At 36.3% G+C, this 144179-nt stretch overlaps 2 protein-coding genes, 1 non-coding gene and 1 pseudogene across 11 annotated transcripts; 1 reads left to right on the top strand and 3 right to left on the bottom strand.

The window, feature by feature from the left end:
- Positions 1–36346: 36346 nt before the first annotated feature.
- On the bottom strand, positions 36347–120713 carry TMEM161B (transmembrane protein 161B). 7 transcript variants are annotated; one of them, XM_053912020.2, is made up of 13 exons: positions 120338–120470; positions 97213–97316; positions 85559–85642; positions 83488–83585; positions 77923–78079; positions 54629–54780; positions 54045–54105; positions 53397–53537; positions 50693–50806; positions 46056–46230; positions 44912–45008; positions 43641–43753; positions 36349–36542 (listed from the first exon to the last, which is right to left on the bottom strand). In XM_053912020.2, exons 1-13 carry the CDS (start codon positions 120446–120448, stop codon positions 36540–36542), a joined length of 1410 nt encoding a protein of 469 aa, XP_053767995.1. In that variant the 5' UTR covers positions 120449–120470; the 3' UTR covers positions 36349–36539. The 7 variants fall into 7 exon arrangements, with proteins under 7 accessions (XP_053767997.1, XP_053767995.1, XP_053767991.1 ...); XM_053912022.2 differs by lacking the exon at positions 44912–45008 and having other exon boundaries at positions 36347–36542; positions 120338–120479; XM_053912016.1 differs by lacking the exons at positions 36349–36542; positions 120338–120470 and adding an exon at positions 120565–120713 and having other exon boundaries at positions 42470–43753.
- LOC112307462 (heterogeneous nuclear ribonucleoprotein A1-like) lies at positions 64577–65920 on the bottom strand (annotated as a pseudogene).
- On the top strand, positions 91664–91770 carry LOC112307579 (U6 spliceosomal RNA). The gene has a single exon (XR_002975065.2). It is a non-coding gene; the product is annotated as a U6 spliceosomal RNA (small nuclear RNA).
- A 12439-nt stretch (positions 120714–133152) lies between the features above and the next one.
- On the bottom strand, positions 133153–133991 carry LOC112307557 (transforming protein RhoA). 3 transcript variants are annotated; one of them, XM_053912030.1, is made up of 2 exons: positions 133819–133991; positions 133153–133566 (listed from the first exon to the last, which is right to left on the bottom strand). In XM_053912030.1, the coding sequence occupies exons 1-2, from the start codon at positions 133968–133970 to the stop codon at positions 133389–133391; spliced, it is 330 nt and encodes a 109-aa protein (XP_053768005.1). In that variant the 5' UTR covers positions 133971–133991; the 3' UTR covers positions 133153–133388. The 3 variants fall into 3 exon arrangements, with proteins under 3 accessions (XP_053768005.1, XP_053768003.1, XP_024419399.2); XM_053912028.1 differs by having other exon boundaries at positions 133153–133781; positions 133842–133991; XM_024563631.3 differs by having other exon boundaries at positions 133153–133991.
- Between the last annotated feature and the right edge of the window lie 10188 nt (positions 133992–144179).

Below are 144179 nucleotides of genomic sequence, written 5' to 3'. Positions count from 1 at the left end.
TATGGGTTTCCAAAATCATCCCAGGCAAATACAGGCATAAAAATTCAACTGAAATATACCTTGACAGTGGCCAGCAAGAGTTATTATTTCAACATTTTAGAAAAATAATAAAGTACATCAAAATGTCAAAAATAATAATACTTAGAATAAGGTCAGTGCAAACTTAAAATATAATATAAAAATTTAAATAATGGTGTGATTTAAAATAATATATATTTTATTTTTTATAATTCTGTGTTTTCTAATATGGTCTCCAATTTGCATGTACTAATTTTATAATCCAAAAAACTAAAAAAATTACTTGACACAGGATATATTATATAGTAAAAAATAACTCCTTGAAAAATGTCTTAATGTTATTGTCAACTCTGTATCACTAGTTCTTAGAAAAATACACACAGCAGACACTTAATAGATGCCTATGTGGTAGAACATATAGAACATTCTCAGGTAAACAGGTAACGTTAGTGAAGGTATTTAAACACTAAAAAATTCTAACAAATTCTCATCTTTATTTGTAATATCCATTATTGGCATGCAAAGCTATTTGGCTTTATTACACTCCAAAGTTATGTTTCACAGCTGTGTTTTTGTAGCTGTGAAATTTAGACCTCCATTTGCATCTTAGCTGTTTACACTTTAGCTGTGAAATGGGGTTTTGTTTTTAGCTAGCTAGCAAGAGAACTTTTGTTATATCAGTTTCAAAAATTGTTAAATCAGAAATAACCACTTTAAATATGTCAAAATGTACCTTGCTTTTCCTCACGTGATGATATCTGCCATGTAATAATTAGTAAAGTTAGACAGTTAAATTACTTCATTTTTTTTCCATAGAAATGTCTGTTATGTTTTGAATGAAGAAAACATCCAATCTAAGGACAATGGCACAAGGTCATCCCTGTTTCTACATCTATAAGGTGCACAGAAAATTCTCTGGTCTGAGTCGAAGTTCATATGTATATGCGCACAAATACTTTGCTAAGGAACAAACCAACCCACGTGTAGTTAAACAGGGGTAGCAATGTCCATGTGCAAATCAAGATTTGACTCGCTTGACAGGCTATTTGGAGGGTCTAGGGCAGTGACACTCAAAAAGAGGTTTCTAGCTCATCACCTGGGCACTGCTTAGAATGCTGAATCTCAAGCCCCACACAAGAGCTCCTAAATCAGAATATGCATTTTAACAACCTTAGAGGGTTCATATTCACATTGAACTTGAAAAGTACCAGTCTCCTGTGAGGTATTTTCAGCAATATGCAAGCTGACCTTCATACACACTAATGAGCCTAAGTTGGTCATAAACACACCAGCATATTTGTATTCACATTTGTGTCAGTCTTAGTGTAGTCGCATTTGGAAGCTATATACTTATTTTCCTGATACTCCATTCCTGACACTCCATTTGGAATTTTCCTTTTGAACTCAGACTCACAAAAGCAATGTCATTACTTTATAGTTTCACCCCCTTTTGGAACAAAAGGAGCTCTTTGTGCTGATTTTATTCACAAAACTAAGCCAAATAACATCAGGCTCTTTCCAAAATTAAATCCATTTTCAAATATAAATATTTGCTCTCCTTGGGAGTAATAAAAAGATTGGGCTGTAGGCTCTAAAAGACTGAAGATTAATTCAAAAAAAAATGTTTGAATGATGTTGGTGCATTGTAATAACGTACAACAAGGGACTCCTTAAAAAGGGTAACTCTCCATATGTGTACAATTGAATTCTGGCATTTGTGTTCTTTTTAAATTAAGCATGCCACTGAAGACTTAGCTAATTAGCAGGATGACCTGATGAAAACCTGTGGTGCTTTGTTATTGCACCTTTAACATGAGGGTCTCCCAATCTGTCCATGGGAGAATATATCTTTGTAAAGGAAGGAAAATGTTTCCAGGTTGTGGAAGTAAACATATATTTCCATATTTATGGTCTGGACAATTCCATTAACAAACAAGCTCTACCATCCCAGAAAGGAGTGGAATGGGTCCTTTGTTTGGGGCCAGAGAAAGGGAAGACTGCTCACCTCTGTGGGTTGAATTTGGGACAGTGGATATCATCTAGCATGGTGTGTTACTGGTGGGGCTTGGATGGTACGTGAACTCAAATGATGGGCACTGAGATCTGAGTCCCAGGGAAATCACTTTCATTCAAAGGAGCATCCTGGCCTAGAGCTCTGTGCAGTATAGTGTGGTGACAGGAAGCAATGCCAAGGTGGCCCCAGATAACATGGGGCACAGGGTTTCCTGGTGCCATGAGTGGTCAGGGGACCACTCCAAGGACTCTGTAAACCCACGGAATTTTTGGATAATCCAGAAGGGGGAACGGGGTGCTCTGAGGGTTGATATTAAGGTTTATGCCTATCAAAAAGATAAGATTCAAGCCAGTTCTGATTCAACTCAGAAATAGAACACAGAACAACAGTGCCTGCAACCCAAGTGCTGCAGAGTAGATCATACCTGTGCTATTACTTTGTGGCTGTACCAACACAGATGTTAATAAAGATTCTCACAGGCAACAGTTGTCAAGATGGTCAATTTTTTGAATAACCACTTTAGAAGTCAGCAATGTGGGAGAACAGAGTGAAGTAGCATGATTCTGATCTGCGGCGTGAGGGTCCGCGGGCTAGGAGAGGGAAATGCAGCCCAGGGAATGGGGGGCATCTGATACCCATTCAGTCTCTCAACCGTGTTCACAGAGCTCCTTGCGTAGTGCAGACATTGTGTGAGTCACGAAGAATGCAAAGCAAATAACCACTTTTCTAAAGTTCATATTATTGAAGAGAAAAAGATACATAAACATGCAACCCAATATGTGATATCAAGGAGGAAGCAAAGTAAAATGATTAAGTTTATGGGCTTTAAGCTCAGACAAATCTGTTTGAAAATTTCTACCCAACTGATCTTGGTCAAGTAACATAAAACCTCAGAATCTTATCTTCTTCATCAATAATATAGAGTTATAGCACTTAAGTATTCAGACATTAGCTGTCATTATTCTTGTTAAAGTATTTATTAATGGAGTAATATATTAATTCTACCTGTGGGATAATAAAAGTCTTCACTGAGAAATACGTTTGAGCCCTGGCTGGGGTGGCTCAGTGGATTGAGTGCTGGCCTGCGAACCAAATGGTGGACAGTTTGATTCCCAGGCGGGGGCACATGGTTGGGTTGTGGACCAGGCCCCCAGTGGGGGCATACCAGAAGCAACCACACATTGATGTTTCTTTCCCTCTCTTTCTCCTTCCATTGCTCTCTAAACAAAATTTTTTTAAAAAAATTTTTTAAAGAAAAATACGTTTGAATTTTATCTGGCAGGATAGGTGGAGGGGAACAGCATTCCACACAGAGGGGTATCTTGGATAAAGTCGCAAGAAAATTAAAGTGCATGGTCCATCCAGGGAAGAAAGAGGGTTTAAATACAATCATAATAAAAGATTTGGGTAAGGAGACTGAAATATGATGACAATGTAAAACAGAGCTATGGTGTATCCACAGAACTTGTAAGCAATGTTGTAAACCAAGGAACGGAGTCAGACACGCGTTTTAGAGGGGTAATGTGGCACCGCGTAGAGGCTGCACTGGAAGAGGAAACGTCAACAGGGCAGGGCATCTAGGACAGGAAATCTCTGACAAAAGTCAAATAAGTACACCAAGGCAACCTTGTGTAGGAGGTGGACAGGCCACACAATCTATATCACTTTCTTTCTCCCTCCTTTACATACATACACAGCCACGAACAGGTGTATTTATGGGTTAGTCAGATAACAATTGTGCCCAAGTCTCCACATTCATAGCAAGGAGATAATAGAATGTGGAAAGGATTTAATGGACTGATACATGAGAAGTGTCTGGCACACAGTAAGGGTTATATAAATATTACTATCTTGCTCTTTCTTATATCAATCCTTTCCCTTTTCCTCTCAGTTTAATCACTGTCCCCTTTCCCATTGCCAATGACTTTTGTGTTACCAAAATGTCAGTTGTAAATTTGTAGGCCTAAAAGTTCAAGGAGTTCCACTTTTATCTAATTCAATACATTTTAACCAGCTGCCTCTTATGTTAGAAGAATTCCAGACATGGTAGGGGACAATCTATATATAAAAGGAATCATCCTCTTTTCCCTGCACTAAGGAAGCTCACGTTCTATTAGAAAGATAATGAGAAGTACATAATGTTGTAAAATGTAGTGTAGAATAAAGCCAAAGATAATGAGAGAAGTTACAACCAAATGCAAAATGAAAAAGCACTTTGCTGGGAGTCAGAAGGCCCACGATCTAATTTAGGACCCATCACCAGTGGCCAAATTTCCTAGGGCAAGATACTGAATTTTGGCTAGTCAGAGAAGTGTGATGGGTAAGCACTAGGGTCTGAACCCAGAGTGGGCGGATTACCATCTGACTCCACTATTTACTCACTGTGTAGCTCTGGACAGGTTACTTTACCTCTCTGCACCTCTCCGGTTCAATTTATAAAATGACAATCACAATAATAACATCCACTTCCTATAGCTGCTACCTAGATCAAATAAATTAAAACATATAAAGTTCTTAAAATACTGCCTGGTACAAAGAAAGTACTCCATAAAGAGAGCTATTTACAATATTTCTGAACCTCAGCATCCTTCACTATGCAATAAAGATAATAATTTTCATAGCCAATATATCTTATAAGGTTGTTGTGAGATAATTTAAATAAAATAATTTATGTGAAAGTGTTTTGTAAATTGCTGACTATGTAATATACAAATGTATAATGAACACTACATTTGAACAAATGTACAACTGAACATGTTGTACAGATAGAAAGTGAACACTGATATCATTAGGTAACAGATAATTCTCAGGATATCCTTTAGCCATCTTACAGATGTGAACTTCATTTGGAGCCCTTCCTAACTGCTTCAGTACTAGAATGAAGCCTTCAGATCTATCTTGTTGCAATTCTAATCAATGAAAATTTGGGCCAAAGTGGAAAATAACAAAAGCATTTTTGGAATTTTTGTTTAATGTTTTTAGCAGCCTGCCAAATAGTTTGTCTTAATGGATGAACCTGTAGGCATTGATGACCACATTTTTGAGAGAATATTAGAGTAAATACAAGAAATTTAATCATTTTAAAATATTATCCAATTGGGATATCTATTGACATTTTGCAAAGCAAACCATAAATGTACTTAAACCAGTGAGTAAAACATTAAAATTAAAAATCAGCTCATGTTTTCTCCCAGTACCTTTTTCAAATGGCACAGAGAACTTTACACAAGCTCCAGACACCTCTCTATTTAATTCCTAGGGGGCCATGGTATCCACCAGTGCATTAAAGCAGCCTGGTCAGGTACTGCTGAGTCAACCTGTTCTGGGACTTTGCTTGCTTGTGAATGCGGCACACAGGCCTTGAGATGTCATTATTCCAACATTATGATAAGGCACTCACTTATGCTGCTTTACAGGAGAGAGAACCAACATTTAAAAAGCCAGAGTCGCCGATTTATATTATGCTACTGTAACACTCTTGAACACAATCTCATTTTAGAAGACTGCCTGGAAGGGAAAAAGCTTTACTGGCTTAATCCACAATCATGGAATTTGTGGTCATTTGAAAGATGTGACTTTCATTTTTTAACCATCAGTAAGTTTCATTTTCATTAGAAATCACCGTCTCGATAGTAAGGCAGCACCAATTTATTTGCGGTATACAGCACGAGGATGATCTTCCCTTAATGAGGGAGCTGCCGTTAAGTTCTGACTGACAATTTTCATAGGCCAGCGTTCCCTCGCGTGCACGAGTTTACTAAGTAAAGTTGCAGCAGTAATGACAAAAGTTATGAGTGCATGCTTCTCAATTATCTTATTTGAATAAAGGACTGTAAATTAACTCATTTGGTGAGAAATGGCCACTTTCTCAAAATCTTCAGGTGCACCAGAAAACTGAAGCTTAGATATGTTGTGATTAAGGTAAGCAGGAAGATGGAAAATAGCTCCACCCACACAACGTGGCATGATCAATAAAAAAATCTGTAACAGCAAAGCCTCACAACGTGCTTCTTGCCGCAGGAACCTTAAAATCATAAGCAACAGGTTTACTCCATTGTGCTTTTATAGATGAAAAACTTATGTTATAAATAAGGTAGGTTATTTTCCAAGATCTCACAGAGCCCTTTCTTAACAAAGCTAAAATGTGGCTGTATAACCTTTACTTAAGAAGTTATCCAAAGTAAGTTTTGAGTGCTTACTGTACTATTCCTTTAGTTGACTAGTTAGATGAAACTTTTGTTTCTAGTGTTGTTTACCAGATGCTCATATTAATAATTAGAACTAAAACTAAGGATGACAAGCAAGGTCTAGCACGTAGCAACTGGACAGGATTTTAAGTTAGAAAAACAGCCTGTTTTAGCCACAGACCTAGGATTAGAAATAGCGCTCCTTTACACACAGCACTAGCATCGCTCTTCATGGCTGGGAAAGGCCTTTTCCCTACCCTAAACCACAGGCAGAAAGTAGTCAGTCTAGGAACACTTATTTCCTTCTCTCCTTCCTGTCTTGCATCTTAACACTACAGTCCCTCCTTAAAGTTGAGGGATAAGGGCCAAGACCCTCCAGTGAGTGCCCGAAACTGCAAGTAGCACTGAACCCTAAATATAGTATGATTTTTCCTATATGTACTTATGATAAAGGTTGACTTATAAATAAGGCACAGTAAGAGATGAACAGTAACTAATAATAAAATAGAACAACTAGGACAATATACTGTAATAAAAGTTTTGTGAGTATATTCACTCTCTCTCAAAATACTGTGTGGTACTCACCTTTTCACTTAAAGGGAACACTTTAAGGCCCCTCTTGAGCATGTCCAAATTTCTGGCATCACTACTTTTGTGCTTTGGGCCATTATGAAGTAAATAAGAGTTACTTTAACACAAACGCTTTGATAGCTCCACCGTCAATCCAATAAGCAAGATGGCTGCGAAGCGGCCAACAGTGGGTGCAAAGCCGGAGGCACACAGCGTGGAGATTCTACACAGACAGATGGTGACGTTCTGGGCAGGGCAGAGCTGGGTGCCCTGAGATTTCATCACCCTACTCAGAAGGGCATGCAATTTAAAACTTGTAAATTGTTTATTTCTTGAATTTTCCATTTAATATTTTTGGACCACAGTGTTGAGGGTAATTGATATGGCAGAAAGCAAAATCACAGATAATGAGGGACTATTGTACTGGACAGCTGCCCAAATAGCCATGAGAGGGCTAGAGATTTTTTAAATAAATAAATGAGGCTCTAAGAAGTAGATAATTCACAAAGAATTGATATTTGTCTCTGGAACCCGGAGGCGCACTTTAAGAAATACTTTTCTACCAAAAGGCTTATGCTGTTCCTGAATTCAACACTTACTCACCTACTCTGTACAGCTCAGCTGTCAGCTTCTCGGGGTCCCAGTGAGAAACGAACGAAAGGAAACCAAGCTGGATCCTTAAGAGTTGACTATATAGACCAGGATCTGTAATTACTCAGAAATCTTACAGGTGTTTAGAAACCCCAGCCTGGTGATGTAAATTGTTAGCAGCTATGAGGGAACTCAGCCTGACAGTAAAGGCTGGACTTCGAAGTGCAAAGGTAAATCTTTCAATAAGGACGTAGAAAATACTTAGAAACAAACCATGATACACACTTGGAAGTATACGGCTGCTCAAACAGTTAGAAATCTAGGTCATCAACCCTGACTGGTGTGGCTCAGTGGCTCAGGGGCTCAGTGGGTTGGACGTTGTTCTACAAACCGAAAGAAAGGTCACAGGTTGGGGTTCCAGTCAGGGTACTTCTGGGTTGCAGGTCAGGTCCCCAGTTGGGGGCGCGCTACAGGTAACTGGTTGATGTTTCTCTTCCGTATCCATGTTTCTCTCCCTCTCTTTCTTCCTCCCTTCCCCTCTCTCTAAAAATAAATAAAATCTTTAAAGAAAAAAAGAAATCTAGGTCATCAGGCACAAACATAAATTCATACATGCTGATCATCAGCATCTCCAATTAGTCTCTCCTATTGTACTCACTACAACTAGTTGAAGGGCAATTTCCAAATGACTGTGAACATGTGTGTAAAAGTTTCATTACTTCTTTTCCTCATATATTTAGAAAGAGAATTTTATTTTGAATATTTCTATTAAATTCTTACTCATTATTCAAGCACTTAGCATCAATGTCACTTCTTCTATAAAACCTTCCCATACTTCTCTGATCCCTCATCTTTCTAACATATTTTAAAGGACATAAACATTGCACATAGAGCTAAAACCCATGTGGTTAAAGGATCTCTTGCTGCCCTGCAGTTATCTCCATGCTGAAGTTGGCATGTATCCTTTCCTAACATGTTTTTATACTTTTCCTACATAGTTATGTACCAACAACTTTTGTATTTTGGGAACTTTAAAAAATTTTACATTAATATATATTAATCTTACATTAATATTGCATGTATTTTTGAAATTTGCTTTTTTCATCCAACATTGCTTTCAAAACAGTCTTCTCATTTTTAACTGCTGCAGAGTATTTCACTGTAGGAATATGCCAATATATTAATTCATTGTACTCCTGACAGACATTTAGGCTGATTCCATGCTCTGTGTTACATTGTACCACATTAATCTGTATGTCTATTCTTCCTGTAAGATGATGACCAACTCCATGGCAAAAACTGTCCAGAACTCCTGTTTCTCACCCTAGTTCCCAGTACACCTGAGAATTGTGGAACATACACTGTGCTTTGCAGGGAAGATGAAGCTGTGTACCTTGCACGCATAAGCACTCCATAAAAATGTGTTGAATAACTAAATGCTGACAAGGTATTATTTCAGATCTTGTGCTCTCTACTCACTTCTCCATGATTTAAGATTGGGGGATGGGAGCTGACTCAGTTCTCAAGAGAAAGTCCTTTAACATTCCTAGGTGGAAGACAGACATCTATGAAACAAGGTAATTTCACAATTTTCCTGCTTACTCGTTACAAGATCTCAAAGCACTATAAAAACCTCGATTTTCTCCACTGACATTTTTCACCTCAGTGTGCCTCAAGGTCAGTTCAGAGCAGTATTCAAAGCTCAGATAGGGTCTACAGGTGTCTGTAAAAAGCTGGGAAACCAGAGTCTGGATGTAAATAACAATAACAACCCACTATATCCCAGGTCTTTTTCTTCGAGGATTTGTATTTTCTTTTCATGGGTCTCCATCTACGTTCCAAGTCTGCTCACCTGGTCAAAACCGCTGCCATTAAACTGCACACCTTTAGCAGGTCTTGAGCCACCACTCGCCCCCCTCCCCCTATCCCCACTTCTCGCTCTCCCTGATAATAAGTAGATCTAATGCTGTCTGACCTCATCTTCAATTCTTTGCAGTTTAAGGAGCTATGTAGCGTTGATGTACAAGACAAATACACACAGTAGCTCTGGGCTTACAAAATCATCTATCATCATCCTGCCTTTGGACGTGACCAGTACAATGTATGTTTCAGAGAAATTAATCTAGTGTTTAGGAGAAGAAAGGCATTTCAAAATCTGCCTGCATGCAGAACCTTCCTGCAGACCTTGCAGAGGCATTTTCGACTCCTTTTGCCCCTGCGCAGCAAGCCTCAAACTTGACCTTCGAGAAGATTTCAAGGGTAGCGACTTTCTAGCTTTCCCTTGCTTGTTCCAAGAGCGCGCCTAGGCCTCCTTCTGAGAAACAGCTCCACCCCCCCCCCCCCCCCCCCGCCCCCCCGACCAAAGCTTGTAGAACTGCAAGGCAGACGCGGCGGGGAAACTGGAGAAGGCTCCGGCGAGAGACCCGCTCGGAGCGAGGAGCGGCTGGGGGAAAGGGGGCGGGGAAGAGGAAGAGGAGACAACTGAGGGAGGAGGAAGTTTATCTGCATATGCATAAGGCACCCAGCACTGCCCTCTTCCCCCCAGCAGCTGCTCAAGCGCGAGCACACGAGGGAGGGGATGAGGAGGGGAAGAATGCGCGGGGGCGGGGCAGCAAGAGCTGCCAGTAAGGCAGAGAACCGAAGAGGTTATTTGCATGGCGCGTGGTGATTGGCTGGTGACCAGGGGTCTGACAGCCGGCACCTGAACGGTTAACCGGAGGCAATTACCGGACTAGTTTGGCTAAAGAAAACCGTAGAGGGCCAGGTCTGCGCAATATGAATCCGGGCCGCGAGGGGGCGCAATGTCCCATCTTTGTTCTTGTTAATGGCTCCTTTTCCCTCCTCCCCACCACCCCACCCCAGTCCCTGCCCCCACCTCCCCCCACCACACACACACACAGACACCCGCAGAAAGTGCAGAGAAACCCTGTGATCCAGTCAACTGGCTCTGCCCCGTCTATTAAGAAAGATGAACACTCCTTTCTCTTCCATCCCCTTCATGGGAGAACACTTTTCATTTCAGATTATCACATCAATAAATATTCTTCGAGGAATAAAAAAGGCACTTTGCCAAAAGATAAGAGAATATATATGAAATGTGTAGATTATAGAGAAAGACAATACGGTAGGCAAGGGAATAGGCACACACATGTAAATACGCACATAATCACCCTGAGAACACAAAACATGAAGGGAGGGTGCACAGACAGGATACTCGGAGAGAACACACTCAATGGTGCTCACAGGCTGTACACACTCTCCCACACACAGAAGCACACACCTACGGACCAGCACACCACCACCAGCACCACACACACACACACACACACACACACACACCTCAGAAAAGGCATTCAAGTGAATTCACACGATGTGGAAAGACTGCTGAGAAAATATGTAAGAAGAATTTAAGTGGTGTATCCCCACTCCCTCCAAAAAATTCTCAAGCTTAATGATTGTATTTGCATAATACTAATATATGCAGGACGCCGACACGGACAAAAACATGGCTCCATGTGAGGCACACACCAGAGAATGCGTGTATACACACACGCACGCGCGACTGTGGGCGGGACACACCCACAGCCTGTGTCCTCCACCCACGGGCACAAGCAGAGGATAGATGCCATCAGCAGCGCTCAGTACAGTTTTCCAGAAAACACTAAAGCGAAAAAAATGTGAAGAAACCAACCCTACTTCAGCCACAGAAGCACCGTTTTTGAACCTGGATTTTTGAAACACACATACAAACATGCATTCGCTCTCACGCACACACGCTCGTCAGAAAAGAGAGTTGGGTTCAAAGAATAATAGATGCACAATAGATAACAGAGATAGAGCATGTCATCAGCTTAAACGGCACTTTGAAATTACTTCAGCCTGAAGAATGTTTCTGGGGTGCTTCTGAAAAAATCATACCTAAAAAAAAATAAAACATTTTCTTCTATTTTACTTTCACTTTCTTTTCTTTTTCCCTTTATTAATATTACCATTATTATTGTTATTATTTTATTATTATGAAAGGATAGAGGGAGAATCCCACTTTCCCAAAGGACTGGAGCCCCTGTTTTTGTTTTGAGAGCTCAAGAGATTTCCAGTTGATTTCCCATGAGGAAGGTGCTAGGGAGCGTCTCCCAGCCAGACGGCACCACAAAAGGCATTATTACACATTCCAAATAACAAGGGCTGTCTATATATTTACAAATCTGTTCAAATATTTAACCTCTTAACTTGCTAAATACCTCCTTTTCTTTTTCTCTTGCACTCTCCCCTCTCCCCCTTTTCCCCTTCTCTTTTCCTTTTCCTTTTTTTTGAAAGGGGTGCGGTCGGAAAGTGCCCTTCTAGGGTACAAAACGCGGCCAGGGTCTCTGGGCTTTACCTGACCCTATTTGAATGCCAATTTCGTTTCCAAGCAATTGCTTATTTGCCAGCCAAAATATCGGGTCTGAATCACCAGGGCTACTTTTTCTAAAAGAGAAGTTTTAGTGTTGCCTCTCAGTTTCTAAACTGCCACCAAAAGGCATCTCCTAAACAGAAGGGATTTCCTGACCCTTTAGAGCTGCCAGTGCCCCCAGTCTGTGGTGTTTCCCTCCGTCTTGCACCTTCTGCCTGTCAAAGAACTCTCAGAGGGGCAATTGCGTAAGTGAGGACCTTCTAAAGACAGCCAGAGAGTTTCTGCAGTCATTGGGAGACCCAGCCAAGGCCACGGATGAGGCACATGCCTATTGCAGGAAATAATTTGGAATGCCACCGTTGAAGATTTCTTATTGCCCAAATCTTTCTTCATGGAGCCAGTAAACTCCTTCTGAGGGTCAATGTAAAATGTGAAGATATATAGCAGTGGGCCTTTAGTACAGCAAAAGCGTTAGATTAATTCAAAATTGAAGTGTTCTCACTTTGATGCATAAAGAGAAAAGTTGTGCATGGGCACAGCGGGTAAGGTGCAGGCGACCCGCTACAAGCACGGTCGCTGTCCACGCCCTGCCCTCCAGGCAGGTGCTCTAGGTGGGTTTCCCTTCGAAGGACCTTACCCTGGAGTGTTCTGGCCTCGCCCAAAACTGCTGTGACTCAATTTAAAGTGCCCTGGAGGGGGGCTCCCCCACGCCATTCTGGGGGGTTCTTTTAATAAAGAATGCCCAGGAAAATACGGTGCTTCTGGAGTTGCCACATGAAAGGACATTTCCTCTTGACACTTGTCTTCTGGCCTCAATAGCAACTTTATTTATGCCTTTGCTTGGTGTTAGCATAAAAAGTGAAGCTGCAGTTTGGCGAGATGAGGTGTGTGTCCCCATGTCAGATGTGTTCAGTTGACCATAATATTTCAGCTCCTGCATCTGTTCTCCTGCCGCCCTCCTCGCCAGTGTCGGAGCGCACTAGAAAATCCTGCCCTCTCCTCCGACCCTAGCCTTCAGCACACGCACGTCGGAGTTACTCCTCTCAGTGGCCCAAGCACTCCTCACCCCCGGTGTCCCCCAGTCGCTGACTCTCCGGAGGTACTGAGATGCGCGAGTCTGCGAGGTCATGAATGACCTTTGCTCGCCGCTCTCTGGGCTGGCACGCCGCACCCGGAGCGCTCCGGGCCGCCCCAGCCTTGGACGAGGGAATGAAGGGCGCAGGGAGTGGCTCCCGCATGTTGTTTTAAAGAGGTTTGCTGAAAACTTTTTCAAGTGCCAAATAAGAGAAGAAAGGCTAAGTGATTTTTTAAAAAAAATGTTTACTCTTTGTCCCACGCCAGACCCAAGAGGAAAAACGTTGGCACTGAGTTATTATGCAGTGTTTTCTGTAAAATGCCATCTATTTGCATGACTGTGCGGTGGTCAGGACATTTCTCCCTTATTGCACAAATCCCCTAGGAAAGCTGCGAGCAGTTACAGAGTTTTTTAGTTTTTTCTGATCGGAAAGATATTCATCCGGAGACATTATCTAAATCTGCGAAAGAATGAAGGCTGCTTGTCAGGCGTCCTTCGTCTCCGGTGATGTGTGCCGCCCAATTAGAAGCAATTTAAGCAATCAAAGCCGTTAGGAGAGAAGGGGGTGTTAAAAATAGGTTTTCTATAGCCTCAGAACTCTAACATGGAAGAAAGTCTAAAATTACATATATACCATTTCTTTATGTAAAATATATAATCCGAGTGTTTTCTGGTTGTTCTTTTTTTTTTTTTTCTGGATACTCCCTCCCCCTGTGGCCTGCTTGCCTTTTGGAAATTCATATAGAAGTGCAAAGCTCCAATGAAGAAAAGAGACTATGATCCCTAAGTTTCTCTGCGACCAAATGAGGATTTGGGGTGGGGCTTGGCCAAGCCTTTGCCAGGCTTCTCGCTGTTGTAGCGCCCTCGATGGTGGCTACCATCTGACTTCCATCCTCGGTGGGAGGAAAAATGCCATAACGTTCCCAGAAATGAAGGGACCCCATTCCTAGAATCGAGTTGTTTGGCCCAGGGGGTCCCGGGGTGGGGGGTGAGCGGTGTCGAGCTGAGGAAGTGGACCCTGGTCACTGGAGGCTAGTCAGGATAGCTGCTAACCCATGCATTCGTCTCGGGAAATAGGGCAAAAAGAGCAAAGGGGATGCGTTGGGCGAAAGGGGGCAAATAAAATTAGGTACATTTTTCCAACAGAACGGGAAAAGTAAAAAATCAAAAAAGTAAAATTAAATTTAAAAAAAAACCCTCAAGCCATGTTCTTTAGCAGAAGCAAGAATGCTTAACTCAGGATGCCACTCCTCACCCATTTCCCTCGCTCCCACCCGACGAGACCAGCGCGGGCCGAGGAAGGCCTGGACCAGGGGCCTAGTGCGGGAGTGTCTGACTCCCGCGTCTCTTCCCCTTCCCTCTAGCCTGCCCCTCCTAGCACTGCGATTTGGCAGGCGATTTTATCCTCCCTAGCTCTCTGGAGAGAGCTTAATAGAGCCAGTCCAGAAACCTACAAAAGCAAAGTTGGCAGAACTTCCAGGAAGCTTCCCTCTGGCACTGGGTCCTGAGCCTTTGATCCTTACGGCCAAGCAGACCCAAGTTCTCTGGAAGTGAGCTGTGCTCCAAGCCGAACTCCCAGCACCTGAACTCTGAAAGCCCTGCAGGGCGTTAAAGAGGAGAGGAGTCGTACCCTGAGCGAGCTCTGGGCCCAGAGTGGCAGGGTGCACGGAGCGGGGCAAAAGGTGGCCCCCTGTGCTCCACTGAACTCTAGACACCAGGTGTCTCCGGGGACGCTATCTCCACTGCGGGAGGTAATCACCTGGCCATAACTCCCTTCAGAACCCAGTCTACTGGAAGGAGCTTAGGGTCATAACATTCCCTGCCCAGCCCTGGCTGGTGTAGCTCAGTGGATTGAACCCAGGCCTGCGAACCAAAATGTCGCTAGATCGATTCCCAGTGGGTTGGGGGCCAGGTTCTTCAGAGCTGCTAAGGGTAGAGGAGGAGGGTAGAGGTAGGGAGGGTTCTATCTCAGACTTGCCACTGGTGTTTCAAAACAATAGCAGTTCCAGAGGAAATAACTCAACAGGACAAGCTGAGGATCAGCGTCTGGGTTTCTCAGAGAGTGAACCAAGTACAGAGGTAGATGCCAGGGCCCGTCTCCATCCCTAGGCGATTTTTCACTGAGGGTTCTTGTACACAGCTACGATTGCAGTGTTAAAATCTTTCCTAATAGCACCTAATTTATTTCCTATTTGTTCTGCTTGTTTGTATCTGATTCATGAACTGACACCATTTGATTTTTAACAAATTGAACAATTTAACAATTCAAAGTATTTCTATTTTCAAATAATCTTCCCTGAAAAGTAATGTTGAATTTTTTTCTTGAATTTAAACTTCATGAAAATTAATTGCCTCCAAAAAATCCTGTGAAAAAAAATACTGTATATTTTTATACAATTGAGTTAGAAGTAGGTGACATTTAAAAATGTATAGATATTAAAAATATTTACACTGGTTTCCTGATTTAATAAATATATAGATGTAAGCATTTTAAATTCAATTGCTCCTTTTGCTTCATATTAATGATCTAATAAGTTAGTTAGACATCAGAATAGATGTTATTGACAAGTAACATTAGCCTTTTAAAAGTTAAATTTGTGCTTTAAACCTACACTTTTTGTGTAGCAGTCAAAAGTTTAGTACACATATGTATATGCATAGAACATAACAGTCTTTTTTCTGCTATAAACTGGCAGGGTGAACTTAAGTTTTTTCTCCATCTGGGTGTCAGCTTTGTTAATTTTGAAAACTGGTCTAAATAATCTACAGTTCAAAAGTTATAGTTTTATGAAATATTTTACTTCAATGTATTTTGCAGTTACATAAAATAAGACAGTATTAATTTCAAAATTAACATCTCTCTCATTACTTTATACAGTGAGTCTATACTGTATTTTAGCTGTCTGTGTCAGGCTCTGTTTCAAGTGTCTATGAGCACTTCCTAACCTGAGCCATCATTCTTAACAACCTAAGTAAGAGTCCGCGAATATACAGGAAAAGACAAAGAATTGTGTATCTTTATGTGTATATCAACTTTTCTGTAAACTAGGTCTTATCTTTCACTACATTCACAGTGAGATTCATAACTTTAAAAAGTTTAAGAACCATTGACCTATACTGGATGCATTATAAGCAAAAACACAACCCCAGCATTCCTTTTTTTACATTCCTCTGCATGGATAAAATAGTTGCTTCTTAAAGTGATTTAAGGGCACGGAATGCTATGTGAACTTCTTCAGCAGATCTCAGGAATGGTGTTGTCTATAACTTTATGCCCCTAAAAAGGGTTTAACATTTTTTTCAGCTATTAATTTTATAACTTTCTCTGGAAGACAGTTTATTCCAGCTATTCTAAGAATCAAAAACTATGCAGAGAATGTGTTCTCTGAAAGTGTCCTTGAAGACCTCTTTTTCTCTAGTAATCTTTTCTCAGTTTTCTCCCTACTCTACCCACAGTCCCACCTCTAGTTTCACTCCCATTCTCCACCTAGGTGGGTTCTTCCAGGCTGACACTGAGTTTATTTAGTCTGAGTGACATTTTCAACAATCAGCAGCAAATTACAACAATGAACTTTTTTTTCAGTTCGGCCCCAAGTCGGTGAAATTAATTGCCATTTTGACAATCGCAAGACTTCCCTTGGAAATATCAGTGACTGCACAAGCCATAGACAGATCAAGTGTAGGTGCTCCATCATCTGAATGGGTTTGGGTTGTTTTCAATTGGAACAAAGTATTAAGTGATTAAATTGTGCCAGCAGACATAGCACTTTTATCAAGCTTTTTCCTATACACACAGGCACAAGGAGAGTCCATCCCTGGCCCTGAAAGTCTCCGAGGAAAACTTGGAATGCTTTAGGAAATCATGTTTGCAATTAAAGAACTGCCACTTTTCTTCTCATCATTGAATAAAGGCTGAATACTACTTTTGAAACTTTACCTTTTTTGTTGTTGCTATTTCAATAAGCTGCTTAAGATCCTCTCGCATTCATTGACAGGATTTTTGGCACCCTTTTGCTGCACTAGTCTATAACCGTTTAATTGTTCAATGTTAACAGATTACAAGTGACTTAACAGAGGCACATTGGGAATTCCAGACAGCATTAATTCCTACCAGAGCCAGCATTCACATAAGACAGAAGATCAAATACCAATTTGGGTACCATATTTGCCTCCTTTTTTTGTACATAGAGTTAGAACACTGGGATGTTTTCATCTTATTCCTATCAGCATACCTGCAGCATGGCTGAGAAAGAGTGAATTAATAAATGAATGAATAAATATGCAGAGTACTTAATGACTGTTTGACTATTTGGAACCATGGGAGAAGTGGCAGATTTTTAGTGACTCCTATCATGGTTCCCAAATTATAAGTGCTCTTTGATGAAAAAATACAAAATTAACACAATAAAATATGAAGTACATATTATAAATCTGAAATAAATTTGTTAAGCAGTACATTATCCCAAAATTATTTTAAAAAGCCTTCCAATTGATGGAAACGGGGGAAATAAAAAGCAAACTTTCCTGGAAACTCCAGAAGATTTCGGTGTCAGGCACTGTTCTTAGTACTTTGTGTGGATCAGCTCATCTCATCTCCCAGGGAAATCCTGAGACATGGACTATCAACACCATTTACAGGGTAGGACGCCAAGGCCCAGAGAGGTTAACTCGCTGCTCAGGGTCCTGCTGACGACTGGTGCACGGCAGAGCCCAGATTCAAATGGAGGCAGTCTGATTCTAGAGAGCGAGCTCTCAGCCAGGGAGGCAGTGCTTCGTGCGAAGTGTTAAATTGATGCCTATATAATTTGCTCTTTCTTTTCCTGTTTATTATGTTTTTTCTCATCTAATTTGTTGAAATAAGTATAGGAACATTGGAATTAAAGAAATATTCAGAAAAAAGAAGGTGCTTCCAAGAATCCAAACACTACAAATATTGTTAATGGCAAATGAATGAATGAATGAAAGAAATGATAGCATAGCATAGCACGGACCATAGAGTCAGTGAGCAGAGGTCTCAGTCTTAATGCCCCAGTTTTTGACTGTGAGACCTTCGGCAGGTTACTAATTCCTCTGAGCCTCAGTTCTTTAACTGAGAGTTGGCAGTAAAAACTACTAACTAACCCCACGGTGTTGGTATAATTATATACAATGAATACAAAACACTTGGTATAAAATAAGTATATAAAATATCAGTTATTTGGGGAGAGATATATTAGAGGGTTGAATTGTATCCTAATTGCAGCATTCACTCTATTTTGAAAATCGAAATGCCAATATTCAGTTAGGTTAGGTTCCCCTGGCTACCTAACACCCCCCACTTCTGTTTTTACCATCCTAATATTTTCAGAGAATGTTTTGATTACACTTATTGTGAAACCAGTTATGTTCTTTGTATATCAGAGATAAATGTGCAAACCATCTTCCTGCCCACGCCAAAAGTATTGTTTTAGATGGATTAAGAATGGCTCAATCAGAAGAGGCCTGGAAAGTGAGGAAGACCTGTGCAGGGGCATGGGGGAGATTAAAATGAGACTGGACAGTCTTTTTAATCTGGTCATTAATTTTCCTATAAATGATCTCTGTCAGCTATCTATCTATCTATCTATTGATTTTGTTATAATCATTTTGTGACATATTTATGTAATATTTTAAATTTTTATCAAAGTAAGGCATATGGCTGGTTTAAAAAGTAGGATGGAATGCCTTACAATGAAAAGCCTGTCTCCTGTCCTAACTTTCCCCAATTCCATTATAGCCTTTCTTAAAGAGTCATTTCAAATGTTTTAAACTGCTACTGATTTTCCTTTGTGGGGAGATTACTACCACATTGTCAAATTACATATCTGTACATTTACTTTTTATTTATTGATTTTGGGCATTGTCAAAAACTTCCTACCATGGTGAAATGCAGATATAGCTTACCTGTGTCATTTCCCACACCTTACCCAATCAATACAGGTTTAATATTACTTTTAGTTTCTATATTGCCTTTTTAATTTTGAATAATACATTTTACATGTATTTCTTAATGCTTCAGCCACATATGATATCTTTTGATTTTAAACTTTAACTCTCTTCCTATCTTTTACCACCCAAATAGTAGTCTTTGTCTTTCTCTTTCCAAAATTGATAAATTGCTTTTTTTAATTTGTAAAATTGTTTATGTACTTAGTAAGCTGAATATAAAATTTAAGATCAACAAAGTTTTAAAATTGTTATAACAATGCCTATATTATTTATCGCACAGCCATAATTATATTTCATCTTGCACAGCTTTTAGTTTTTCCTCCAGTTTCCCATGGTCCTTATTTTCCTTGAATTACCTTTGCTGCCTCCATAAGTTTTGCATATTCTCAAGGATGGTATTAAATATTCAAAAGCTACTATTTGTCTAAAACCTACCTCCATGAACCTTCACATTTGTTGCTCTAACGTTAACAATTTATCTCCATGTTGTCTGTACAACGCATAGGCTGAGACACCCCTTCATTATTGTTTAAATTGCAGCCCCTGTTTTCTGCATCAGAGCTCATGTCCTCCTTTTTTGGGTCACTCTTCCCTCCTCACCCCATTTTGCCCAAGTAATCTCCTCAGGCTGAGCATATGGAAGACAATTTTTCTGAGTCCCTTCTTGTCTAAAAATGTTCTTTGTTCAATTTTCACACTTTATTGATAATTTGGCTGGTTATAAAATTCAAGGTTTAAGATATTTTCCCTCAGAAATTTTAAGGTAATTATTCTCTATGCTTTACTATGGTTGATTAGAAGACTAAACCAATTGGATAGTTATTCCTTTGTAAAGGTTCAAGGATTTTCCCAGTTATGTAAAATTTCCTGTAGCTGAGAGACGGGAGACCATAGACAGAGGCTGATAACTCCTTTATTACATTAATAACTTATTCAAGGAACTTACACACTAGGCATGTCTCAGAGGGTGGTGAGATGACACAGATACACTGTCACCGTGTGGCAGGTGCTAAGGCTTACCTAGGACAGGGCAGGATGGATGGGGTACTAAGGAATGACTCACCCCAGGTAAGGGGACAAATGCCTTGCAAGCTTGTCCAAGGCAGGGCAATGGCCTATTCCAGGAACCAGCATGAACCAGCTCTCTGTGGGGCACAGGGGAGGGGCTGACCCATCAGACAGTCTCTAAGGCATTTGGAGACATGCTCACTGTTCCATCCCCATCTAACTGGATCCGGTGCAAGCGTTCAGCAGCAGCTAGATCATGGAACAGTCACTCCTCCGCACTTGCTCTTGAGGCTTTTAGAGTCTTCTCTTTATCCTTAGTGTTCTGTAATTTTAAACAAGGTCTCTAATGTGGGTCTTCATTTATTCATTGTTCCAAATATGCAGTGGGTACTTTCTAGTCACGCATGTCCTTCAACTCTAGTTTCTCTCTTCAGTTGTCCTTTTTGTTTGTTTGTTTCTCAAATTCCTGTTTGTTGGGATTTGTTCTCCAAGATTAACCTTTTCTTCCTTGCATTTCTGTTGTATTTCCATTTATTTTCCTATTTGTTTTACTTTCTTTGAAATTCAGTTATTTTATTGTTCAACCACTCAATCGATTTTGTAGGCTGATAATCACCTTTTTTAAATACCAAGAATACTTACTTATCTATAATTTCTTTTTCATAACATCCTATACGTTTTTATAGTAGCCTGCTCTTTTTTACAGATATATAGTTTTCTAATCTTTCTGTGGTATGAATTAGAATTTTTAAGGATTCTGGTGGTGATGTTTCTGAATTATGTTTACTGAAGGGTGTTGGTGTCTCTTCGTCCATTGCTCTTTATGACAGGTTCTCTTGGCTTTTCTCATTCATGCTTTTTTTTTGACAGGCTTTTGTCAAATGATTAGGGATACTTGGTTTCTGCTTATAACTAGGAAATAGCAAAAATGCTGACTGGTCGGTCTCTGAATACAGGTAGGGTCTTATTTACTGACAACTCAATTAATAAAATATGATTGGGAAGCTGGCCATTTTATTGAAAATCACACACTTCTCATAACTTAGAGGTCTTTATTCTGGTGCGCCAATGTCAGCACCAGCTTCCCTGATACAATTTTGGCAATTTCTCTGGAAAAAATCCTTAATTATATGGACTTCATTGTCGGGAAGCAGTAAAATGTCTATACTCTATGCATTGGAGTGGGGGCATTGATCATTTCATGCACAATTAAATACCTGTTTTTATCACACATCTCTCTTGCCTCCTCTCTCACACCTGCCATTTCTGAATTCTGAGGCTCACAGGGCTCCATGGGTTCGGCCGGCTCCCTTTGTCTGTAGCCACCCCTGCACATCTTCTAGGAGGTGGCTGCTTTTCCCTTGTTCATCAGTTGCCAGTCCTCCATCCATTTTTCAACTTCCAGAACTTTTCAAAATCTCGCTTGCTGTTAGACTCTTCTTACGTTTTGTTCCATACTTGTAAAGATGGTTTAAAAAAATATTGTTTTAGGAAGATCAAACTGTCATATTGAACTAGAAACTTTGTTTAAAATTTTTTTTTAAACCTGTTTGTATTGTTCACACTTTATTTCATACTACACCTGATTTATTGCTTTTTATTGGTGATTTCTTCCCAATCATGAATCTGACTTTAATTTACAGTAGAAATCGAAAAGAAAGTTAGTCCTAAGACACAGTCTTTCATGATTTGAATAACCAAACATAATTCTCTCTTTTTCAAATGTATGCTTCATAATGTAAAATGGATATAAAATGTTTATATTTAGGGGGTCCTATGTTAGTGTTAAGAGCATAGAAAGACAATGTTGGATTTACTGAAACTCATTTATGCTATACATTTATCAAAAGCTGCTTGAAGAAACTAGAAAATCTTACTCTTAGCAAAAGCATACACACCAAGAGCTGGCATTCCATTACTGGCTTTAAGTTTGGTTACCAACAAACACAGAATCTTAGATTCTTCCTCAAAAGTGTCTTCAGTACCGTCACAATAGTCACAGCATTAGACTTGATACTGCAAATGATACACAATCTTTGGCAGTAATTCATCTATTCACCTTACTGATCAGCTCCGTGGGGATCGTGGTCATGTCTATTTTTCACCACTGCATCTTCGGGCCGAGCACAGCTCTCACGCACTGTGGTCAATGGATATATATGCCAAGTAAATGCTGAATGAACTATGTGTCCAAACAAGGTTCTGAAACTGACACTCAGGTTTGGGAAATGAGATGTATTAAGAATAGGACTCTGCAGCGTGTGATAAATGTCATAGGAGGTCACCTGAGCAAGTGCAATAATAGACATTCAAAGGAGGCAACGGTTCCTTTAAGCCAGGATGATTGCGATATCCAGTAGAAAATGAGGAATAGGAGTTTGACGGTAGAAAGGAGAAGGGAAAAGCTTTACATGGCATAAAGGTTTAATTCAAAATAATATCCAGCTTATAAAGTGTGTGCATTCATTCAATATATTTAACTTTAAAGCAAATGTCTAACTTACAGAATTCAAAAGTAATAATTTCAGAAAAAGCACTGAAGGCAGATCAGATTTTCCTCCTTCAATCAGCTCTATAGTTTCTAAAGGCTTTTAGACATAACTGTTTTGTCCATAAAACCACATTCTTGGGGCAAAGTTTAAGAGTTTCATACCGTATGTGCTTGGCCTTGGAGGTGAATTAAAATATAAACTAATTCAATGTGTAAATGTCCCTTACTTACGTTGATTGTCTCCTTTGGAAATAAGAACAGATATCCCTCATTCCTGACTGTTTTGATGATATCAGCTTGTAGCTCTTAGGTTTTCTTAATGAAAATAGAATGCCTGGATATTTTAATGTTCTGTTTACAAATATCCAGGTGCTTGCACTCTAATCAAATAAACCGCAGAGTTGACCAGGCAGAGCTAAGAGAATCTGGCTGAAATTCCCAAATAGAGCACTGCTGGAGACAGGCTGGGACACCCAGGGCAGGTGGGTCTCACACCTGAAGCAGTATTATCTGGGGCGCCCTTCAGAGCGATCTAATTTTCCTGATGAGAGAAAGCAGCACCTCCACAAAGAAGGGGACACACATGACCATTTGGAGGAAGAATGTGAGCAAGGAAAGAAGGGGAGAAAATAGATGCTAAAATAATAAAAAAGACAATCACTCTAAGTCCTTTACTTGGATAAGTTCATTTAAGGAGAAAAGAGAAAGAAAGTGGGGGAAGGTAGATATATTTTCCTAGATATTTCTGATATTAAAATGACATATGATCTTTCCACTGTTGTGATGAACTAGGCCCTCTGTCTTATGATACGGTAGCCCTGAACTATTGGATCATGTCAGAAATGTCTTACTTCACATTTTATATGAGAAAAGAGGCACGTACAGGTAGGTGTTCCCTGGAAACTTCACCGATACATCCAGATGGGGAGAAATTCTAAATGCCTTTAAATTTGGGGTAGGGGGTTGGGTACTCATAAGTTTCAATGCAAAGTCTGTATCTCTTATGAATGAAAACTGGAAAACCATGTTGCTTTAAAATTATTTATGAGCTATACTCTAACATGCTAAGTCCTCTTCTAAAAGGGTGCGTCGTGCTCTTAAACAGCACGAATGATCAACAGCCGCGTGGTAAGAAGTGCTCTGGTGAGGTAAGAATCTCGGCAATGTAGACTCACCTCATCTCCGGCAAGAATCACCTGTGTGACGTAACCACACAGATCCAGTTTTCTGGACTCTCTTAATGTTGCCAGGACTCACATACTGGAGATCTGCTAAATGCCCTGCCCCCACTGAGGACTGGTTATGCCTTTGAGCTGACTTATAGGGATTTAGCTTTGTTCTGATTTAGGATTTCTTTCTCCTTAATAAACTAGCTGAGGTCAATGAGTCTAGTTCTAAAGAAATAAGGTATTGTGCCATTCAGAACATCACAGGAAGGAGCCATGTGCTACTCGGAGTGCACTTTGGCTGTGTAAACTCATCCGAAAAGGCAAAAGTATGCACGTGCTTTAGTGGAATCCCACACACATTAGAAGTCAAGGTCTAAACCACCTGGTTAAACTTCAGATTTTATGTCATATTTTTCCTATTTTACATAGCAGGGCTTACTGTTGCTCTAAAATATGCAAATCAAAGTCCGCAAAGTAATACAAGCTAATGGCAAAGCAGAAAGAAACCATTAAATGTGCTTTTACAAAGTTTCAGCCTCTCTCAAAAGCACCAACTTTTGATTTTAAATGTTAGTGTCTTATGTGTCTCAAAGGGACCATAAGGTCGTTTATCTCATTTTATAGTGTCTAAGCTACCTTGAAAACCCTTCCTTCACCTATTTTCTACTTCCCATAAGCCTATGCCCATCCACACAAAAATTAAGAAACCAATTGTCAGTAGTATTTTAGACCAATAGTTTTTAATTCCAGCAAAGATGAGTAACAACAGAAGGCTGCTTCGAGTGTGCAGCATTGCCAAAATTACACCGATGTCACCGATGTATGAGTGCTGTTTTTGTGGCATACAGGTAGGTGCCCCTGTTAGCGAGGGAGTGTCTCTAGGCAGGAACATGCAGAACCCCCCCAAATAAAGGAGCAATACCTGGGAAGATTATGAGCACATTTGCAGGCTGTGCGTAGTACTAAAAGCTCTGCTGAATCCTTCCACTGCTGTTTTAGTCAGTAACGAATTGAAGCACTTTATGAAATTTGTAGCTCTTCAATAATCTTGAATCACTTTTAAAGTGCTCATGCTCCAAAGCATAAAGTCTTTCTTAACCACTGCAAATGTATAAAAGGCACATCATCAAAATGATAGTAATCAACTTCTTCAATTTTAGGTGTGAAATTTTTTTTCTTTGTTTTTGTTGTTCATCAAGTGCAAAAAAAATAATGGTCATAAGGATACAATGTACAAAATCTTATTTTCTGCAGCACCCAGTAATCAAAATTCTAAAAAAAAGTTCTCAGGTAAAAAAAATTTGGTTTGAGATGATACCTTTCAGGGTGTGTGTGTGTGTGTGTGTGTGTGTGTGTGTGAGACATCTGTCCAGCATCCCAAATGAACTGAAAGAAGCCATTCCATAGGTGCAGAGGAGACCCTGCTGATGCAAGTCTTCCGGAAAGCCCTTGAAATACCATGAATCATATGGTCAGGGAAAGTAAAGGGATGGCAAAGGAAATTGATTATGCACTTTATAATGTTTGAGTTTCTTTGTGAGTTAAGATGAATTTTCTATGGTTTAAACCACTAAGTGAAGAGAAATAAAACATTGTCATCTTGACACAATTTTCTAGTTTGCTTTTCTTTAAATCATTCAACTGATCTCATTCAGATTAGGTCCTCCTAGCTAATGGATCATATCACCCCCAGTTGAAACTTATTCACAACCAAACCAAATAAAGTCACACTTTAGTTTCTAAATGAAGGGGTCACACCAGATTAGTGCAATAATGTCTTCTATTTCCTGGGGCAGTTGGAAATTATCTTAGAAACATTCTATGTCTAGTTTTAGCACAACTCAAATTTAATGCACTTGAACACACACATTAAAAATGAACATATCCACCTGGCTGGTGTGACTCAGTTGGCTGGGGCGTTGACCCATAAATTGAAAGGTCACAGGTTCAATTCCCAGTCTGGGCACATGACTGGGCTGTGGGTTTGGTCCCAGTAGGGGCATGTGTGAGAGGCTACTGATCGATGGTTCTCTCTCACATCAATGTTTCCTTCTCTCAATGTTCCACTCCCTCTCTCTGTCCATCCCTCCCTCTCTCTCTAAAATCAATAGACATGTCCTCTGGTGCAGATAAAAAAAACACATTCTTACAAGTTTGAGGCTGTGGTGACACGCATCACTTCTGCTCAGCTCTAGCTCACTTTAGCTGATAAAACTAGTCAAATGGCCCCACCTAACTCCAAGAGAGCTGGGAAGTGTGGGTGAGCGGTAAATTATCTCTGCCACCGGTTCTATCCAAAACGGCAGGTGAGTCCCATTGTTCATACAGGTTACTCTCAGGTGATAATTCTTTATCAAACATAGAAATAAAGGCAAACTTTATTTCTCCTTCCTACATTTGTGTAGTTGATATATTTTTCTCCTCTAAACAAGAACTTAAATCATAAGGACAAAGCCCAAGCAAGCTCTTACTATTTTGAGTCCAGTATGCAATGGACTGAATGTTTGCATCCCCCACACCTTCATCAATTCATGTTAAAATCCTAACCCTCAAAGTGATGGTATTAGTGGGCAGGGCCTTTGGGAGGTAATTAGGTGATAAAGGGAGAGGATTCATGAATGGGATTAGTGCCCTTATAAAAGGGACCCAAGAGAGCACTCATTCCCTCTCTGCCATGCGAAGATAGCAGGGGACGGCCATCTGCAACCCGGACAAGGGCTTTGCTTTTTTTTAAGTTACTCCAAGGTTTTTTATTTTTTATTTGTTTGTGGGTGGTGGGGCTCTGATGACAATAGTTAGAAAAACAAAACACTTTACATCATGTGTGACAGCCCTACAATAAAGAACTTCCTGCCGCTCTTACCAATGTGGTTCAGTTGGTCGGGCGATGTTCCACAAAGCGAAGGTTCGCTGGTTGGGTTTGATCAGGGCCTATCCCTGGGTTGCAGGTTCTGTTCATGGGTTGGGGATGTTTCTTTTTCACATCGATGTTTCTCTCCCATTCTTTCTCCCGCCCGTCCCCTCTCTCTAAAAATAAATAGTTAAAATCTTTTTAAAAAATCTCCTGCTAAAAAAATGTCAATAGTGCCCCAGTTGAGAAATACTAAGCTAAACAAATACAAATCTTATGACAAAATTAAGAAAACATTGACTTTTAAAATATTCTTCTGATGAAGCAGAACTCTCCCTATCAAATACCCAGAGAAATGAAGATTAGTCTATAAAAAGAGATGGAACACATCAAGAGGTTGGAGGAACTTGAGACAAAAGTCGATAACATTTGAAGTTAGTTTTTATTGAAACATTGAAAAAGTAATCTTTGATACCTTCCTCTGTCTGGGCTTTGCAGTCCATAAAAGCATTAGCTGGGCTGAGAAAAGCATCCATTCTCGGGGGAGGGACACCCCCATGGTTGGCAATATAGATTGCTGGACATAAAAACCAACATAATTGTAAATGTGTATGTATGAATACATACATATTTTTTAAAAAATTTTTGTTCAAGTACAGTTGTCTCCATTTTCCCCCCACCACTCCCCTCCACACCAGCCATCTCCACTTCCCACTCTTCATCCTACACCCCTTTGGTTTTGTCCATGTGTCCTTTATACATGTTCCTGAAAACCCTTTGCCCTTTCCCCCCCATTATCCCCTCCCACCTCCCCTCTGGTTACTGTCAGTTTGTTCTTAATTTCAATGTCTCTGGTTATATTTTGCTCACTTGTTTGTTTTGTTGATTAGGTTCCACCTATAGGTGAGATCATACAGTATTTTTCTTTCATATAGTTGTGGGTGCACTTCTATATTTCATAGCTCTGTCCACTGTCCACCAAGAGGATTGTCCAATGACAATCCAAAAGCAATAAACACACCTAAATGCTCAGCTCGTGGTTCCTTACTTTTCTTTTTTTAATGCTCACCCACAGATATGTTTATTGGTTTTTTAGACAGAGAAGGGAGAGAGGGAGGGAGACAAGGAGAGAGACATCGATGTAAGAAACATTGATTGGTTCCATAGAGAGACATTGATGTGAGGAACATCATTGGTTGTCTCCCATATCCGTCCCGACTGGGGATCGAACCCGAAAACTTTTGGTGGATAGGATGACACTCCAACCAACCAAGCCATCCGGCCAGGGCTCGCGGTTCTTAAATGACATTGCCCACTGAAAACCCCGGGGTTTCCTAGAGGAATGATTGATTCCCGATTAGGTGAAGTACAAGATGAGTTTGGAATGTCTTCCTGTGCCAGAAAGTAAAGAAGTGCTCAGAGAATGATGGGGATGTGTGCGAAGTCATTGAAAGAACTCCCAATGGCAAAATGTGGGACAATATGAGCATCAAAATACATAATAATAATAACTGATAGTGACTCCTTTGATAAACATGATTCTGTATGATTTAAATTAATAAATGTAAGTTTGGTGAGAACCAAGATATTTACAACTTCAAGGTACCTCTCCACAAAATATTTACTACAAAAGGACAAAGAACATTTTTATAGTGGCAGACACCACCTTATTCAGGGATTAAAGTGAACCTCGTCAGTGATTACGTGTCAGCTGATAGGATGCAATGCGAAAAGCAAAGTGTCAGTTCTGTGGTAATCTTGCCGCAGTTAAATAACTTGAATTTACTCATAAGGAAACATCAGACAGATCCAAACTGAGGGCCGTCCTATAAAATAAACAGGCTAAAGTCTTCAAAATGGTTAAGGCCATTAAAGCCAAGAACAAATTAAGGAGCTATTTCAGACAGAAGGGCTGGAATAGAGACAACTTAGTTCAGTGAATGATTCTGCACTGGATTACAATAAAGGCCATTATTGGGACAACTGGCAAAACTCGCCTGTGGTTTAAAGTTCAGATGGGAGTCATGTACCCGTATCAAATTCTGGGTTTGGATTGTTATATTGTGATTACATAGAAGAATGTCCTTGTTTGGTAAGAAAACACACTGAAGTATTAGGGATTTTAGGGGCACTTTGCGAGCAATTTACTATGCTATAGTTCAGCTAAGATTTTTTTTCCCTTAAAGTCCTTTGTTCTGTACTTGAAAGATTGCTGTAAATTTAAGATAGCTTCAAAATAACTAAGATATTACTTTTTTAAGGGCTTCCTGTAAAACAGGCTACTTGTTAAGTTCAAGGGATATAGTAGAAAAAACTCAGTTCTTGCCACCTGGTGCTTATAGTCTGACAGGGAAAACAAGAGTTGAACAAGCAATTGTAAGTGCAACAGAGGAAGCTCTTCAACTGGAGAGTGAACGAAGGCCGCCACTGAGGAGGGGATCTTTAAGCTAAGGACGTGCCGATGCATGGGATTGGCTGGGCGATGGGTGAATGAGTGTATGTGAGTGTGTGTGTGTTTCGGGGGAGTGGGGATTTTGGCCTTTGGCAATAGTACAATCTGTAGTATGATACAGCTGTCCAAAAACCATAGACGTGCAAAGAAACTGATTATTGATCACAGCCACCATCAATACCAAAGGACTTTACAATATATATACCAATAGTGTAACTTTAAAATGTGTAAAGAGATTAAATTTTGAAAAAAAAATGCTGCAACACCTTGATTTTAAAGTCCTCTCCCTCAAATTCAAAATACTTGCACTTAGTCAATTTTGAAACATTGCTGTTAAGAAGTGGTTTAACATTATTTTACACTTGGGGAAACTGAGGCAAATGACTTAACAAATTCACATAATTTTTAAGGTACAGGGCCAGGACCATGTTCTTAATTTGTTATTCAATTAGCTTACTTTCAGCATTAGTTTGTATTGGTTTCTGAAGTATAGCGTAGTCGTTAGACAATCCTACACGTTACAAAGTGTCCCCCTTGCTATTTTCAGTACCCACCTGGCACCAATATTACTGGCCGTATTCTCTATGCTGTACTTTATACCCCTATGACTATTTTAACTGCCAATTTGTACCTTGTCCTTAATTTTTAAACTCCTACTCCAATGCTTTTTTAAATTGCTTGCATTGAAACTGTCAGCCATATTCTTACGGCATGAAAAATAAAATGTTCTGTATTATTTCCATTGCAGAAACACATTTGCAAAGCACGAATAATACTGAGTACACAGTACAAGTATAGAATTCCTTTGTCTAATCAGCATCACCTTGATTACTTTTCTCACCATAACCTCACTGTCTTCCAACCCAGCTCTTTGACTTTGTGATGACTATTCTATTTCCAAAGAATTTCAGACCTTTCCCTTTGTAATTCACTCTCAAAGGTAAATGAGCTCCAAATTCTATCTTTCTTAAGCTAGTTTTAGTTAGAGATGTCTGAGAATTATGAACCACCGCCTCAGAATATTCACACAAAATCACTTGCATGAAGTCGAGTTTGCTGAGCATTCTCCCTTCTCAAGGTCATTCATGTATCCCAGATTAAGAACCCTATCTTCTGTGTTAGTCACTGATTATCACAATTTAATTTTCAGGACAACTCATTATGGAAGGTTCTGTTACCCTCGTCACACAGCAGAGAAAAGGGGGCCATGACAAGTAGTATAGGTCAGATCTGAATCAATCCCTAGATCCTTTCACTTACATGTTCTTACTTACAAAGAGCCCTTAACCCGCTAGACCCAGCCTCACAACCCATCCGTCAGGTTCCTCCATGTGTCAAATCTTTCAACCATTTTCCCACTCACCTAAAAAAATCAAGTCTAGGCAAGCTGCAAACTCCTCAGGAGGCTTACAGAATTATTTTTCAGTGATCTTGCTATGTGTTTCTGGAGGCAGCTTCCTGAAAAACAGCCTAGCTTCTAGGGTCACTGGAAGCTACATTTAAAAGTTGACTAGTAAGCAACGGTTTCTTTGTCCACAGCTTCTCTGTCAGGCTGATGGTAAATAGGAACGTGGTTGGACAAGGCTTTCTATGTTCTCAGCCTCCTCTGCCCTACTCACCTCCTGGGTGACAACGAATCCTCATCTCTAGAACTATTCCTGTGCCTGTCTTCCTCTCTCAACACCAAACAAAAAATGAACTATATGGTTGTCAGACAGGATTTTGGAATAACTGGTTACACATAAATGAAACTCATACAGGTGAAAACATCACTTCAATCCGGCAGTTACTTTTTAAAGATAATGTATGTCTAAATGTGAAATAAAAACTTTACCTCCTTGTACTTCTCTGCACCGGCAGCCAGATGGACAAATTTATTGTTTGTCTGTTTAACTAACTGATTATTGGAACAGACAGGAGAATGTGTTTAAGCCCCAAGAGATGAATTAAACATGGACACATTCGGGTTTTGTGGATCCTGAAACAAACAATTGGGTGACTCCTTTCAAGAAAATATATATAGTTATGTATATAAAATTATGTTAAAAATAAATAGCAACTTAAGAGCCACATCAAATATAACAACCATTACAACATTGAAAATATACAGACATCACAAAATAAAAGAAATTTTATTAGGTGATATATCTCTGGCCCAGCATCTCATGACATGATGCTGGATGAGTCGACACCATGGGAGTTAGGTATATTCTAGAAGTCAGTTCTATACAGGAGTGACAGCAAAATACATAAACATACCTCACAAAACCTGAGTAACATGTGCCTGTAATTTGAATTCCCTTGGCTGGATTTCCCAGCCACTCCAATACCACCCAACCTCAGGAGCAGTGCAACCAAGGGAATTCTGAGTTTGAGTCAGCCATCTTAACTGCAAATTTTGCAGAGACTATTAAAATTGGAAGAGATCCAAGAAAACAGCTGCTCCGCCTTTCTTCATTTTGCCTAGTAGCAAATAATTATCTTCTGAAATCATCACATAGCGTTTGCCTGGGGGCTGACTGTGGTCTCTGCTGTTAAGATTGCCTCTCTCTGCAGGACAGAACTCATCCCTCCCTCCACTGTCTGTAATCTGAACCCTCTTAGGCTCCCCAGCTTTGTCTCTAGTTAAATGAATGCTCTATACTTTGTGTTTTCTGCTTTGTGTTTCATTAGCAACTACAGAGATAAAGGGTTTCAGGAGAGACTCTGAGACAGACCCTCTATTTTTTCCCCTTTCATCTTATGAATGAGGAACCCTGCTCAAAGAAGTTTATAATCCAGATCCCCAGGCTTCTAAAATAGTGGTTCAAATAGTGTTTCATACTGCTATCCCTGTATCTATGACTCTGGCATACACCTTTTCCTTTCAGTATTTTTCCAATTGCTAAGTTTGAAGTCACTCCCTTTTTACTCTTAATGTTAAGTGTAATTTTAACTTCTAGCTTCTCGATTTCTTAACATTCAGCCATTCAACTACACGAACTCCAACTTTCAAGGGAGCTTTTGTCCTTCATAAAGTTCTCTCTAAAAATGAAATGTGCATTAATCCTTAACAAAGCACATTGTATGGCAACCATTTCTCTGAACTAGTTGAGCCACTTTAGGGCAAAGACTCTCTTGCTCACATTTAAATGCACAGCACACGTTATAGTGGCAAACAGTAACCACTAGATGTTTGCTGGGAAAACTAATGCACATTTCAATGAAGGATACACATCACTGAAACATACACTTATTTTATAGAGCTATGACTATCAATGAGAACAGTTGGAACTTTGCCTTGCTTTTTTAATGTAACTGTTACCACACAGGGAAATAGCTGTTGTAGAAGTTGATGGAGGTTTAAATTACTTCCCATAACCTCAGATGTGGAACTTCCAACTCTTGTAATCTAGAAGAAAACATCCCAGCTCACTCTACCCTAAAACAAACCCAAGACGAATCTTTTTGGGTTCCATTACGAACAGATTTCTACCACTCACCTTGTGAATCCATGGCCCTGAAGGACTTCTTTTTTTTTTTACCTCAATGAAAGGAAAACAATTGATGAGTTCTCTTCTTGGATTCTGAACTTTGGAAAATCCTAGCATTTCCTCTTAACACTGGATGCCAGAGACTGGGAAACTTTTGCTTTTATTTTACCAGGTTATTCTGCTTTTATTTCCTTTGCTCAAGGGTGACAGAAAGTATCAGGAACCCATCTAAACGTTTAAAAATACGTAGAGGTGTTTTAAGAGAAACATCATAAAGCGATAGTATTTTGGCTCTACCGAGCAGGAGGAACAAATTTCTGCGAGTTTTCAGGAACTGAATTGGTAAAGGAAGTGTTGGCTCTCTGACTTCTTTTCAAGGCTTGATGATCAACATTTTATTGTAGTATAGTAGCACCCCAAACCTATTAGTATAATTGCAAAGCAAAAGATATTTTAATATCACAAACTGCAGAAACAACCTTAGAATAAAGAAAAATCCTTTAATCAATTTAGCTTCAGGAAAACATGTCCTATTCTTCTTATCTTGCTACAGAAGAGCAAATACTGCATGACATTCAGAACCTCTAAGTTCTGTTCTAACTCACTGAGCGTTCCTGGAGACCAATATTTACTTAATTTTAATAACCTGTAGATAAAACTTCACATGTATTTTTTTTTCAATTTTTTCCTTTTAGAATAGCCTTGGAAGTACAGAAAAACTGCATAGACCAGAGAGCTTTATATACCCATACCCGTCTTACTTTATAGTATGGCACCTTTATCACAACTAATAAACCAATATTTTGTTCAAATTTTCTTAGTTTTTACCTAATGTCCTTTTTTCCTTTCAGATCCCATCTAGGATAACACATTACATTTAGTCATTATGTCTCCTTAGTCTTCTCTAGGCTGTTTCTCAGAATTTCCTTAAAAAAACTTTTTTTTTTGATAATTCTTAAACGTTTGAGAAGTACTGGTCAGGTATTTTGCAAAATGTCTCTCAACTGCCATTTTTCTGACGTTTCCCTCACGATTAGACTGGTGTTAAGGGTTTGGGGAGGAAAACCACTGAGGTCAAGTGGCGTTCTCATCACTTACTGTTGACGATAATCCTGGTCCCTTGTCAGGATTCTCCACTGTAAGGTTATTCCCCTCTTTCCATACTATACTCTTTGTAAGAAAGTCACTGTGTTTGTATTACTATCCTGAGTACTATTCCACTATACACACATACTAGTGTGTTTGTCTGTTCTACTACTGATGGACGCTTGGGCTATTTCCAGTCTGGGGCTATTATGCATAAAGCTGCTATAAATATTAACAAGTCTTTTTTGTGAATGTGTTTTTATTTCACTTGGGTAAACATGTATAGAATGGCTGGGGTTTTGGCTAATTATATTTTTAGTTTTACAAGAAACCACTAGAACTTTTTATAAAGTGATTTTATCATTTCCGATGTGGCTGTACCACAAAGTGGAACTCACCAAGTTTGAAAGTTCCAGTTGCCTCAGATCTTTGTGAACATTTTGGTGTCAGAGTTTTTAATTTTAGCCACTCCAGTGGGCATACAGCGGTATCTCACTGTGATTTTAATTAGCATGTCCCTGATAAAGGATGTTCAATGACACATCTTTTCAAATAGTAAGTGAATGGAAACCTGTCTCGGAACAGACTTGCTGGGGCACAAAAAGTGTCTAGTGAGAAGTTAAAACCTGAGGCTGGGACCTTGCAATTCTAGCCAAGGTGAAGTTATAGGGACTGGATATTGTCTTCTGTCTTACAGAACTAAAAAACTGGACAAAGTCCATAAATAATTTTTCAGATACTGACCAGGCAGCACAGAACAGTGACCCCTGAAAGAAGGAAAACTATGAGGTGAACTCTTGATTGCTCCGGCTTTCTGACTGAAGTACCCAAGCCATAGCAGAATCTGAAACCGAGCCCAGTGGTCTCCTGGAGTTGAGAATCTGGTGGAAAGAAGAGTATGAGAGAGGAGAGATGTAGAGAACGAGCTCTGAAGATTAGAATTCTGATCAGTAGATGCATCTTGAGATTACCCAATGCTGGAGAAGGAACCACTCGAAAGAAACAGCCAGAACAATCTGCAGGACTCAGAGTGGTGGGAAGACACACCAGCCAAAATGAGAAAACTTTCCAGTAAGTGGGGCATTGCTCAAGTACGCAGAAGGGTATTTCTTCAGTAGTGGGTCAAAATTAGCTCTCATCTTCAAGGCAAGCCTCAAAAGAATCCAAACTATCTCCCTAGGTCTCCTATCCAAAATGAAACAGAGAGGAGAAAAATAAACTGGAAAGAAAATGAATAGACTGTCAATGAATTGGGGGACAAATTCAATTTAATAACAGACAAAAATCTTTTTAAATTGCTTTACAAGTCAGCAACAAATACAGCTGAAGAACTATAAATATGGTACTTCTAAACTCTCAAGTGGAATGACAAGACCAGAAAGTGTTCTACTTAAAATGCTCAAACTGAAATCCACTATAATTCTGCCAAGAACTTTAATATTCTCAAGCATAATCAAGAGGCAAAAAAAGGATAATCAAATTTACTGCATATGTCTGATTGTATAATTACAAAGCTTTTTATGCTTAATACAATTAGTACTATTACTTAATATTTTATTTTTAAAAGTATCTTATTTCTTTTTAGAGAGAGGGGATAGGAGGGAGAAAGAAAGGGAGAAAAACATCCGTGTGAGAGAGAAACATCCATTAGTTGCCTTTCATGCACGCCCTGATCAGGGACAGAACCTGAAACCCAGGCATGGAACTGGCGACCTTTTGCTTTGTGGGGTGACACTCAACCAACAGCCACACAGGTCAGGGCCATTACTTAATATTTTATGTAACCATTTTAACTTTTAAGAATCTACCACCCTTTTCTTTCAACACATTATTCTGCAGACAGAGCTGTCAAAAATTACTGTAAAATCCAGGAACATACTGCAACTGCTTTTCTACTTCCTTCCTCAGGATGGAAAAATTAGTCAGTGTTTAACTCAATCTGGGATAAAAACCCAAACCCAGTGATCTAAGGACCTCAATAAACTAGTATAAGAATAAAAGAAAACTGTAATAAGGATAGCCGTATCAAGATTGCTAGAAGTTGGGCATCTTTTATTGTGCTTTTTTGCCAGCTCTGAAGTGTCTCTGAATTTCTTGCTCATTCTTCAATCTTTTTTTTTTTTGGTCATTTTTTATATATATCCAGAACAAGGCTTTTGTCTCATGCTTTGCAAATATTCTATCTCAAGCTGTGATATTTTATTTTGGTAACAGGTGTTTTAGATGAGTAGAAGCTTTTAATTTCTATGAGATCTTTTATTAATAAAGTAAATTTTACGGTTATTGCTTATACTATAAACCTTTATGGATTTAGCTTTTACAATGAGGCACATAGTCACCTTTGAATTACTTCTTGTGTATAGTATGATGTGGGGATTGAGGCTCATTTTTAAACACGTGGATATCTAATTAATCTAGTGCCAACTGTTGAAATGACTGTTTTCCTTAGTGTTGCAATACTGCTTTTTAATATTTTACTACTAAATTTTTAAAAATTAATAAGAAATTTTAATGATTAAAAATTTAAATAAAATTTTTTGGTTTCTATAACTTAGTTCTTTCTCTGATGTTGATATTTGGTTTCAATAGACTATTCAGTTGACAGATGATCAACTTTAGACATTATCCACTTATCCAAAATAGGTATGTGGGTCACTTACTCTAATAATATAAATTTAAATATGTGGAAAAATTACATTTTATGCTTTAAGAAACTTAAAAATAGAGATGAAAAAACAAGTAAATATACACATAAACACAACTATAGTAATTCCCATATCTTGTCATTGCTACTTATTTGGAGTAATTCTAAAATGGTTTCATTTGTTTAGTCTTTTAGAATTTTCTGTTCATACATATAAGTTGTTTTACTGTAGAATAACACTAAAAATGAATTCCAAATAAAATAATGCTAAAGCTAATTTTTGTAGAGCACTACTTTAAAAAACACATCTCACTCATTTATACTACTTTGGCAATGGGTATTTAATATACTCAAATTGTGCCATACATTTAAAATGCTGATGTTGTCATAATTGGTCCCCAGCCATGTTACCCTCTGTGTTATTACCTTGGTTTAACAGATTATCTGACAGATTAAGGAATGGCGGGTAAATTCTGCCTGCCAAATGGACACGCTGTATTGCTCTAGGGTCTTCCAACTCCTCTGAGATCCTTTTGAGTCTTTAAAGGGTCTACTGAAATAAAACAAGATGTAAAAAAAGTCCACATTAATTTAAAAAGCACTTCACAGAGAAAATATAAAAGTGGACTTGTGAGATTATATTTGTTACATGTATACTATTTATTAGCAAATGAACAGCACTTAATCCAATGACCACAATCCTTCCTGTAAAATAAACCAACAAATATAGGAATATGTAATACTGTCCATCTTTTAAAAAATTCCTTTAGTGACCTCAACACTAGCAGATTCCAAGCAATCACGGTGTTTTGTTGACCAATGCACCATAGTAATATAAGAAAAAAACAGTGTGATGGTCCTCATTTCCTTCAAAAATCACCTTCTCAGTGAGGCTTTCTTGTGATCCTGTAGTGAAAATTTTAATTTTATCCCTATCATCCAACTTGGCATTCTGCCTTTCCTGGCTGCCCCCACCTTCCATTTATGAGATCTTACCAGTATCTAGTATGTCCTATATTTGACTCATATTTACCTTTATTTAGCATCTGCATTCCCCCACTAGATTTCAAGTTCCCGGAGGGCAGGGATTTTGAGGTTTTGTTCACTCTTGAACCTAGGGCAGTCTTTGGAACATTATAGGCATGCAAATATTTTTTTAAACAAATACTAAAATGAGTACAAAATTTTTTCTAGAGAATGCATTCTTTGTGACGTAATTTTAACCCTGAAGCCAAAAAATAGCTATTCCATTTTTCTCATGCTAACACCAACAGAAATTGATAGCTGATTTAGAAATACACAGAGCCTTACACATAATGTAAAGTGTTTATTGAACATGACCAAACTGAGGCAACAGTGATAATTCAGTTCCATTATTAGTATGGGTTGAATCCTAGTAAGTACAAAAAGTAGCTTATTATATAGGGAGAAATGGAATGAGATGTTTCTTCAGTCTTAACATTCTATTGAATTATGCTGCTACTTCGTTTTTGAAAATGAAGTATTTTGCCAAATGAGAGACAGGAGGGGAATAACATGTGTAGTTGAAAAACAACAACAAAAATGGTATAGAAAAATAGAACCATCTGACCCATTAGAGATAGGCCCACCCAACACATACGGTTTGTAGCTCAAAGGAGTCCCTTAGTAAGAGAAGATGAGCACATGGACAAGCTGTATCTGGTCTTTCTTTTTTCTTACAAAGCAAACAAAAAATAGGTGAAAACATTTACCATTTTAAAAAAGATAAAGATTAACATTAGCCTTTTGACCATCCTTAGTGTTCATGTTAGAGTATTCACGGCATAGAACCATCTCAGCTGTACACCAAGGTGAGAGGAGTGGGAGTTAAAGGATGATACTGTATGACTATTTGAGACACTGGGTTCAAGCTCTAGGATCATAAGTATGTTCAAGTCTGATTCTTCACACCACCTAAAGCTCTGTGAAGACACAAGATGATCCACATTCAAAAATCACTTAGCTTTATTTTGCTGAATAGAGTGATATACCATGATAGAACATTTTCAATTATGAGATGGCTCACAAAGTATATATGAATTCAGAGAACACTGAGACCTATGCTTTACAGTACTAAGAATTTAATTTTTCATTTGAAAGAATAAAATCTATCCAGTGAAGTTCCAATTATAGATTTCATAATGAATTCTACTTATTGCTTCCTGGACCTATCAATTCCATTAATGGATGAATATCTTTTCTGAATCATAACTCAAGAGGAAATGCCAGTATTTTATCAATGGTATTTATATCAGAAACAATAAGACAATAAGCCCATTGTACTTCAATGCACTAGTCATTTATATACAGCAACAGGAATTCTAGGGAAAATACCAAAGATAATTAATATGCACATGGATAGTAGGATAAAATTATATGCTTTTCATTTCAGACAAACGAAGGGGGTAGGAGGGAGAATAGAATTTTGATTTTTATAGTGCAGTGGGCAGGGAGGGGAAGGAGAAATGAACAAATTATCAAATAAACTTCTACACATCATACAAACTAAGATTGTAAGGATTCCTAGTTAATTTAGAAAAAAATACATAAAAGTAACTCTCCATTGAAGCATATTACTTTGACTAGACTCTAATATAAAAAATCAAAGAATTCTACCAAGCAAGACTTCCCATCAAGATGGCAGCATAGACAGACACGGCTTGCCTCTTTGCACAACCACATCAAAATTACACCTAAAATATAGAACTGTAAATCAGAACCAACAGAAACCAAATTGAGTGTAAGTCTGACAACTATGAAATCAAGTTGAATGTAAGTCTGACAACTACAGAATTAAAGAAACCACATCCATCCAGACAGGTAGGAAAGGTGCAGATGTGGAATGGGCTGGTCCCATGCCAGCATGCGGTGGAAAAAAATTGGGAGGGATATCTCTGGAGCGAGGAGTCACAGCCCCATACCAGGCTCCCCAGCCCAGGGTTCCAGTGCTTGGAATATAAGTCCCCACAACTTCTGACTGCAAAAACCAGAGGGGATTAAGTCGGTGGAAGAAATTCTGGAGTCTCAAGAAGTTCCTCTTAATGAAACCACACAGACAAACCTCTTCAGACTCACTCTGTATGTGTTCCAGCACCGGGGTAGCAGCTTCAAAGGCACCAGAGGCACACAGGGAGAAAATGAAGTGTACAGCATCAAGGTGAGCAGAGGCCATTGTTCCTTTTCTAAACCTTCCCCCTGACAGAGCCAGAGCTGGCAAGCTGGTGCCATATCTGAGACTCCATCAACCTGGCTAACACTGTTTGACCTGCCTGGGAGATCCACTGAGACTCCATCCCACCCAGCTGGCCTTAGTGAGCCCCAAGGCCAGGCACTAGCAGCAGCCAGCCTAGATTCAGAGCTTGGCTTGGCCTGGAAATCTCTAAGCCCAGCACAAGTAGCAGCCATCTCACATTGCTCTACAGCTCAGGCAGGGTGGCGCCAGGCAGAACACAGGTGATGGCTGACCTTGGCCTGCACCACCTGGGAACCCCAGGGCCAGCGCACCCAGTGCACAGCTACAGATCAATTAAGAGCACCACCACCCTATCCCTGCACAGCTGATCCTCCATGGAAGTCAAAGGTTGATAGTCAGTGGTCACAGCCAGTCCTTGCAGCTGACTGGCCTGGGTAAATCACTCCAACTGACTTGCCAACAGCCATCAAGGCTCAACTACAAGAGGGTGTATACAGCTCACACGAAGGGGGCACCTCTAGTACCCAGCCTGGGTGATAGGGGAGGCTGTGCCACTGGACCCTAGAGGACACCTACTACATTAGGGCCACACTACCAATACATGGAGTCAAAGCATCTCTACCTCATACATAGAAACAAACACAGGGAGGGAGCAAAAATGAGGAGACAAACACGGCCCAAAAGAAAGAAGAGATGAAAACTCCACAAAAAGAGCTAAATGCAATGGAGGTGAGCAATCTATCAAATGCAGAGTTCAAAACACTGATGATAAGGATGCTTGAGGAACTTAGTGAGGACCACAACAGCACAAAAAGATCCAGTCAGAAACAAAGGATACACTAATTGAAATGAAGAACAATTTACAGGGAAACAACAATAAAGTGGATGAATCCAAGAATCAAATCAATGATTTGAAACATGAGGAAGCAAAAAACAACCAATCAGAACAAGAATAAAGAAGAATCCAATAAAATGAAAATAGTATAAGTAGCCTCTGAGACAAGTTCAAGAGTTCCAACATTCACATCATAGGGATGCCAGAAGGAGAAGAGAAAGAGCAAGAAACTGGAAATCTATTTGAAAGAATAGTGAAAGAAAACTTCCCTGATTTGGTGAAGGAAATAGACATGCAAGTCCAGCAACCACAAAGGAGGGAGCTGCAAACAAGCTGGATGCAAAGAGGCCCACTCCAAGACATGTCATAATTAAAATGCCAAACGTTAAAGGTAAAGATAGAATCTTAAAAGCAGCAAGAGTAAAGAAGTTAGTTATCTACAGGGGAGTTCCAATAAGACTGTCAGCTTATTTCTCAAAAAGAACTTTGCAGGCTAGAAGGGACTGACAAGGAATATTCAAAGTCATGAAGAGCAGGGACCTACAACCAAGATTGCCCTACCCAGCAAAGCTATCATTTAGAATGGAAGGACAGATAAAGAGCTTCCCAGACAAGAAAAAACTAAAGGAGTTCATCATCACCAAACCATGATTATATGAAATGTTAAAGGGTCTTACTTAAGAAAAAGATCAGAATTATGAACAATAAAATGGTAAAAAATACGTATCTATCAACAACTAAATCTAAAAAACGATCTAAGCAAACAAGAACAAAGACAGAATAACGGATAAGGAGAGCATTCTGATATTCACTCAGATGGGAGGAAGATGAGGGAGGATGGGCACAGAGGTGAGGGGATCAAGAAGTACAAATAGGTGGTTACAGAATAGCCATGGTATGTAAAGTACAGTATAGGAAACAGAGTAGCCAAAGAACTTATATACATGACCCATGGACACGAACAGTGGTGGGGAATTTGCCTGAGGAAGTGGGGGGTGCTGGGTGGAGGAGCACAAAGGGAAAAAATCAGGACAAGTGTAATAGCATAATCAATATAATATAATTAAAAAAAAAAAGAATTCTACTAAATTCTAATTCAGGCTGTTAAAATATTATTTGGAATCATTTTGCAATATATACATATATCAAATAATTATGCTGTACACCTTAAGCTAATATGTTATATGTCAATTCTATCTCAATTAAAAATATTATTTGGTTTACATGAAGTACAAACCCTTTTACACTTAAACAACATAATTCTTGGTAGAAAGACAAAATGCATAAATAAACCAGTTAGTAGTTATAATCATCTTTCTTTTCTAATTTGCTTTGAAAGACTGAAATTAAAAAAAAAAAAAAAGAACTAAACCAAGCCCATTACTTAAATTAATGCTCAGCTTGTGTAAAACCAGTATACTAAGGGAGAATTCAAATTTAAAAAGAGTGAATCAATAGTATTTTAAAATTCTATGTCTTCCCCCCCTCAAAAAAATCCATTATGTAATCTTTGAAACTCAAAACAATAACTTTATTAATTTTTCAAATGTACACTAGTTCTTTAAAGTAAGAATGGTTACACCAGGTAAGATTCTTTTCAAGTCCAACATGTGAGAAGTTTCATATACAAAATAAATGTTATGCTTTGCTATAATCTTATTATAAGCTACTTATTTTACTGATGCTAATATATTTCAAGATATATATGGACTGCTTCTTTTGAAAATACACATGGAGTGTCTTTAGGCTATATCCACAATTCATTTCAACGAAAGAGTTTTACCCAACTTAGGCACTTATTATTCAGTCTTTTAAAATATTAGCTATTTGCTATTTCTAAAATATTTAATCTATACCTAAATACAGAAATTTGCTGTATTGAGATTATTAAAATAAAAGTGAACCACACACTTTGCAAGTAATTCCAAAAGAATTTTCAACACTGCTTTCAATAGTAACAATAGCACTAAAACATAATATATAGCCTCTAAAAGACAGTTATATGGAAGGATATTTATTTATAAATTCTAGTATTTGTTAGAAAAAACAAATCTGTTTATCTAAATTCATTCCCTTTGTAACTGTAACCCTTCCCTTTGGGTTTTAGATGTAAAAAGCATTATAAAGAATTTTACTATTTTTTAAATCAACTTTTTATTAATTTTATTTTTATTTTACATTTTTCAATCAAATCACCTCAATTTCTGAACTATAAAATACAAATTTAACATTTCTAATTCTAGGCACTACAAACACAAAATCAGTCCTATTTAGCATGAATTTAAATGATACCCCCAGATTAGTTCAGAGTGGAAAGAGTCTGATTTTTGAAACTGACAGAAAAAAAAATTTCATTTGGGAGAAATCACCTAAGTATTTATAAACTATAACCACTCTCACATAGGCAACACAAATAAATTGAGTGCTCAAATAAACTTTCAAAATGTATTTTAATTTCATTCCAAAAAGAAAAATCTCTAGATACAAATACATCTCATTCAATAATGTTTTAACATACATTCAGCAACTTAAAACATTATGAGGATCCAATATTTTCATCTTTTATAATCTCAATATATTATATATTTAATATATAATATATACAATATATACAGGTAGTCAGCAGGATTACAAAGTAATTTTTTAAAATTCTGATCAATATTGATAAATATTTTTAATTATTAAAAAGAACTATTTAGGATCATACAATAAAATAAAATATGGGAGGCCCACATCTAACAGCAAGATTACAAATGTTCTTATAGCCAGTCATTTTATGAGACCCCTCAAGTTGTACAGAGTCCATTGTAAAACAATATTCTTGCTACTCTCAAGTAGTAGTACTTGTAGATATTAAGCATGTACATCTCCATTAAAATTTAAAATTACTATGCAGCTTTCTTTACTGTAATATACAGTAACTATTCTCTTCCCTTCTGTTGGGTTTTCTGTTACTGTTGTTGGAAGAGTGAGTAATACCAGCAGAAGCAACTTTTAGCTCCTTTACCTCCTATGGAACATGGCTCAGTTTAAAGAGTGTTCTACAGGCAGCCACATGAGTATTAACAGTACCTTAATACCATTAAGAGCAATCAATAACTGGAGTCACATGAAAAGTTTCAAAGACTGTTTCAGAGCTTTCTGTAAACCAAGGTAATCAGATGTATTACCCTTCTAGATAGCCCTCTCATATCAGTTAATACAAGGAGTTAAAATTTCCAATGCCACAGTATAGCACTTAGCAATCTATTCTGTAATTTTACATATTAACCCATTAATTCACCCTGAGAACACAGAGGAAGCATTTCAAACAAGATATTCTGATACGTTCCTTTTTTCCTTTGTATTTGCTTTCTTCTGGTTTTTGTCAGTCCTTCAAGGGCACAAATATTCGAATCCAAAGTGTGACTTGGATATCCTTTTTTGTTAACTGGGATTCATGCCACAGTGAGATACTGGTGATAGAAAAGCCCAAAAAGGCTTGTAGAAAAGAGACAAGCAGCAATCCACCAGGTAAGAAAAGACAGAAGTCCTCGAAAGAGCAGAGGGGTGAAAATGTTTTTTAAGCTGCTCAGTGCCACTGTAATTTGTGTAACAGTTACCTTCATCTTCCCATCAGCAGATGGTAATTCTGAATGAACAGAGCTGGAGGGTAGACTATTATCCACTGGCAAGGTAGAGGCAGATTCTGGATAAATGCCCCAGGAATGATTACCTAGAAAATTCAAGACAAGTAAAACTTGAAAAGTAACTGATTCCAAAGCGTATTAAAAATAGTAAGTTCTTTAACTTATATATGGAATTAAGAACAAGAATTTTAGTGGCACGATAAATTATTTTATGTTAAAAATAAAGTAAAATAATAATCTTTCAACATCTTGGAAAAAATTCATTTAACTTGACCACACTACATCTGGCCTCATCAGTAAAAGTACAACTGAAAGCTACAAGTCTAATTTACTTTTAATAACTGCACTAAAATCTTTTAAAATAATAAAAACATTTTTCCTTATATAATACATGAATCAACTACCTCTACTGGAGTGACAGGGACAGATTCAATAACTTCTTAGAAATCTTTTCTTCCTCTAGAACATCAGAATAAATTTCTTTCTCAGAAACTATCTACGATTTCAACGTGAGAGACTATTAATAGCTTCTAGAAATTTTTTCATCACATACTTTCCAATGTTGGATAGGATATGAATCACATAATTTACAATTGAGCTATTCCTTTGTTTGAGAGATTCCTAAAATTTCCATCTATCATCAGCTCTGTGGTCTACTATGCCAACCCAAATAATACTTTTAGTTCATTTACCTTCTTAACCCCCCACACTGGGCACCAAGGAAAATGATCACTACAATAATGGATAGTTCTTGAACCCTACACAGGGACTGGATACTTAGTAAACAGACTTAGAGGAGAACTTTGTCTTCCACAGAGACATCTTCACTCTTGCAACATAAGTTATCTAAGAAGTAGAACTCACCAAAGGATTTTGTAATTCATATAAGTTTACAAGTACCTTGTAAAAATTTAAATGTTAAGTTCTAACAAAACCTTAAGTAGACCTTTTATAACACAAAATAAGATCAATAGTGCTCACTGAAGTTATTCAGTAAATTTAGGAATTAACCTTCAGTATTCAACTTAAACAAGTAAAGCGTAACATAAAACTACATGGACCTGAGTTTTCAGACGTAAAATGAGGCATCAACTTCTAAAGGTAAAAATTTCCCATGTTTCCTGTTCAAACTTTTAAAGAAACAACTTTATTAAGAGGCATATTTATTTGTAGGTAACAGGATGCATTTTTATTAATAGGCAGAGAGTAAAACAACACGTTCCCAGTTGCCAGGGCAGGCCTACCTAGCGTTTTCAACAGCAGGGTTGTGTGAAGCAGCATAATCAGAGGTGCCACATACTGCAGTGCAATGACACATAGGTAATAAAAGACTCGAGCCACCTGCAACCAACAACATTCTTAAGTGTCTAGGATAGCTGACATGCCATGAGTGAATTACACTTCCAAATAACTGTCAAACTGAATTGTTTAAAAGATAAATAATCTTTTCTTGGAAAAGAAGCTAAATGGTAGTAAGTTTGTACTTCATTATAAATGCCCCCAAACTGACTTCAGAAAGGCTGTTTGAAGATAAGTTTTTTAAAATATAAAAATATTAAAATAATTTCCTTAAAAAAGTTCTTAAGTGATTAATATAAATTGGAAAAAATAACCACTAAAATTCAAATGGTATACACTTACATTTCAAATATAAAACAAAATGATAAAATCTCTAAAGACAGACACCTAAAAAAAAAAAATCAAACTAAGTAACAGTAACAGGCAGAGTCAAATACGAGCATAAATCCTTCCCGAATAGAAACACTAACTCCCCATCTTCAATGAGCATATTCGACTGAGGTTAAATTATAGAGTAGGAAAATATATAAAAGGAAAAACACTCCTGATTGATAAATGAGAGTCAATAACAGGAGCTCTAATACCAAATCTCTTTAAAAAAACAGACATGACAGGTTACAGGTCCAGTTCACTATAATGGTAGATGGATTCCCGGCACTTTCCTTCTCTGGCATCCCCACTAAGTTAAATATTTACGTTTCATGTTCAATTCTTAGAATAATATTCAATGGAATAAATGTAGTTGCTAAATTAATATTTCCTATGCTTTAATTCATAAAGGCTGGATAACATATTGCAATGTCTTTGAAATCAATTAGGGGTTTCATTTGAGCACCAGTAGACACACCACAGCTCTACACCACACAACTGCGTGATACTTAAAAGTACTCAAGGCAGGAAAAGGAATCAAAGCCCTTTCTTCACTTAGCAGCAAAATCAGGGTCTCTTTGAGGTCTGTATAAAATCACCCCATTTATTTGCAATAAAATATTATAAAACAAAATGACAAGCTATTAAAGGAATTCAAATTCTTTTTTCTTATAACATAGTATTTGCTATTTTTCATTTGAACTATAGTATGAAACTTACCATTTTCTGTAGCTCGACTGTACTTATTCGCCCTGCTTCTTTCTTCATCTGATCCACACATTTCTGGGCTAAGTTTAAGTAGGCTTGCAGGTGACTACGCATCATGGCCAACCGCAAAGCACACAGCAGAACTATCAACCAGAGTCGCAGTGTATCGAATGTGGCTTCTGTCATTCTACAGATCAAAAAGTTGACATGGTGCTCTCAAAGATCGTAGTATGCTAGCATGTCAGTTAATGTTCACCACATAACCTGTACTTAGCTACAGCTGGAGGTATAAAGCGGAAGTATACTGCTCTGCCGTAGACTTACCTATGTAATACTTTCATAGTTGCATAATACAGCCAGATGGACAAATGTATCATGACAGTAAAGTACTAACAGATATCTAAAAGCAAAATGTAGAGCAGTGCTTGGGATCCTTTTCTCTATCTACCCTCCTCCACGAGGAAAAAAAATTGGCTGTGAAATGAAGAGAGAACTGGGTACTCTTAAACTGGAGGCTAGGAGAAAGAAAGAAGGAAACCACCGGAGACAGACTGTGGAGCTATCAAGTCAACAACTCATCTACAGGCAAGAGTAGGTTTACAGTTGTTCGGATGGAAAATAATACAATTAATAAACAATACAAGAATAAGCTGTGTTTTGTATACTCACAACTGTAAACATACTTTTCTCCCACCCTGTCTTATGGTTAGGATTTCTCTGATCATCTATATATTTGAGTAAGATCTTTCATCTGCTGAGTTCCTGTTTGGGGTCACTGGCAAAATCAAGGTTCTGATACATTATGAAGAAATATGATGCTTCAGATTCCTCTCCAAGTCATTTAACCTGCTATGTGCTGAAGCTGGCTCAATTTCTAAGCAATTTCTCACTATATGTGAGGACTATATGTGAGTTGTGCTCTAAGAACATTTTTTTCAGAAACTAGACTACTGGTGAGAGTTCCTTAAAGGACTTCAGAAAGAAGAGGTAATTTCTGATGTTCTTTTGAGGTTTAATGTTCATAAAATACCATGACTTCTGCTTTAATAAAGGATCATATTGTAATTTGAAAGTCATGACTAGACCATGCTGAGCATCTATGCTAATCCTAGCACATACTGGATACTTAATATATGACTGTTGAAATGTGTAGTGATCTGCCAGGTAGGATGTGGAACATATGAGGGTCTCTCTCAAATTTTTAAGACCAGGAGGGTAGAATGGTTGACTTTAAAAAACCACATGGAGAAAGGTAAAACACTTCACAACACTTTTCCCCAAAACAGGTCTTGTTATCATCCCTTCCTTCTGCCAGTTTAAGCGCCTAGAAAAGGAACTAAAACTACAATATAGGAGAAGTTGCCTAGGGACATGAAGTTGAAGGACAGTACAGGAAACAGAAAAGGCAGGGAAGATGTGAAAGTGTACAGTTTTGTCTGAACCATTTATGAAATGGAGGTCAGAAGTGGGGATGGAACAGAGGCTTTATTATGTTTCCTCTCTTTCGGTTTCCTTTTTACAAGGTCATAAGTGCACATGGATATAAAAATCCCTGTGGAAAGCACTGTTGGTTAGAAAGGATAAAGGAGTAAATTTTTATCCACACATTTCCATTATACTGAACAATAAGAGTAAGGAGATAGTCATCTGAGACTGATAGAACACCAGATGCAAGGCTATCCACAGCCCTGTAGGCCAGCAGTCTCCAATCTTTTTGGCACCAGGGACTGGTTTTGTGGAAAACAATTTTTCCACGGACAGAGCTGTGGGGGATGGTTTGGGGATGATTCAAACGCATTACATTCAGGCTCACCTCCTGCTGTGTGGCCTGGTTCCTAACAGGTCAGGACCAGTACGGGTCCACAGCCTGGAGGTTGGGGACCCCTGCTCTAGTCAACACTGTGTTCCCCGGAGTTGTACAACAAGGAGGTTTGACTGGTAGTGTCCTGAAGACAGCTATTACGCAGACTGTGAGGGTGACAAATAATGGGAATGAAGGGAATAGAATAAAGCAGTGAATCAAAAAAAATATTTCTCAGTTTATGAGTTCAGGATTTAGGATGATAGTGATTAATTAGTACCTTCTAATTCAGATTATTTAATTAACTTCATAAAGATTTGGTAAGTTGATCTAATGGGGTATCTCAGGAAGGAGGCTGAGCTGGGATAAAATACATAGGTAAAGAGCAGGCAGAAGACATTTCTCCAAATTCCTAAAGTCATTCTAGGTTTCTCTGTACATGTTCTCTCTTGGTTTTCTTCTTACAAGGTCACAAGCACACACAAAATGTTTGCCCACATTTTATTTTTTTGATGATAAATTAGAACACATGGATGAATTCAAATATATTTTGGGGTTGAAACAGCATTATAACAATTTTTGCTTCTGACTACAAAGAAAGACCTTTCCATAACCATTTAGTCCATGCAACAGGTGAAAAACCTGTCCCTTGCTTTCTTCTTCATCTCATTTTCTTTGATTGATGGGTAGCCATTCTTTCTCAGTCTATCAAATAAACTTTGAATTTTAAACAAAAATTAAAAATCACCTGTCTAATCATTTAATGTAATGGTCTGACAAGTGGAGAATAGAATGGAGCAGAGACAAGGCTATAATTTTGTTTGAATTGCATATGCACAGGGTCAGAAATGGGGATGGAACAAAGAAAACAAAAGTATAGGAAAAGGATCCTCAGTCTTCACATACAACAATTTTTTCCTATAGTTTAATAATTACACAAGGGAAAAATTATCCCCATTTCAATTAAGCATTGTTTTCGCCAAAACCTGCACAAACTTTAGTTAGGCTGAAAGTGGGAAATGAATGTTGATATAACCACTAATGCTTTATATATACCAAATCTGACTGAATAACTTTAGTCAAATTATTTAACTTCTGAGGCTATTACTTAATCTGAAAAATGAGATGAAAACAGCAATCACACACAGAATTACTGTAAGAATGAGGTACAATATATAAAGTATCAATACCTAGCATAATAACTGGTATATGATGGATATATCATAAATGCTATTTTCCTAATTAAACTAAGGCAAATATAGTATCAGAGAATAACAGGAGGGTAAAATCCAACTTCTATGATCAAACTACAAAGAAAGATGGAATGCCTTCAGCACCAAAGATATGAGTTAGAAGTTTCTCTGAGATTTTGTCTAGAACCCTAGGAGTCTTAGGATATACTTTTTACTTTTTTTCAAATACAAGAAAAAGTTTATTTAGAAAGTTACAGAAGTAGAAGTAAGCTGTGGAAGAAGTGAGCCAGCTGGGCTGTGTGGGCTCAGCAAACAAGTTACACAGGCAAAAGAAGGGCCTTTGGAGCTTAGGAGACAGACATAGGTAATGCACCTGAGGGAAGAAGAAAGTGGAAAGGCAGGGGCATGCTCCAGAGGGGGAGTGGGGGGTTGGAAGGAGAGAGAGAGAGATTGATTTTTAAACACTTGGTGAATCTGTCAAGTTAAAATTACCATTAAGGCTTACTTGTATGGGGAAACAACATTAAGACTTCTGTGGATACTTCCTTAGTTCAATTAAGATTAACTTTTAAGAAAGTTATGGTGATCATTGATTACATACTCAAAGACAAATCTGTACCAGGATCTAAAAGAAATATATAATATAAAATGCATACTGTGGAGTCAATGACTAGTCAAGGTTTTCTATTTTAATTCTGATGAAGCAAAGCAGTGAAAGGGAAACTTATTAAGCACTTACTTCCGGCTGGCTGCATTACATGTGTTCTTTCATTTAATTCCAATTAATAACTTTGTGAGATAGATACTATTATCTTCATTTTCCAGAGGGGGAAACAGAGGCTCAGCAAAGTTAAATAATCCCCCTCAAGTGACAGTTTTAGTGAAGATGAGAACTGGGATGTAAACCAGCTCTCTATGATTCCTTCTATTACCCTAACACCATTTCATAAGGTTAACGAGTTAACATATCAAGTACAGTTATTAATAGCTTTTAATAAATTGTTCCTATGTTTCCTTACCATCTTCTTCTGTTAAAATACAGTTGTCTAATTGGAGAAATATGACCTAATATTAGATAATAATGTTAAGGAATTATTTTTAAATTTTGATAGATGTAATGATAATATTATTATATAGGAAATTGTTCTTATTTTTTAGAGGTACATACTAAAGTACTTAGCAGTAACAATATTATGTCTCTAATTTACTTGAAAAACTACATGAAAAACAAACAAAGGGTGAAGCAAATGTTAATAACTACTATGGGGGCTTCATATATGAATTTCAATTTATATTATTTTGTCCTCCATGATTTTTGTAATTAAAAAAATAAAAGAACTGCATGAAGTATCTAAAACAGACACAATTACATCAGGAAAATGTCAAATAACAACTGGACAATAAGTGAAAAAGCAGAAAAACTTAAAAGTGTATGAAATAATGTTAATGCAGGGTAATAATCATTCACGTTCATTCATAAATATTACAAAGAATTAAATGATGACCTGTAGTTTTAATTTTATAACACATTTTTTAGCATTTCTATTGTTTTAAAAATGGTGTCCTAATATTCTCTTTAAAAAACTTAAATACAATATAAAACATTTTAGATTATATAATGAAACAAAAATTAGCCCTTAAATACCCATACTTACAAAGGGATACTTTCTTTACCCAATGGTGGGTTCATAATGTAGTCTTTGGTGATTGGTTTTACCCAGAGCAGAACCATAAATAAAGGTGCCAAGAAGTTGATATGAAGTAGTGTTCTGAAAGTATATAAGAAATAAACATAAAAATCCAGAAACAAAATACACTAATAAACTGAAGAAACTTGGGACTTATAAAATGAAGGTAAAAACTTATTTTCAGTATTCTACACATTTAAGGCATTACTGTCACGATTATTTTATATTTATCATTATCACTCAACAATGATTTAGCCCCTATAAAACTACTTTATTGTCTTGATTTTTCAGAAAAGAGCATTTATATCCAGGAAAGTTAAATGACTTGCTCATGGCAATATTACAGGTCAGAGGCAGATTTGGCACTAAAACCTCAATCAGTTCACTTCTATTCTAGTGCCAACGATCCCCCCTACTCCCTGATTTAATATACAGGTACTTAAATGATTCTCTAACTCTGCATGGTCAATGAATCCAAAGAGTATTCAGTATACAGGAATCCTCTTTTAATACTTTTCAGTGTTGCTGAAACAAAATGCCTCATTATTGACAAGTAAGAGATAGAGATTAGCAAGGTCCATAATACTAGAAGGCATAGAGCAGATGGAACCTACTACAACAGTTATAATGGAGGAAACTCTCAATATGTAATAATCATGTATATTGTTTTAATTAAGTTATTAAAATCATAAGGGATTCACATATTTTTATTTCTTAGAGTATTATGAACATACATGAAATTAATTTCCCTACCCTTTACTAACTAAGGAAATTCCCATTATTCCTAACAAGGCAATATACCTTAGTACAGAAAAAGGTTTCAGGTATGAGCTATAACTTCACTGTTTCCGATAACTGTTATCCCAAATTTGTACCCTAGATGACTAGTAGGGAGTTTTTCGTATTTTTTTAAAAAGACAAATCCTTCAGATTATTACCTTGTACTGCTTTCACTATCAACCATGCTGGAGGGCTAAACAGGAAGGTTTTAAATACACAGACACATACACCTTAATGCAAACGATAGTAATCTGTGTGCGGAAACAGGGCTGGGGCTGGGAACCATAATCACCTGACAGAGAAAGGTGAAACCCTGGCTCTAAGCTCTGGCATTAGGACAAGTACTAGTACCTGGCCACAGGGGTGAGGAGAGTATGTCTGTTCATGGCCAGTCATACTACTCTCACAAGGGAACTAGCTTGCCCACGCCCTTGTATCAGGCAGAGTGCTCCAACACAATGGGGGTGGGGTGGGGAGTGCAATAAACTGGAAATAAAACTCCAAATCATCAATGTGAAAAATCTTAAAAAGAAGCCATGTTTACTGAAAAGAAAACTAAACTGTGCCGTCACCCCCATCCCAAACCACCACTAAATGTTTTAAGTGTCTTTATAAAGTGGTTCTTTCACCCCCCAGGCTGGGTAAACTATCCTGGGTGGGGGGACAAAGCAGCAGTATTAGGTATGCAGTGTTGCTAGGGAACACTCTAGCTGGTGAAGGACTCCCCTCCACCCACCCTTTCAGCTTATTTAAATCACAGCACTGGGGTTAGTGGAGAGAAGGGGGTTCACTGTGTGTGTGGAAAGAGGGGAGAACCAGGTTTTGTTTTAAAAGAAGCCATTAGAGAGAAGGATGGTGAGAGAAAGGAAGGACATAGCCGAGAGCATGCTGAGTAAAAGGAGGAAAGAAAGGGATAAAGGAGTGTGTACTAGGAGGTGAGAATAAGTAAACACACAAAACGCATATGCAAAAAAATGGAGGTAAGGAAAAAGTCAAAAACTATGTCAAAATTAAAGTAAAGGACAATTACATAGGTAAGAGAGATAGGAACGAATGTAAAGAGACTAGATACAGAATTGGCATCATTAAGTGTGGGGTTTTAAAGAGCAGAAAGGTTGGGAAATGATTACTTAGAAACTTAATGACTATACATATATCAAAAAGGACTATTCTCAACTTGGACTGCAAAACAAAACGATGAGGTGAGAATGCAGATGTGCACATGACTGGAGATATAGCCTGTCATTCTGCCAAGGTGGTGTCTACAGCAACAGCAGCAAAAGCTATGATGACCACACAGAATACAGTGAACAGGCTTTGAACTGTATACAATTTTCAAATATGATTTCTGCATTTGAGAACTAAAATAAAATTCGATAGTTGAAAGTAGTCTATGATATTTGACGTTGTATATTACTAACAATCTCAAAATAAAACAATGTACCATTTTAACAAGAGTTGTACAAACAACTCTTATGTACACAGATTTTACTTTCAAAAATTTTAAATATTTCATATAAAAATATTAAATTATTTAAATAGAATTATACAAAATTTAAATCAAATATTCCATAGATCCTTAGTTCAGCTGTAGAGATTACAATATCATAAATTGACCCAAGTTAAAAAGAATTAACATAAATAATGACATTTCTATTTTAACAGGTAAAACAATTCGGCAAGTGATGCTATATTTTTTAAACACTGAACTAAAAATTTGGAAATGAATATAAGAAACTTGCTTATAGTAGAAAGATGAAGTAGTGTGACATCAAATAGTTATTCATTAATTTCCAATACAATAATTTATTATTTCATCACAATAATATACCTTCATTAGGATGAAAAACATATATTTATCTGCATGTGCTTATGTACATTTTCCGCTTACTGTGTAATTTTTTCTGTTGTCAAATTCAGGGCATCCAGATGCATTTGAGCCAGGCGTAATCCAGGAAATGTCAAAAAAGCCCCAATGAGTGAACAGAAAATAGCGAGGAAAAATTTGAAAGTAAGTTTTGAAACAGGACCCCTAAAAATAAAAAATTTTAAAAAGCTGATTAATTTTTAAAATTAACTTTCTAGGAATTTTTCTTTCTTCTAATCAATCATTTAAAAAACCACAATGATAACGGTAATACACAAATAGTAAACATCTACAAAAAGACTGTGCTTATTCAATTATCTATAATAGATTTTAGTGAACTATAAAAACTATATATAAACTATATCAGGCATCTCTTTAGCCACATTTGTAACAATCCAACCTACATCTTCAACATAGAATTTGATAAATGACTCAGATAAAAACTTAATCTCTGGTGGTAGAAGAATTAAATCAAATCCAAGTAAAAATCTATGAAAGAAACAAACTTTATACAAATGTAAAAATTACCAGTAAGAATATTTCTAAAAGTGGCAGTCCTACTTAAATAACTCTTCACTGATTAAAAACAAAGAACCACTTATAGTAATCCACTTTACCAAAAATAGAAACATTTAAATTTAAATAATGTTTAATTAAAAAAAAAAAACTTACTGAGATTCTAAGCCTTGCTTTTCAAGAAACTGCATCGCACTGTCTGAAAAATTTGTAAACCCTGTAAGGAAAAAAATTACTCTTAGGTAAAATACAGAATCTTTCTGTGGAAATAAAATGCTAGAAAATAGAGCATCTTAAATTTTGAAGTGACTAGTTTAGCTCTTTCATGTGCTAATTAGTATGCCCTAATGCAATAAAATTTGGTTATTAGCAGAAAAAGTCTTTTAAAACCATCCCTTTGATATTTGCACATTCCATGAGTATGCATAAAATTTGCATTAGGATTTGCATGTTTATATGAGTAAACTTTAGCATTACAGAAACTCATTTAATTATAAGAAAGAAAAACAGGGGAATGTGCAGCATTTCTAAAGAAAGGTAACAAAAAACTTAGCTAAAACAAACAAAAAAGGAAAGATCTTACTTAAGAATAATAAAGGTTAATTATTTATAACATTAAAGAATATGCACCTCTAACCTAATTTTAAAAACTTACCTGATATAAAACTTACTTGAATACTGAAATCAAAAATATTAACACTAGCTAACGCAAAACTGATTTGTAAAGTTGTATGAATTACCTGTTTCGAGTCCAAATTCCAGATAGTTTTCTGTTACAATCAAGACTGCCATTGCTTTCACGAAGAAAAAAAATCCAAAGGTGACACAGACTGATCTTTCACCACCATCTTTTACTTTAAAATAGTGTGTAGTTAATGAAAATAGAACTTTGCTGCAAAAGGAGAAGTTCAGGAAAAAACCACAAGTAACTTTGTGGGAGTTAAACACAACCATCTTTACAGGACTTGAATTCCAATAAAACTTGACTACAACCACTTATTTTGACTCTACAGCATGCTTATCTGCAAGGTGCTCTTTGGAAAGAACTGAAAAAGCCAATAAAAATCTGAATAGTCTTCCACAATACAGGATATAAAAATGAAGCAAATCTAAGTGAAGTCTATAACATTTATAAGTAATAAGTGCACATACACAAATTAAGTTGTAATCAGGAAAAGAACGTATTTTTAGTTTTTCTGGCTCAAATTTTACTAAAATTTTAGGTAATTTTAAAATTACATAACCTGTAATTTTATGACAGGTTATCGGTGACATGAAAAGCTGTGGCAGAGGTTACATTAGGGAATTATCTTTTATCGGGCAGGTTTATTAAGTAATTTATTATTTTGATTAAACACAAATCATAGAAATCATCTGTAAGTCATTCAATAACTCGAAATTTGAGAATTCCTAATAACCACTGGTAAGTTGTGATTAAAAAACTAAGTACCTAGTTCATTATTTGACAGTATGATTAAACAAAACACAAGATCCAGATCAGTACTCAAAAACAGTCAAAGGTTCAACATGAAGACCTATTAAAATATTAAAATATTTTAATTTTATATGAAAATAATAAACACACCATTTTATCTGAACCCCCCTCACTGATAAAACTAACCTAAAATCAGTGGATGATCCAAACTAGAACCCAGATGTCCATTATACCAAATAGTTCTCCTTAAAAGGAGAACTCCAGAAACCCGCCAAATAAAATAAGGTGCTTGGCAAAAAAAATAAGAATTTAAAAATTAAAAATAATATATATATAGAAAAGCATCTTTTACATAAACTAAATGTCAAGCATGAAAAATAGTAACAACTATCATATAATACTTGCTAAGTGCTAGGCCTTACCAACTAACTCATTTCATCCTCGCATTAGTCAGCTATTATCACCACTTTGTAGATTAAAAAGAAAACTCTGGCACAGACAGATTAAGTAACTTGCCCAAGATCACACAGCTAGATTAGAGGCAGTGGGATTTTAAAATCTGGCCCGTCTGGATCCAGAGTCTGTTCACTTAACAATTTATTATACTGCTCTACCAAACTGCACGCGGCATGTGAGTAACGTGGTAGCTTAGCAGTCGCCCAAGAAATCTGTTATAAATAGAGCTGCCATGACAGAAGCGAGTAGTCCCAACAGTCTCACAATCAGAAGAATTGCTATTCAGGAATGGCTGGGCAAGGACAAGGACTCTTGTTTTTATTTCTTAAAAGGAAGCTGCCCTTTGTTGTCCTATTTAAAACCGGTTAATGTAGTTGTTCCCATTCTCTACTGTTAGATATTACCTAAGATACTGGATGTAAATCTAGAGTCTCAGCTGCTTCTAGCTATGGCACCGACCCTAAGTTAAGCAACTTGAAGGTATGAAAAGTTGATGACTTTTTGGTGTCTTTCAAATGGAACTTAAAAATGGAAATAAATCACTACTAGAATGTAAACTCCACCATATCAAAGATTATTGTCTCTTGTTCTCTGATGTAGTTAGAGCACCAAGAAGAGTGCCTGGCACATAGTAGGTACTCAACCAGTGAATAGATTTTGCCCTAGAAATAATGTTTTACAGTAGTTTAGGTAAAATGAAATAGTATTAATTGTATGCTTTAATGGTAAATAGGCCTTTTGAAGAACAATATCGAAAACAACACTGTTCCCTGGGACAATACACTCAAAGTAGAAACAATATAGGAAAGGTTTTAGTCTAAGATCTATTTTTATCATTGGGCATAAAAAACTACAAATTCTTTTCCACTTATGGTTATAAATTTAAGGATTTCTGGGTTTTAAAAAGGCTAAGCCTTTGGTAGGTAGTTCCCTTTTTAAAATGTCAACAAAAAAATACAAAGTACTGCCTTGACTGGTGTGGCTTGGTTGGCTGGAAGATGGTCTTGTACACCTAAAGGCCACCAGTTCAACTCCCAGTCAGGGCACATGCCTAGGTTGTGGATTTGATCCCACGTCCAGGCACTTATGAAAGGCAACCAATTAATGTTTCCCTCTTATATTGAAGTTTCTTTCCTCCCCCACCAAAAAAATCAATGAACATGTCCTCAAATGAGAATTGCAAAAAAAAAACTACAAAGAAAGAAAATACAAAGTAAAATAGAAAAATACAAAAATACAAAGTACACTTTTACCCACCTATTCCTGGGGCAACCAGGCTGTCAGAACAGTGTGTGATCGGAAGTACCTTCATTAACCTCCTTGAGTCAAGCACTTCATTTTTCAGTATCATCCCTTTACCTGCCTTTCACTGTTTTCACCTCAGTAAATTCCACTATAGCTTAGCTCCCTATCACACAAATCTCTTTGCTTTTCCTTAAATACCATGATATAAGATAAATACTTTCTCAAATTGTTTTTTATAATTACTTATTAGCAGTAACATTATGTTCCTTGGAAACAGTATGGTCTTGTAAGCTACATTATGGACCAAATGAATTTTCATGGGCTAATCTTGCCTCCCTCCCCAAAGGGGGTCATTTAGTTTTTCTAAAAAAAAATTATTTCATTTTTAAGTATTTTAGAATACAATCTATATGTAAGTTGGAGGTACTATCTAAAAACTGCAGCACTAAGAAATGGTTTCAACTTTTTAATATATTTATTAATAGATTATTATAATGATATTACTGATAATGCTAGATTTTATAAAGTGCCTTATTTGCCTCAAAGACAAGACAAAACCAAATAATGAAAAACTAGACGTAACCTCTGAACTTTTTGATTAAAAAGACCTCTGCATGTTTTCATATTTGCTTTAATGAATAGATGCTTTAGAACACATATAACCAAAAAAACACATATAAGAGCTTCAGCATATCCTTTCTGAAGATATTTATCTGGTATGACACTTTCATTCTAAATATTTTATTATATTGATCATAACTCAGGTTATACGCACACACACACAATATGTCCAATATTTGAACAAATTACTTCTTTAATGTAAGAAATAAAACTAATAAGCAAATGCCACTGGTTTACAATTATTACCCTAACCAGGTATTTTTTAGCACCCTAACACAAGGTTCTCTTGCTCAGTTTAACTCTGCAGTATTCTGGCTATAGAACAAAATAGAAATTTGAAACTCTACTGAAGTAAAAAGGCTAATCCACATAGTATAAGTTTTCACTAAACATATTTGTGAATTTTCCTCCTATTTTGGCTAATAGCTACTAAATCATTTATAAGCAACAAGAGTATACTATATCACTGCAGAAGTTGGCATGATTTTGTAATACTGAGCTTAAGTAGGATTGTCAAATTAATAGGAGCATATCAATTTCAGTTAAAACAATTACTGGGAGTTTAACAAAGTACATTTCCTTTCTATATCATTTTTAGATGTAATGAGGATTTTTAAAAACTTTTCCACAACTCAGTCATTACATCATGCTATTTTCCTCCTTTTCTATATGAATGTAATTCATTTCAGAGTTTCTGCATTTTTGCGCTTACATCAAAAACAAATACTAGTAGTCTGTAGTTGCTTAAAGTAAAAAGACTTTCCAAGGACAAAAAATTATGAAGATTTTATATCTAAGAGAGGACTCTGACAGTACTCAAGAGTCTCCAGCCAGCAGAGATAAAAGCCAGGACCTGCCCCCCCACCAGTGCAAAGCCAAGCTATTCACTAAGTGAAAACACAAGGACGGTGGTGACAGGAGCCAGCTGTGCGTGCAGGCAGAAGAAAAGGCTGCAAAGCATTAATCCAAACTATCTTGCATAATCTAAGCTTTTGTAATAGTTTTCTAATTTACCAAGACAATAAACACACACTATTTTAAATATACATTTTATGATTTTATTTTTTAGCAATTCAATAAAGAAAAACTACAAAGTTAAAGACTTCTCTGCTGAAACTTTCTAACTTCTCATAGAAGAAAATATATATGAATCTATCCAATTATTTTAAAAATTAAGCAATTTAAAAAGTATAGCCTCATTTTATTTATGATTAGTAAGTGATATTAATCATTTCAGTGAAATTTGAAGCCAGATAAATCATAAAAAATATAAAAGTAACAAATAGAAAAATCTGATTTTTAAATAAATAGTACTACTGAAACTTTTCCCCATGCAAATAGGAGTCTTTGTAATAACGATGTAGAGCATCTGTCTCTGAGCACCAAATTTTCTAAGAAAGTAAGTTAAGAACAATTTTACATTCTTAAAAGAAACTTCATCTAACTTTCAATATTCAAGATGCAATTTATGAAACAAAGCACTGTTTAAGAAGAGTGGTGGTAGGAGTCTAGAATACAGACGCTCAAAATTTTCCCTTCAGGATGTTCTAAATCCGATGTTCCTGCTGCTTCTCCAAAATTTAAAAATAAAGAAACAAAGCTGGTGGTCCCTTTTACGAGTATCAAACACAACAGGCTCATCTCTTTCTTGACATTATAAGGAAGAGCTTACATATTGGGAGACTAAAGAAAAAAACCCTAAAAAACAAAATATAAAAACTCTAGAACCCCAACGAAACTGCTTTTGAGACCTAGCTAAGATCTCTTTCATTGCCTGAGGGCCCTAAGCCCAGACTGGAAAAACACTGCTTCATTTTTACTGAAAATGGGTACAAGATCTACAAAGGCACATCATTTACTTAAACTAAAAAGCAAAATAATACCCTAAGCCAAAACTGATATCAAATGACCAAAATGCAATTTCTCAAGTATTACACCCACTACCAACCTTTGTTACCATAGAAATAAACTATAAAACATGTCAACACTAAAATAAAAAACCTCACATTATTAGATGTAACCTTATCCATGAAGCATAATCTTGCTTCTATCGTTAACACTTTAATATAATCCTATATCACAAACATCTAAGTGTTATAATCCCTGCATCCTCAATTCATATTGAATGCTGGATAAATCTTAAAATCAAGTTTTTATTGAGTCCCATGAAAGAACAGAACCTTCCCATAATCCAAAATGTAAAACACACATATAGTGTTCTGTTACATAATACTATCATTTGGTTATGCCCATATGTTTAAGTTTCCATTCAGTAGTTCCCAAATCTCCACTGAAACCAGAATGGTGTATTTCCCATCTCCTAAATATCACAGCTATACAGTCTTGGGTCATAACCTATTATCAGAACTACCCTCCTCCCTTCCATCTACCTAATCAGATTCAACTCAAGCTCTGTGTCCTTCAGGAAATTTACCTTGACCTCTCCATCCCCGACCTATCTTCCTGTTCTAAACTCACAGCAGTCACTACTATAATTTATTTGCCAACCACATCATAGTGTAGTGTGACAGAGTTGTAAAGACAGCCTTCTCTCAATCTAGACTGCCTGGAGGAACCTTGGTTCTACTCTTACTATGCGATCCTCCACAGGGAATTCATTAATCTTTCCTGGTTTTGTTTCTTTATTTGTAAAATGCAACTAATAAATCCACCACTTCAGAGAGATGTTGTGAAAATTAGAGATTTTAGTAGTTCTCAGCAATAAATCTATATTTTGTATATAACTGAATAAAACACCAAACTTCTAATATCAAAAAGTAATATGGAAACATACACAAGGACAAAAAATCTAAGTTAATTTCACTTTGGATACAATTCTTAATTGTGTTTAAATTTTCAACCTTTCCCAAGAAAATATAATCGAAGAGATACAAGGCTGTACAAAACACAGCAGTGTAGTATAAACTGAAATCAGAGGTATGAGCTGTGCTCTACTTAAGTAGAAATTGGATTTCCAGCTCCCCACTCCTATTACCTTTCTGTGCAGCCAGGTAACAAACTCCACTCTGACTCCAGCACCAGTCTAAGACTTAGACTCTGAAGAAACTGAATCTCATACAGCAGAGTTTAGACTAAGGCAGTGGCGCTCAAAACAGAAAGATTAAGTGAAAGTCAACATACTCAAAGGTATACTCACATGTGAAACATGTGCAACAGGCTTCTACACTCTGGGCAGGAGATTAGAAACTCTCTTCTACAGAAACCAAAGGTCCAAAGAAAAGACCAACAGGTAAATGACATTACCGGCTACCTAAAACAAAAGCAGCTTCAGCATTACCAAGTCATTCTTCAGTGAAGCTAACCGAGCCCTACTTACATAGTTTCCAAATTGCATTTTAGTGGCTGACTTTCAGATATGAATCCCAAGACATGAAAGTAGGGATCACAAAACTTTATCTGTAGAGGACCAGATAGTAAGTATTTTAGGCTTTGTGGGTCATACACAGTCTCTGTAGCATATTCTCCTGTTGTTTAGATTTTTCTAAACCCTTTAAAAATTTTAAAGCCGTTCTCACATCAAGAACTATACAAAAATAGGGTGTAGCCCAGACACAGCAAGCCGTAGTTTACCAACCCCTGCATTCCAGCACATCTTATGTAAAAGACAAAGAGAAAGGGCATGGGGCAGGGACGGGGTGGGGGGAGTAACTTAGAGAAAGGAGAGATGATGAAGGCAGCAGAACATATCTCAAATAGATACACATTTTTTTAAAAATTTTTATTTATTTACTTTAGAGAGGGGGAAGGGAGGGAGAAGGAGAGGGAGAGAAACATCAATGTGTGGTTGCCTCTTGCGCAACCCCCTTACTGAGGACCTGGCCTGCAACCCAGGCATGTGCCCTGACTGGGAATTGGACCAATGACCCCTTGGTTCTCGGGCTGGCACTCAATCCACTGAGCTACACCAGCCAGGACTACACACATGTTTTTTATACAGATTATCTATATATGAGATATATCTATATTTCATAAAGCTATATAAAGATAAATTCATCTCTGAAACATGAACAAGATGCTATGGAAAAGGAATGGTTATATATAAAAAATAAGTTCAGAAAAATTAAAAATAGTACAGAAAAAAAAATTTAAACTATTTTTGAAAGATAAAATTGAGGAAAAGTTCCTTCAAGCAGGAAGGGTATTAAAATGAGAGGATCAGTCCAGGAGGTAAACCATCTGACTAACAAAAGATAACGAAAAATAAGGCGAGGGAGATTACAGAAGAAATGATCAGACATGATAAAGAATAATTTCCTAACTCAAAGTTTCTAAATAAGAGAGCCTACCAAAACCCCAGCACGAAGAATGTAAAAAAAATTTCCCAACCAGACACATGACCATGAACTTTCAGAAACCAGTTAAAAGTAAAAACCTCCTGAGAAGAAAAACAATGCAAAACAAGTCAGATGCAAAAGATTACATATCATGACATTGTGTTTTTTAAGAGCCACCTTTGAGGTAGAGGACAACGGAGCAATGTCTTCAAAATTATGAAGAAAATATTGACAACTTAGAGAGTATAGCATTTAGGCATTTTCAAAACTTGGAAGTCTAATGCTAGTTAGGATAGTTACCTCACATGTACACTTTGGCAGAAAGCTCTACCAAAACACTGAACAAACCAAAATAGAGAAAAACACTGAATCCTGGATATTGGAGACTGAACTTGGGAGAAACATAAAGGAGACTCCTACAATGACAACAACGTAAGTCTCAGAGTACGGCAGGCCTGAAGAGCAATCAGCCCAGGTAAAAGTCAGAGAATGAGGTCCCCAAGAATATCTCCATTCAGATTAAAAAATGAAACTAATACTAGTTATAAGTGACTTTGTGCAAAACTATACTGAAAAGTTAGTGGAATTAATGATGACACACACAAAAGTAAATTAATGAAAAAACTGCAAAAGAAGCTATAATACCTTATAATGTGTATATATACTTATACAGGTAAATCACCAAACACTAATTTCAGCAGAAATTGTAAAGTTTAAGAACATAAAGGAGGGGAAGCACAGAAGATAGCATAGTTTAAGGAAAAAAAAAAATCCTCATCTATTATGATTGATGAAACAGTAGCATAAGCATTGTATTTTAAAATAATGAAGATTTTTAAAAGCCAGAATTAACAGCCAAAACAGGACTGGAAGAAGTGGTTTTTAATATAACTCCTCTTAGTACTTTTTGTCTATATAAACTATATATTTATTACTTGATAAAAATTTAACATTTTAGAAAAATCAATCTATATTTTAATAAAGTTTTGATCTACAATGTACTCCTCATTCTGTAAAAAGGACATTATATTCTAGAGCCTAAAAGAACCTAAAGTACATACAAATTCACAATGTATAAAATACATTAGTATGCTTTTACTATTCTTTTTAATCTCATGCACTGAGATTATACCCACATCCTATGAATCAAAGTAAGAGTGTAATGTTAATGATGATCTCTTCTAACACTTTTATTTTCCCCTAAAAGGAAAAAATCTGAGTACTTTCCAGCAATAACCCTAGTGTCTAACAGTTCATTCCTGGGCAAGAAATTAAGCAAAGATTTGCTGAACCAACTGAAGTCTATTTTGGGATTCTATTTTGTGGAATCATCATTACGTTTCGACTCAAACTTCAACTGCTCATTACACCAAACATTTAGAGCAAGATGTATTTTATTCCATTTATATGTAAGCCCGAATAGTACATGGTAGTAGAATAAACAAAAACCTCCTAAAAAGAAACAGACTTTTATTAGCATTAGATATATATATCAGAAGATAATCTGGCTTTCTTTTTAAGAGACAGGCAAAATAACTACACTGTGGTATGATCCCATTTACTCACTGACAACTGTGGCTAAGTTTATTTTGAGATCACATATAGAGACTTCTTGTACTAGTGAAGATAGTAACATTTCTTGTTGAGCTATTTATCAAATATCTCTAATATCTATATAACAGTTGTTTTGAAATAAGGAAATAAAATCTTTTTATGTTCTAATACCATAAATATGCTCATTAACAGTAAGTTATTCACACAAAAAACCTATACCTAAAATACTGGGTTGGCCAAAATGTTTGATTTTAAAGTAATAAAAGACACTTTTTATTTTCATCAATAACTTTATTGAACAGCATATCCATCATTTTGTTCCATTACCTTCTGCCATCTTTCAGGCAACCACATAATTCCATCTTCCCAAAACTTAATTTTCTTTTTGAGCAAAGAACTATTCCAGGTGCCTTTTGCAGTATTTCAGGGAATTAAAATTTTTTCCATTAGAGAATTTTGTAAAGACTGAAATTAATGGAAATCCAAAGGTGCACTGCATGGTGAATACGGCCAGAACTTCCCAGCCACGCTGTAACAGTTTTTGCCTGGGCATCAAAGAAACATGTGATCTTGTATTATCCTGATGGGGGATTATGTGTTTTCTGTTGACTAATTCCGGATGCTTTCTGTCGAGCGCTGTTCAGCTGGCCTAACTGGGAGCAGTACTTGTTGAAAGTAATTGTTTGATTTTCCAAAAGGAGCTCTTAATACAGCACTCCCAATCAAACCATATATACAACATCACCTTCTCTGAATGAAAACCAGCCTTTGGTGTAGTTGGTATTGGTTCATTTCACTTGCTCCATGACCTCTTCCATTCCATATTAAAGTATCCACTTCTTAGCATCCGTCATGATGTGTTTTAAAAACGGAACAGTTTTCATTATGTTCAAATAGAGAATCGCGTGCAGAAATAGTCGAGGTTTTTATTAAAAATTATTTTATTAATTATGCTATTGCAGTTGTCCCGATTTTTCTCTATTTGTCCCCCTCCTCCTAGTATCCCCCCAAGTCCCTCAGGCAATCCCCACACCATTGTTCATGTCGGTGGGTCATGCATACAAGTTTTTTTTTTTTTAAAGACACATCATGATTCAGCGTCATGATCAGACTATTAACATTTAGCAATCAACAGCATGGGTGCAAAAAGAAAAAAAAAACTACATTAAAAACCCTTTGTTGGAATGCTTTACACTTTCCACAGAACAGAAACTAAAATAACCTGTTATACAATTAGTCACAAATACAGTCCTCGAGGTTTTTTTTGCCCATTCACATGAGTATTGTCTAAAACATGTCTTCTTTGTAGCAGCTAGGCCCCTGCCACCACTGTGCTTGGCTGAGGTCACAAATCTGTTGTAACCTGTAGCTTCCCTGTCACTTCTCTGGCTCTCCTCTCCTGCAAAGCTTTGTTTCCTGGCAGTAATTAAAACCTTCTGCCACTGCCATAGCTACTGCTGCTGCTGGAACCGCCATAGCCACCTTGGTTTTGTGGTTTGGCAAAGTATTGGCCCCCACCACCATAGGGGCCAGAGCCTCTGCCTCTAACATTTCTTCCTTTCAATGGGTCCAAAATTTGAAGATTGATTATTGTAATTGCCAAAATCATCGTAGCTTCTGCCACCTCCATCATTAGTTGCTTCCATTATTACCAAATCCATTATAGCCATCCCACCACATGCCACCATATCCACCACCACCACAGCTGCCACCAAAGCCACCTCAACCACTGAAGTTTCCTCCATGACCAAAGTTGTCATTCCCACCGAAACCACCTCCACAACCACCTCCGAAGTTTCCAGAACCACCTCGACCTCTTTGGCTGGATGAAGCACTAGCCATCTCTTGCTTAGAGAGGGCTTTCCTTATGTCACAGTTGTGGCCATTCAGTGTGGTATTTCTGAATGACAATCTTGTCTACAGAGTCACGGTCATCAAAGGTTACAAAAGCGAAGCCTCTCTTTTTGCCACTGCCTTGGTCAGTCATGGTTTCAACCACTTCAATTGTCCCATACTGTTCAAAATAATCTCTTAGGTGATGTTCTTCAGTGTCTTCTTTAATACCACCGACAAAAATCCTTCTCACAGTTAAGTGGGCACCCGGTCTTTGACAATCCTCTTGAGACAGCTCTCTTTGGTTCCACAACTCTTCCATCCACCTTGTGTGGCCTTGCATTCATGGCGGCATCCACCTCCTCCACAGTGGCGTATGTGACAAACCCAAAGCCTCTGGAGCGCTTGGTGTTTGGGTCTCTCATCACCACACAGTCTGTGCGCGTTCCCCATTGCTCACAATGGCTCCTCAGACTCTCATCTGTTGTTTCAAAGCTCAAACCTCCAGTAAAGAGCTTCCATAGCTGTTCCGGCTCTTTGGGAGACTCTGACTTACGACATGATGACTGCAGGAGAGAGAACTTCAACGATGCTTACTCAGCAGCGTCCACTGGCAGAAAAGCTGCATATACATTCTTTGCTACTCCATTTCCTATATTTTACTTTACATCCCCATGGATATTCTCTAACCACCTATTTGTACTTCTGAATCCCTTCACCTCTTCACCTGTGTTCCCACACCCGCTTCCCATCTGGCAACCATCAAAACATCCTCCAAATCCATGATTCTGACTCTGTTGTTTTTGTTTGCTTAGTTTGTTTTTTAGATTCAATTGTTGACAGATATGTATTTTCCACCATTTTATTGTCCATAGTTTTGATCTTTTCCTTAAATAAGTCCCTTTAACATTTCATATAATAATGATTTGGTAATGATGAACTCCTTTAGGTTCTTCTTGTCTGGGAAGACTTTATGTGCCCTTCCATTCTGAATGATAGTTTTGCTGGGTAGAGCAATCTTGGTTGTAGGTCCCTGCTATTTGTGACTCTGGAAGTTTCTTGCCAATACTTTCTAGCCTACAAAGTTTCTTTTGAGAAATCAGCTGACAGTCTTATGGAAACTTCCCCTGTATGTAACTGCTTTTCTCTTGCTGTTTTTAAGATTCTCTGTCTTTAATGTTTGGCATTCTAATTATGATGTGTCCTGGAGTGGACCTCTTTGCATCTATTTTATTTGGGACTCTCTGTGCTTCCTGAACTAGCACCTTTATTGCCTTCACCAAATTAGGTAAATTTTCTTTCACTATTTTTTCAAATACTTTCCAATTCCTTGCTTTCTCTTCTCCTCCTGGCAACTCTGAGGCAAATGTTGGAATGTTTGAAGTTGTCTCACAGGCTGCTTACACTATCCTCATTTTTTTGTATTCCTTTTTTATTCTTGTTCTGAATTGTTTTTTGCTTCCCTATGTTCCAAATCATTGATTTGATTCTTGAATTCATCCACTCTACTGTTGTTCTGCTGTAAATTGTTCATTTCAATTAATGTGTCCTTTGTTTCTGACTGGATCTTTTTTATGCTGTTGAGGTCTTCACTAAATTCCTTGAGCATCATTATAACCAGTTTTCTGAACTCTGCATTTGATAGATTGCTTACCTCCATTTCGTTTAGCTTTTTCTGTAGTTTTCAGGTTCTTTCATTTGGGCCATGTTTATCTCCTCATTTTGGCAGCCCCCCTGTGTTTGTTTCTATGTATTGGGTAGAGCTGCTATGACTCTGTGTATTGGGAGTATGGCCTAATGTAGCAGGTATCCTCTAGGGTCCAGTGGCACAGCCTCCCCTATCACCCAAGCTGGGTACTAGAGATGCCCTTTGTGTGGGCTGTGTACACCCTCCTGTTGTAGTTGAGCATTGATTGCTGTTGGCAGGTCAATTGGAGTGATTTACCCAGGGCAGTCAGCTGCAACGACTGGCTGTGACCACTATCAACCTTTGACTTCCATGGAGGATCAGCTGTGCAGGGGTAGGGTGGTGGTGCTCCAAAATGGTCTGTAGCTATCCACTGAACGCGCAGGCTCTGGAGTTTCCCAAGTGGTGGAGGCCAAGGTCAGCCCCCACCTGTGTTCTGCCAGGGCCACCCTGCCTGAGCTGTAAAGCAATCTGAGATGGCTCCTGTGTGCTTGGAGATTCCCAGGCCAAACCAAGCTCTGAATCTAGGCTGGCTGCTGCTAGTCCCAGGCCTGGGGCCATCTAGCAAGAGGTATGGAGGCTGGGGATTTACTAAGGCCTGCTGTTGGTTTTTGAAGGTTTTAGGAATTTGTGAAGCAGAACTCAAGACTAGTCATTCATATGGATAAGTCATGGTTAGCAGTTTGGGTAGGCCCTTAAATAGGGTGAGGCAGAGTCTAACGGGATCTCCAGGGTAGGGCAAATAATGTTAGCCAAGTTGATAGTCTCAAATATGGCATCCGCCTGCCAGCTCTGTGGCTCTGTGGAGAAAGGGATCAGAAAAGGGACAATAGCTCTGCCTGCCTTTCTGTCTGGGAGAAAGCTGTACCCCAGCTCCCACCTTGATTCTAGACACTTCAGTTCCTCTCTGAATGCTACTGGTCCTATGTAGGTGCTGCAAACTTAGAGGGAATGAGACTGAGTAAGTCCATATATGGGTCCTTTAAAGGGAATTGCTTAGAATTCCAGAAATTTCTCCCACCAACTTAATCCCTACTTGTTTCTGCAGCCAAAAGTTATGAGGACTTATCTTCCTGGCACTGGAACCCTGGGCTGGGCGCCCTGTGTGGAGTTGGAACTCCTCACTCCCAAGATATCCCTCCTGAATTTTTATCCACCACACGTGGCTGTGGTACTAGACTGTTCTGCATCTCCTTGTCTCTGCCCCTCCAACCAGTCTGGATGGATGTGGGTTTTTTGATTCTATAGTTGTAGGACTTCCATTCAACTCGATTTCTCATGGCTCTGAGTGATAGTTGTTCTGTATAGTTTAGTTGTAATTTTGATGTTGCTGTTCAAGAAGACAAGCTGTGTTTACCTACGCTGCCATCTTGATTGTAAGACAAGAAGGGTTTTTTTGGCTTAACCTAGGTGGAACACAAACATCAATGCAATTAATATAACCATGCTGGTAAATATAATTTTCAACACTTGATTTGGATATTTTGAGAATGTCAGCTACCTCCCACATGGTATAATATTGATTGTTATCAATTACCGTCTCAATTTGATCACTATCAACTTCAAGTAGTCTACCCAACTGTGGAGCATCATCCAGCAAGAAATCTCTAACTAGAAACTTCACAAACCACCTCTGATGCATCCTATCAGTCACAGCACCTTCTCCATACACTGCACAAATCGATTTTTGCATTTCAGTTGGGTTTTTAACTCTTGAAATAGTAAAGCATAATATGCTGGAAATGTTACATATTTTCTTCCATCTTCAGTATTAAAATGGCTACACAAAAACTCACCAATTTTGGTATTTTTTTAAGTGCATGCTGATATGACAGCTGTCATAATACAATCTAACAAAATTGTTTTAAATGAAGCTAAAGACAACTATGCACTTCTAGAGCTACCTTATGGAAAAAAAAGGAACAAACTTTTTGGCCAACGCAATATTAGAGGAGTGGATTTAAAACAAAATTTCTCTAAGAGCTATTTTATTTGACTATATTTGTTCATAAATTGTCCACAATTTCCAAGTAAATTAGACAGACTTATATTTCCCTTTTATATATAAATACAACCTGATAATGTGAATAAAATTTGGTAAAAGACGACTTCTATATTTACAGATATGTATAACAAAAAAACACTTAGTAAAACTGTGGCATTCATTTATACTTATGCCTTAGTTGAAAAAATGGACAAGTACCTTCACTATGAATAAAGTTCCCTACTTTATGCCTGTTATTATTTTCATAGATCATTCTGTAGACTTTCATAAAGAATATTATTTAGTAAATATTCAAAATTTCATATGCAAATAGTCATTTTCTTTTTATTTATAATTCCCCTTCCATTAACCTGTCAGTCCTAGATGAATGGACCATCTACTTTAAGTGATAACTTATTTTGCTTTATGTTACAAAATCTCAATTCTTAAAGTAAACAGAATGTTAGTGGTAAGATAAATTTTTTTCTGGTACATGGCCAATCTATTATTTATTTATTTATTTCCTCACCCAGTAACATGCTTTTTGATTTTAAGAGAGAGGGAAAAGAAGGGAGAGAGAGAAACATCTATGTGAGAAACATTGATTGGTTGCCTTTGGTATGTGCCCAACCAGGGACCAAACTCTCAATTTAGGCATGTGCCCTGACCAGGAATTGAACCCGAGACACCTACCTAACTGAGCTGCACTGGTCATGGGATATATGGTTGATATTTTTAAAGTTCTAATTTAATATCAACATTTTCTGCAACTGGTATTTGGCCATAATTTACAGATGCAAATACAAAAACTACAATAGGAAAGATAAGTCACGGACAGTTACAAAGATTACTCAGTGGGAAATATTTTAAATATATTTATCTTCAAGGTGAAAATAAAGGCTTTCAAATGATCAACAGGCTTAATACTCAGTTCTAAAAGGGCAAATTTCTCTCAAATCTAGGATAATGTAAATAAAAAATACTTACCAAGGCACTAATACGTTTTAACTTAGTTTGTATTTACATTGCTTTAAACACCCTATTTTGTATTGAGAAAATTTCTTCTATAACAAAACATTTTGAAATTCAAGATATTTTATCAATGTGTTTTTAAAAAGGAAAGAAACAGGACAGGATCATGTTCTGAGAAATATTTTGATGCCCACAGACAAATCTAATAGTCTCCTAAGGAATAAACACAGAAGTTTTCAAAATTTCACAAAATTTATCATTATCTATTAAAATGGATCACATTTTGACTCAACTAAGTGATTTTTCATGTAAACTGAAAGTTTTTCTACAATGTTAAAGGTTATATTCTAGTTTTTGCTACCACTAAGATTTTTAAAAAACCCATTCTGATGGTTATACCTTCCATATCTATTTTCCCATAAGAAAAGGTGACTAAAATACCCAAAATACATTATACTATGCAGTCTTTCTGCAAATAAACCTAGAAACTATACCAAGAATCTGCTACAGTGCATATATTGAAAACTAACAATAGGAACATCAATCCTTATGACCTATCAAGTAAAATCATTTTAAAAACAATCTAATCATCTTCCAATGTTAAACAACAACACAAAACAACCAACTTGGATAATTTCTAACTGAAATATTTTTCATATTTTGAGATAAAGGTTTAATTAATATATTTTAGTTAAAAATAAAAGAAATAGAACCTAAGATTTTCTAAGCTATAATCTAAAAACTACTTATGCATATGTAATAGCCATCCCATGAGAAGCTTATAGCCAGCCAGCCTAAACTTACCCAGATGTGGAAAAGAATAATAGCCAAAGATTTTTGAAAGCATAATAAATACACAGCCTTTATTTAAAAATAAAAGCAAGCAAGCAAGCAAACACCACCAACAAAAAAACCCCCTATTATCTAATTTCCTGGATTAAAATAAAACAAAATAAAGGTAATCTTTAAATTTTCAGATTCAGAAGGAAAATGATCACTACCAAGCTAAAAAAAGTCATACTTCATTATAAATTAATAAACAGAATCACAATCCTATCTCCCAAGTAAGTTCTCTATATAATGCTAGGTTTCTGACCTCAAAGATGAACACATTTGGGAGTATTAATGACACAGAAAGTATCCAAAAGTTTATAAAAGAAACAAAGCTTTGACACCACGTTATGCACAAATTTTAAAGACAAAACAAGTACCTTGGCTCAGGTTCAATAGCTTTGACCGTTTCTCATTAGGAGACGTGACACCTTGTGCAGTTCACTTCAATATTTAGTGTTTTGTTTTTCTTATTAATCTAAAGCAAAATATTTTTCTAAAGTAAGTATAGAGTAATTTAGAATCTTTTAAGGAATTTAGAAAAGGTGACTTAAGTTTGCTCTAGTTGTATATTTCCTTCAGCAAACCAATACATTTAAATTACAGACCTTTAATTCACAAATCTGCACATAGAACTGAATATTTAACACAGAAAACCATAGGATTTATTTAAGTTTACATCATTCACAACTTTTTGTTTTGTATAAAATTTGCATGTAGGGAAACCAAAGCAAATTAAAATTTTAAAACATAGCCTTAAAAACTTACATAATAGGGTTTTGTACCTTAAACCATCCACGTTATAAAATACAAGCGCTGTGAAAATGTGACTAATGATCCAGTCCTTTAACCAAATATAATGGGACTACTGAGAAGCTTTATCACTTTGAAGAATAGCTTTCTTCTCACTTAAGTTCATGCAATTGATTCAATATTACTCTGTGATACAGCTTATTCACAGGAAAAGGGTCTTTAAAAAATTGAATGTAGAGTATTTTAATTTTTAAAAGTTCTACTTCCACCCAAAACTGTTTTCTTCAAAATCCACTTTCACCATTTCACTTTTCCTTTATCATAAATTTAAAAAATATTCTTCACCATTGTAATATCAGTAGCACTTCTTCAGTGTCTAAGACTTCATGCAGCATCATACAAAAAACACAATTACTACCACTGCTCCATCCTCACTGTAAGGCTTTCTTTACTCTTTACCTTCCTAATACTACTTAACTTGGCATAAATGGAATTGGAACATAAAGGCTTGGTCAAATAGATGGTTAGAATTACAAATGGGTAGGAGAGTATTAGTTTGGGTTTAGGAATAAGTTGCAAGCAGGTGTGATAACTGAGATGCCTATACAACTCAGTTGAAGCAAAAAACAGGACTGATGACAAGAGGTGCTATTTTATGTTCCAGGATTCAAGATTTAAGCGCTACACATTTTTAAACAGTCATTCTCATGATTTTAGAACTTTCAAGAATCTGTAAAAATTGTAATTGTTGTCACAAATAAGTATGTCAAATAAAATTAATGGGAGGATAACCACGGAAATAAAACATTTTCTTCCTCACTTTTAAGTGAATCAAGTTATGTGTCTAATTTGGGGACCACTATAACAAAGGACATTTCATCAGTAACAACTGCACAGAATATCTGATTCTTAAGAATTTCATATTCTTATTCAATGTAGTGTGTGACTCCACAATTAAGTGGAGTTATTGTCCTATGTAATCAATGGAGACATGTGTTTGAATAATAAGTAGGCACATACAACAAGAAAGTAAAGAGAAGCCAGAGAGAGGTCACTGCAGCTAGACTGTCCACAGGCATACCAGATATGTTATAAGATAAAAAGTAGGCTGTAAACAGACTCCTCCTTGGAATTACTCTGGGTGTCTGGCATTTAATTCTACTTTCCTGCATTCTGTTGAAGGAAGTAGGTCATTTTCTCACATAGTACAACTTCGAGGAAAATCACACACCGAAGCATAGATACAATTCTACTTTCCTTCTCCCCAAACCCCTTCGCTAGAGGGTCAAAGTTGGCAGAAAATAGCTAGGATTCTACAGCCCTTCAGCCCTTTCTGTCTTCCATGGGACGGACAGACAGCTGTTAGATTCTTGCAGGGATGCTAGTGTTTGGTGCCTTTCATGAGTACACTACTAAGTAACTAAGCAGGGCCAGTTTAGTGCTGAAGATTGTGTGGGGCCTTTGCTCTCAGGTTAGCAGGCATTACTGAGTGAAATGAAAGATGAAATTTATTCACACAATGATTTGAGTAGCTATTAAGTACATTTTTCCAATTTCTCTGGTAAGTAGGTTAATTATTAAAGGCTAGGTATACATTAAATAAAAATGAATATCAAGAATATGCATTTCTATGCAAATATCATAGACAGTATTTTAATATTTCCATAAACCATGAAGAAATAAAGCAAAGATAAGAATATTCCATAATAAACAATATTTCGGAACATAAGAAGTCAATGTATAAAAAAATTAATATGACATATACTACTAATTATCAAGTTAAAATATTTTTAGTGTGGTTCACATGACTTGATGTCTAGAGATGGGTCTCTTATTCTGACTAAATGGTATTTTCACATATTTAATATTATAGAATTAAATAATAATATTTTAAATGCTTGAATTTAACTTGCTCTTGAAATCAGTACAACATTGGATGTTCCTCTACTCACACACATGATCAGTATGTCTACCCAGTACAATATATACTCTATAAAGATGTTGACTCTTAAGGCTTTGCTCCAGCTCTTTTGGTCTAAATTATACCTAAATCAATCGAAAAGAGTCAATAGAGAAATAGCACAGTGGTGTTGAATGTCAAATCATATCACATAATTTAAAAAAAATCCTCTTATAACTTTAAAACTGGTTTATCAATCTCTGATTGAATATAAAAGATGTAAGATATGCATTTACATTGCTTCCTCATCACGTCTGACTATATAAACCACATAGAAAGGACAGTAAAAATCCCCAAAAACAAAGAATAGGAAAAGAAGTAACAGGAGAAAAGGTATTTCAACAAAATTTGGATGACACTAAGTAGATGGACAAGCCACAACTGATTTAGGTTTCAGCTTTCTTTGGGATACTGGGTCTACAACAGGAGGAACCCAGCAGAAACACAATTCATTCATAACATACCCTGGAAGTCAGGAATTGGAGATAGCAGGTATCTCTGAGGGCAGGGTTGCAGAATGGATGAAAACAGAATGACTGGCTGAATGTCTATATGAGTAGTAATCAGACTTCCCAGATCTTCTGTTTTGCCTAATCAAATAGTTTAGGAGATGGTTCTTCTCTAACTCTGGCAGCAAACAGCAGAATTAATGTTAAACCAGAGAAGATTGGGCTTGGGAGTACTAGATAAAATTCAGGGTGAAAATGAAGAGCTGAAAACAAGGGGGCAGAGGGAAGGGATTAGTACACAAACTGACTCACATTTAAATTACTGCCTGCAGGATGAATGCTGAGTCTCTGAGTCTTCTTCTCCAATCAGCTCCTACAACACTGGCTGTCAGGCTTATACCCCACTGATGAGAAAATAAACAATTTTTCTCTGGAGAAAACAACAGGCTCAAAAACCTGCAGACACTGATATTTAGAGGTACCTCCAAGAATGCTACCAAGTCTATACTCATCACCCAGTAAAAGGCCTACTAATCAATAAGCTCCAGTCATTTGCACAAAACTTCCATTTTTTTCATACCACCTTCTTGAATATAAACAGATACTTAAAAATCATGAGAAATTTGAGTATAATCGTTAACATGACTGTGATTAAAGCAAAAACAGGGAAAGGGGGACTCAAAATAAACAATGCAGGGTTGAAATTAAAACTTAAAAGATACTAATATCCTTAGAAATAAAAAGAGAATGTATACATCCATGACAGATACATGCTATAAAAATGGAATATTCAGATAAAAAGTTTAAAAATTAAAAAGTAACAGCTGATACAAAAATTGTAACAGAAGGGTTAAGAGAGAAAACTAAGAGAAAAAACAGAATATAGATAAAATAAATGGTAAAGGGGAGATAAAAAAAATTAAAAACTCATTTAAAGAAATCAAATATCTCACTAAGAAAAGTTTCTGAAAAAGAGAGACATCAGAATCTTACCAAAGAGACAATATAAATCTATGGATAAAAATAGCAGATTGAGTACATCTGCTTACTTTTGTTCTCTCCCCAATCCATACCAAAATGACTGTAAAAGAATGTTTCTAAGTAAATAAGTACAGTGAATGAAAGAAAAAGAGCAAATTAAATTGTGGAGGCTAGAAAGCAGGTAAATACGTGGTAAATGACTAAACAGAGTGAGGAAGCTTAATCAGAAAGCCAAGTGCAATCTGATTTTATTGCAGAATTACCAAAGAAATAAAGAAGTAGTCAGACGGGGGGGAAAGTGTGAGTGTGTGTGTCAGCGGTGGTATTAGGAAAAAAGCACTACTAAAATTTTTTTTTAAAGTAACCACCTAAAACTGTCCCCACATGAAAGGATTCATGCTTTGGAGAGCATGAAAAGGAGGATCTCTGCCCTATCCAGACGATTCAACAACTTGCTTCCCCATGTGCTCAGAGCTTCCAGTCTTTTAGAGCCTCACATTTACATGTGAACAGGCAAATATCACCAGATCTCTCTAAGAAAATTCTTCAGCATAAGAGACAGCAACCAAACCAAACAAAAACTTAAGAGGAAAAAGATACACGGCATAAAGAAAACCTTTACAAAATTTATCAGTATCTCAAATATACGCAAAACAAGGTCATCATAAAACAAGTAGGATTCCATAAAGGTAAAAGGAGAAAAGACAGAAATAAGAGCTCTTAAAAATTAAAAATTAGCAGAAGTTAAAAATTCAACTAAAGGATTAGGGAAGATTGAGAAAGTCTCTCAGAAAATTAAAGAATATAAAAATATAAACATACAAGAAAATGAGAGTCTTAGAGAACCAGTCTAGCAAATCCAATGTCTAAAAAAATAAGCATTCCAGAAACTGAGAAAATGAAAAGGAAATAACTAATAAAATAATTCAAAAAATTTTTCTAGAAGTTAACACCATGAGTTTCCAGACTGGTGAAGTCCCAGCACAAAAAATGAAAAGAGATCCTCAACAAGGCGCATAATAATACATTTCAGCACACTGGGTGGCTAAAGGGAAGATGGTAAAAGATTCAAAGGGAAAAAAATATAGGACATACAAAAAAATTCAGAAATCAGATTGGCAAACTAGAGTTTTTAAAAAGCGAGAATGGAACTTCAAGGACAATAAAATAATACCTTCCAAATTATTAACAGAATTTTAAACCTGGAATTCCATTCTTAATCAAAGAATCAATTAATACTCAGGTAGTACAAAAATATTTTCAGATGTGTGAACTCACAAAAAATGCATTTCCCATTCAATCACTGAAAATAACACTGGGGCATATGCTCCTCTAAAATGAGAACGTAAAACAAATAAGAGTTATACTTTATATAAATATATTTAAAAAAAAGAGCACCAATTCAAGAGATGCAAAAAAGAGTATCTAACAAGTAATTGGTGCTTCCTGGGGAATAGCTGTGTAGTAGTTGGGAAGGTTAACCAACCCAGCCTAGTGCTCCAGGAGAACTGTCTCCAGGAAGATGAAACTGACATACTACCTGATGGTTTTGAACATATTGAGCAATTTATACACCCAGAAGAGTTTGAGGCTGAATTAATGGTATGTACAAATGCAATAACAATGCAAAGGAAAAATTAAGACAAGTATTTATCTGTGAATAGAGTCTACATGATCATAACACAAGCACTAAATATCCTTATAAATGACATTACTGTACTTGGCAGATGAGATGAATGAGAAATGATCGATGGTAAGTTAACAACCAAGGGGCATGTGCAATGTCCTCATTTCCATAAGAAATAACAATAGTTAAAGCCTAAAACTGAAATCAAGCAGTGGTTTTGTATACATATGGAAATACAGATGTGAACATAAAAGAGAAAGGGGAGAAGCTGCCTCTGGAGAGGTAGAAATAGAGGAGAGAATGTTTAATTTTAATAAAAATAATAAAAAAGAAACTAAAGTTATTGCCCAGTAGTAAAGAAAATGAGTTTCCATATTTAAAAGCTAAACCTAATTAAGCTCAATTAAGGATGAAACTTCAGAGCACCAACAGGATGAAGAGAAAAAGCTTCTAGAGGATATGAGAGGGTGACGACAGCATATGCCAATTGCAAGACGGCATCCACTCTGTCATCTTCAAAACTCTAAGGAAAAACTGTTTCTTTCAAATTGTGCTGAGCCAAACTATCAACTGACTATGGGGTAGGGAGGGGGGCAGGGAATAAAGGTAATTTCAGGCATGTAAATGTTTTATAAAAATGCCCACCTTTTTAAGGACATTATAGAGGACTACAGTCTGTCAAAACAGGAGTAGACCAAGGGAGAGGAGATGATGTGATCCAAAAAGAGGCACAGGGAATTCTTAGGAAGACATTGACGAAAATCCCAGGATTAACAGATACTTAGGAAGTTTAGAGCACCGAGGGTTCTAAGTGTCGGAATATCCTCTCTAGGAGGTATTTCCATGGGAAAACAAAATAGAAACACTGGGAACTACTGAGGTATAGAAATCTAAGAATAAGAATAAAAAATTGAGGAAAGATACAACACTATAAGGCTTAACTATAAATACTTTCATAGATGTAACTAAAACCAATGACTGATTTAATTTTAAAAAGTCTCTTTACTTTCTTGAAATAGAAAGGAGAAGGAGCAATAATATCTAAAATTAAAGAAATACCATTATCACATAACATTTAAACGTATGGAAGAAATCCTAATAAAGGTAAAAGCGGCTCAACATGAGACGCAGGAAAGGAAAGGCAGGCAACTTGCTTCTTTCCTTGCATTTCAGTTTTTAAACTATTTATCTCCACTTTGACATTTTTTCAATTAAATCAAAAGGATTTCAACAACGAAAAATTCTCTAATTATTTAAAATATTTTTCAAATCAGAAGTGAGATTTAATGGTGGTAGCTGAGAAATGGAAAACAATTTCATAAATTAACATTAATAATGTTTTGAAGGATACACTGCAAAAGACAAAACAAGCAGGCACCAGACTAAGCTGATATTCATTTCCTGTGTGGGCTTCATAAAATTGTAGTAGACTTCAGTTACTAGATACACAACTGTAGCAGCCACTGTGAAATCCACCAGCCACTGGTACTCTGGAAAGTAATGCAATGCTGGAAAATAAAGATTAAAAACGAAGTTTTACTTAAATTTTCATAAACAGCCTAGAACATTTATCTATAATTAACTATAAACATGCTAGACATTGTCCTATTTGCAATGCAAGGATTACAAACACAAGAATCTAAAAATGCTGAAAACAGATGAAGAATGTTGGCACTTAAAACTAACTTCTAATACTACATGTAAGTCAAATAATTAAAATAATCTTGAAATGATTACCAATAACTAAATTGTTGTTAAAATACGTGATTGCAAAATGAGCTGGTATTTTCTTAGCTGATTAGCTATTTTTTACAGAAATTATGTATCATTTTTTTTTTTTTTAAGAATCTGAGCTATACTTTAGAACAGTGATTTTCAATCTTTTTAATCTCATGGCACTCAAACTAATTACTAAAATCCTGCAGCACACCAAATAATATATTTTTTGCCCATTTAACAAAACAAAACAAAAAAAGGATGATTTTGATTCATTCACATTGGATGGCTACTGTTGTATTGGCTGTTGTCATTTTTTAAAGTTTGACAATCTAAATCTAAGGGGAAAGAGGTCAGGGCCCCTGACTAAGTAGTCAGGTACTGCATGTTTTAAAAATTCTTGCAGCACAATGGTTGAAAATCACTGCTGTAGAATACAACCTAATGTAGACTACTACAGCTTTACATATAGTCATTTCTGTGAAGAATGCTAAACTTTGTACAGTTATTAACTGCCCTGATGGAACGTTAGTAATTTTGAGTTACTGTGGATTAAAATAACAAATTAAATAAATCAACTCTTTAATAAATTATCTGCTCCTGTAAGAAAAGCTGGTGAAATATCTGTCTACTTCCCAAAAAACCCATACCCTTTCAATAAACTATTTCTTTCTTAAGGGTTCACATTAAATTAGCCTTCTCTGAAAATAAATATGATTCCATCTCTCTTTCCATTTCAGATATTCTGGTTTACTTCTGTCAGCATGTAGTCCAAAATATCAACATTTTATAGAAGGTTTCCTAAAAATGTAGAAATAAATCACATCATAAACATTAATTTGTATGTTCTCACTGGCACATAATAAAACATCTACATTGCTTTGAAAAATTTTAGTTGTAAAATGTAATACCTGAGGCTATTTTAAAATCACACTAAAAAGCATTTTTAAAATACCACTCAATGTAAGACTTACTTAAAATATCAAAACAAACTAACCAAACTTACATCATCTCTACGACGTGGACAGCAAAAATTACAATTTTTTTTATGACTGAGTAAATTTTTTATTTGCTGCAAGTTATTTTAATTGCTTTAGGTGTGTGTGTGTGTGTGTGTGTGTGTGTGAGAGAGAGAGAGAGAGAGAGAGAGAGAGAAAGAGATGTTCAGCTTCGAAACCATCAGTACGAAAAATTTACCCTAAAGTGTTTGCAGGATTTCTACCCTCACTCCCCCTCTAAAATCACCCAGTTAAACCTTTTGAATAACTTTCTGGAAGGAGGACAGGGAAATGGATGAAACAATAGACAGGTATCTATGTATCTAAAGGTTTTCAATTTTATTAACAACAATTGAAGTAGGTGTTCCAATTCTCTATCCCTGCCCTAACTCACACAGATCACCCCCAGGGAACTTAAGAGCCAACTGCCAAGCGACATTCAAATGTTCTTATGTTCTTTAAGAGGAACTTACAATGAACAGCTAATGTAAACTGAGATATACTTTTAAGATAGTTATTTAGATATCAATAATATGTAACTTCAGCAAAAGTACAAGTTATACAAATCCTTTGCTATACATTTAATTCAAGAATTATATTCTTTTTGTATTCAGTAATATAAATTATACACATACCCTTTTCATAGGATACTGGAATTGAAAGAAAACTTAAGAGCTTATCAAGCCTAGTAATTTCCTTTAAGCTCCTGAGAGTACCTAAATTCAAGCAGAAATTCTCTCCTTTTACTTAAACACACATACACAGTATGCATTCATAAATACATCAATATAAACATAAACAAAACATCTTCCCATTATTCTGAAGAACTGAAATGCTCTTGATGTTTTATGGCCAGTTATTAAACTAGTACAATTTGTAGTTAGTTCTCAAAATTGTACATGTGCAGCAACACACTGATTAAGCTGTGTTCTGAAGCCATGTTACCCTACTTCATTTTTTAAGCTCATTAATAGCTTAGTTCTCACTGACTATCTCTATCACATTTGGTGTGTAATCCTGGTCAAGTTATTTAACCTCTATCTAATGAATTGTATTTTTTTAAAGCGTGATAATAGTTATATACCTCATAGAATTGTGAGGATGAGTTAATACAAGTAAAGCTCTTACAACAATAGCTAATATGGAATTTTAAGCTATTATTAAAGCTAATTAGCTGATAATTAATAAATGTTAATTATTAAAGTGACAAAAATCTGTACTTAGAAATCAGGGGATATGTATACATATATTCTTATATTTATACATGTCTGTGAACATTTTATGTAAGTAAGCAAACATATAGGATAGTAAAACAAATGTGACAGTAAAATAAGTCCAAGTGCTTTTAAATATTTTAAATTTTGCATGAAAAGTAGTTTAAAAGGAAAAAAAGGATGAGATAACCAGTCTTAATGATAATAGACAATTGACTTAAATTGTTTCTCAATGACATTTCTGGGTTCTAGGACACCCTTTCCCCATATAGACATAAAATCTTTGCAGATGTAGAACCAACTTGCAAATGTATTGAAGGCACTCTGAATCGCAAAATAATTTTATATTATATAGATGCTAAATGAATGTGAAGGTTTTTCTGGGGTGGTATGATTTAACACAAGAAGGGCCAAATTCATGATGATACTTTACATGACACTACCAAAAATTTCTTAAGTATATTTTATTGATTATGCTATTACAGTTTTCCCAATTTTCCCCCTTTATCATGCTATTACAGTTTTCCCATTTTTCCCCCTTTATCGCCCGTCTGTCCTGCACCCACTAACTCCCCCTACCTTAATTTATGTCCATGGGTTATATATGTAAGTTCTTTGATTTCTCTGTTTCCTATACCCTTCTTAACCTCTCCCTGTCTATTTTATGCCTACTAATTATGCTTCTTATTCCTTGTATCTTCCCCCACCATTCTTCCCCTCCCACTCCCCACTGAAAACCTTTCATGTGATGTACATTTCTCTGATTCTGTTCCTGTTCTAGTAGTTTGCTTAGTTTGTTTTTTTTAGGTTCAGTTTTTCATAGTTGTGAGTTTGTTGTCATTTTATTATTCATAGTTTTTTATCTTCTATATCTTACATAAGTCCCTTTAACATATCACATAAGGGCTTGTGATGGTGAACTCCTTTACCATGACCTTATCTGGGAAGCACTTTATCTCCCCTTCCATTCTAAATGATAGCTCTGCTGGATAGACTAATCTTGGATGTAGGTCCTTGCCTTCCCAGCCTCTTCTTGCCTATAAGGTTTTTTTTGAGAAATCAGCTGATAGTCTAATGGGAACTCCTTTGTAGGTAACTCTCTCCTTTCCTCTTGCTTCTTTTAGGATTCTCTCTTTATATTTAATCTTGGATAACTTAATGATGATGTGTCTTTGTGTGTTCCTCCTGTCCAGCTTCTTTGGGACTTCTTTGGGGTTTCCTGGAAGTCTATTTCCTTCACCAGATTGGGGAAGTTTTCCTTCACTATTTGCTCAAATAAATTTTCCATTTCTTACTCTTCCTCTTCTCCTTCTGGCACCCCTGTAATTTGGATATCGGAACGTTTCAGGTTGTCCCAAAGGTTCCTAAGACTCTCTTCATTTTTTTTGAATTCTTGTTTCTTCATCCTGTTCTGGTTGGATGTTTATTTCTTCCTTCTGTTCCAGATCTTTCATTTGAGTCCCAGTTTCCTTCCCTTCACTGTTGGTTCCCTATGTATTCTGCTTTATTTCACTTTGGGTAACCTTCATTTGTTCCGTCATTTTACGACTGAGGTCAATCAGTTCTGTGAGCATCTTGATTACTAGTGTTTTAAACTCTGCATCGGATAGGTTGGCTATCTCCTCATCGCCTATCTCTTCTTCTGGAGTTTTGATCTGTTGTTTCATTTGGGCCATATTTCTTTGTCTCGGTGCACCTATTATGTTGTAGGGGTGTGAGGCCTTAGGTATTCACCTAAGGGGGTGGGGCAGCCCCCTTTGCAGCATTGTGGCGCTGTCTGTGGCAGAGGTCAGAGAGGGAAGAATATGGCTCGCTTCTTCACTCTAGCCCCACTTTCCAATGAACTCTGTCGCTGTAAGACTGGTAGTTTCTCCCACTTCGTTTCCCCGTTTAGCCAGCTGCCTCCCTGGCACTGTCTGGCGCTTCATGTCCTCTAAGCCATCCCTGCATCACTGGGCAGTCCACTGCCTTGGGACCTCGGTCCTCTATCTTGCCTCAGGGTCCTCTCCGCCCACCTGGTTGCCCATTTCCATCTCTCCCACCGGTCTGGTGCATGTTTCTTTAACTCCTTGTTTGTTGGAGTTCTATGTAGTTTGATTCTCTGGCACCTCTGGTTGTTTATTGTTTTTAGACTGGTTGTTATCTTCCTTTCGGTTGTGTTAGGAAGCAAAGGGTTTCTATCTACACCTCCATCTTGGCTGGAACCCCAACTTTGAATATTCAAAATTATTTTTTTAAAAAACACATTATTTTAACTCCTCACATAATGTAAACCATTCGTTCTCAAACCTGCTCAAAAATCAGAACCACTTTGAACATTTTAAAAAATACAAAGTCCCAGAACCCACTTAATATTTACTAAATCTCCAATGGTAAGTATGAGAATTCTTTATTTTTATAGAGCCACTCAAGTGATTCTGTTTGAAAACCAGTGTTTTAAATAAAATATTAGATGCCTTTCTCTTCTAGGATTAAAATAATTTCATTTTAAATTTAAACCATTATAGTTATTATGTAAATCAGTTTATTACTCTACAACCACTTTCTTTTCTACTAAATGTGAACATAAATTGAAATTATTGTAAATACAGGTAATTCAATACAAATATACAAGTGCAGTTCTGTAAGCCACATTATAAAAGAAACAGAATGGAAAAGATGGCAAAAAGTCTAGAATTCAAAATAATGAAAACTGAATGTGATGTCAACCTAAACAGAAACTGTGTAACAAACTTGTGTAAATTAGCCTCTGCTGAAAAATGGAAAAAATAATGCTTACTATAAGTTATGTGAAAAGAAAAGAAAAATGCAATTCAAGAAGTCATTTTGAGCTTCAAAGCTCGGACAAAGATTTCACATTCTATATAATGAACTTAATGATTAGAAAAACAATCAGAAAGTCTAGCCACAACAGATAAAAAGAAAGTGCTTTCACTACCATAATGTAAAGCTGAGATTTATGGAACACTTTACCAAGATTTCCCTTACCAAAAGTATCCACTTCTGTAACTGACTTTGTTTCTAGATGGAGGTCAATGTCCTTTGGAATGGTTAGTGGCTTACTTTCAATGTGACCATTGTATTTCCTATAAAAATGAGACAAGTAACACAAAAAACAAGTTATCTACACTGTTATCCAGGTGCTTGTATCAAACTAATTACAAATGAGATTTTAAATTTCACAGTTAAAAAAAAAAGCAGGATTTCTAAGATTTCATGAAAAAGAAGGTAAGGTACTCAAAAGTAGTTTTTAAAAGGGGGACTACAAAATGTGGATGTAAATTATTATGGGAATATACAGATTACCAGGAAAAGATCTATGAACATTAGTGACAGGAATAAAATCTGAATTGCTAGCTTAGCATTTCACTGATTTCTCTTACTGTCTCTTCTGTGGATTTAAAGACAGCCTAAAATCTCTTTCTTTAGGAACAAGAGTAAAAGCAAATGAAGAAAAAATGCATTTCTCTTTGAAATTACATGTGTACACACATACACACACAGATGTGTAGCTATAAACAAGTCAGAGTTAAAGAAATATATTAAGGTTTATGTGCACGAGAAATTGAGAAACAAGGAAACATGAATGAGGGAAAACAGAATTCTTCAAGTGCACGCATGTGTGTCACTCCCAAATTTACTAATTGTTAAAGACAAACATATTTGGAAAGTAATAAACTAAGTTTCAATAACATTAATTACAATAACAAAAAACAATTTTGCATATATTCTTGAATAAACTGGGAAAACCTCAGCAAAAATACTAATTCATGTCAATAAATCAAATAATTATCATTACCAGGAACAAAACTGTCAGAGCATCTTTTCATAAATGCAAAGCATTTTCAACATGTAAAAATTACTGTAAAAGTAACAAAATTACTGACTACAAAGTATACAATAAGAATTAAATGTGTGTAGAATAAATACTATGTTACATAACTAAATTCTACAAATGTTGAACATGGTAGCTGTGACTAGGCAGAGGTAGAATAGCTAAAATGAAATGGGCACACTAAAAACTAACCTGGATTAAAATCCTGACTCTTAATAGTTATGTGAACTTGCTCAAATCATTTAACATCACTGATCAACAATTTCCTCATTAGTAAAATATGAATTAAAATAATAACCAATTTCAAAGATATGTAGATTAAGTGAAACTGTTTGAAAGTACTTTGGGAATTATAATATTAGGCAGTAATATTTTTATAATGATGATAACTACTGGAATTCAGAGAAGGAAGGCTTATACTTAATCTTCCAAAGAGCTGCAAGATTTATTTGTAATTATCAGTGAAAAAAGAAATGATAGTGAGATCAGAAGTCCTCCCCACCCCCAACTAAGGAATCTAAAACTAAGGCCCATTTCAGAAAGACTAATTAACAAGCACTTTCCATGAGAATTCATTTTAAATATAGGTATAAAAATTTTAAGCTACAAGGGTCTTTCAAAATTAGTTTGGTCCTTCCATTTCACAAACGAGACTGCTGTGGTCCACTCAGTGAGGTTCAGTTAACAGTTTTCTTCATAAACTTTAAACATCAAAATAATATTCAGCAGCTCAATGGGACCTAAGAAGTTATACTGTCCACCACTTTTACTTAAAAAATGAGGAGACAGAGGTCAAAGGCAGATGAATTTTCCCAATATTCCAATAATGAGTCATAGCAAAATGTGGGAAAGAACCCAAGTCAACTGGTATCTTTAAATGAATTGTAGGGCAAAAACATGGATTATTCATCTCCCCTGATCAACTCCCCCCCACCGGCCACCGAATTTTAATATGATGGCTCTTTGTTTTCATTATTGAAACAGAGAAGACTATGGTAGACGATTCTTAAATAAAATAATTACTTTTGTGCTTATATATTAATTACTACATATGGGTTTTTCTTAAAGGGTGATTCAATATTATTTTAGATCATGGGTTTTGATCTCAAATTTATCAACTGTTTATGGTGTAATCGGTAAATGTTCCTTTAACCAAAGTACAAAATGGGACTTACATAAATTGTGTCAAATATTTAACACTACAAAGTCAACAATAATACTTACCTATCTTTTTTGCTTTTCCCTCTTTGCTGCTTCCCTGCAAGAATTCTTAATTCTTCTTCTGTGGGATGTTGATACCATCTTAAACTAAGAAAAGAGAAATCCTTTTAAATAAAACAATTAAAATCATCATAATTATTCATTTATTCTACAACTATTTATTGAGTTCCCTATTTGTGGAGACACTGCTGTGAAAAATCAGGTGAATATTTTAATCTGAAACAGATACTACTGCATAAGCCTTAAAAGGATTTATTTAGATTCAATCCAACGAACACGATAACTTAGTAAATAGATGCCAGACCCTGAAATGCTGTTTGTTGGTACATTTTTTACAACTAACAATGTATCATTATATAATAAGATGATACAGGCTTACTATTAAAAGTAAATGGAGTAAACAACAGGAAAGCTGGCAGCTGCACTTCAAAATTCTCCACCCATCCCTTCATTTATACAAATGGTATGTTTAAGAAAAAAAGAGTCCTTTGACTGCCCCCCAAAATACAAGTAGCCTTCATTTTGCTTTCCTTACTTTATTTCCTTTAATTTAGTTGGGAGAATCTCAAATTTTATGTGTATAAGAATTAGAGTATATTATTGTGGTTTAAACACCCCTTTACTCTTATCTATATGTAACCCTCTTCAGTTTTGGCTCCAACACAACTTGGTAAATTCACCTCCACCACCCAGTGAAAACATCCAAACACATCATTTATCCACCCACCAAGCACCCATGTGCTCAGTCTCAATATCCTGTCTCACCTAAATCTATCAGCCAGCCACCTAAATTTGAGATTCAGGTTTTATCTTTAATGTGCCCTTTCCACATGTTATCATTAATCCTGTTCTTTAACTCTCAAAATTCTGAACTTGCCAGCTCCCCTAAAAGAACCTTAGTGCAGACCTTTACCTAGCCTATCTTCCCTTCTAGCTCTAGCTATGGCAAAACTCTCTAAATGCTATCCTTGACGTCCCTCTGGACAGTCTCCTAAGTACATTCTGATCCCACCGTTAGTTATTTTTCCACAAGGCAAATCTTACTAAGATATATGCCTGTTTAAATCCTTTCCAATACTCCTCACAAGGGAAAGCAGTGAGTACGGCGGCTGAGCAAGGACTTTGATCAAGGTCCTGTTGTCATAAAGGAGAAACATATAGTTAGTATTGCTAGGCTTTTCAATTTTTCAATTACAAAAATCTAGATTCTTAAAGTGAAATATGCCAATTAAAAAATATTAGCAACTGATTTGCTATTTTTAAAAACACCAGAGAACTGACAATATGAGTAATGACTGGAAATTTGATGTTAACCTTTTTTAGCTGTAATAATGTGATAATTGTAATTTTTATTACAAAATTTATAATAAAAATTGTAATTTTTATTACAAAAAGCTCATATATTTTTGATATACACTGGAATATCTATGAATGAAACAATATTTGCTACAAATACGTTGGAGGGTGGAGGAAGGATGAAGGAGAATACAGATGAAGCAAACTGGCCCTGACTGGTGTGGCTTAGTGGACTGAGTGCTAGTCTGTGAACCAAAGGATCGCTGGTTCGATTCCCAGTCAGAGCACATGCTTGGGTTGTAGGCCAGGTCCCCAGTGGGGGACTTGCAAGAGGCAACCGTACACTGATGTTTCTCTCCCTCCCTTCCCCTCTCTCTAAAAATAAACAAATAAATTTTTTTAAAAAAAGAAACAAATCAACAACCAGCTATTATTATGAGTGCATAGGAGCTCATGATACATTATATATGCACTATATTATTCTGTCTACTCTTTATATATGTTTGAAAGTTTCCATTAAAATTAAAATACATAAGGCCCAAATGCATATATGGTTTGTGGCCTCCTGTTTCCACAGCATGTCATGATTTCACTACTGTCTACCTCACCAGACTCACCTTCAACAATTCCCCTTTTGAACATGACATTCTGCCTAGGCTAAATGACATTCTACTTCACGACTCTTTCATGACTTGGTTTTTGGCATATATTCTCCTCTCTGCTTATAAACACCTACATCCCTGTGTGGCAAATTCCACATTTACCTTTTAATTATAAGGCAGTTTCTCTGTGCTAAAATAAAAAATATACCTGGTCACTATTTTCAGTTCTTGGCACACAGCTTCAAAAGCCCTCAGAATGCCCTGAGTAATAGGGGACATCTTTGTTATGCTAATGAGAGGATTCATGGTAAGCATACAGACACCTTCAGGTCGGAGGCTGGCGGCCAGAACCCTGTGAGCAACCATGTGAAGAAGAGGGAGCCAGAGATCAAGTTCAATCATGTCAATGATACCTATACGACCAATCATACCTCTGTAATGAAATGCCACAAAATCTCTGGACACTGAAGCTCCTGAGCTTCCTGGTAGGTCAACACATGATGTGCCTGGAGGGTGAGATACCCTGACTTCACAGGGGGAGACCATGAAAATTCTGTGCTCCTTCCAAAACCTCATCCTCTGTGCCATCTTATAATAAAACTGTAATCATAACACTTTACTAAACTCTAGTCATTTTAGCAAACTACTAAATCTGAGGGGGCTGTGAAAATGCACTGATGCGTAGCTAGTAGCCAGTTATCCAAGTATGGGTAGCCTGTGTATCCCAAGAACTTGCAGCTGGCATCTGAAGTCCAGTCATTCTTATGGAGGACTTTGTCCTTAATCTGTGAGGTCTGTGCTAACTGCAGGCAGTTAGTGTCAAAATTTAACTGTAGTTGGTATCAGACCAGTTGGGTTAAAATGGAATATTCCACTAACTGAAAAATTCTTAAGAGTAAAGATTTTATGCGTATTTTTTTGTTTTTGTATATTTCCAAAGTAGTACAGTTACTGACAGATAATAAGTGATCAAAACGAATCACTGAACCAAAATGAATTCAGTTCTCCTCTCAATTTAAAGATTTTAAAATAAAATATGTATCCTAACCAAAAAGTCCCTAAACTATAATTAATATGGGTAAGAGGAACATCCTGAAATTTCTACTTAAGTCCAGAATTTTAATTTACAGTCAATTCTCATTATTTGTGGTAGTTACATTCCATAAAGTTGCTGCAAACACTGAACCATTGCTCCTAGGGGAAATACAGGGTGAGGTTCCTGAGAGTGGTTGTAACATTTCATCAACCAATCAATACGCAATCTTGTTTCATGTGTGTTTATGTTTAAAGATACCTTATTTAATATATAGTTGATTCATTAACATTACATTTGGTGCTAATATGCTATAACTCATGCCTAAACAAAACTTATCTAATAATTATAATCATAAATATTGCATTTTACTGAGGTCTGTGAATATTTGTAGCAAATTTTCTCCATGAGGCACATACATGATAGCTTTCTTGTGCTTAGGAACACTAGACGGCATTTCAGTACTATGCTTGGGGATCATTTTAAATAGTGGAGTTGCCAATGAAAAGCAAAAATGTGAAAATAGTGGCACTAATTAGACCATGAAAAGGACACCTGTTTAGAATACAAGAGGTGAAACAATAAGGACTCATTTGCTGGGAAAATGGGCACAGGGTCATTCAAATTTTTCCCTATTCTGCAGGTTTATGAACTACCTAGAAAGTATCACAACTATTGATTTTGTGGTGCTTTAATGAGTACACTTTACATACAGATTTTAACAAGTAGGCAAATCACAAATACGGACTTCAAAACTGATGAGAATTGAGTGCATAACACTTAGAAAAACATTTAAATGAGCAATAATTAATTTTATACACTAAAATTAGTTGTTTAGCTTTGAAAAATAATCAGTGGAAAAAAACTTTTACTGTAGGAAAACTTAGGTTACCTTTAGAGCCCTATAATAATAAAATATTTTAAGACCCTTATATTTTCTAGGATCCATTTTCTTTTTAAATATAATCAAGCTTGTTTACTCTTATTTTGTGAAACCATTTTTTAAAATGCATTGCACTTACTACACTTCTTACTAGACAAGTCAGGTCATCTTCATTAGGAATAACTTGTTTAAAGCTGGAATTTAAGGATGCTGGGTGCTCTTAGGGTCACTTCTAGTCATTCATTCATTCATTCATTCATTCATCAGACACTTATGGAGCCCACTGTGGTCAAGTACTCTATTAGGCAATGGAGATATAAACACACACAATAAAGACTAAGCCTTGCTTTCCTGATGACTATATTCCAGTTTGGGCAGAATGATTAACCAATTTAAAAAATGACAAAAAAATCATAAATTGGATGCCATGCAAAAGAATCAAGCAAGTGGTGCCAATGAGAGACATAAGCCTTAAATATTCGGTTAGAAAAACTTCTCTGAAATGACATTTACCTAGCAAGCTAAAGGATGAAAAGAATGGAGGGGAAGAGGATTCCAGGAGGACAACAGCATGTCCAAAATCACAGAGGCATGAAAGAACACTGCAGTAACCAAAGGGCCAATGAGGCAGTAGCACCTGTACAAAGAGAAACACGCGAGGGAGGCTGAAGAGAGAAGGGAAAAAATCATGCAAACCTCCGGGACCCTAGTAAAGAGTTTAGATTTTATGCTAAAGTACTGGTCTCAAGGCAGGAGGAAAGGCTTGATTTGCATTTTAAGATCTCTCCTGCTGCTTTATGAATTAGAGGGAGGCAAGAATGGCAGAGAGAGGTATTTTTTGGACATCGAAATCAACAGGTCTTGCTAATGGGCTAAAGGCAGGAAGTAAAAGAATCATAAGGAATGAAGGGTGACGTCTACATCTCCAATTTGAGGAAGATGGCAGTACATTTTCTGAAATGGAGTAGAGGAAGAAATCAAGAATTTAAAAATGCTGAATTTTTAAGTACCTATGAGACATCAACTGAAAATTTCAAGAGGGTAACTGCATATTAAAGTCTACAACTCAAAGAGAACCTGAAGTCATTACATAATTGTGGTTTTTAAATTTTAGGAATAATATCACCTAAGGAGAAAATAAAACATGGGAAAGCTAAAAAGTTGATAAGGAAGTGAGAGAGCAGAGTTTATGAAGACAATGAATGGAACAAATTTAGCTATAAAGGAAATCAAAGAAGTAGGCCAAAAACTAAGGAATGGATATGAGGGGCTTTTTTTAAGGAGGAAGAGAGGGGGTTCTTCTTTATTTGTTGTTGTTACTTTTAATGGAAGATCTTTTTCTTTTTAAGTATGTGTGCTAACAGAAATAATCCCAAAGAGATGAAGCAATTCACGCAGAAGAGAGAAATGGCCAAAGAAGCAGTTTGGGTGAAGGTTAGAAGGAACGGGGTATAGAGCGCAAGTGCAGGACTTAAGCCCTGACAGACAAGACACTTCCTTCACAGAGAAAAATTAAATTACATAAACATCAAAAAAAAGAGAGAGAGGAGGACTGCACATATAACTAAATCTGTGGGTTTGGTCAAGTGAAGATAGGAGTAATTGGCTCGGATTTCAAGAGCTTAGACTAAGGCTGAGGCAGGCAGGCATAATGTTTCAAGAGAAAGGATTTGGTTTGAAAAAGTGGTCTATGAAGTGGAGCATACAAAGACTGCTAGGCAGTATGGAGCGGCCGTCTAAGGTCTGAGATCATGGATTCAAACTAAAACCGAGAAGTACAGCTACGTCATTTTTTTTCAAGTCTATACTTCGTACAGTTTAATTCCATACCAAATGGTTCCCGTCTACTATACTTTAAGTTCTGGTCTCAAGTATTTCTTCTCCTTTCCTATTAGTTGGTATGTCTATCTCAGCAAAATGATTTGCAATATGCTTGTAATGGCTGCACTATGCCTTTCTAATAGGGGGTTGGCAGACAGATACAAAGTTATTACTTTAGATTCTAGGTAGCAGTTAATGCTTACAAAAATACAATTTGGGAAAAATGCTTTATGTTAATATGTTAAGCAAAAGAAACGATGTGAAATTGCACATACAATATAATCAGAACCATGAAGGTAAAATATTAAAAATTAGAAGGAAATATAACAAAATTTACACAGTAATTATCTTTAGCTGATGGGAATATAGTTCATTAACTCAGTTCTTTTTCCTTTTTGTCAATTTAACACATATTCTACCTCAGACATGTATTGTTTTGGGGATAAAAAATGTTTTTTAAAAATAAAAATTAAGTGCATGCTTCAGCAGCACATATACTAAAACTGGAAGGATACAGAGAAGATTAGCATGGGCCCTGCAGAAGGGTAACACACAAATTCATGAAGTGTTTCATATTTTTAAAAAAAAGTATTAATGGGATTTCATTTAAAAAACCTGAACCTCTAGCATTTTAGCTAAGAGTGTATTTTATGATAGTTCAGTAGCTTTTCTCTTACATTCAAATTGTCAGCAGGGTCTCAGATAATATTATATACTACAAAATTATTAAAATAACTTTTCAGTGATTTTCTTGTATAACACTCTTATATAAAATATGACTACTACAACCTTTCTTACTGAAGCAGTTCAATAGCACTATAAAGAAATATGTAACAGAAATATAGAATGTACTGGCCCAAACTCTCTAAAAGCTTTAAGCAACAATGTCATTCAAAGCAAACCACTTAAAATTTTTTCAGAAGTAAAAATTTCAGAAATGTAAACTGGAAAGCTGAACATGAACAAATACAGAAAACAGTACTCAGAACAAGCTAAAAAGCTTTAATACACATATAATCAGAAAAACTCTATTTTACAGTACACAACATAGGTCACCCACCACTGACAGATTTAGTCCCCATTCTAAATCTCCATAATTTTAACAAGTGGGAAAAAAACCTAAAACAAATACCACTTAAAACTTAGAAAATGTTTCAATATAACTAGCTAAAATATTGTTTGTAATACAAATACAGTCTCCTGTTAATAACTGGAAATTTTAATAGAACATCATGACATTCTGGAACTGGAAATTAAGACAGCTAATGCAAGGAGAGCAAGGACTCAGGCATTCCATAGGTAGGGTAGCAGCTGAAGGTTTAAACCTTTCCCTTAGGTCACAGGTCCCACCTACTGTGCATTTGAATAGTAGGTTTCTCTCACCAAAGGGAACTTGCAGATTCATGAATCAGGCAACATGCAAAATAGAACAGGCAAAAAGAGAGCAACTGAATATGAAGGTGTTGTCACACCCTCTTTACCCAATACTGGACGAGACAAAAACCAGAACAAATCAGACCCGTGACATTTTCGATAAGGGAATATATGGGGAAGGAGTCAACCAAAGTGAGAGCCTAGGGAGGCAAAGGGGTAGAGAAAAATGCACAAGGTTTGAGCTAAACAATCAGGAAAATGGAGAGCAGGTTCATCAAAGAAGCTACTAAGGAGAAAAAGCAAAACCCTACTCCTCATGCAAAACCCACTATTCAAATGTACAAAGAATGTAACCTATCACTTACCTCTCCATGAAAAGAGGGGCCAAGCAAACTTCAAAACAAAAAGGAACTTTAATTACAATAGAAAGTAGAATACTTTGGCTACAAATCAGTGGTATGCTGAACTCATAAACAGCTAACATCATTAGGCCATCTGAGCAACTGTTCAAACAAGTGTTCCTTATGTTAGCGAAAGCAGTTCACACTAAAAGTACATAAACACTAACTTCATAGGAGTTTTCTTCCTTTTAGGGAGGGAGGGAGGGATAAATAGGGCAATCTGAGAGAGCTAGGATCCTCACTGTTGAGTTTTTCAAGGTCACAGCTGAGATTTTCACATTCACAAATTATGGGCAAAAGAAATCTTAAGTTCTTGTTAAAGCAGGAATCCCTTCAACATTATCTAAGTTATATAAAATGGCATGAAAAAAGAACCAACAATATTTTCTAGTAGAAAAGTATTTCCCTATTTAAAAAGCTGTTAGAATGGAAATAAAATATTTATAATTTAGTAATGTAGGATAAAGTTAATGTCAAATGGTGAGAGGTATAATTTGAATACATGATACTTCTTAAACTCTACTTCATACTTAGCATGTTTTTGGTAATCAAAATCAATGCTGATGGGCCTGTTAATTTAGTTTAGGACTAAAGGTGGCTATGTAGCCATAGAGAAGCCATAAAAATACAGTAAGTGAAGAGATACCAAACAGTACTTATAACCTGAAGGATATCTTCTAAAAGGCCAAGTACAGCTAGAAAAACAGGTAGAAAAAAAGAAAATCTTAAATGAACTACTCTGGAAACTGCCAGTATTAGTCACAATGGTTGTAGAAAAGTTCACCTGCACCAAGTTCAAATCTCTTTTCAAGCATGTCAGTTCCTGGACAAGGTCTCGAGTGGATGAGCAACCAAAAATCAAATAAATAGTAGACTCTGTCAGAGTTCTAGGATAAGAGGCCTGAATCTGCTTAATTTTTCACTGTCTGAATGTGACTAAAGTTAAAACTTTGTTTTCTCATTTGTAAAAATGGAGACAATGGAGGAGGACTATACTATTAATCCTGCTTTCTAAGTAAAAATGAAAACTACATTTCCCAGCCTCCCTTGAACTTTGGCCTAAACTAGTCACAGGGCCCTATAAACCTACGTAACGTGGGCAGATATAATACATCTTCTACTAAGCCTGTCTCCTAGGATCTCCAGAAAAATCCATAGCCTCCTCCTTCTCTTGATGTGCCAACTGGCACAGCATCTAACAGAGGACTTGAAGGTAAGAGGAGAAAGATGGTGCCACAAGACAGTTTATAATCCCTAAATCACCACTTGAAGTATAGCTGAATCCTTAAAATGCCATTTTGTAAAGGATCTACCTGGAGAGCTGCCCAACCACTCTCTGATTCCCCCATTTGACCCTTACTCCTATCTGAGAAAACTGAATGAGAAATTTTTATTAAATCCACACACTGACATTTCTGAGGTCATAACGTACCCCAAATACATCTCCTCTCCTACCTAGCTCAGAGTGTACAGATCCAAATGAGACAGCAGAAATAAATATTTTATCAGGATAAAGTTTTATAACATTGTTCAGGTAATATTAATGGAATTAAAACAGACTAAAGACTATGCAGTTTTTTTCAAAAAAACTACAGATCTACAACAGTAACAGTAATATATGTTATTTATCAAGAGCCAGAAAACTAATTAATTTTTTCATACTAAAAATCACCAGGCTGCTAATTTACAAGCAAAACTTGCTTTATTCCTTCAAGGGATTTACTTCGTTAAGAGAATGTCAGGTACTCATTAAACCAACAAAATAAAGAATCAGGTGCCACTTCACACCCTCCATTCCAAAAGAGAAAGAGGCCAATGAGACATGGACAAAAATTAAATTACAGAATACAAAAAGAGAAGCCATGTTAAAGAAAAATACAAATACTTATTTATAATTTGAAGATATTATACTATTGGAATAAATATTAAAATGATATATATAGAAGCCAAAAAGAAGTTTCTTCTGTCATATGATTAACCTATGTGGTTAATACACACATAGATTAATGCACATGTATACACTTAAATAGTTCTATTAAATAGTTCTATTCAGTATAGTCACTCCCAAGCCATCCTACACTATTCATAATTTAAAAATTCCTCATGATCCCCACCTCTTAAATTCCTTCAGCATTTTATAGATGATAAAGAATGCCTTCAGATCTTCCTTTCTTCAACTCAGTAGTATGACACAGTTTAAAATGCAAACTGTTATTTCTAATCAATAAATGTTTATATAAACAATTAATAAGTGATTTCACATTTTCTCAATATTAAAAGTTTCATAAATCACAAAAGGTTTGTAAAACAATAATTATCCCCAAAGGGTAAAATCAATTATCTTATTTGAAGGAGTTAGGAAACAACATTTAGCAATTTGGCTTCATGACCTAAACATTTTAGGATTAACATTAAAGAAAAGTGGATGATATTAAAAACACAAAACAAAACAGGGGGAAATGTAACTACAGCAGAAGAGTAACTATTACTAGAAAATTCTGATGGGCACGCTTAGGACCTGATTTGGAATTCAAGAGAGCATTAATTAAACACTAAGTTTGATCTGTTTGCAAAAGCAAATCAAGAATATCTAAAAAAAATCAACTTCATGATCATTTTTAAAGGCTGAATTCCCTCTCAAATTAGGGGTATATACATTTATGACACATACTTCTCAAAAAGTGAAAATTTTGAAAATACATAATTCTAATATTAACAAAGAGAAGAGAATCAGGTTTATAATCTTTTAGTTTTTACCTGTCAATGTTTTATAGAAACAAGTGAAAAAATCAAGTTATATAAAAACATGGAAATTACCTAAAGACTTAAATGGTCAACACTGTGAAAACCTTTGCAGCCAAATGAGATCTAGAAGTCTCACTAGAGACTCCTCATCAGCATAATCTAGAAACATGCAATTCTCAGAAAATAAGTTACCTTAATGTATCTTATCTAGTTTATTAATTCAGATTCCATTTACTTAGAATTAATAATAATTTGCTGAGCTGATGTTTACTCTCTCATGATCTATATAGCAAAGGGTTTTCCTAAGTAAAACCAGTAAACAAGATTATACAGGGTATAACCCTACACAGTTAAAAATTAGTTATAGATGATTGATTTTTTTTACTTGTAAATAACTCTGATAAATGCTTTCAACTTATGTCATTTATTTTGCTAACGAAATAACATTCTCAAATAGCTGTTCTCTCACTTACCTCACATATAATAGTGCTCAAAAAATTTTAAGCAGTCTGAATATTTTTCTATAGTTAAACACATATGGAAAAAGTATAAGCATATAGACAAAGAATATAAATAATTAAAACTACAAAATAAATTCTATGGAGGAAATTTAAGCTTTGTGGATAGCATGGCCATAAAATATATTATTTATCTTGCGATATATGAAATCGTTGGAAATATAAGAGCTGATAATTGTTTTATCCATTGTTTTCTAACTTCAAAAGGTCTAAACAAAAGACAAGACACAGAAATCAATAACAGAATTTGGTTATTTATTGGAGATGAGTAATTGGAACAATACTATAGTCATGGTATCAAATGTATAACTTACCTTTCATAATTACACAGGATTTTGGCATGTACTTCTGTGTGCAGAGTTTCCCGCTTTTGCCTCACTTTATCTCCTATATTTAACTTTACTTTTCATTTTATTGTGTTTCTGTACACATTTCAGCAAGGCAACTTAGCTGCTTTGCGAAGGAGCGGGGTAGTAGTAAACTTATAATGCAGTAGACAAAAATTAAAATCCTTCACAGTAACTTCACTCCCTCCTTGATAAAGTTTAAAATTATTTGCAGTAAAGTAAAAGAACCCTTTATTCATAGTAAACTCTCAGCTGAGTCGCTAATAATAACTAGGTCCTGTGAGTCATTTTTTCCAACAATTGTGGAAATAGCTAAGCACTGCAATTCATCCTTTTGTTGACCAACTTTTCAAAAAAGTGAAAGTAACCAGAAAAGTTATGCGTTATTTTCAGTGGCCATGGACAAAAGGGGACAATGAAGGGGAGGGGAGACTGAACTTTTAACCATGCCCCATTTATCTTTGTGTTAAACAAATAAACCACAACACTGCAATAAGGAAGTTAAATTTCCTAACTTTCCTTGGTCATATTTTTAGAAAATACTAATTAGCACTTAAGTATCTAGGAAGTTAATCAGCCTGGTAAACTAAGTAGAGATTTGTAAATGCCAGTCACAATCAACCTATACTTGACTTACCTGCCATTACAGAGTAGCCATCGAGCAAGAGAATAGTGAGGTATAATCTTCTGCATGATACTGGCCATCACCATGGTAACGACCAGCTGTATACCTATTACACCCTGTGTAAAAAAACAAGTTTAACAATAAATGAATTTAGCTTTGAGGACACTGCTGGAAAGCTTTCTATATATTTTGAAAATGAAATTTTATGAAAAAGGAGTTATTATTTAAACTATCTATTATTCTTGCCATTTAGGAATTCAGGACCACTTATGTTTAAACTTAAAATATGCAATCTCATCTTATAATCCTCTACAAGTTACCCAAGAGTCACATCCATGTGAACAAAAGTTAAATGAACTAGCACACACATTCAAAAATCTATTCCCAAGAAATGTTATCCATTATATAAAGGTATCAAAATGAAGTGAAAATCAGTGATTTTTTATCCTTCTCCAAATTTACTCTGTTCAACACACATAAAATACTAGCTTGGCAAGCGTTTAAAGCAGTATGTGTTTTTTTTAATTCTGGGGTGGTAGTGAATGATTAGAGTACTAATTAGAGTGTGATATGGCAGAATTGGCCTGAAAGTCACTTTCTAGAAAATTTAATTCATGCTGCCATCACCAACTTCCAGTGCGGGGACCTTCAACAATGTCCAAAATCCCCTTAGTCTGTCCTCATCAATCCATCTTCTGTTCCCCATGATAGCTAAAATCCAAACAGTCTCCTTTCTTCACACCTCCAACCTCCCTCAAACTTGTAACTCTCCACTCAGTAGAGGACAGCTATTTCACAGAGAAAACACACACCATCAAAATATGAACTGTTAGCTGCCACCAAGCTCACAATCACTTGTATATACTACACTAGTCTTTTCCCACACCCTCTAAAAATAGAGCAGTTCCACACAAAGCAAGTCCCTACATCTGTGCTGCAGAGCCCACCCTCTCACTGATTTTCAGAAAAATTAACCGCTGAACAGTTTCCTTCCTATATATTTAATGTCTTATCCATTTAAATTCTTCCTATCAGCACTGCAACACCTCTAAATCTCCTATTATTTTTTTAGTCACCTATTTTTCTAAAAAAAAAAAAAACAAAACAAAAAATAAAAACTACACACAATAATTTTCCCTTACTCTACAGCCCTCCTTCCTCTTCATATTCAGAGTCACTTTTTAAGATTTATTCTTACTTCTATTTTCTCATACACCCACAGTTCTGATCTGACTTCTGCTTCCGACTATTCCATTGAAACAACTGCCATCAAAATCACTTCATCTTGCCAAATGATATTTCCTTATCTTACATCTCAGCAGTTTTCCACACAGTCTACCACAACCATTGCTTTGTTCCCCTCTAGAAGATCAATTCTTTATACTCCTCTGGTGGCTCCTCTATCCCAGCAGTCTAAAAATAAGGTTGAATTCTAACCTCAAACCTAATTTACCAAACAAGTACATAAAAAATATAAAATGCTTAAAAAGAAGCAGCATGGCATATTGATTTAAGAGCACAAACCTGAACCCAAACTGCCTGGAATAGAGTCCGCCATCCACTAGTTGTGACTTTGAACAGGTAATTTAAACCTTTTGATTCTTGTAAGTGCCCTGATGCGGGACTGAACCCGCAACCCTGGTGCGTAGGGATGATGTTCCAACCAACTGCACTATCTGGTCTGGGTAGTTCAAATGGAAGTCCAAAAATTTAAACATTTTGTACTTCCATTTCCTCTTCTATATAATGAAGCTTAAACTCAACTACCTTACCAAGTTATGGTTAGGAATTGTGCCTGGTAGACAGTAAGAATTCAGTGGGTTAGTAATATTTGTTGTTACTGTCATGGTATCACTATTTTTATAGGAAAACACTTGTTTTTAATATAAAGAAAAAAGTTTTTTTTAAAGATTTTATTTACTTTTAGAGAGAGGGTGAGGGAAGGAGAAACAGAGGGATAGAAACATCAATGTGTGGTTGCCTCTCATATGCCCTCCACTGGGGAGCCGGCCGGCAACCCAGGCATGTGCCCTGACTGGGCATGGAACCAGCAACCCTTTGGTTAGCAGGTCTGTCTGTGCTCAATCCACTGAGCTACACCAGCCAGGAAGAATAAAAGTCTTTAAAAAATATCAGTCTATGAGATAAATAAGTTGAAAATATCCAATTTCACTAATGGTAACAAATGGATCAGTTATTCATCATCGTAACAAATGTACTACTGTGGTGTAGGATATCCATACTGGGGAAGGTTTTGCACATGTAAGGGTAGGGATATATATATAAGAGGTCCCTGGATTTTCCTATTTATTATGCTATGAACGTACAACTGCTCTAAAAAATAAACTCTATTAAAATTTTTTTTTCTACACAGAGAAACAATATAAACAATGTCTAAGACCAGCTGGGAAAAAGCATTTGTAAGTCACATCACAAATGGATATTTTACTTATTAGGTATCACAGAGTTCTCATAAATTAATTAGCAAAAGACCAAATGCCTAATTAAAAAGGAACAAATATGTACAGGGAGTTGTCAAAAAACAGCAACAAAAACAAACAAAAAAACTATAAATGCCTCTGAAACAGGACTGTTTGTAAAATGTCTTTGAAGCCTAACTCAACTATGGTTTTACTGTAAATACTTTAATGCCTTAAGTTTTACCAATTGGATTAAGGCTTGGACCACTTTTATATTCACCTAACATCAAAGGTTACATTTTCATATGTTCTTCTTTCACATTTTCTATCACTCGAAGTTACTATCCCACTTTTTTATGCTGAGATGATGACATTTATTTACATATTTTAATAGGATAATGTGCTATTTATTTTCATTGAATTTATTGGGGTGCCATTGGTTAATAAAATTATATAGGTTTCAGGTGTACAATTCTATAATACATCAACTATATATTGTATTATGTGTTCATCACCCCAAGTCAAGTCTCCCCTCTAAACCCTCTTCTATGACCACCTACTCCCCTTCTCTGGTAATCACCATGCCGTTGTCTGTGTCTATGAGATTTTTTGTTTTGTTTTGTTTTGTTTTTTGCTTAATACCTTCACCTTTTTCACTCCGAACCACAATAGCCCCCAGGGACAGCTGCCAGTCTGTTCTATATCAATGAGTCTGTTTCCTTTTTGTTAGTTATTTCATTCATTAGATTCCACAAAAGTGAAATCATATGGTCCTTGTCTTTCTCTGTCTTATTTCACTTAGCATAATGCTCTCGAGGTCCATCCATGCTGTTGCAAAGGATAAGATTTCCGTTATTTTTATGGCAGGGTAGTATTCCACTGTGTAAATGTACCACCGCATTTTTATCCACTTATCTACTGATGGACACTTGCGCTGCTTCCAAATCTTGGCTATTGCTAATAACACTGCAATGTACGTAGGGGTGCATATATTATATTCTTTTGAATTAGTGCTTCAGATTTCTTAAGATATATTCCCAGAATTGGAACTGCTGGCTTGTAAGGTAGATCCATTGTTAATTTTTTGAGGTAACTACATACTGTTTTCCATAGTGGCTGTACCAATCTTCATTCCCAAAAGTGCACAAGGGTTCCATTTTCTCTTGTTTCTTGATACATTGACGATAGCCATTCTGACTGATGGGAAGTGATATCTCATTGTGGTTTTAATTTGCATCTCTCTGATGATTGGTGATGCTGAGTGTCTTTTCGTATGTGTACTGGTCATCTGTATGTCCTCTTTGGAGAGGTGTCTGTTCAGGTCCTTTGCCCATTTTTTAATTGGATTGTCTCTTCAGTGTTGAGTTTTATAAGTTCTTTATAAATTTTAGATATTAACCCCTTATTAAATGTATTATTGGCAGATATGTTCTCCCATTCTGGGGGTTCTCTTTTCATTTTGTTAGTGGTTTCTTTTGCTGTGCAAAAAGTTTTAGTTTGATGTAGTCCCATTTATTTAGTTTTTCTTTTGTTTCCCTGTATGAAGCGAAAGATCAGAAAAAAATATTGCTACAAGAAATATCTGAGATTTTACTGCCTATGTTTTCTTCTAGAATTTTTATGATTTTGAGTCTAAAATTTAAGTCTTTGATCCATTTTGAGTTTATTCTTGTGCATGGTGTAAGAAGGTGGCCTATTTTCATTTTTCTGGACATTTTCCCAACACCATTTACTGAACAGACTGTCTTTACCCCATTGTATGTTTTTCTATGTACACTGTGATAGTTCTGCAGTCTCCATACCATGAATGCCATTACAAAAAACTCCTTCAGGCAGAATAAGGTCAAGAAACATATTAGCAGATGTCAGAAGGTTGGTTTACTTGAGATTATAGACTTAAAAGTGAAAGATATTTTTTAGTTAGAAAAAGTTTTGTGGACGAAGTGAACCTCAGTCTAGCCTTGAAAGAAGTGACAGTATCACAAAATCTTTAACGTCATCTAGTACAGAATCTCACAAACATTAATGATTTATTAGTGTGTAAACTCCTTCATGGCAAAAACCATATCCTAGTCTCACCTAATAAATGTTATAGGTATTAAATGGCAGTTTAGAAAGACTAATCTGGAAGACTGATAAGATATAATATGATGAACTAAGGAGGAGGCATCTTGCTGAACTTCCCCTGTTCTTACCCCAAATCACTAAGCATAATGAGATGGTGCTGATAGACCCACTATTGAACATGTAAACTAGACGAAGGCAAAACTAATAGAAATCTGCAAACTGGATTGACTAGAATTAGGAATATAAATGATGTTTATGCAATAATCCAGACCAAAAATGATGAAGCTTTAAATTACAGTGGTATCTCCAGTACTCAAAAGAGAAGAGTTATAAAGATACTGTTGCAAAATTCAAAGACTGATCAAATATGGGGGCAAAGAAAGAATTAAAGAGACCAATGGTGAGAAAGGCTAACACCATAAGATAGCTGGGATATTATCAGTGTTGTAGTTGATGTTTGACTAAAACCATTCAATCCAAAAGTATAACTTCATTCCATTCCTTTACTATGCCATGTCCATGGTTTTAAATAAAGTTCTAATACCTTTTCAATACCTCGTCTATGAACTGTGCTAAATATACAATAGGAGTCTTCCCCAAATTTCTAATAGATGCTAATAAATTTTTCCTAGAATGTATCTTTTGTTGGAAGACTACCTATACGTGTGCTATGCAAAGAAAATATGTCACCTTTATCCCAATACAGGAATCTACCTAACCTTTGAGAGGTAATATTTACATTATGTGGAAAATATTTTACAAAGGTTATTCCTTTTCATATAGATTTAGGAAAGAATCTTTGGAATGTATTTTTAAAGTGGCAACCATTTTACAGTATTACATATTATCAATTTAATACAAAATTTAAGTAAACTTTTGCGATATTACTATGCAATTGACAATTACAGTGTACATGCCAGAGATTAACATTATATAAAATGTCTTTATTTTATAAATATACATGTTTATAAAATATAAAGTATAAAGTTAATTAAGAGACACAACTATTTGAAATTTTAAAACAAACCACTTCAGTGACTTCACTGCCCAACTTAAGATCTATACAAAAGCAGAATTTATACAAAAGCAGAATTTTTAAGATGTTTAAGTTAAAAATCAAATTTCCTAAATATTTTTCATCATTTTTAATTAAAACCAAATGCTTAAATAAATTTAACCATAAGCAAACATAAATCTCACAACAGACAACTGTTAAACTGGAGAGAGATGCAGAGAAGCTAGGAAGTTCATCATGGCTGAAGTCTCAAATATACAACCATATGGGTCAATGATTCAAGTAGGCTTAACGGTTTATTAGTGCTTTCAAACAATAACATGACCAAAGAGATAGTTTCTGTTTGGATTAATTGCTCCCAGGCCCTGATTCCTTCATAATTGCAATTGGGAAAAGTCATTTATGAAGGAGCTCATAAGTACGCAAGAAGGGTGAAACACTGGGGGAACTTATATTTCAACCTCTCCCATATCCATTAACCTGAGGTGATGAAAAGCAAAAAAACGTTATTTGTCTTTAGTCTCTAGAATGATCATTTCCATTTTTGTCAGTAATCATTTCTAGGTAGGTTAAAAAAATTATTACTAAGGAAAATTAATTCTCCAAGAAATAAAATATGTCAAATGGCAATACTTCATCTTCCTTGTCAATATTAAAAACAAAATTCCCCAAACTTAAATACAAATAGGCTGCAATTTTAAAATTCAAAGTTGGAATATTGTGTCTCCAGTGGCCTTGACATTTTGCTTTGTTTTAGTGATAGCCAGGCATGTTGAGACAGACTTCTTAGAGATGCTCAAATACTTAAAAGTCTAAATTTTGTTATTTCAACCTAGATTCACATTAAACTTAGAATTCAAACTTTGAATATTTAAACAAACTATCTCTAAACTATATACAAAAAAAGAAATCAGAATCCAATCAAGCAAGATCACAGAACTACCCAGTTCAGACTTATCCAGAACCCAGACCTCTAATTTCCAACCTAGAACTTTTCCCCCTAAATTGATCAGTGCATTTGATGAACATAATACATGTGCTGAACATTAGACTACTTGCATGCACTAGGGAGGGTCCCTACCATCAATGAGCATCCAGTCCACTCGGAGAGTAAATGGACCATTACAATACAAAGTGATGAGAAGATAGGCAGAGAATTCTATGAGAAAATAGCAAAAAGAAAAAAAAAAATAAGGGCAAAAAACTGCGAAAGGGCATTTTGTAAGGTAAAGCATGAATCAGACCCAGTGGACTAAATTTGGTGAACTGTCAGTGACACCTGCTTCAAATGAGATGACAGTAGATTTGGATGAGACACTGAATGGCAAAACTAGTAAGTTTATAATTTAACATGAAGGCAATAGGAAACCCATAAAATGTAATATGACCACCTCAGTATTCAAGAAATATCTCCCTGGATACCGTGTAAAGAATGGATGAGGGACAGCCCAGCAGAACTAAGGCAATTACCCAGGTATGAGAGGAAGACCTGTATTAAAGGTAGGAATGGTACTCCAGGAAGCAGGGGTGCAGCCTCTCTTACTTTGATGATGAGAACTATAAATTGCTATATATTATGTGACAAATGAATCAGGGCCTCAGTCGAGCAACATTAAAAATCATTATAAATTCAAATTATGTCACTATAGAAATTATTTATATCTAAAATTACAAAAGCAAAAAAAATTATTTAACAAACACATGCTGTCTGATTAACATGCATTTAGTATCTTGCTGGCTGTTATCAGGAACTTGGCAAAGAATTTTTGAGTTTCAATGACTGTTATATCCCAAATACTTAGAACAATGACATTTAATAGGTCAAGGCACATAGCAGGGCACTTTCTGTTTGATAAGAATGAATGAATGAATGAATGAATGAATGAACAGCATTGCTACAAAAGAATCTGTCTTAACAGAACTAATATGATCATTTAAGATGATCTAAGATGATATTAGGTAATAACAAATACATATATTATGACAATACTGCAACCCAATTTCATATGAACAATGGGTTACAGAAATTCAAAAATTTCGGTATGAAACTTTCATAGAGTGGATGAGACATAAGGTGGAAAATGAAATCACATAGATGGAAGAGTAAAAAGAAAGGAATTCCAGGCTAAATGACAAATGTGTTACAATATATAGTAACCATGGGACGGCAAAAAGCCTAGCTCAACCAAAGCACACTTTAGTATGACAAAGAGTTACAAGGAATAAGGTGAGATTTTAGATTGCTGAGTTTAAAAGCAAGAAGATGCATTTAGCTCATGTGTTTAAAAAGATCTCCTTGAAGACTTTTAAATAGGTAGGGGTAGGAGAATGAAATAATGTAGACATAAGGAAACTTAGAGCAATATATTGATCAACTAAAGAGAAAACCTAAGACTAAGAAGAGGTTGAAACTAGGAAAGAAAGAACAAAGATAAAAGTACACCAAAAGAAAACCAATCAAACTTTTGAGTGTGATTGAACATGAAGGAAAATAACTGTAGAATGAACCTGAGCAATGCCTCCAAATTTATTTCAGGATGTTTTAGTGTGGGTGATTGGTAGAAGAATCCTAGAGCCACTGACAGAAAACAGTTGTAGACTGAGGGAAACTCAAGGAAATGAACTAGCAAGCCTCAGGCCTCCCAAGGACAGGACCTTGGCTGCAGCCTCAACTTTCCTGAACACACAGAAAACATATTTTGCTGGTGGTATAATCAATCTACGTGAGACAGAATGGTAAAAATCAGGTAAGAGTTTTATTAATGTACAGTAAAACATAAACTACCAAGTGGATCAATGCTCAAATTCACTAAGTGTTCCATTCAATTACTGTCTTAATGATACATTGGAAGTCAAATCAGTAGTAGGCTATGGGGTGAGTAGGGATTTAGAGCAAAAGGAACATGGACAAGCATTTCATTCAGGCTGTACTGAAGTCTTAAGAAATATACAGAATATTCCTCTAAAACAGCAATTTTCAACCTTTCTCATCTCATGGCACACATAAAGTAATTACTTAAGTTCTGTGGAATGCCCCAAAGTATAGTTTTTGCCTGTCAAAAAAATAAGTATAATTTTGATTCATTCACACCAGGCGGTTTTTGTTGTAGAAGCTGTTGTCATCTTTTCTATTTGACCATCTAAGGGAAAAAAGGTCAGTGTCCCTGACTAAATAACCTAGATATCATGTTTTAACTGCTGCTCTAGAGTGTAAAATATTCCCACCCCTAAATAGTTCTAAACAAATATGTTTAATTCTTGCTATTTAAACTTTTTGTAGACTTTTTAAAAGCTTTTTGATTTTCTTCAATTTTTTGTTTGTTTTTAAATATATTTATTGTGCTATTACAGTTGTCCCATTTCCCCCCCTTCGCTCCACTCCATCCTGCCCACCCCCTTCCCTCCCACATTCCCCCCCTATAGTTCATGTCCATGGGTCATGCTTATAAGTTCTTTGGCTTCTACATTTCCTATACTATTCTTACCCTCCCCCTGTCTATTTTCTACCTATCATTTATGCTACTTATTCTCTGTACCTTTCCCCCTCTCTCCCCCTCCCACTCCCCCACTGATAACCCTCCATGTGATCTCCATTTCTGTGGTTCTGTTCCTGTTCTAGTTGTCTGCTCAGTTTGCCTTTGTTTTTGCCTTAGGTATGGTTGTACTTTTTGTAGACTTTCAACTGGCAAAACTACTTTCCAACTGATACACTTTCTTTAGACAAAAACCTATCTATGTAAATAGATAAAAAACTATTCTATGTAAATACCACTGATAGGGTTACAATTTGTCTACCTTAGGCATGGGAACCGAGTCATATCTAAGTTCAAAATGAGAAGACAATTCATTTCTTCCATCATGCACTGATTTGATGAAACTTTTAAAGTGTTAACCACTGACACCTACAAATACTATGTGGAAAGTGATATGGGAGAAGTCACTGCCACTGTTAGAGGAGCACTCCAAGAAAGGGAGTAATTAAATCTACATAGACGACCTGGGAATGACTGGTTCACAGAGGTGATATCTGAACTAGGTTTACAAGGTTGAAGAAGCATTCCTCTGTCAGATAGAAAAGGAAGATAAGTTTAAACAGATACACCTAATCTGTACAAAGAGAGTAAATGGCACGATCCAAAATAATGAGCAGTTCTATGTGGCTAGACTTTGGTTGGCTTCCACACAATGGACCTTTCTGCAGGTGCTTAAAAATAAATCCAGCATCTTAAGCCTGGAAGTAACTAAATCAAGTATATTTTGGAAGGATAACTCTGCCACCATGACAGAAAAATTAAGTGGAGGGGTAAAAGTAATTGGAGGCAAAAAAAAAAAAAAAACCCCAAAAAAACCTTAGAAATCAACTGAAATACATAGCTTTATTGAACTAAAACAGAGTCAAAACCAAAATCAATAAATAAAAAAGAACAAAAATTTTTAGAGAGAAAAAATAAACTATGCATAAGATTAGTAGCTATCTCTGCACTTAAAGTATCAGAGGGGGAGAACCAAGATGGCGGCGTAGGTGGACACACTGCGCCTCCTCGCACAATCAGAACTGACAGAAAATGGAACGGCAAGGAAGTCCAACACCAAGGAAATAAAAAATAAACAGTCATCCAGACCGGTAGGAGGGGCGGAGATGGGCAGCCGGGGCAGAGAGGACTCGCGTGGCCGAGGCGGGACTGAGACTGGAGGAGCGTGGGACGAACGGGGAAGGCAGTCTGACCACTGGCAGACCCTTCGGCCCCACATTCACGCAGATAAACCAAGAGGGCCGGACTCAGAGTGGCGGAGAACGGGGCAGGCAGAGCGGGGGTAGCACCCCGTGGCCCCACATTCGCGCACAGATAAACCGGACAAACGGCGGGGAGCGAAGCAGACCGCGCAACCCAGGGCTCCAGCGCAAGGAAATAAAGTCTCAAACCTCTGATTGAAAACGCCTGTAGGGGTTGGGGCGGCAGCAGGAGAGACTCCCAGCCTCACAGGACAGGTCCTTGGAGAGACCCACAGGGGCCTAGGGCGTGCACAAGCCCACCCACTCGGGAACCAGCACCAGAGGGGCCCAGTTTGATTGTGGGTAGCGGAGTGAAAGATTGAGGTCCAGTGGAGAGTGGAGCGGGCGCCATTGCTCCCTCTTGGCCCCTCCCCCACGTACAGCATCACAGCACAGTGACCAGCGTTACCCCGCCCCAGGGAACACCTAAGGCTCTGCCCCTTTAAGTAACAGATGCCCAAGACCAAAAAAAAAAAAAGGCCCAAATGACAGAACACTTCAAAGCTCCAGAAAAAATACAACTAAGCAAGGAAGAGATAGCCAACCTATCGGATGCACAGTTCAAAACACTGGTTATCAAGACGCTCACAGAATTGGTTGAATTGGTTCGAAAACCAGATGAAAAAATGAAGCCTATGCTAAGAGAAACAAAGGAAAATGTACAGGGAACCAATAGTGAGGCAAAGGAAACTGGGACTCATTTAGAATGGAAGGGCAGATCAAGTGCTTCTCAGATAAGGTCAAATTAAAGAAGTTCATCATCACCAAGCTCTTATTATATGAAATGTTAAAGGGAGTTACCTAAGAAAAAGAAGATAAAAAATATGAACAGTAAAAATGACAGCAAACTCACAGTTATTAACGACCACAACTAAAACAAAAACAAGAGCAAACTAGGCAAACGACTAGAACAGGAACAGAACCATAGAGATGGAGATCACATGGAGGGTTGTCAATAGGGGAGTGGGAGGGGGAGGGGGGGAAGGTACAGAGAATAAGTAGCATAGATGATAGGTGGAAAATAGACAGGGGGAAGGTAAGAATAGTGTAGGAAATGTAGAAGCCAAAGAACTTATAAGCATGACCCATGGACATGAACTATAGGGGGGGAATGTGGGAGGGAGGGGGTGGGCAGGATGGAGTGGAGTGAGGGGGGGAAAATGGGATAACTGTAATAGCATAATCAATAAATATATTAAAAAAAAAGAAAGTATCAGAGGGAAGGATAGAACTTAGGTGATTATGTAAAGATATGATGGAAATAATGGGTATAATAATTCCTTGAAGAAACTAAGCAATGAGAGGAAAATCTGATGTTACTAGAATGGTATACATTAAATTTTTATTTTTCTGTAAAGGGGGAAAATGTTTAAGGCAATGGAAGTAACATGCTTAAAGCAAAATGGAAGTAACCAGTATCAGGGGGGTGCTGAATATTCTAGAAAGAAGTTAACTGCGGGAATTTAATCACTTAAGAATCAGAAATAAGTGAAACCAAAAGTATAAGTTGGAAGCACAACTTTATGAGACCTTGTCCTACTGAACAGAAGCACAAATAGATATGGAGATGTCTGAAATTTTAAAACTAGAGTGGTCAAAGTTTTAGACACCTTGAATATTAACCACAAGAAAGTCAGGATCTTGGCAATGTGACTCAGAGGAGGTCTAGAAAAGATAGGTCTAATGAACTTATATATGTGGATGATTGACAGACCCAACCTGGGTATCTAAAAATGATTATGTCCAACAGGTTCTTTAATATGATTGACGGCTGCCTAGATCTAATCCAAGAGAGATTCTTCCATATAATACAAAACAGCATAAAGCAATCATAAATAGGCAAGAAAATTCCTGCCCATAGACCACCTCTAAAATCCTAGGGTTGATTATATGGGCTATCCTGGCCTTTATCTGGTTTTATAACATAACCCCAGCTCTTATAGACACCATAAACAGTCCTGAAAATGAGAAAAGGAGGCCTTTGTTAAATAAACATAAGGTTTTGGTAAGAAAGCAACTAAAGCATATACATAAGGTTACCTACTGATATTTCATATACGTTTATTGATTTAATTATATGAAGTCACAGATATTTAACTGTTTTAACCTACAAAATGGCAACTTCCTATAATTCAAACTCATACTATAGAACACAAGTGGCAAACACAAGGCCCATGGGCCAAATCTGGCCCTCCACCTTGTTCCATCCGGCCCGGAACCTTGTTTCTAACTGGCGGCAGTGAGAAGCTCTCACTTAACTGTTAAGGAGTAACTGAGTTACATTTATACAGTCCTAAAATTACATTCAGCCCTTTGAAAGCAATCACAAGGCTGATGTGGCCCCTGGTGAAAATGAGTTTGATACCCTGCAACAGAATTTTATAATATTACAAGGTAAATGAGTGAAAGGGAACTGTAAAACACAATTATCAAGAGCTATGATTTTGAACTCAAGTACAAAGGTTTTCAAATTTAATTGTTTACACAATTAGGCTGGTTTGCCAGCATCAATGTTTCATAGCACAAAATACATTTTTAATTTCTTTAAAGTAATAAATAAAAGCAGATTTTTGCTATTTTCCAATTCAAGAATAAGAAATTTAATATACTTTAAGGTAAAAAATGATAAACCCTCAATAAAATGCCTAGGTACATTCTAAATATCTTTGTAATTGTAATTAGACCTACAGTACAGTAGAATGCATGTATTTGACATAACTATTCAAATAGAGCAGCTCCAGGCTCCTGCTGAAGATGATGAGATAAAGCTGTTTTTCAGAGTTTGATTAAATTTAGAAGTAAACTACAGATATTTTCATCAATATAAATTGGTAAGACAAAGTAGACCTGTTAACACATAGAGGGCAAAGATACACACTTTTTCACAAGAAAAAAAAGACATTCTAGTTAAATGTTATTCATAAACCACTTTAACATTAGTGTTAAAATTAATAGTTGTTTATTTTAAAAGATAATTTTCCAGATAAAGTAGGTTGAATGAATTATTCAGTATCTCATATAAATTAATACTATACAGTCATTAAAATGTTGATATTTTTAAAGATGTTAACAAACAACTTTATCTCTAGGCAAAACGTGAATAAATGTTTCATTACAGTGCTGATAGTAACAACAAAAGTTCAGGGGGAGGAGACATCGCTAAATTCTGCCATTCTTCCTTAACTGTATTTTCTGACCTTATGGAAAATCTCCCTACAGATCTATATTCAAGGAAGCTATTAGTCAAAACTAATAAATGTATACTTGACATTTATAAATCACCTTGTTCAGATCCATTCCTACTCATTCCTCAACCTTCCCCTCCTTTATAAACCTTTCCTTGCTAAAAAAACATATTCATAACTCTAAAACAGCCTTTATCACTCAACTGTGACCACTAATTTAAGGTCTCACCCCACTAAAACTATATTCATCTAATTTCTTCAGTCCCATTCCCACTACCAGGAAAGTGTCTAGCACAGCAGTTTTCAATATGAGTTGAACATTTACCTTTTAGATGAAATTAAAGGATAAAGCATAAATTTGACCACTGTCCTTCACTGCATTCAGGCTCCTACTAAGCACCAAGCAATAAACTTTAGCTTAAAAAAGAAAACTATTCACTCAAGACCAAAAGACAATCTATTGTGCTTTCTATATTATCTCACAAGGAAGTGGTATACCTATTTTTAAAAGAGAATCCTCTCAATTTAATGCAATAGGTATTTGTGTTAAAATACTTTCTTTTAAACAAACTAAAAATTATAACTTTGTTAAGTGCATGAATAAAGCTTCATTAAACAAATCTTAACTAAAAATTTTAGTTTAACTCTAACTTTTAAGCCTTATACAAAAGCCAAGAAATTTAATGTGCACCTCTAATGTTAACTATTAGAAAGATGCATTCATTATGACTATTTCAATGTGTTGAATAATTAAACACACTAGGGTCATAGTGGTTCTGTCACTAGGTACATAGCAATTAAACAAGTCCTTTCTGGGAGTCATTCCTTATGTATAAAATGACAGGAGTTGGCAAATGATTGCCAGATCTTAAAAGATCTTAATATTAATGACTGCAATATTTTAATTAAATACATAGTAGATGGTTAGTTTCCACATATTTACTATTTCCAAACTATCATCAAAGCCTACAATATGTAGTTACTGCTGATAGGAATAATTACCCCTTCCTCATAAGGATTAAATGAGCCTACATTTATAGGAGACCTGCAAGAAAATCAGAGCTCAAAGTTAAAGGAGTATACCTAGCCTAGCCTACTGCCCAGCATTCTCAACTTAATTAGTGGTCTGTGGGACTTTTTACCTCAGGAGATTTGTGAATGGCAATAGTTCTACAGTTTTTGTTTTATTTTAATTTATCTCAGATACCCAGTCAATTCTCTCTTATTAAATGGTTCATTATCTTTATGATCTGAAAAAATTTAATGAGTATCAAGAGAAAGAACTATGGCCCTGTCCAGGTAGCTCAGTTAGTTAAAGCATTGTGTTGATATGCCAAGGTTGTGGGTTCGATCCCCAGTCAGGGCACATAAAAGAATCAACCAATGAGTGCCTAAGTAAGTGGAACAACAAATCGAAGTGTGTGTGTGTCTCTCTTCCTCTCTCTCTAAAATCAACAAATTAAAAACAAAGAAAGAACTATGATGACCATAAATACTTTTGATATGAATGACTGAGAAGCTCTCTATTAAAAATCTGTAAGAATGATAGTTGAAATCAAAAAGTTTTAGTCTTAAAGAACTACTTCTCAGTTGAAGTTATGACTTACAATAAATGTTATACCAAAGCTTTTCTTAGCTGTCTGTCCAGACTGGACAACATAGTTTCTTGGCAATTAATTCTAATTCCAGTTATCCAGATTCTTGTCTAGTTTCTTTTTTGTTTTAAAGATTGGATTAGGAAAAGATTAGTATATTAAATATGAACATCTGCTCTACCCAAAGAACTAAGCTGTCTAGTGATAAATGATATAGCGAGGCTTCATTGTCCTAATGTTAATTAACCTTACAAGGCAAAGGAGGGGGGACGTAGTAAGCATAAATTTAAACAGAAGTAAAATGCTACAAATGAATTTAACCAGTAATAAATGCAAATAAATGCAAAATTTTTAAGGAAAAAAGATTACGGCTTCTCTTTTGAGTAAGACTATATACAGAAACTAACGATTCTAGTCATGACACTTGTACTGGAATATATTTGTTCATAAATCATAAAACATTGGAACCATTTTCTAATCAATCATTTATACTCATCATAGAAATGGCCAAAGTCATCTTAAATGATAAAAATGCTCAATAAACATTCAAATAAATGAAGTTTTGGTTGAGCAGAATCCTCCAGTACAACTTCTTTAAGGAAAAGGAAGAAGGAAACCTCGTAAGGCACTGCTTTTCCTATGTGGATCATTACATTTGGGCAAACACTGGCAATCAACAGGTTAAAGATAACAAAAATCAGCTATGCAATGTGTAAAGGGCATATATAGATAATGATAAAAAAATAAGCAATTCGGATTGCTTCAAAAGGCTTCTACTACTTATCACAAAGTTAAAAATATGAAACTATTAAGAAAAGGAAAACAGCCATAGCTTTTATGACATTAACTGAGGGCAGTCTATACAATCATATATTTATAACATGAAATTGAACAGCTTGTTGAAGTTCCTTTTTCATTAAGTCATTTATACTGGTGGAGAAGTCTCCCCTTCTCTCTTTAATGACCCTTAGTACTTCCTTCTTATCCCTTCTTCACAATCCAAACTTCTCCACTTCCAAGAACCTATTGCAAGGACCCATTATTATCACCTACAGCATCTATTTTTTCCATTAAGAAGCTTTATGATAAATAAAATAGGGCGAAGGAATCCTTACTGTGACTTACAGAGTGTTTGGCATCTGAGTTACAAAGTTCAATAAACATTCTTATGTATGATAGTAATAATTTCTCTAACACTATCTGAGATGTAATATTAGGTGTTAACTGGCCTGGGAAAGATTTTCTAGAAATATAATAATCACTAACTACAGTATTTCTACAGGAAATTTTTTTTAATTCAATCTTTTCATATGTTGAAACTTATCAAAGATAAACAATAAGACTGGCACAACAGTAGTATCCAAACAGCCTGGCTTAAAGCCAAATTCCGAGCTGTATGACTTTGGATCAAGTTACTCTAATCTTGCTGTGCCTCCATTTTTATAATACATCTGTAAAATATGACCCAGAAATACCACTTCTGGGTATTATCCAAAGAAATCCAAAACACTAATTTGAAAGGATGTAGATACCCCTATGTTCATTACAGAATTATTTACAATAGCCAAGATATGGAGGCAACCTAAGTGTCCATCAATAGATGACTGGACAAAGGTATAGTCAATATACCTTTATACCAATATAGACTGGACAAATATATTTTATATATTTACATATATAAAATGAAATATTACTCAGCTATAAAAAAGAATGAAATCTTGCCATTTGCACCAACATGAACAGATTTAGAGAGTATTACTCTAAGTGAAATAAATCAAAGAAAGACAAATACTATATAGTTTCAGTTATATGTAGAATCTAAAAAAACAAAACCAAACAAAAATGAACAAACTCACAGACATTGAGAACATTTTGATAGCTGTCAGACTATGGGGGTGGGGGGTAAGTTTAGGGGAATGGGTGAAAGAAGGGAAGGAATTAAGATGTACAAGTTGCCAGTTACAAAAACAGTCACAGGGATGTAAAGTAAAGACTAGGGAAATAGTCGATAACACTGTAATAACTATGTATGGTGTCATATGGGTACTAGGCCCAACAAGGGATCATTTCGTAAGTTATATAAATGGCTATCACTATGTTGTATATCTGAGACTAATTAATATTATAAGTCAACTATAATTGGAAAATAAAAAAGTAAATTTTTTAAAGAAGAATAAAAGGTTAAGAGAATCCCCAAGATATAACTACTTCATAGAGATTTAAATGGGTTAATGTAAGTAGGTAACTATCAATCACTAAGTAAATGTAGCTATAACTGTTATTGAGGAAAAAAAGTAAAATTCTACTTCTTAACCACCATCTGACATACTTCTCTACTTACCATTAAAGGCCTAGTTCAATCAATCCTTTATGAAACTCTTCTTAAATTTCATACAAATTGAACATTCCTTCCTTTGTCCCCTCAATATATATTCAACTAAATTTACATCAATAATATTCACAAATTCACATATTAAAAATCAAAGAACCTTGAGTCAAACTACCGAGGTCATCTAGTTCTAGTTCAAGCAGACTTATTTATTCAAGCCTTGTATTTATTGTACTATCTAGCTGAAGCCATATATTTACTTTCCCTAGTCACTTTTAAAGATAATGCTTGTATGAGCAGATAAGATTTCATAAGATTTAAAGATTTTTTCTTTACTTTTATTGTTGACACTATTACATGTGACCCCATTTTCTCCCACTTTGCCCACCTTCTGCATTCCATTCCCTGCTTCCCTTCCCTCTAGCTATCACTGCACTGTCGTCTCTGTTTATAGGTCTAAAGATTTTTAAAAAATAAAACACTGTAATCAGACATTAAGATCCTGAGTCTCAATATCAAAGTATCAAAAGCTGAAATTGTTTCAGGTGTTTCTAAAGCTTTTGTTTATGGCCAAAACATGAAATATATTGACTCTATTTTAACAAGAGAATTAGTAAGTCTCTTTTATGTAAGTAAAAGATATGAATGTAACATCAGGATATTTTAAATGAATGAGCTATATTCTCTCACGAACTGTAATAATTTAAAAAACTAAAATTATGAGGCACAAAAATGCAATTTATTCAATAAAATATAATATCACCTAATATTATATAATTTATTTTTTTAATTTCTATTATTTCCCCGTTCTCTGTTTAGAAAAAGACAATACTATATAACTTTAGCAAAAGAATTACTATAATAAATTTTTAGGATGCAGTTCATAAATATAGTCAGATACCAGGCATATAGTCTAACTGTTCCAATAAAACATAAGCCCCATAAAAGGACTGTTTGTGTTTTAGAAAGTTATATCCCTGTTGTCAAAAACAATACCTGACATAGATAGCACTTACATAATGAATGACCGAACAAATAATTTTGAGAAAAAACCATGATTTTTAAATGTTTGGTGAAATAAAAGGTACAATTGTTTCAATCAAAACCAAGAGAATGTTCATTTCACCAGGACTGGCTATTTACAGACAAGTTTATTTTTTCAAAGTTCCTTTGGGGCAAGTTGTGTTCATTCTTGATTTTGTATCATGGGCAAAACCATGGCACAACAGTAAAAAATAAATAAATTCTCTTTTCGAAAGGAACACTTTACAGTATGTTCTGATTTTTCTAAAATCAATTTGTTTCAAGCTTTTATCCCAGAGCAAATTAAACACACGCATACACACAAATTATTTAAAATGTGGACTGAAACCCAGAGTATAAACTGGTCTTACAAATTAACCTCAATCAACCAAAAACTAACCAAGAGAATAGTCTCTACCATTACTTGAACTAAGCCTCTTTGGGAAAGAAGTAGTAAGTGAAAGAAGTCAGCAGAAAAGTTAGAGAACTGAAAAGAAACCTGAATCTCAGCCACTGTGATTAACTAATGAAACCTGACTAGGATCCACACTTCAAGATAGACCACATTTTGGGCCATAAAACATATCTTAGTAAATTTCAAAGAGCTGAAATCATACAATGTCTGCTCTCAGAATAACAGAAGGACAATTGAAAAATCTCAGAATATGTGGAGATTAAACATTTTTAAATAACACATGGTTCAAAGAGGAAATCTCAAGAGACAAAAAATATTTTGAACTAAATGAAAATAAAAACAAAATTTATCAAAATTTATGGGGTGTAGCAAAAGCAGTGCTTAGAGGAAAATTCGTAACACTGAATGTATACAAGTATCTTAGAAAATATTCAGAATCAATCACCTAAGGTTCCACCTTGGGAGCTAAAAAGAGTAAATTAAATCAAAAGTAAGCAGAAGAAAAATATATTAAGAATTAGAGCAGAATTCAATGAAATTGGAAACAGGAACTCAATTGAAAATAATTAATGAGACCAAAAGCTGGTTATTTGAAAGGATCAGTAAAATCAGTAAGTCTCGAGCCAGAATAATTAAGCCAAAAAGGAATGCTAGAAATTACTATATCAGAAATGAAAGAGCAGCCGTCTCAGTTCCCATGGACATTAAAAGGCTCAGAAAAGAACACTATGAACAACTCTATGCCCACAAATTTTATAACTTAGGTAAAACAGACCAGTTCTTTGAAAGACACAATTTGTCAATAGTGACACAAGAAATAGACAATCTGAATACGTCTGTATCTATTAAAGAAACTGCATCAATAATTAATAACCTTCCCAACAGAATGCACCAAGCCCAGAGGGGTTCACTGGTGAATTTTACCAAACATTTAAGAAAGAAATTATACCAACTCTCTACAATTTCTTTCAGAGGATAGAGGCAGAGAGAATACTTACTAACCAATTCTATGGGGCAAAGACATAATAATAAGAAAAAGAAAACTACAGAACATCATCTTTCAATAAATGCAGAAAATCCTAAACAAAATATTAGGAAATCAAATCCAGAAACATATAAAAATAATTACATACCACGACTAAGTGGGATTTATTCCAGGTATAAGAGGCTAATTCAACATTCAAAAATAAATTACAGTAATCCACCACATCAACAAACTGAATGTCTGAGTATCACTAAGCACAAAAACCTCCAATATCTTCATCGAAGTCTCTAATGTCTGCATTACATTTCTCTCAAAGTGTGGTTTAAGGACAACCAATTTCAGACTTACTATTAACTGTAAATCTCATTAAAAATAAGATTCTGAAACTTCACCCTCCAATAATGGGTCCCATATAAGCCTTTTTAAATCAAGGACTATAGGTGAACCCTAAGCAAATTCAAATTTGAGAACTGGTGTCCTAATCCACTTTTCAAAACTCAGCTGAAGTCTCCTACCACCATGAACCCTCTCCACAGTTAGAATTTCTTTCTTCTGTACTCTTTGAGCTCATTATATGTATTCCCTTTATAACATTTACCTCATTCTCTTCCCAACATCCTTTCTCACGTCCCAAAAGGAAAACTTTCTCATAAATTTTGAAGCAGAGTTTTACAACCTTTTTTCCCAACAGACCATAGCTCAGCCCCAGCAGTAAAAGCTACCACAGGGTGTTATATAGGTAAAATAAGCCATGAGATACTTCAATTCCAGGAGCTAGCTCTAATCTACTTTTGTCCCCAAAACCAGCCTAGATGGTGAAAAGACTTATTTGATTAAAGTTGGACTGAAAGTTTCAAAACGAAAAATAATAAAACATACAGTTTTAACTCTAGTGAATACATATTATTTTTAGTCTGGATCATAATCCTATTGTCATTTGCTCACAAAAGAAGAACCTTATTACATGCACAGGCATTTACTGCATTTTGATCTACATACTGTACCAGAGAATAAGAGAACAGAATGAGTTTATACCTATTAATACAAAAATAAAATCAAGGAGTCCCAAGGCTTTGTTTTTCATTTCATAGTATTTAAGACAGTAATGAAGTACTTGGCCAAACATGGACAGATTCCTAGTATTACCTACATGATATATAAAAAATGAAAAGAATGATAAAAGAAACCAAACTTGAGAAATTAACACAGAAAAATACATGGAAATCAGATTAAATCAGATTAAATCTTATTTAATCAAAAAGATGTACTTATTCTGAAAAAAGTCCTGAGTGAAGTCATAGAATCACAAATACGAGTTAGGTGTTTTTATTCCGATTAAGTCCCGCTTCTCTTATCTAAGAGGAAAATGGACTTTTATATAGTTGGGTAATTTTGCCGAATTCACATAATAATGGGCAGAACCTGGGGCTTCTGAATTCAAGTACTGCATCATTTTCATTATATCATTAGGCAAAGGAGTGCAAAAGTTTTCAATTCAACCAAGCTGAGTCCTAAATAAATTCAACCCTTGTTAACTTCATTTAATGGCTAAACCCTTTCTTTTGAAGGATTCCAAGCATTGACTACACTTACGTATACAAACATTATCAATTTCATAGCTGGGAAAGCCAAACTGGAGTTAAGGAAATTAATTTAGAAATGTTAGCAATACCAGAATGGAGAAGTCAACTACCTGGCCCTTGGTGACATGTTCCAGGTGACATTTTCCAGGTGACATTCTCTTAAGTGGCATTTTGAGAAACAGCATGAGTTTGTTTACCTTAGCTTAAAACAAAAGTACTTTTTTTTTAAAAAGAGGGCTTCTACTTCTAGTATTTCAGAATACTGGAAATAAGTTCACATTCAGCTTCTCTGTGATTATTATGAATTCAGGGATTTTAATTACACAATATCTTAACCTTTTAAGACCAAGAAGTCAAAAACTGCTTAAATTTAAGAAGTGGAGATCTGAGTTTTAATCCAGACTATGTCACCTGTTGTTACTTTAGGTAAGTCACTACCTATTTCTAAACCTCAGATTCTTTACTTCCGTAAAACTAGTAGCAGGGCTGGGGTGTTGGACTACTATCTTTGGTTCCCTCCGGTTTTACGGTTCCCTATCTTTGTCTAATTTCATTGACACTAAAGGAAAAAAAAATAATACTGTATCATTCACTGAGGTTAACACACACACACACACACACACATACAGTGCCCAAGAGTCAGAGGTTAGTCGTCACAGCACAGGAGAGTTCACCAAGAACCAAATTATTTGAAGGTTCTTTTGTTTCACATTCAGTTAAGTTTCTAAAGGTCATTCAAAAGTCAATCATTACACACAATAGATGAACAATGTCAATATTTGGTTCTGAAAAAGCGTGGCAAACTAAAGCTAAATTCCAAGACAGAAACCCCTCTAGATGAAGATCCGAAATCTTTTAACATACTCAAGTAACTGACAATATTCAATTTTACCGGACCCCCATGATCTTTGAAAACAACAGAAGTAAGAAATTCCCCTACTCCCACCCCACACTTTTGTGTTCTGGAAAAAGGCTTAATGCAAAATACCACTGGCCCCCACAGGACTTGGGTAAAGCTCACGCATGACCTTCTTGTTTATCTATGACAAGGCCAGACACAAACCTGCAGGTTCATTCTTTGCTTCATACATGACTATCTGAACTGCTTGTCCGTGTAGATCAATTGGAATAAAATGTTTGTTACCCAAATTCTGGTTAAGATCCTGTTCACCCAAGTCCCTAAACGTTGGCCCATCCTCAGTCTGAAACAGCATACAACTCAACAGCTCCTTTACAGGACAGGTTGATACGAGAGTAAAACAGTCTTTGATCTATCAAACCATACTACCCTTTCATTTAATTTCTCCACACCTAGTTCTTTTTAGCCTTGAAAAATCCCTTTTGCCTAACCTTTCGGACTCCTGCAGAACTTTTATTTCAGGGCATTCTCCCTATTGTAATAGTTCCTACCTCCATGCCCTTGCAATAGTCCTTCCGAATAAAGTATTTCCTTACTAACCGGATTTTTTATTTCGTACCCTTTCCAATTCCAAAAGGGCTGAGTTTGAAAGATAAGTTGACCTTGCCGTTTCTTTAAGTAAGTGACAGGTGTTTATCCTAGAAAGGCTAAAGGCATTTCTAAGTTCTTAAGTTTTGGGCCACGGCCCTGCAGCTAAGGGGGGAGAGGAGGTGATCAATCAGACAAGCTCAATTCTGGGGCCACCAGAGACGACCAACGGAGCAAGGTCAACTCTGGGACCCCGCGCCGTACACTGTGAACGGGACACGAACATTTTGGCTACCTACACCGTACTCCCGGACGTAACTCGCTGTTGGGCAGGACAAACGTTCCTTCCCCAGGGGCCCAGGCGCTTCCGGCGCTCCAGGGCAGGTGGTGGGTCCGGCCCTGTGGCTCATCCCACTGCTCCCGCCCCCTCCATCCTCAGCACGGAACTCGACCGGCTCCATTCACAAGACTGACCTCCGGGCCCTTCCTCCCCAGTTGTTACTCCATCCCTCACAGAAGGACTCACCATGGCTCCAAGCACAGGTAGTGGGCCAGACGCCCTGGAATCACCGTGACCTCCCCACCCCACAGTGAAACCAGGAATCTCTTGACACTGAAAGGGATAGGGTCTTCCTGCTCTTCCGGAAGTTCGGCCCGCGCGGGACAGGAAGTCCCGCCCTCTCCTGGACGGCGGCGACCCCACGCCACGCAGAGGTGCGGTACGCAAGACGTCCTCTACTGTCTCTTCACTGGATGTTAGGTTAGAGGCAGGGGGCGGTGCTAACCTTGAGAGCGCGCGCGGGAGGCGCAGGCGCAGCACAGGTATGTGGGCGGGCGGCTCCCCATTGTGGCGCTTAAGAGACCGTGAGGTACGTAGGGTGGTTTGGACGTCAGCGCATCCTCACTTTGGTAGGTGATGGAGGCTCAGGTTGGTGAATGGGCACAGACCCAGCGGATTCAGGGAGAGATGAAACCTCAGGCAGTACTCGGGCTAAGCCTATACAGTAATTGCCTCAGTTCAGTCACGCCCTTTTCCTTTTTACCCTCTCGTGGGTCTTTTTTTTTTTTTTTTTTTCCGGCTGACCCATTCTGGAGACTACGGATCGTAAGAGACCTGTGTCTCTGTCATCTTCGCTCCCTGCTTTAGAGAGTCCCCAGCTCTACCTTCTTCAGTGCAGTGGAATTTGATCGTGAGAAGTTGCTTCACTACTCACAGATACCAGCTGAAGCCAGAAGAACATACCAACAGCAGAGAAACCAGGAAGAGAATTCTGCCTATTTAATACATTACAATATGGACTGTTTCCTTTTAGTTTAAATATATCATCAACTTGAAGAAAGTGAAACTCCCATACCTCTTAATTTTGTGTTTCCCACCCCAGAATCTGTACCTATCAACTCTGCTTTTTACAACATTTGGCTCCAATAAGAGTACTGGAGGCATGTTTGGGATGTATATACAAAGTACCTTTATCCCAGAAATTAATTTCACAACGTGGAGATCCTTGCTTAAGTCAAGACTGTATCTGCAGTTTCATTTATAGGATGGCTTTTTGCCATAGTGCCTAGCTTTGTCATTGATCTGGAATTGAGGAGGGAAACTAGGATGCTTCAGAAGTTAAGAAGGTTAGGCAGAGGTGGCTATAGATGTTACATTCCACCCTCCTTATCAAACTATCCAGAAAGCATGGTGTCCAAGCTATAAATAAATGGTCAAAAGACCCTGAGATTCATAATGCTGAGCCATCCCAATCAAGCATGCAAAGGGCAGTTGCTTTATGCTAAAAAGGGGGCTAGAGACTGTATGCATTGGTTTAGGGTTGTGTTTTGTGGGCAGATGAATAGCATAAGAATCAGAAGATACAGGAATCATAAGCACTAACACTGGAAACAGCCAGAGGTGGGTGGGGCTGGGAAACTGTGAAACCCATCCAGCTGTGGATGAATCCAGAACTTTCCTGAGGGTTCCACCTCAGCTGTAGAGGGACAAGATTGTAAATAGACAAGCCCCAGGGCATCTGCAAATGGTAAGTGTGGTAGAGAGGGATTGGAGTGGTTTGCTGGTGTGTCTGTGGGAAGCAGCTGCTGATCTTAAGGAAGAAAAGATGCAGAAGGAAAATGGCTCTCTGTCAGTGACAACACATCTTGTGAAGTCTTACTCTTTCATTTCTGACACTGTGGTTCTTACATCTGCCCTAAACCCGGCAGCCTCATTGAGGTGCACGAAGCATGTCCCATGTGACAGTGAGACTGGAATTATCATCAAGGTGGAATCCATCCCTGCTACTGTACAACCGTGAAAGGAAATCACAGTCAGTATTTTTTATTTGCTTATTATTTTTTATAGATCAGAGGGTTTATGTTCCTTATTTAGTGTATGGTAAGTTGATAACCCTTGGTTAATATTCTTTAATGTTCTTATTTCTATTTTTTAAAGATTAAAATGCATACAATATATGTTTTAAGACAGCATTTCCCATGGGGTTTTTTTGTATATCCTACAGAATAATTATAATGTTTTGTATTGGTCACATGCCTTGAAGTAGAGGGATTTACCTATTTCCATTACTTAAAATAGATGAGAGCCAGACAAAGACATAAAGAAAGGAGAGAATTATGAAAGGGAAAAAAGGTGTGGATGATGGAGACTAAAAAGAAATGTGGGCCCTGGCTGGTGTGGCTCTGTGGTTTGAATGTCCACTTTCGAACTGAATCATCACTGGTTTGATTCCTGGTCCGGGCACAGGCCTGAGATGTGGGCCAGGTCCCTAGTTGGGGGCGTGTGAGAGGCAACCTGATGTTTCTCTCCCTCTCTTTCTCCCTCCCTTCGTCTTTCTCTAAAAATAAAATAAATAAAATCTTAAAAAGGAAAAAGAAATGTGGTAGATTTTGGCAGTGGACTTAGGAGTCCAATCTTTGATATAGGTATTGGTTGCTTACTATTACTGTGGTTAGGGCTCCCTGAGTGAGAAAACACCAACAAAAAGTTAACTCCTCCTTCAACACCCACACTGACCTGGAACATTTTCTACCATTAAGACCTATCACTTTGCTAAGTCCAGCCCCACAGTCTTTGTAAAATGTTTTTCTGATGAGGCCCTATTACAGAGAAATTTCCACTACTTTTTCTTACATTTAATAAATATGATTATTATACTCTTTCTTATATAGTGCCTTTGTAATTCCCCATGTATATTTTTCTAATTAGACACACACCTCTGGTAAGCTGAGGCCTTTTCGTATTGTTTACCCCCTTTCCCTAAAGAAATAACAAATAAATATTATGGACAAATGTTAGTTGTAGCAATAATTAGGTAAAAAATTAGGAACAATCTTTAACAATTAGAGATTGGTCAAATTCCACCGTGTATACTTAGTGAAATATACTATAGCTATTTTTAAAAAGCCATTAGACTAGTCTTTCAAATGGAAAATCTTTATTTTCTAAATTAAAAGAGTAGGATGCAAAATTGTGACCAGTATGATTGCTTTGATGTGAAAGTAATCCTAAGCATGGAACAAAGAGTGAAAAAGGAAGTTACCAAAATATGTCAATCACCACTCCTGGAATTACCACTCTAAACCTTTCTGTAAGGGGGTAATTTTTTAAAAAATTATTTTCTTTTCCCTAAGAACAGGTGACGGCTTTTCAAATGCTTTATAGCGAACACCTATAGTACTCTTATCCTAATTGGGGACAAAATTGTTCTTCAGAAGCATATTGCAACCCTTTAATAATTAATTCAGTAGCGTAGACTTCCTATGAACCTTTCCTTTTTTACATCTTACCATAGTTATATGTAGGATGATACCCCAAATTTGATTAATTGATGGAGTAACTCCTGCAATTTTTACACAAACAATGCACATTTTCAAGGGTTACTATCATACATAAATGGAACTTTGATATCATTTTGATATCAAGAAAGTATTCAAACAACCACCACCATGGCAGTAAACATACAAAACCATAAGAAAGTTCCTATCTGTTTAAAAGGTAAATTAACTTTATTCATTCAATATTTATTGAGTACTTTCCCAGTCACTGTACTAGAGTTGGGGAAACAATGGTAAATAGAGTAGACGTGATTCCTACTATTGGGATTTACATTTTAGTGGTAATAGGCCATAAATAAATATAAGACAGTAATTGTGCTAAGCAGAAAATTAAAATAGATAATTATTTCCTATAATCTATTTTAGATTAGATGACTAAGGAAAGCTTCTGAGAAAGGGCTGTTTAAGCTGCTATTTGACAGGAGAATCCAGCTTTGCAAATATTGGGTAAACCATTACTTGCCGAGGGGACTATAATACAAAACCCTAAGGCATGAGCTAGCTTGATTATTTCAGTAACTGAAAGAAGGCCTGCCTGGTTGGAGCACAGTGACAAGAAGAATAAGTTTGGGGGTCGGAAAGAACTACATTATGTTGACATTGAAAGCCAGAAAAGTGTTTGGATTTTATTCTAAATGCAATGGAAAACACATATTAACCTGAGGACTGATATGAAATATTTTTAAATCTATTCTGATATATTTTCAATGGAATGTTTAGTCTGTTTACATGTAACACAATTACTAATATACTTGGATTTAAATCTGCTATCATATTCTTTTTTTCTTTGTCCCATCTCTCCTATGTTGAGTTTCTCCTGTTATGCCTTCTTTTAGATGGGTTATGTTTACTTATTCCGTTTTCCCATGGGGGTGGGAGAAATGAAATAAGTAAACATAATTTGTATTGTACCTCTTCCTGGGCAATGTAAGGAACTGTGAACACATCAACTTAATTTACCACCTCACCCCATGTTATGCCTGTATATATTGTGTATACTTTATATATATTTTCTAAATTCTTTAAAAGCATTTTTATACAATTAATATGCTTTTATATTTACTCATTTACTTTGTCTATTGTACTTCATGACGCTCTGAATTTGAGCTTCCATCTGGGATCATATTTCTTCCTAAAGAACATGCTTTAGTACTCCCTTTTGTAAATGTCTACGGTGACAAATTCAGTTTTTCTCTCCTGAATCTATTTATTTCACCTTTATTTTCAAAGAACATTTTTACTGAATTAACAGCTATTTTCTCATTTTGAAGATACATTCTATTGCTTCTGGCTTCCATAATTTTTTTTGAGAAATGTCTTTTATTTTTGCCCCTTTAAAGGTAGTCTTCTTTTTCCTTCTGATTGCTTTTAAGGTGTTCTTTTAAATTTGAAGCAGTTTTATTCTATAACTAAAAGCTATTTTGTGTTTGTTTTCTTTTTGAGATTTGTAATGCTTGATTCTAGGATCTGATGTCATGCTTTGGAAAATTCTCAGCTCTTATCTCATCAGATACTGCTTCTGCCCCTGTTCCCTCCTCATATTCCACTTGAATGTATGTTAGATCACTTCACCTTATTTCTTAGGTTTCCATTCATAATGTCTCACTGTGGTTAAGTCTGGATAATTCTTACATTTTTTTCAGTTCACTGTTTTCTTTTTACTTATTTTTTAAAATATTTTTTAGTTATTTTTAGAGGGGGGGAACAGAGGAAGAAAGAGAGGGAGAAACATCAGTGTGAGAGAGAAATATTGATCGGTTGCCTCTTGTATGCCCTTGCAACCCGGGCATGTGCCCTGACTGGGAACTGAACCAGTTATCTATTTCAATCTGATCTTCATTTTCTCAAACATATTGAACATAATTATATTATAGTCTGTGACTAGTATTGGGTTGGCCAAAAAGTCCATTTAGTTTTTTCTGTAAAAGACACATTTTTCATTTTCACCAATAACTTTATTGATTTGGATATTTTGAGTATGTCAGGTATCTCCCACTATTGACTCTAGTGGGTAGAAGCCAGGGGTGCTGCTAAACATCTTCCAATGTATAAGACAGCCCCACAGCAAAGAATTATTTGTCCACAATGTCAATAGTTCCAAGAGACTTTACAAACCACTTTTGACATGTTTGATCAGTCACAGCATCTCTTTGTACACTGCGCAAATATTTTTTTGTGTTTCAGTTGTGTTTTTACTTTTCTTGAGATAATAAAACATAATACACCAAAAATGTTGCTTATTTTCTTCCATCTTCAATATTAGAATGGCTTCACAATTCACCAGTTTTGAATAAAGTTCAAGACAACTCAACATTACTAGAGCTGTCGTATGAAAAAAAACAAAGTTTTTGGCTAATCCAATAACTATAAGGTCTGTGGTTGTCTGAAGCATTTTTATTTCTTTGTCATGGTTGTTTTTTATGTCATAATTGTCTTAGTTTATGTCTCATATTATGTTTTTATGATTTTTATTTATAAAAGTTTGTTAATGTATGTTATTTTATGTTATGTTATTTTTTTATTGAATTCCAGAAATTATACTTTGGGGTCTAAAATGATGATAATTTCTGTAGAAAGGATTTATATCTCATAGAGACTTTGGGCACTGGTAGTTTAAAATTATCTTAATCTAGTCAGTGATAGAGGTGATTGGAATCTGAGCAAGTCTACTTGTAGTTCATACTTTTCCCCAGGGCATACATAGATCTTTAAGATCTCAAGTTGAAGCATATAGAGTTTACCAGACCAGGCCTGAACTCCAGTTTTTGTCTTCTTAACTCCAGTTTTTGTCTTTTTTAACTCCAAGAGGTAATCAGAAACTCTATACAGTTTCTCAGCCATATTCCCAGGAATCAACATATACACCACAGGAAAAGCTATTACAAGTGCTGCTGGGATCAACAACTCTTCTCCTGGATTTTTCATTGCCTCATTAAGTTTTTAATGCCTTCAGATATTTGTTTTATATTCTGTCTATCCTTTCAAGTTCTCAGAAGAAGGACTAATCTCAGTGACCAAGCCTATCATTACTAAATAGAAATAAAAATAAGTATACATGAATGATTTGTAAAATTTAACCATTTAGATAATGTTTTATAATTGCAGTATAATTATGTTAAAAATCAGTAACAATAGAAAACTAGAAAACCTCATATTTGTAAAATAAGATTCATTTCCATGTAAGATGGGTCTAATTCAAATAAGGATTCTCAAAGAAAAATAGAAAGTACATACTTAGAACTGAACAGTGACAAAAATACTACATATCAACACCTATAGAATACAGCTATAACAGTACTTACAGGAAATTGAAAACTTTAAATATTTAAATAAAGAACACTGAAAATTAAAGAACTAATAATCTGTTCTAAACCTAAGGGATTAGGAAAAGAATAATGGGAAAAAATCAGGTAATGAATGAAGCAGAAAACAAATATTCACTACAAAGGGGTTCAAAGTCAAAAACTGTGTCTTGTACAGATTGCCAGATAAAAAAAGTTCAAGGGGATGTAGAGTACAGCATGGGGAATATAGTAAATAATACTCTAATAACCAACTATGGGATCAAATGGTGACTAGACTTATCAGGGTGATTATTTTGTAAGTTATAATAATGTCTAATCACTAAGTTATACACCTGAAACCTATAATAATGTAATCTGCAACTGAAAAAAAATTTGTATCTTTCAATAATAACTAACAAATCTTGGACAAGTTTACCTAAGAAAGAAAACAGACAAAGAATATTAGCAATGAAAATGGGAACATTACTATAAATTCCGTAGAGATTGAGGAGATATCATTAACAATTTTGTTACAATAAATAGAAGAGTAAAAGTGAAAGTTTCCAGAAAGTATAATATTTCAAAAGTCATGTAAGAAGAAATAGGAAATATAAATGATCTGATTGCTATGTAAGAAATTGAATCATTAGAAATTTTCCAAAAATGAAAACATGTTGCCCAGAGAGTTTTGCCAAACATTCATAAGAGAACAAATGTCAATCTTACATAAACCATTGCTGAGTATATAAAAGAGGAAATATGTTTGTGTTCCTTTATTAGGCTTTTGTAATCTTGACATTAAAACTTGATAAGAACAGTGAGAGAGAGCCCAATCACATTCATGAAGATAGAGGGGAAAATCCTAAATAACATGGTATCAAGCAGAACCCAGAAAATGTGTAAAGAAGAAAATAAAACATTATCAAGTTGAATTTAATCCAGGAATGTACTTTAGCATGTTAAAAGTTTAAAAGGGAAAAATCATAAGCTTTAGGAAAAGTAAACATAAACGGATAAAACCTTTTGCCAAAGTAGAATTGTGCAGAACTTCCTTAAATCAATCAAACCTACACTGAACATTTAAATGAAATTTTTGAAGCAGTCCCTTAGAATCAGGAATGAGAACCACATTGGAGGTACCAGCCCAGCCAGCACTGAAGACAATAAAAACCAAGTATATAAAGATTGGAAATGAAGAAACATTATTTACAGATTATTAAAAGAAGAGTTGTGCAAGGATTCTGGATATATCAATATAACAAAACAAATTGTGTTTCTCTAGCAAAAAGGAACTGTTAGAAAATGATTTTTAATGATACCATTTACTATATCGTTTTAAAAATATGAATCACATATGAGTAAATTTAAAAATACAGAAGACATTTAAGGGGAAAAATCACAATGTTATTGAAAGGCTTTAAAGAATATCTATTAAAAAATATATACAGTGGTCAAGTATTAAGAGACTCTAGAGTTAAGGTGGCAGTACTTTCCTACACAATGAAAGCAGTTGCAATAAAAAATTCCAAACGAATTTTCTAAAAACTTGACAAGCTGATTCTGCAAAGGTCAAGAATTTCAAGATACTCCAGCAGCAGCAGATTTAAGATGAAGAGAATTGACTTGTCAAATAGCAAGAATTATTTTTAAATTGTATTAATTGGGTGTTTATAATTGCATAAAGGTAAAAATGCAAATGTCCATCAGCTAATCAAAATATAAATAAGATAAATATCCATAGAGTAGAATATTATTTAGCTGGCTGAATGAAGTACTGATAACTTGCTGTAGTTTGGAAGAATCTTGAAAATATGCTAAGTGAAAGAAGCCATGATGGAATACTATGCAGCAGAAAGAAAGAAGGAACTCCTACCCTTTGCGACAGCATGGATGGATCTAAAGAGCAGTATGCTAAGTGAAACAAGCCAGGTGGTGAAAGACAAATACCGTATGATCTCACCTATAAGTGGAACCTAATCAACAAAAGAAACAAGCAAGCAAAACAGAACCAGAGACATTGAAATTAAGAACAGACAGTAACCAGAGGGGAGGTGGGAGGAGATAATGGGGGTAAAAGGGGGAAGGGTTTTCAGGAACATCTATAAAGGACACATGGACAAAATCAAAGAGGGGTAGGATCAAGGGTGGGGAGTGGAAATGGCTGAGGTGGTGGGGAGCGGTGGGAGGAAAATGGAGACAACGACTTAAACAATAAAAAAATGTTTTTTAAAAAAAGCCATTCACAAAAAACATTACACAATTTTATTCACGTGAAATGTTCACTAAAGGAACTTTATAGAGATAGATTAGTGGTTTGTTAGGAATGGTGAGGTTTACAAAGATAAGGACATAGAGCAGTGATAGCTAAAAGATACGGATTTCCTTTTTGAGGTGATGAGAATGTCCTAAAATTGTGGTGATGGTTACATATAAGTGAAAAGACTATCCATCATACACTTTAAATAAGTGAATTGTATAGTATGTGAATTATACCACAATAAATCTGTTAAAGCTATATAATAATTAGCAGAGTGTAGTGTTTTAGGGATGGAAGAAGTGATTTATACTGGAATACAAGCCTAGAAATAGATGTGCTCTTATGAGGGATTTTAATTTAAGACCAATGGCATTACAAGCCAGTAGGAAAAAGAATAGAATTTCAAATTGTGCTGGATATCCATATAGAAGAAAATGAAATTGTACCTCCTTAATACCATATAGAAAAATCAGTTTCAGGTGAATTAACTGTGAAACCAAAACCTGTTAAGCCTCTAGAAGACAAGATAGAAAGACAACTTTATGACTTTGTGGTAGGTAAATGCAAACAATACAAAATTATATATATTCAAATACATTAAAAGCCTTTGTTCTTTAAGCTCTTGGAGAAGTGGTTGATTTCAGTTAGGCACAGGAATTGTATTGAGCTTGTAACATTTTGTGCAATATAGCAAAGCAGCTATTGGGATCATGTCAGGTGGACTTGAAAGAACTGAAAAGCATCCCACTGGCCAAAGTTAGGGCAGTTTGAGTATCAGTAAGGACTTACAGGTTCACTGAAATTGTGAAATTTACCTGAGCACAGGTCGGAACATATAAAATGCAATGGATTGGAATATACCAAATTTAATAATTTAATAACGCCTTTAAGTCTGTGAGTTGATAACGATAGTAAAGCTAACAAGTATCTAGTGGTCAACAAAGGATGCTATGGAATCAATTCATTATTTTGAAAGCCAGTTAAATAAATAAATAAATAAATAAATAAATAAGCATTTGTCCTGCCTTTCCTATACAAACTGTACTGAAGTTAAACAAATAGTAAATGAGGAGACATTCTCTATATACATGTATTTAATCGATAAAGAAGGTATGATAGAAAATTACCATTTTGAGAGTCACAATGAACACAATGATTTATTCATTTTGCATTAACATGACAAACAAGGAAACTATGCCTGTTAATGTAAAAACACACCATCATCTATTTAAAAATCTTGCCAAAAAAATTGAACCTGACTAGGAAATACAGAGAATGTGTTAAACAGCATGGTTACACAATCAGGAAAACTCAATCTATGGGAAAATCATGGAACAAATTAACTTTAACCAATAGTTACAGGAGAGGGAGAAAAAAGGTGGGCAAAGTTTAGCTTGAAAGAGGCTTACTTAAAAGATACATGAAGCAATATGTGAACTTACTAGTTTTCTATTGCTGTATCATGTAATACAGCAATAGAAATGGGAATTTCAAATACGATAGGCTGGGAATTTCAAATCTCACAAGTTCTGGCTCCCTCGGAACAGTCCTTTAACTTACCTCTCTCTCTATGCTTTATTATAAGCAACAAGAAGAAACCAGGTGACATCTTTAAAATTCTGGTTGGAAATCTCCTTACCTGGATCACCCAGTTAGTTAGGCATATTTTCTATTGTAGTGTGCACATAACTGCAGGTGACAAAGTTTTCTCCAATCTCCAGTAAAACTTCCAATCTGTTAAGACCTCATCTGCAGCCTTCTCAAGGTTATCATGCATCTACAATTTCTCTAAGTCTCTTCAAACTCCCTACCTACCACTTTCCAAGTCCTACCTTCTGCCCTCTGCCACTTCCCAAGCCACTCTTACATTTAAAATTTTTATGTCACCATGCCACTTTCAAGTACCCAAAACTCTATTAATTTCCTATTGCTTTATAACAAATACAACAATGGGGAAAAAAGTAAGTCCATGGACATGGATGAATCTAACAATAATAAGCAACAACCAATTCACAAAAGAATATAGCAGGATTCCACTTCTATAAAAAATCAAAAAAGTAAAAAAAAATGTCTTGTTTAAGGATGCAAACATAAGTAAATCTATAAATTCAAGCGAAAGTGATAATCACAAAATCAAGAGAGTGAATTTTCTCTAGCTACTGAAGGTAGGGAATAGGTTAAGGAAATAGCATACAAGGAACATAAAAGTGGTATAACTTTACATGTTTATTTAGCTGGGAAAATCCTGGTTTGCCTATTTTCCTGGCATAGTAATAGCACTCGTTCATAATCAAAGGTGTCCTGCCTTGAATAATAAATTATATGTTTATCCTTTTTAAAGTAGCTTTTTCCCTTTAATCTGGATAGAGGCATATAGATCTTCATTGTACATTTTTTCCTATATAATGCAGCTATTTTACAAATATTCAAAACTAGAAAATATTTAATAATATAATTTAAATTTTTAGTTAGCGACAACAGAGTAAAAGTAAATCTGTATGTAGGATAAATATAATTAGGATTTCGATGAAATCCTCATCTGGGTGGACATGGGGATAGATGATACACTACATGTCTGGCATTGCATTAGCCCTTTACAGATATTCATCTCCATAGCAAGATTTTTAGATAGGTATTACCTCCATTTTACACATGAATAATCGGAGGCACAAAAAAGGATATGTAATTTAGCCAAAGCCATACAGTGACAGAGCAAAATCTGAACCCAAGCAATGTGACACCAGACTACATGCTTTTAACCAGAATTCCAGAGTCCATAATAGACATTCTGAATCTTTTTTGTGCCATGGATCCTTTTGGCAGTCTGATTAGGCCTAGAAAGCCCTTTTGTAGAATCATGTTTTAAATATATAAAATATGCATAATATTATAAATGAAACCAATTACAGTAAAATACAATAATGAAGATATTTTTACAAAAGTGTGCTATACATATGCGTCTTTGTTGTGCATCAAACAAAATATAACTGAGGGTCTGATAACATCTATAGCTTTTTAAGTAGTGAACACCAATTGTATCTTGAGATTTCTACAACTGTAGTAAGGTAGTGGGAAAACACCTGTGATTTTTATTGTGAAAAAGTCACCAGTACTTCTAATAACACTGATTTATTACCTATGTTCACAATTGAAAAAAATTCTCAATTTCACTTTGAGGTTAGCAAAAATTAAGGTGTAATATTTTCCACATTGAAATTCATAACCCTTTGTTTTATGACCTTAATTCATAGACTTTTTTAAAACATTTTCCATCTGACTTTATTTTCAAATACACTTTCTTAAAAAAAGAAAAGCCAATACACTTTCTGTGGGCATGACAACTGTCTGTATTAGGAAATCCAATTATACAAAAAAATACTACATCTAGTCAGGGGTAGATATGTTTATTTTTTGGTAACATACATTAAGTGGCACTAATTACACAGTAACTATAAGGTAACTAACATGAAACCACAGGACTTTGCCACAGCTGCATGGATTTGGGACTTTCTAGCTGAGCACATTTTGAAAAAACCGGATGCCCACCGCAGAGCTCTGCCAATGGAATCTGTTCAGGAGGAAAGTTATGAAGTGCTGACTCACCAGAGTTCCTGGCACCTGACAGATGACTGGCAATCCATGTTAGTTATGAAGTTGTTACAGCCTAATTCACAAACGTTACCGTTTCTCTCTCCAGAGGAAAAAAGTTAAGAAGTTCCTTGAATGAGCCCCTGTGTGTCAGGTGGGATGCGGAGGAGGGCTGTTAGAGCTGTGCCAGAAGGCCCCGGTGGGTCGGGTGGGTAGGACATCAGTAATGATCACGGTAGTCTTCTAAAACTGATAGCAAAATGACTCCTGAGTTGTAACGTTAGGTGAATTTTAGGTAAATGAAAAAGACCAGTAGTCATACACTGAGATTAATAAACAGCCCTTCAAAGTTAGCCACGTGAGTGTTATGTTTGCATCTGGGTCTCACAGGACAAGGCACCCAGACTTTTGCCTCCCATGACTGGCTTGCAGAGCAGCTCTCGTGGCCATTTCAAAAACCTCCCTCACTCCGTCTTCGGTCTTCGCGGAACACTCCGCGTACCCGAAAGCGCCGATCCTTTTGGCCATAGCTCTGCCTTCCTCCGGCTGCACCGGCTCCCGCCTGGCCCGGGCCAGCCTCCGGCGCGTGCGCGGGCTGTTGCGCAGGTCCTTCTTGTTCCCGACCAGGATGACGGGCGCGCCGGGGCAGTAGTGCTGCACTTCCGGAGTCCATGTTTCCGGGATGTTGTCCAAACTGCTGGGGCTGGCGATGGAGAAACACATGAGCACCACGTCGGTGTGGGGGTAGGACAGGGCCCGCAGGCGGTGGTAATCCTCCTGCCCGGCGGTGTCCCACAGGGCCAGCTCCACCCGCTCACCGTCCACCTCGATGACCGCCACGGAGCTCTCAAACACCGTGGGCACGTACGCCTCTGGGAACGGGTTCCTGCTGAAAACCATGAGCAAACAAGTCTTGCCGCAGGCCCCATCACCAACAACCACCAGCTTCTTCCGGACGGTGGCCATTGCTCACAACGAGCTGGGAGACCCACGGCCGGCCTTGAGGCAGAAGTTCCCCGCAGTGCCTTCGCAGGAAAGGTCCATGTGCCACAGCTCTGACTGTGCCTCGCTGCGCCCAGGACTCCTGGGGGGGGGGGGGAACACCCTCGAGGGCCAGGGCGGGGCCCAACGAAAGAACCGGTGGGAGGGCCATGGGCTGTGGGCACCGAGCGCAGGTGAGCGAGGGCTGTGGGCCACGGGAGGGCCTGGGAGCGACGCCCAAGCTCATGGGCCTCCTGACTTATGTTTTACTTCCGAGTGGTAATATTCTTGACCCCCCCCACCCACTTTCTGGTTTGGAATTATACTCAAAATGAGATACATAAATAGCTTACAGATAATTATGTCTCTATGTGGTGCACTTAGGTGGGGGTTGAGAAACAAGGAGGTGTGAGGTTGAAGAGGTGTGTGTATAGATAATGGGAAGCTTGGAACCGCCTTAGATGTTTAATGTGGTTCCAAACATTTCCTTTGCACACGAAATTATTCATAAAAGAATTCGTGATTGATACTACTGCACATTACAGTATTTTATTTGCAGTATTTTACCTGCAGCAATGCAACAATCAAGAAAGAAAAAAATAGCTTGACGCTTTTTAAAAGTTTCATTGGGCTAAAAGAAAAACATAGGACAAATTTTTTATTTGCCTTTCTCATGATTTGATGTCCCAGCAGACCAACTGGGGAACCTAATTCTGACCAACAAGGAGGAATTGCTTGGCTAATTGGAAGTGACAGAAACCTTGGGAGAAAGCAACTGCATACCAAGGATAATTATAAGAAGGTAAAATGGGCCCTAAAGGATAGTGTCAAGAAATCTGAAGCCCCCAAATGAGGTGAGACTTGCAAAAGATGCTAAGACAGGACAAAGAGGGGGCTTTTTAAAATTCTGTACGAAGCCAGAGGATGATCAAGGAAAGGAAAAACCCACTTGCAGTTTCTGGTGTAAGGTTAGAGCTGACAGAGAAAGCAGAGCTCCCTAATTTTATTTTGTTTCATTCTCTACACAGGAAACTTAAGTGGGTTGACAAAGTAGAAAGAACTATGTGTATTTGTGGGGTCAGGCAGACCTGGGTTTAATTCTGTTTTTCAACACTTAGTTATATTACCCTGGATCTCCTTTTCTCATCTGTAAAATGGAAATAACTGTGTCTTTCTCATAGGATTGTTCTGAGTGATGGAAACAGTATTTTAGTTTCCATCCAAAATACTAATCCAGGCTCACAGTAGTGACTCAGTAAATAGCAATTTATTAATGTTACTAAAAAGAGTAGTATAAATATTGACAAGAAGCAATACTCTTCCATATAGGAGAAAACATTTTAAGAAACCTAACAGTTCCAATTTAGATTATATGAGTGGCTTATATTGAAGGCTTTGAAGGTAGGAGGTAGGGAGTATAAATGAGACCTGAGAACAATTGTCATCTTTGAGGAATTATGGGAAACAGAATAAGTGCTAAAACACCAAATGTGGGCAAATGTCTGCCTTCAGGGTGAAAAGTGGAAATCTAAAACCTGGAATTATTTGCTTTTTGACTTAGTGATATTTTCTCCCATTTGTGTACTACTCATTTGCCCATGGAAGGGGGAATGCAAAAAAAAAGCAACTGAAGCAAAGGAATAGTTGGGATTTTCCAAAGAAGTACATAAAGTGAAGATAGAAGTCTGGAAGCTAAGGTGGTAAAAAAAGAACATGATTCTTGAATTTCTTCAAAGCTTTGAGAGATAAAACTTCAAAGAAGGAGGAAAAAATTGTGTCCTAAAGCAAGATGTAGTGAGTTCAATGGTGGCACCCAAAAAGTTATGTTCATGTCCGAATTCCTGGAACCTGTGAATGTTACCATATTTGGAAAAATGGATCTTTGCAGATATAAATAAGTTAAGGAACTTGAGATGAAATCAGCCACCCTGGATTGTCTTCTGGGCCATAAATCTAATGACAAGTATCCTTATGTGACAGAAGAGGAGACATAGAGAAGGCAATGGAGGCTAAGACTGGAGTGATGTGGCAGTAAATGAAGGAATGCCGACAGCTACCAAAAGCTGGAAGAGGCAAATAATACAGTCTCCCCTACATCCTTCAGAGGATGTGCAGTCTTGATAACACCTTTATTTTGGACTTCTGGCCTGAAAACTAATATAAAAGAATATGTTTCTGTTGTTTTAAGCCACCACTTTATAGTGTTTTGTTACAACAGCCTTATGAAGTTGTTGCACAGAACTCAAAAGGAATCAGGTAATATCTCTAGTAGACTGTTTTCTTGAGTTGGAAGGAATGAGAGGTTCTGAAATGGGTAGTGGAGGGTGCAGAAGTTCTGAGGGACTCTTGGAAGGAATGTGTGAATGAGAGTGGAGTTAGCAATTTACAGAGTACACAGTCTGGCCCTTTACAGAAATTGTCAGCTTGAGAGAGACCTGACAGGGTTACAATGCATTGGCAGAACCAGGAAGTCACATGGAAGGCAGCTAATCAATATATGAAGTTCTCCCCAAAAGAAATTCATGTCATCTGATAAGAGTTTCTGTTTGGTTGATGAATACTTTCCACTCCCCACCCCCTTTATCTGCAGCAGAAATAACAGCTGTCTATCTATATGCTGATACTTTGTACTCAATCCTATCCAAACTTCTCACAGGGGGAAAAAAAAGTATCTTTTCAATATTCTCTGGCAGTCTCACTCAGAATAAGGAAAGGATCATGGACAATGGACGGGGTTCCAGTGCTATAGAATGGGTTACATATCACTTGGAAAACCTTCCTTCAATCTTTATTTGACTGGGACTTTATCCATTCAATTGAGAGCCCCACCTCTAATCCCCAACCAGAACTACGTTGATCCTAGGCAAGAATCTAAAGGGAATTATTAAAAGGGTGTTCTGGGAGCATCTATGAGAGAAAGCAGTGCCCTAGACAGATACCTCCATTGGTTAGGGCATCTTCCCAATACGCCAAGATTTTGGTTCGATCCCCAGTCAGGGCACATACAGGCATCAACTAATGAATTCATAAATAAGTGGAACAATAAGTCGATGTCTCTCTCAAAATCAATACATAAATAAAATGTTTTTTTTAACAGAAGTTTGGGTTTACCAACCAGAATTAATTTGTTGTATTTAATTTTCTTCCTCACAGGATTACTAGACCAATGAAATGTAGTAGCCAATATTTATTACATCTGTGCCCAACAGGCATTGACATTTATTACCATATACTTCCAAGTAAGTTGGGGAAGACAAGGGGCTGAGTGATAGACTGACTCCTGGGTGGCAGTGAGCCTCTGCAGAGGACTTTAGTGGAGAGCCACAGTCCTTCACTAAGTCAACGGTGTATTTCATTGACTTGAGAGAATATGCTCATATAGAATTCATATTTGTCAAAACTTTACCTTATTCAAAGATGGAAAGGACAGGATGTTTTACAAACCTTGGAGCAGCTTGACGTTGACTCTGGGCTAAAGTCTAGATAACCATATTTAGAATCATAAAATTGGGGATTCTAACCATGTGAGTAGAGTCTAACAAACTACTATGGATTTTTAAGTTTCTTCACTCAGTTAGGTGTCACAAATGAATGGAACATCTCTCTGTAAATGTCTATGTTGGGCTTTAGCAAAATGATTAAGGTATGGTTCTTGGAATGCAGTAGTTTAAAATCTGCATTCCAAGAACCATACCTTAATGGTGAGTGAAACAGACTTGTAAAGAAATAAAATATATTATAAATAAATAAATATTCATTGTAAGGGTTTATATTTAATAAAATTTAAAAATAAACTATAGTTGGCCCTGGCCAATGTGGCTCAGTTAGTTGGGCATCGTCCCACAAACCAAAAGGTCATCAATCAGGATGCATGCCTGGGTTGCAGGTTCGGTTCCCAGTCAGGGCTTGTACAGAAGGCAACTAATCAATATTTCTCTCTCACATCATTGTCTTTCTCCTTCTCCTTCTCCCTACCTTCCCCTCTCTCTAAGATCAAAAATAAAAATAAAATTTATGTAAAAAATAAATAAAAACAGCTACATTCGATTGTTTGGGATGGACTGGCACTAGCATGTGAACACCTTTAAGAATGAATGGAGCACAATATTTGTGAAGAATATGACAGTGGGATAATTTTCTAAAAACTAGTTTAAAGGAGGAAACACAAATAATAAAGATATAAAAATATTTTTAAAATTTATTCTCATTTGTAAGCAAATTAATACAACAAATTTGAAAAAAAATAGTTTCCAAGCTTGCAAAGTTGTGGTGAGATGGGCACTTTTTAAAGAAAATCACTTTTTATTTTTCAATTATAGTTGACATTCAACATTATATTAGTTTCAGGTGTATATCCCAATGATTACACATTATATAACTTACTAAGTGATCATCCCAATAAATCTTATACCCATCTGACACCATGCATAGTTACCATTGTTGACAATATTCCCTGTACTGTACTTTACATCCCCATGACTATTCTATAATGACCAATTTATACTTCTTAATCCCTTCACTTTTTTTCACACATCACCTCAATCTCCCTCCCATCTGTCAACTGTCAAAATGTTCTCTGTATCTAAGAGTCTATTCTGCTTGTTCATTTATTTTGTTTTTTTAGATTCAGTTGTTGATAGGTATGCATTTATTGCCATATGATTGTTCATTTTTTATCTTTTTTTTCTTCTTCTTCTTAAGATTCTTTAACATTTCTTGTAATACTGGTTTGGTGGTGATAAATTCCATTAGCTTTTTCTCTTCAGGGAAGCTCTTTACATATCCTTCAAGTCTAAAAAGATAGCTTTGCTGGATAAACTAATCTTAGTTTTAAGCCCTTGCTTTTCATCACTTTGAATATTTCTTGCCACTCCCTCTGGCTTGCAAAGTTTCTGTTGAGAAATCAGCTGACAGTCTTCTGGGAGCTCCCTTGTAGGTAACTAACTGCTTTTCTCTTGCTGCTTTTGCATTTTAATTATGATGTGTCTTGTTGCAGGCCTCCTTGGGTTTATATTGTTTGGGACTCACTGCATTTCCTGAACTTGTAGGTCTGTTTTCTTCACCAGGTTAGGAAAGTTTTCTGTAATTATTTTTTCAAACAAGTTTTTAATTCCTTGCTCTCTCTCTTCTCCTTCCCCAAGCCCACATCCATGATACAAAGTTGGTACACTTGAGGTACCAACTTTCCTCATTTTTTTTGGATCCTTTTTCTTTTTTTGCTGTTCTGATTGGGTGTTTTTTGCTTCCTTATATTAAACAGCACTGATTTGGTTCTTAGCTTCATCTACTTTATTGTTCATTTCCTGTAAATTATTCTTAATTTTATTTAGTGTATCCTTCATCACTGACTGGTTCTTTTTTATGGTTTCTATGTCCTTTTTTACACTGTTGAAGTTCTCACTGAGTTCATTGAGCATCCTTATAACCAGTGTTTTGAACTCGTCATCTAGTAGAGTGTGTATCTCCATTTTGTTTAGTTCTTTTTCTGGAGCTTTGTTCCATTCTTTCATTTGAGCCATGTTCTTCATCTCCTCACTTTGACAGCCTACCTGTGTTTACTTCTATGTATTAGGTAGAGTGGGGCAGGGTCTCAGGGAGTCACCAGAGTGGAACTAACAGTGTGAGCCACGTTGATGGAGACTCAGATATTGCTCCAACCTGCCAGCTCTGTCACAGAGGTCTCACATAAAGAACAAAGGCCATTGTAAATTGAGCTGCTATGAACATTGGGGTGCACAGGTTCTTTTGGATGGGTGTTTCAGGGTTCTTAGGGTAAAATCCCAGCAGCGGAATTGCTGGGTCAAACAGGCGGTGAGGGACAAATACCATATGATCTCACCTTTAACTGGAACATAATCAACAAAAGAAAAAAGCAAACAAAATATAACCAGAGACATTGAAATTAAGAACATTGTAACAGCCACAGGGGAGTGGGGAGGGCACAGTGGGGAGAGGGGTCTATAGGAGCTACTATAAAGGACACAAGGACAAAATCAAGGGGGAGGGTAGAGGTGGGGGAGGGAGGTGGGACTGGCTGGGGTGGAGTGGAGGGAAGGGGAGAAAATGCAGACAACTGTAACTGAATAAAAATAAATAAATAAATTTTAAAAAGAAAGAAAAAAAAAGAACAAAGGCCTCTGCCAGCACTTTTGTTCGACAGAAAGCTGCCCCTCTGGCTCTCTTCCTGATGCCAGACAGTTCAGTTCCCATATTTCTCTGGTGACTTTTGAGTCACTGACCCAGTTCTGGAGCTCAGAGCAAGTGAGTTCAAGTAAATTTGTGCGTTGGCCCTTTAGAAGGAGCTGCCTGGGACTCTCTAGTAGCCCTCTGTCTCACTCAGCCACGATTCCAGCTGGTTTTTACAGCCACACATTATGAGCACGTTTTTCCTTGCACTGGAACCAGGGCTGGATGTCTGGTGTGAGGCTGGGACCCCTAGTTCCTCAGGGGGACATCTGCAGGAAGATATCCCTCCCAATTTTAATCTGCTACACATGGGTGTTGGACCCTCCCATCTGTGTCTTTGCCCCTCCTACTGGTTATGATGTGGATGCTTCTTTAAATCTCTTATTGTAGGACTTCCATTCAGCTAGATTTCAGGTGATTATGAATGTTGGTTCCTATGTAGTTTAGTTGTAATTCTGATGTGGTTGTGGGAGGATGTGAATACAGTGTTTACTTACACTGCCATCCTGACTGGAAGCCTTAAAACGGATACTTACATGCTGCTGGTGCAAACATAAAATGGTAATTTTGTGGAAAGTTATTATATACAAGTCATACTATGCAATGCAGCTTTTTTTTTATAAGAATCTACTGTAAATAATAATTAAAATATATACATAGGGAAGTCTTTAACAACATTATGAGAACAAAAAAATTTCAAGATGATTAAAAAGATGTATAGTCAAATGATGGAATGTCATAATTGTAATCAGAATTGTGTCTTTAAACAAGGTTGCCTGCAAAATTATATATTATATCATATTCAACTATAAGGCTAGGAATAATGACTCTTTACTGTAAACCCTCTTGGGTGTTTTGAATTTTGGGCCATGTAAATGTAACACATTCAGAAAATAAACACAATATAAAAATGAAGTATTCAGCTTAAGATTTTAAAAATACATTTATAACTATTTTTTCATGATGTTAGGAAATATACTACACAAGGAAATTTTATTAATTTCTGCTATGAATATATACAGTTAGAAAATGTATGTACTGTGGCTGTGTTACTAGAGGTATTTTTGTTAAGTATTGTGCACCATGAGAAATCTGGGATTAGTTTACACACAAGGAAGAAGGAGGGTAAAGAAGCTCCACTAAGGAAGTGTTGGAGGAAAATGTGATGGTCAGCCTGGTGTATACTTTGAGAGCACGATGGCTTTCCTCAAGTGTCTAAAGTACTGTCACGTAGAAAAAGGACCACACTTCCTCAGGAAAGTCTCAGAGGATGAAACTGGACCCATTGGTAGGACTTATTGTAAGCTATTTCAGTTCAATGTCAAAACACTTACAGACTTGTTTACTTGTTTGTAGGTCATTTTGGTTCAATGTCAAGAAATGCTTCCAAATAGAAGTGGGCAAAAAGTGAGTGAATTCTCAGTCACTTGAAGGATGCAAGCATAAATTGTCACCTACTGGATTAGACATTGTAGAAGAGGTCCAAACATGGGAAGCGTGGTATTTGGTATGAGACCAGCTGTGTAGGAAGTTATTTTGCCTCTTTGGAATTCAGTTCTCTGTAAAACAGGGAAGTTTGACTAAATTGCTGCCCCATTCCTTTTGAGTTTTACATTGCTTTGGTTCTGCAGTAGTGCAAATACATTATGATGTCTTTTTTCAGATTTACATAATATTGGCCTTTTATCATTTGAAATACATCTCACTGTACTTATGAGACTTGAGATGTTTTAAAAAAGTATTTGTAAAAATGCAAAACACTATGTAACTGTTAGACATCATTATAGTTCAACATTATTGGCCATTAGGAAAATGCAAATTACCACCACAGTGAGATACCACTATACACCTACTAGAATGGCTAAAATAAAATAAAGTACTGATGATACCAAGTGCTGACAAGATGCAGAATAACTGTGTCTCTCATACTTTGCTGATGGGAACAAAAATTGGTACAGACACTCCACCAAACACTTTGGGAGGCTTTTTTTTTTAAACATACCCTTAACATAAGACTCTGTAACCCAACTATTGGATATTTACTCTAGAGAAATAAAAACATATATTTACAGAAAAATCTCTACATAAATGATCATACCAACTTTATTTGTGATAAATAAATTTTATACAACCCAGATATCCTCCAATTGGTGAATGAATGACCTGTGGTACATCCATATCAGAGGATACTTCTCAGCAATAAAAAGGAACAAACTTGATACACACAGCAACTTATATGGATCTCACAACTATTATGCTGATTGGAAAGCCAATCTTAAAAGATTACATATAGTCTTATTTCACATATATAACATTAAAATGGCAAAATTATAGTGATGGAGAACACATCAGTGGTGCTAGGTGTTAGAGTTGGGGGAGGGTGTGACTATAAAGGGGTTACTTTGGAGTGATGGAATAAATCTATATCCAAATTGTGATCACTACATGAATCTATTACATATGATAAAATTGAATAGAGAAATGCACCAAAAAAATTATGTTTACCTTCAAGGTTCTGGAAAGCAGGGAAATTTATTTCTCTATTCACTTTTTGTTTTCACTGTTTTAAGTTTAGCTATGAACTGTCTTATAATCAATAATATGGAATATTTTTTATATAAAACATTTTCCTTCCTGAAGAATAGCACAGAAATAATGGTGTGAGGTACAAATATTTGATGATTATTTACTTCTTTTCTACTCCTTTTCTATAAAGGAGTAAATGATCAAATGTTAAAGTAAATTCAGGCAAAGCTCACTTTTATTTATATTTTATTCTTGGTTTTAAATTTTACAATCACATTTTCAAGGAAGCCTCTGGAAAAAGAGTTTTACATGAATTTTCAAAGCTCACTCAAATTTGATCTGTTCTTTACTATTTATGAAGAGACTCTCAGCCTTGTCAGGTTCTACTGTAGCTACTGATTCTGTTTATACTTAACTAAATTTATTTCCATTCATGTTGCAGAATAAACAGAGGAGCTTAAAGTTAATTCCTGTCATAGGATAAGATCTATTTTTTTTAAGATTTTATTTATTTTCTAAGAGAGGAGAGGGGGAATGGAGGGAGAGAAATGTCAATGTGTGGTTGCATCTCGTGCACCCCCTATTGGGGACCTGGCCCACAACCCAGACATGTGCCCTGACTGGGAATCGAAGGGGTGACCCTTTGGTTCGCAGGCCGGAGCTCAATCCACTGAGCCACAGCAGCAAGGGCGCTAAGATAAGATCTATACTGAGAGTTTGTCCCAAGAGTGAAATTCTCTTAGAAGATGATCATTCTGGATACTAAAAATATTAGCCTCTCACAGATAGTGTAAGAGTGTCCTTGTGGCTGACACTCTTCAATCACTAATAGTTTCAGATTTCCCCTTTTCTGGGTATGTACCTCTCTTATCTGCAGTTTCTCTATCCATGGTTCCAGTTACCCATGGTCAATTGAGGCCCCAAACAGTGAATGAAAAATCCCGTAGATAAACAATTCATAAGTTTTAAATTGTGTGCCGTTTTAAATAGCACCTGTCCACCCTAGACATGAATCATCCTTTTTTCCAGCATCTCCACACTACATATACTACCTGCCTATCAGTCACTTAGTAGCCACCTGGGTTATCAGATTGATTGACCACTGAGGTATTACAGTGCTTATGTTCAAGTAACCCTTATTTTACTCAGTAATTGCCCCCAAAGCATAAGAGTAGTGATGCCAGCATTTTGGTTATGTCAAAGAGAATCCATAAAGTGAAGTGCTTCCTTTAAGTGAAAAGGTGAGAACAGTACAATTAGATATTTTGAGAGAAACAGACAGAGAAACTACATTCACATAACTTATTCTAGTATAATAAGTGTAGTTTATTATTGCTGTTTTTAATTGCTTACTGTGCCTAATTTATAAATTAAACTTTATCATGGGTATGTATGTACAGTATAAAAAACAGTATATATAGGGTTTGGTACTGTCTGTGGTTCCAAGCACTCTCCGGGGGTCTTGGAACATATGCCCTACAG

Source organism: Desmodus rotundus, chromosome 1 (genome assembly GCF_022682495.2).
Source record: "Desmodus rotundus isolate HL8 chromosome 1, HLdesRot8A.1, whole genome shotgun sequence".
NCBI classification, from domain to species: Eukaryota; Metazoa; Chordata; class Mammalia; order Chiroptera; family Phyllostomidae; genus Desmodus; species Desmodus rotundus.
Note: the sequence above shows the minus strand (reverse complement) of the source record. Positions and strands in the feature narration are given on the sequence as shown.

What these genes read in the sequence shown, in the direction of transcription:
- LOC112307557 (XM_024563631.3), bottom strand. Translation starts at nt 133,970, where the DNA reads ATGGCCACCGTCCGGAAGAAGCTGGTGGTTGTTGGTGATGGGGCCTGC.
- TMEM161B (XM_045197805.3), bottom strand. Translation starts at nt 120,448, where the DNA reads ATGAGCCACAGGGCCGGACCCACCACCTGCCCTGGAGCGCCGGAAGCG. An exon ending in GTTACGTCCGGGAGTACGGT is followed by an intron (nt 97,317 to 120,337) that starts GTAGGTAGCCAA and finishes TTTTTTACACAG; the next exon opens with GGTGTAATAGGTATACAGCT. An exon ending in TACAGAAGTGGATACTTTTG is followed by an intron (nt 78,080 to 83,487) that starts GTAAGGGAAATC and finishes TTTATTTTCCAG; the next exon opens with CATTGCATTACTTTCCAGAG.